General features: G+C 38.4%; 3 protein-coding genes across 6 annotated transcripts; 1 reads left to right on the top strand and 2 right to left on the bottom strand.

The window, feature by feature from the left end:
• Positions 1-56707: 56707 nt before the first annotated feature.
• LOC105841781 (uncharacterized) lies at positions 56708-66987 on the bottom strand. Its single transcript, XM_038020740.2, has 8 exons — positions 66424-66987; positions 65483-65711; positions 62541-62755; positions 61435-61683; positions 60824-60952; positions 58661-58830; positions 58003-58092; positions 56708-56778 (listed from the first exon to the last, which is right to left on the bottom strand). Exons 2-8 carry the CDS (start codon positions 65517-65519, stop codon positions 56718-56720), a joined length of 951 nt encoding a protein of 316 aa, XP_037876668.1. The 5' UTR covers positions 65520-65711; positions 66424-66987; the 3' UTR covers positions 56708-56717.
• Positions 66988-67935: 948 nt separating this feature from the next.
• GSTe2 (glutathione S-transferase epsilon 2) lies at positions 67936-69236 on the top strand. Of its 4 annotated transcripts, none has more exons than XM_062676243.1 (2): positions 67936-67989; positions 68208-69211. In XM_062676243.1, exon 2 carries the CDS (start codon positions 68545-68547, stop codon positions 69190-69192), a length of 648 nt encoding a protein of 215 aa, XP_062532227.1. In that variant the 5' UTR covers positions 67936-67989; positions 68208-68544; the 3' UTR covers positions 69193-69211.
• A 2564-nt stretch (positions 69237-71800) lies between these two features.
• On the bottom strand, positions 71801-133874 carry LOC101744058 (lateral signaling target protein 2 homolog). Its single transcript, XM_004922060.5, has 14 exons — positions 133646-133874; positions 112836-112976; positions 92605-92742; positions 89394-89584; positions 88389-88536; positions 85320-85425; positions 83830-83991; positions 81559-81664; positions 79425-80816; positions 78675-78779; positions 77992-78212; positions 76896-77100; positions 75855-76009; positions 71801-75462 (listed from the first exon to the last, which is right to left on the bottom strand). The coding sequence occupies exons 1-14, from the start codon at positions 133706-133708 to the stop codon at positions 75314-75316; spliced, it is 3282 nt and encodes a 1093-aa protein (XP_004922117.1). The 5' UTR covers positions 133709-133874; the 3' UTR covers positions 71801-75313.
• Between the last annotated feature and the right edge of the window lie 10305 nt (positions 133875-144179).

Raw genomic sequence — 144179 nt, 5'->3', positions numbered from 1 at the left:
AATTCTCTTCAACAATAACAAACCTTAATTGCCGGTGAATAAGTTTTAATTAGAATTATAGATCACTTTCTTGCGGAATCCCAAAACCTCCAACATTTTTAAATTAAACTTCCAAGAGGTCTACGTAAAATAGATGTCGCAACAATAATACATGAAATTGAAAAATAATTTAGACAGACGAGAACATAATCCGAATTGATATTTTGAATCAGATCAGCGGGTATGTGAGCGTCCACGTGATGTTCTCCCGTCAACCCGACCAACTACCATCAGCTTCTCTAAGTTATCGGGGTCTCTACGAGCGAGGACACCAAAGTAAGTGAGAATACACTGAAGCAGATAGCGGACAGCCTTGTGATAATACTGAGCTCCTTCAGAGTGGATAATCTGGTTTGGCGTCCTGTCCATGGAATTCGCAACATCTACCTCCAACACCACATTTCAAAAACGTGGATCTTTTGCCCTCTCACTTATCGTCCAGTTGTTAACTGATTGTTACTTGGTTGTTCAATGCAATAAATAATAGAAGTAGTTTAAAAAATAAATAGACGTTTAGTTTCTGCTTAATTTGCTCATCGGCTTTCATCAATTTTTCTAATGAAATACGTACTTGACAAATGTTCACGATTGACTTCCACGGTGAAGGAATAACATCATGTAATAAAAATCAAACCTGCAAAATTATAAATTGCGTAATTACTGGTGGTAGGACCTCTTGTGAGTCCGCACGGGTAGGTACCACCACCCCGTCTATTTCTGCCGTGAAGCAGTAATGCGTTTCGGTTTGAAGGGCGGGACAGCCGTTGTAACTATACTGAGACCTTAGAACTTATATCTCAAGGTGGGTGGCGCATTTACGTTGTATATGTACTCAACACCAGGTAAGCTGTGAGCTCGTCCACACATCTAAACAATAAAAAAAATCATTCGTAATTGTATTTTGTTTTTTAGTTTACTAAATACATTCAACACAATATCGTTCATATGCGTATCTCCTTTACAATTTCTTAAGAGAGCTCGTATAGTCTGTAATTTCTAAATTTTGCCGACAATACTGGAAGTTGCGTAATTATGTTGAGCAACATTCGAAGAGTGCCTATTCATTTCTATTAAATTCAAAGCATTTTATTAAAATTGAGAAGCTATTGATCTTGCTTATTGAAATAAATAAAATAACTCTACAGCTGGTTCCAAGAAGAGGAACGGTTTTAAGAAAAATCCGCGAAACAAGCTTTGACCATATTTCTGGCATCTTTTTTAAAAATACTAATCTTAATCCAAAAAAGAATAGAACCCTAGGTATATCAGAAAAGTTTCTTTCTAGAAATTAGTCTAACAAAGAGAGAGAGAGAGACTTATACTCAATGGGATTATGAGAAGATAATCAGATATGTCATCAACGTGCTTATGATTCAATTGCATTTGCTTGCATAGCCTTCAAACCTTCAAACTAAATCATTAACTTGCCCATCAGTTTTTACGTCTCATTACAGATTTGCAAACAATTTTAAAAGTACAATCGCAAACAAAATCTCTTTAAATTAAAATAATATTTGAGTGACATTAAACTAATGAAATATGCTCTAGGAGAATCTTGACGTCGTATTGTCAAAACTACGATTTCACTGTTCGAAAGATAACCCTTGTCAATGAAGACTGACCCGAACCACTGTTCGTAACGAGTTTCCAATTGACGCTTTACTAAACGCCTTTTATGGATATTGATCTTGTAGCTTAACTCTACAAGAAACTATCACTAGATAATATTATATCCAAGTGATGAACGTTTCCTTTTAAGCGAACCTAAACGGCAGTCTAGACGATCAATTAGATTGCACATTATTGCGAAATGGGCAATATTATTGACCGTATTGGATTAATACTGAAGATAGCGCAATAAATATTTGAAATTTTTGTTGCACATACTCTTTCATTGTATCGTGTAGGGTCAGTATTGCGCAATATTTTTCAGTCTGTGATTCGTCTTGACAAGGAAGTACGCTTAATGAACACGAAAACATTGTGCAATTCTTATTATTGTGCTATACATTTTTCTAAATTCAATCATGATTAACAATGAACTGTAAAGATCTCAAAAGACTCAGCTTTAATTTGTTATTTCTTTTTAGGGTATTTTTTTTCTTTCTTTTTTGCCCTTGTAGGCATACGGTCCATTTGATTGCGAATGGTTACCGTCGCTTTTAGACGTCAATAATACAACTATACCAGCCTCTATTACTACACCCATATAAAGAACAGACATATATAGTATACAGAGCAGAGAGCAGTGTTCGCATGGATAGCGAAAATACTCCTCCTCCTTATTATAATATTGTTACAGAGTCCTGGCAACCCCCGACCGAGAGCCAGCGCTAAAACTATAAAAACGATCCCTCGCTGCGCCTTTGCCTCTCATCATACGAGACTACTTGTCGAACCGTTCGTTCCGATATCGAGTCGAGGGAACGCGTTCCCGGCCCCGTCACGTCACAGCCGGAGTCCCGCAAGGCTCCGCCCTCTCCCCGTTACTATTCAGTTTGTATATCAATGATATACCCCGGTCTCCGGAGACCCATCTGGCGCTCTTCGCCGATGACACCGCCATCTACTACTCGTGTAGGAAGAAGGCGTTGCTTCATCGACAACTTCAGACCGCAGCTACCACCATGGGACAGTGGTTCCGGAAGTGGCGCATCGACATTAACCCCACGAAAAGCACAGCGGTGCTCTTCAAAAGGGGACGCCCTCCGAACACCACGCTGAGCATCCCTCTCCCGACTAGGCGCGTCAACACCCCCGCCCCCGCCGTTCGCCCAATCACGATGTTCGACCAGCCCATACCGTGGGCCCCGAAGGTCAAATATTTAGGCGTCACCCTCGACAGTAGGATGACATTCCGCCCCCACATCAAGACGGTACGCGACCGTGCCGCCTTCATTCTAGGACGTCTCTACCCGATGATATGTAGGCGAAGTAAAATGTCCCTTAGAAATAAGGTGACACTCTACAAAACTTGCATACGCCCCGTCATGACCTATGCAAGTGTAGTGTTCGCTCACGCGGCCCGCATACACTTAAAATCCTTTCAAATTATTCAATCCCGTTTTTGCAGGATAGCCGTCGGAGCCCCGTGGTTCGTCAGGAACGTCGACCTCCATGACGACCTGGACTTAGAGTCCATCAGTAAGTATCTGCAGTCGGCGTCCATGCGCCACTTCGATAAAGCAGCACGACACGAGAACCCTCTCATCGTGGCCGCCCGTAACTACATTCCCGATCCTGCGGACAGAATGGAAAGCAGTCGACGTCGCCCAAAACACGTCATCTCAGATCCTCCCGATCCACTAACGGTGCTTTTAGGTACTTCAAGCACCGGTCACCGTTCTCGTCGAACCCGTCGCTTGCGACGAAGGGCTCGACGAGTAAATTAACTCTCAGACACAGCCCACTGAGTTTCTCGCCGGATCTTCTCAGTGGGTCGCGTTTCCGATCCGGTGGTAGATTCTGCGAAGCACGACTCTTGCTAGGGTTCGTGTTAGCAACATCGTCAGGTTTGAGCCCCGTGAGCTCACCTACTAAAGTTAGGGTTACGCTGACATAGCCGCTAGGGCTATCAGCTTAGGTAGGAAAAAAAAAAAAAAAAGCCTTTGCCTCATTCCGATAGAGGCACCCGTCACGTGCGGACGTGCTCATCGTCCACTCGATCGCCCGGTCTTTGTTCGCCCGGCTTTTGTTAGCCCGGCCATTGTTCGCGCGGCCTGTGTTCGTGATACATCTGCCGACCAAGTGTGTTTCCTAGAAGCTTTTATTTGTTTTGTTTTAGTTATTTTTGTGTTCGTGGAACATTTGCCGACAAAGTGTTTTCCTGCAAGTATTTATTTGTTTTGTTTCTTTTTGTAATTTCTGTTTTGTTGTGTTTTTTCTTTGTCCTGTAGTAATCGCGCCGCATTGCCACCTGTGTTCAATAGAACCGCTCAGGTCCGAGAAGTTGGGGCCTCGCCGCAAGGCGAGTGTTTCAAGACCCGGGGCCGCCCCACCTGGGTACTCAGCGATCATGGACGCTGTATTCGCGGAATTCCTCCGACTTCGCCACCCACAGCTCGCCTTAGAGTTTCTGGCCTTCAAGGCCAATCACACTGCGAGCCCTCTCGAGGACTCCGCCGCGCTCGCTGCTCCTGCGTTGCCTGTACCTGCGTGCAGAGCTTCTGCATTGAGCACCGCAGCCTCTGTCGTGTCTGCCGCTCCCGTGTCGCCTATACTGGCGAGAAAAGCTGCTGCGTCGTCCGCCGTGACCATCGTTTCAGCTGAGCGATCATCCGCGGCCTCCGTCGTGCCCTCTAAAACACCTACACTTGCTCGTAGGTCGCCTGCACCCGCCTCCTCGTGCTCCGACTCTGACTCGGACATGGAGGTCGACCTCGCCCCCGCCTCATCGACGGATGGATTCACCCTGGTACAGAAGGGTAAGAAGCGTGCCGCGGAGTCTCGAGCTCCCGCAGCCGCTAAAATTAGCAAAGCCGTGAACGCGTCGCGCCCCCGCCCTCAGACTCCCGTTGCGCCCCCAGCCCGTGCCACTCCGTCGCCGCGTCCGGTGGCACAAAATAAAACCCAGACCCCTCCCCCGGTTATCCTTCAGGAGAAGGCAGCTTGGGATCGAGTTTGCCTGGCCCTTAAGGCCAAAAATATAAATTTCACGAATGCCCGTAACCTCGCGAACGGCATCCAAATAAAGGTGCATTCATCTGATGACCGTAGGGCCCTCACCTCTTACCTCCGTAAGGAGCGTATAAGCTTCCACACTTATACGCTTCAGGAGGAGCGCGAACTCCGCGTTGTAATACGCGGAATCCCTAAAGAGTTAGATGTAGAGCTCGCAAAAGCCGACCTGTTAGAACAAGGCCTACCAGTGAATTCTGTGCACCGTATGCACACCGGTCGCGGTAGGGAGCCATATAATATGGTTCTAGTCGCTCTCCAGCCTACCCCCGAGGGTAAGAAAATCTTTAACACACAGACCGTCTGTAGGCTCTCTGGTATCGCTGTCGAAGCCCCCCATAAAAAAGGCACTCCTAGCCAGTGCCATAACTGTCAATTGTATGGGCACTCTTCCCGTAACTGTCACGCGCGCCCCCGATGCGTCAAATGTTTAGGCGATCACGCCACGGCCCTATGCACTCGCGATCAAAAAACCGCGACGGAACCGCCTAGCTGCGTCCTGTGTCGAACACAGGGTCACCCCGCAAATTACCGCGGATGCCCCCGAGCCCCGAAAATAAATCGCCGCGTCGCCCGCCAAAACCGCCTCCGAGATTCCGGCCCAGACATCAAAGCCTCGGCACCCTCTGCGTCGCAGGCTAAGCCAGCGTTCGTTCCTGCGGCGGTGCCCAGTGTCTCGGCCTGGGCGAAACCGCTGCCGTACACGAACACGGCTACAACTCCCTCCTCCGCGATTCGTCCTGCCCCCGCGACTCGTCCCTCTCCCGGGACTTGCCCTCCGACCGCGTCCGAAAATCTCGCTTTAGCGATCGATTTCTTTCAGTCGATCAACTTTGAGCGCGTTAACGCTTTGGGCGACGCCATTCGCGCTGCCTCCACTGCACAACACTTTATCGCCGTTGTGCAGGAATACGCCGACGTATACGTGTCATTAAATACGTACGTCCTCCCCTCACTCCGCCGGTAATCAATGGCGTATATAAGTAGAATAAAGCCCCTATCCGTGACAATAGGATTTTTTAACGCTTACGGTCTCGCAAATCAACGTGATCAGGTTTCTGACTTTTTGCGTGACCATCAAATTGATATCTTTTTAGTGCAGGAGACCCTACTTAAGCCCGCGCGCCGTGACCCTAAAATCGCGAACTATAACATGGTCAGGAACGACAGGCTCTCTGCCCGTGGTGGTAGTACCGTCATTTACTATAGAAGAGCCCTGCATTGCGTCCCGCTCGATCCTCCCGCGCTCGCTAATATCGAAGCATCAGTGTGCCGAATCTCACTGACGGGACACGCGCCGATCGTTATCGCGTCCGTTTATCTTCCACCGGATAAGATCGTTCTAAGCAGTGATATCGAGGCGCTGCTCGGTATGGGGAGCTCTGTCATTCTGGCGGGCGACCTAAATTGTAAACACATCAGGTGGAACTCACACACCACAACCCCGAATGGCAGGCGGCTTGACGCGTTAGTCGATGATCTCGCCTTCGATATCGTCGCTCCGCTAACCCCGACTCACTACCCGCTAAATATCGCGCATCGCCCGGATATACTCGACATAGCGTTATTAAAAAACGTAACTCTGCGCTTACACTCGATCGAAGTAGTTTCAGAGTTAGATTCAGACCACCGTCCCGTCGTTATGAAGCTCGGTCGCGCTCCCGATTCCGTTCCCATCACGAGGACTGTGGTGGATTGGCACACGCTGGGCATCAGCCTGGCTGAATCTGATCCACCATCGCTCCCGTTTAACCCGGACTCTATCCCGTCTCCTCAGGATACCGCTGAAGCCATAGACATCTTAACGTCACACATCACCTCGACATTAGATAGGTCATCGAAACAAGTTGTAGCGGAGGACTTCCTTCACCGCTTCAAATTGTCCGACGATATTAGGGAACTCCTTAGAGCTAAGAACGCCTCGATACGCGCCTACGACAGGTATCCTACCGCGGAAAATCGTATTCGAATGCGTGCCCTACAACGCGACGTAAAGTCTCGCATCGCCGAAGTCCGAGATGCCAGATGGTCTGATTTCTTAGAAGGACTCGCGCCCTCCCAAAGGTCTTACTACCGCTTAGCTCGTACTCTCAAATCGGATACGGCAGTAACTATGCCCCCCCTCGTAGGCCCCTCAGGCCGACTCGCGGCGTTCGATGATGACGAAAAAGCAGAGCTGCTGGCCGATACATTGCAAACCCAGTGCACGCCCAGCACTCAATCCGTGGACCCTGTTCATGTAGAATTAGTAAACAGTGAGGTAGAACGCAGAGCCTCCTTGCCACCATCGGATGTGTTACCACCCGATGTATGTTTTATGTATATTTACAGAGATATGTATGTGTATATGTATGTGTACATATATGTATATGTATTTCACTGGAATGGTACACCGCGCGTAGTTCGTTTCCAAATGATTCTTGTCCACCTGATGGTTGTCTGGAAGAGATCGCTTTTAGCGATAAGACCGCCAATTGTACTTTTTGTTTTTAATGTATCGCACTTGTATTATTTGTTTTTTTGGTGTACAATAAAGAATACTCTCTCTCTCTCTCTCTCACCCGTCACCCCGATAGAAGTTAAAGACTTGATCAAAGACCTACGTCCTCGCAAGGCTCCCGGTTCCGACGGTATATCTAACCGCGTTATTAAAATTCTACCCGTCCAACTTATCGTGATGTTGGCATCTATTTTCAATGCCGCTATGGCGAACTGTATCTTTCCCGCGGTGTGGAAAGAAGCGGACGTTATCGGCATACATAAACCCGGTAAACCAAAAAATCATCCGACGAGCTACCGCCCGATTAGCCTCCTCATGTCTCTAGGCAAACTGTATGAGCGTCTGCTCTACAAACGCCTCAGAGACTTCGTCTCATCCAAGGGCATTCTCATCGATGAACAATTCGGATTCCGTACAAATCACTCATGCGTTCAACAGGTGCACCGCCTCACGGAGCACATTCTTGGGGGGCTTAATCGACCAAAACCCTTATACACGGGAGCTCTCTTCTTCGACGTCGCAAAAGCGTTCGACAAAGTCTGGCACAATGGTTTGATTTTCAAACTATTCAACATGGGCGTGCCGGATAGTCTCGTGCTCATCATACGGGACTTCTTGTCGAACCGCTCTTTTCGATATCGAGTCGAGGGAACCCGCTCCTCCCCACGACCTCTCACAGCTGGAGTCCCGCAAGGCTCTGTCCTCTCACCCCTCCTATTTAGCTTACTCGTCAACGATATTCCCCGGTCGCCGCCGACCCATTTAGCTTTATTCGCCGACGACACGACTGTTTACTATTCTAGTAGAAATAAGTCCCTAATCGCGAAGAAGCTTCAGAGCGCAGCCCTAGCCCTAGGACAGTGGTTCCGGAAATGGCGCATAGACATCAACCCAGCGAAAAGTACTGCAGTGCTATTTCAAAGGGGAAGCTCCACACGGATTTCCTCCCGGATTAGGAGGAGGAATCTCACACCTCCGATTACTCTCTTTAGACAACCCATACCCTGGGCCAGGAAGGTCAAGTACCTGGGCGTTACCCTGGATGCATCGATGACATTCCGCCCGCATATAAAATCAGTCCGTGACCGTGCCGCGTTTATTCTCGGTAGACTCTACCCCATGATCTGTAAGCGGAGTAAAATGTTCCTTCGGAACAAGGTGACACTTTACAAAACTTGCATAAGGCCCGTCATGACTTACGCGAGTGTGGTGTTCGCTCACGCGGCCCGCACACACATAGACACCCTCCAATCCCTACAATCCCGCTTTTGCAGGTTAGTTGTCGGGGCTCCGTGGTTCGTGAGAAACGTTGACCTACACGACGACCTGGGCCTCGAATCAATTCGGAAATACATGAAGTCAGCGTCGGAACGATACTTCGATAAGGCTATGCGTCATGATAATCGCCTTATCGTTGCCGCCGCTGACTACTCCCCGAATCCTGATCATGCAGGAGCCAGTCACCGTCGACGCCCTAGACACGTCCTTACGGATCCATCAGATCCAATAACCTTTGCATTAGATGCCTTCAGTTCTAATACTAGGGGCAGGCTTAGGGACCCCGGTAACCGTACTCGTCGAACTCGACAAAGAGGTCGACGTGCAACCTAACCCATGCATCAGCCCGCTGAGTTTCTCGCCGGATCTTCTCAGCGGGTCGCGATTCCGATCCGGTAGTAGATTCATTCGCGAAACAATTGCTCTTGAGTTGTTAGGTCTCCTTCGGAGGCGCTCGGGCAGTTGTTAGCAAATCCCACCACTCTTGGCTGAGCCTTTGCTCGCCCATCTGTCCTGGTGAAACTGGAAAGGCCTTCGGGCCACCAGTAAACTTTCAATCATAAAAGAAAAAGAAAAGAAGCCTTTGCCTCTTTTTTGTGCGTGGCGTTCGTGTGTGCGGTTCTTGTTGAAACATGTTTGGTTCTTGTGTAATTTTAACAGTTTTCGTTAATAGTAAATTGAAATCATTTTGTTAGACGTTTTGTTAATTCAGTGAAATATAATTAGGCCAGTTCTGTGTTATTTATTTCTTTTTGCTAACTACCTCACTTCTGGTCGATAATAATATATATACATATATAACGGTTTGCGTTTGTATTTTATATTAGTGTACAATAAATCATACACGAATCTCTTTACAACATTTTTTTATTTCTATTTGCATTAGCAGTACTCTGTATTATTTTTAGAAAAAAGTTATCGAAAACCGTAAACACATCGAATATAGAAATTAATATTACGCATAAATTCCTTACTACTTTACTGTTGTACCGAATAATGAGATAGTTTTGTCTGTCGCAGTTGATATCGACAGCACTGTTAATTGATGCTTGGACATTACCAGCTGGAGCTCATCACGAAAATAAACTGATCAATTCACAGTTATAATAGATTAGGTAAAGAGTTCCTAAACTTCGTCTCAATTCGAAGTTTTAATTGAAACACAGTCTGAGTTAAGTTTTCTTTTTGTTTGAAAAAAAAAAAGCGTGATCAGTCACCGCGAAACGTAGGTAATTAATTGAAGACGTTACTTGACTGTAATTTAGCGGATTACAATGGCAAATTTTGAAAACTATTCGAAGGCGTTTATATATATTGTTTGGTGAATTATATATTGGTCGTCGGCAGGATCCGAAGGCTGGGTCTGGAGGTGGCGATCGATAAATCCCAGTCCCAGGGGGTCGGTGGAGGGCGTTTGTCCAGCTCCGGCCCCTATGAGGAAGCAGTCTCCTCCTGGTGATGGTCACGGGGCGACCTAAGGGGGTTGAGGCTGCACCGCACGCTACCGTCACTCTAGCACGCTGGCACCAGAAGGACGGGACGACGCGTCAGCGGCTGCGGACTGCGATGCGGTTCGCATTTTCGTCGTCGCTGTCGTCGCCGAACATACTGTGGAAGAGCAACCCGGTCGGTGGTGTATCACGTTCCGACCTGGCAGGCTGGTTCTGGCCCAGCGGGGTATCCCGGAACACCAGTGGCATCGCCAGGGCCGCCGTACCGCGGAGACCGACGTCGTTGGTCGTCGACTACCGCCTCGACGACCCTTCGGTCGGGCGTCCTCGGGGTGGCGTCGCGTGTTTGGTTGTAGTGTTGATCGCGGAAACCCCCCTACTCTGACCGGGTTTTGACCCCGGACGGGGATCGGACGTCGGGTGTAAGAGAGTGCAGGGGAGTCGTTTAGTGGGTGGGCCCTAAAATTCCTTGGGCCCGCGGTCTGCTCTCAACACCTGCAGATCGTTGAGTCCCACATACCCCGCGCGCCCCCTAGGCGCGGGGACCTCGTAGGTGGTTCGGCCGCCGACCCGAAAAAAAATAATAAACAAAGCATTGTGACGAATCAAAGTTTTCATACAAAAAAATACGAATTTAAATTATTTCGTTGAAATCAATTCGTATTTTGAAAACGTTGAAAAGATGCAATTTTTCCAAATCCGCCTATTGCAGAGCTCTGAGCTGCGAGCCATTTAGGATTTCAATTTAGATATAAATAACTAGCTTTGTTGAAAAATAAACTCCATTACTTGGAACTGCACTGAAGCAGATCAATTCGCTTTTCATTAAAAAAAGGTTATTATTACTGTCAGATATTGAGATGGGTGGACGAACCTACCTCACATTTGCTATTAAGCGACTCTCAAGGATCTTTCAGCGACTCTCAAAGGACACCTTTTAAAGTTTGTAGGTAGGTAAACATGTTAAAGCTATAACTACTGGAAAGTACTACGCGAGAGAATTAGATTTTAATTAAAACTGTAATGGAACTAAATTGGACAATCATCATAGGGAATTCAAGCAGAATAAAACTACTATTTGGTTACTGTAGGTAGGATGTTTTGTGAACCCGCTGATATAAGTCCAGATTAGTTTGGCCGCATTCAATTCACACGTTTCAATATGAATGGTGGGACAGAGACTATTACAGTTTGTTTGATACCTTTTTTTAAAATCAGGTGCTATCATTCACGTTTTGGGTATCCATAGGTAGAAAAATAAGCGCAGAATAAACCTACTATTTGGTTACTGTTGGTAGGATGTAAGGTGAACCCGCTGATATGAGTCCAGATTGGTTTGGCCGCATTCAATTCATACGTTCCAATATGAATGGTGGGACAGAGACTATTACAGTTTGTTTGATACCTTTTTTCAAATCAGGTGCTATCTAATTTTGGGTATCCATAAGTTCCATTAAGTGTATACCGGCAACTTTATGACTTGAGGTTAATAAAAAAAAATTGTGATATCATAAAACTAATTTCAGAAATCAAAGCGTCAGATTATTATTATTTTAATTAATAATAATAAAAATATACTAGGTCTCGCCGCAGAAATTGAATGTCGCACGTGGGAGAATAGGGCGAAACATTTTATCGCGGATAATTTTGCGTTGATTTAACTAGACTTGCTTGAATTTGCACGAGCTTGTTTAATTAGGATATAATGATAGAATAACAACCACCACGCGGAGATCGCAATTGTAAACGACGATCACGCAGATGTAAAAGAAATGGAATTGTGAAAACCTTTCAAGGTGTTTAGAGTTCAAGTTGAACTCATCCGAAAAAGTAGTAACGGAGTCCGTTGTGAATAATGCATGCTCTTATCCTAGGGTTGAAACATCCGATGCAACTACGGCCTCATTATGGACGACTGCGCATCCGGGCTCTCATTAGGTGAGCTGACAAAGGAAGATGCGTAGCTGGAACATCACAATCATGAGATCTGCAACCTTGCCAGTGAGTGGCTGAAGAGCTGTTTATTATTTAGCTTTTTGATATGCAAATGAGCTCACATCCCGCCTTCTGCTGAGTGGCTACCGAAGATAATAGACATTGTTGTGAAAATGCCGCCACAGTGTATATTACTTTAGATATACATTCCAAGTCTCTATAGGAAGCAACAACTGTCACAGACCGCTTCGCGGCATAAATGCTAGTGGTGGCAATACAAGTTCATGAGAACTTTTTTTTATTCCCGTTTTTTTTTAATTACAAGGTTAACGTACACTAAGAGGTGTTTATTTAGAAATAAATGTATTTATTTGCCTTCAGGATATAAGCTGCCATAATCGTCTCACTCAATACAAGTAAATCAGGCATCTGAGTTGTTAAGCTTGGCACTTCCGCGCTTTAACGCGGTCAGATATATACATACTCATACCGAAATCTGAACACTAGGTCCAAAAACTAAAGCAACATTTCTACAGTAACCAAATATCAAACAACTTTTTAATTAAATAACTATTGGTATATCCAGAAAAAATATAACTATAATCCCGTGTATTCATCGTGTAGATTGGAACGGAGACTAGCAATAATGGATTCCAGGAGTTCCCTTAATTGGGGGGTCGTTGCCGAGTCTGATTTGCTACTTCGCACAACATAGATTCGCCTCTAGTCAAACAATATTTGCTTTAACTGCTACTATTCTTTTCCTTCTAGTGTGATTTTTAATTGATAATAAGTTCGTGCTTTCGGTAGTTTTTGTGATTAAATCGTATCTTTTTAAGTCTCCAGTGGACCCAGAATTTGGAATGGAAAATTATAAAAAGGAAATATTTGTTCAAAAAATTTAGAAATGCTTATAATAATATACAACTTAAAACTACGACTGTCCCATGTATAAAGAGAGATAAAAGAGGAACTTACCGATAAAAATGAATTTTAAATACTTAGTTATAATTGTTTATAACAAGGCTTTGAAAATTAACAAATAAAAACCATACGAATACTATAAGTGTGTTCTGAGTAAACAGAATCAACATAAGAAGACTGTTAAAACATCGAATATATTCCAATTAAATTCTGCAAGTTACAAATTTAATCTAAATAAACACACCACCGGATATTTGATACTAATTTGGATTGGACGTCCATTAGCCTGAACAGTTTATCGCTTTGAGGCAGCCTTAAGCAACAGGGTTGACAACGATTTAATTTTAATTCTATTAATTCTCCTCGCCAATTAATTAAAGACAAACCTCAGATTGTGTACACACATGAAATTGAAACTAACGTTTTCACTAAATCAGAGGACTTCCTTTTATACTCTTTGCTCACGGTCGACTTGGTGTTTTTTTTTATTTGGAGATCTCTTAGACAACAGCAAATAATTATTCTGCCACCCACCACAACCCACGAGATCTTAATCTAAATTATATTAAACGACTGACAACTGTTCGATATTTATGATATGGAAAAAATTGCCAGTGTCTTTGCACTGTATCTGGATGTATCTGTATCTGTATGAACTTTGGACTGTATTTGGAATAGATCAGGTATTTTATCCTCGAATATCCTCCTTGCATCGTGTTCCGTAGTGCCGAGGGACGTGACCTTTACGGAGCACTTTTGTTCGGACTATGTTCCTCCTCTCTTTTCTGTCCTCTGTGCAGTGGATAGCGACATTGATATTGAAGTCCAAAGTCGTCTTAATTTGATCGGATCAGCGCATGGTACTACACTCCCTTGGTCTCTTTTCGTCAACTTTAATAACTGAATGCCTAAGTACACTATGACCTGAAACTTTCCTTAAGTGTTTCAGATATTCTTTGATGACTGGGTGAATCGTGGCGAGGGACGTCTCACCTTTCGTCTGGTGCAGGTGCTGACCGGGCACGGATGCTTCGGGAAGTACCTGCGCCGGATAGGGGCTGAGCCGACGACGAGGTGTCACCATTGTGGACACGACCTGGACACGGCGGAGCATACGCTCGCTGTCTGCCCCGCTTGGGAGGTGCAGCGCCGTGTCCTGGTCGCAAAGATAGGACCTGACTTGTCGCTGCCTGGCGTCGTGGCGTCGATGCTTGGCAGCGATGAGTCATGGAAGGCTATGCTCGACTTCTGCGAGTGCACCATCTCGCAGAAGGAGGCGGCGGGGCGAGTGAGGGAAAGCTCTCCTCACTACGCAGAAACCCGCCGCCGCCGAGCAGGGGGTCGGGACCGGGGTCGTATCCGTGACCTGGCCCCCTAAGAGCTAGGGGTCCCACCCGTTTTGTGCGGGGAGGGACCCAGACGAGGGGTGGCGTGCTCTGCACGTTCACCCGCAATAGGAAGCCGGGTGATGGTAGACCGCGTTCCCCCGACCGCTCTGGGGGAAGGTGTAACGCGGCGCCATCAAAGCGGGCTCTCGGCCCGCTGAACGAGGGAACCGGTGGTCGTTTCGCTGGCGGCCACCGGTCCGGCGTCCGTGGGACGGTGGGATGGATGTAATGTGCTCTGCGTCAACCCTGTCCCGCCGTTTCAATAGCCCCGACTGGGCTCCGGCCCGGTCCGAGGTAGGGCGCCGGTTGTGAGCGGCAGGAGTTTTTAGTGAGGTTCAACTCCCACATACCCCACCTGCCGCGCGGGTGGGGATCCGGCGATTTTCTCCTGTGGAAAAAAAAAAAAAAAAAAAAAAAAAAAAAAAGTGTTTCAGATATGGATGCATTTTTTTGCTAAATGAACAAATAACTGAATTATTTTATAATAAAACTACTTTTACGGATTAATTTCGCCTTTTTTTATTGTCATTATGTTGTTTCTGAAATGTTGGATGCTATAGTTTGTTACGGTCGCGAACATGTAACAAACGGGAGACTAAGCCGCAAAAGTATCTTTAATTGTGTCTACGACTTGTAAACACCGTAGATTGTCCTTTTAAGCGCCATTTCAGTCTGTATATCAATTGAAGCCACATAGCTAGGATACTCTAGGTAGTTTACTGGTGGTAAGGCCTCTTGTGAGTCCGCACGGGTGAAGCATTAACCGTGGGGCAGCCGTTGTAACTATACTGAGACCTTAGAACTTATATCTAAAGGTAGGTGGCGCATTTACGTTGTAGATATCCATGGACTCCAGTAACCACTTAACACCAGGTGGGCTGTGAGCTTCTCCACCCATCTAAGCAATAAAACAAAAAAAGAGTCCTTTTAAACTCGCCATTTTATTTAATACACTAAATTTGGAAGATGTAAATTACACCGCCACTCGATTATCCGATAGCAAAACAACTCAAGTAACGCAGGAAACCTTTAACGTAGGAAAATTCAAGTACCTAACTTGCAAACCGTAATGAATTCTTCGCATCAGCAACAAAGAACTGTATAACAAAGAATGGAATGCAAATTCAATGCCTAATGAGACCGGTAAGTATGAATACTCCTAACATTTCATTCGCACAAAGTTTATTCATATTTGCAATTTAAAATCTGTTCCGCAAAGACGACCACTGTGTTGATCTTTAAGACGAAGTTTCCGAGTCTCTTGAGTGTAACTAGTTAGTTATAAGCTTGTTAATATTGTTAATCTTCCATAGTTGTACAATACATTTTGCATCTGGTTGAAGAACTTATGTATGTAATCGAGAATTCAGTGTTTCAACCACACTATGCTGAGTGCGAGTTTTTTTACTTCTTTCTATAAATATCTCAACGCGATTAGCACTCAAGTTATTACATCTATTGGATTTGCTACTTACTCAACAGATGATGGACCTTAAATTCATTGCGTATCTAGGGTTGAAGAAAGAAAAAAATTAGAAACTTAATATGTAGATAATGGAACGAAATATCATTGAATTTATAAGGAAACAACCCTATTATCTCAGTCCGTGCTACTATTACCAATCATGGATTTGCATGACAATACTGTTAAATATAAATCATTGAAACACACACCCAAACGAAGTGGCTTAAGTTCAGGAAATTAATGATCTTTGTAACAATAACCGGCATCCTATTAGTTTAAAAACCACCGTATCGGAGGTGGTCCATGCTGCCATGGACAGATCAACTGGCGTGATATAGTCCGCTGGAAGATTCTGAAATCCCACAGAAGTCGCGACCCTCAGCATTGAGGATTTACGACGTCAGACCGCCTAGGCTGATTCATTACTAGTAGTAGGACCTCTTGTGAGTCCGCACGGGTAGATACCACCGCCCTGCCTATTTCTGCCGTGAAGCAGTAATGCGTTTCGGTTTGAAGGGTGGGGCAGCCGTTGTAACTATATTGAGACCTTAGAACTTATATCTCAAGGTGGGTGGCGCACTTACGATGTAGCTGTCTATGGGCTCCAGTAATCACTTAACACCAGGTGGGCTGTGAGCTCGTCCACCCATCTAAGCAATAAAAAAAAAAACATAGGCGGTGCCGTCCAGGGATACCTCGCTGGGTCAGGACCAACCTGCCGGCTCGATACGCGATACACCATCAACCGGTTGCTTGTATGATGATGTCACACCTGGACGGCGCGCTAGAGTCGCGGTTTTTTATTCCTAAGCTACACACGACTTCACGATATTTTTTTGATGATCCAATTAATGACATTATACTGGAACGGAGTTCATTGGCTGCCTCATTATCACTGTTTCTTTTTCTCAGACCGGGGGCTTAAGCTCCTACGAGGTCCCCACACCTAGGGGGCGCGCAGGGTATGTGCTCCGCAACTGCGAGACCGCGGGACCAAGGATGTTTTCAGGACTCTACCCACTACTAAATGACTCCCCTGCACTCTTCGCCCATGTGGCCGATCCCCTCCGAGGTCAGAATCCGCATGAGGTAGAGACGTTACTGCGTTCAACACTACAACCAGACGATTATCACTAGATTGCCTAAAGTTTTGTTTTACTCTTCACCGTAATATGTTTTGAATGCTGAGTAAATTTTCCAAACGAAATTTGAAAATTTGGTTTGAAATTAATCTTTAGTTATAAGAAATGATCTACTTTCAATACAACACCAATAAAATCTTTGTAATTACTAAATTAAAAACCCAAAAAATTCATTTTACTAAATTTCAGTATTTACATAAAGCTATCGTAACTCTCTCTCTAACTCTTGCAGAGGACCGAGCCCAATGGAGAGAGCTGGAGGAGGCCTATGCCACGAGGCACGCTGAACTGCGAGATATATTATAAGAAATAAAATGTAAAAAAAAAACACAAAAATGTTAAATTTCATGGTTGTAGTTCGGAATTAAAGGGCTTTATTATTATTATTATTTTATCGTAACTCTCTAAACAAATCATTGCACACAAATATATTATTATGTACGTATTAAAATAGGTGAAAGATCAATTATAAAATGCAAATATTATATGTTGCAAACAGCAGTGGTTGATAATTTATTATTATTTGAAGAGGACACGCTCAAAGAAATCGCGCCTGACATAGTTAAAGATTTGTAGAGATTGTAAAACATGATGTTCAAAATGTATGTATTTAATTGATATATTTGGGTTCTACAATTGAAAATTTCCTTAACGCATTTCAAATGTATACTTCAAATTAATTGCAATTAACATAATTGCAACGGAATTTATTAGTTAACAAACGTGAGCTTAGAGGATACAATAAAAGGAAAATATTCCACTGACCGAGAGATTCTGGTCGATAGACTGAAGCTACAAATTTAAGCATGGTTAGGGCCCACGGTAACCGTACTCCCATGTATCAGCCCGCTGAGTTTCTCGCCGGATCTTCTCAGCGGGTCGCGATTCCGATCCGGTAGTAGATTCATTCGCGAAGCAATTGCTCTTGAGTTGTTAGGTCTTGTAGCGTGCAACATTCGGTTGCACTCGGGCGTCGTCGGTCGCGATCGGAGTTCCCGAACGCGCAGGTGTCCCGTGACGTCACACTGCGAGATTCGCGCGCGTCGATTTAAGTGGATTGTAAAAACGTATTATAATTTTAGTTTTAATTTGTGCCTTGTAGTGCCTAGCGACTTGTTTACTCTTTTTACTTTATAATAGAACATTGTACACATATTACATTATATATATTGTTTAATTGGTGTGTTTGACTTTTATGTGTTCGGAGCATAATATCCCGAGAATACGAATAACAAACCACAGTCTCCTTCGGAGGCGCTCGGGCAGTTCTTAGCAAATCCCACCCTTCCTGGCCTTTGCTCGCCCATCTGTCCTGGTGAAACTGGAAAGGCCTCCGGGCCACCAGTAATCTTCCAACCATAAAAAAAATGGTTAGGGCCATTCAGTTTGTTCTGTTCTTTTTTTTGTGAAGGAAGGAATACTGGTGCCCCGGAAGCCTTTCCAGTTTCACCAGGACAGGTAGATGAACATCAGCCCAGTCAGGAAGGAAGGGATTCGGTAATAGCTACCCGAGCGCCTCCGGAGGATACCTAACAACTCAAGCGCAGTTGCTTCGCGTATGAATCTATTGTTCTATTCTATGATGTCTACCCTTATAACAAGATTTAAGTATCAGCTGCTGCTCTTCAAAATAGAATTCCTTGTGTCAATAATAAATTACTTAAACTGATTGATGCTGTTTTACGCAGATCTAAAATAATATATATTACAAGTGTAAAAAAAGGGAATCACAAATAGAAAATCTTTTTCGCTGTCTGTACTTGAGACAGTTGAAGAGCTTGCATTCTAGGTTCCCGAGAGAAATCTTTCGAAATCCGTGTAAATCAGAGCGGCTCTGAGTTCACTCGATTATCATTCAAGAACAGTTAAGTTTCGAACGAAATCAAACTTCCAGATTTATTAAAAGCGTACATTTTATGGAGATCAGCATCATTTTAAACATCTCAAGAAACAACACAACAAAAACAGCGTGTCGTTTTGAAAAGGAATTATACAACAGTAACTGTCTTTGGTTGATGTAATTTTATCAAGATCCTAAATACGGTTGTTAAGAATTGTCTTGTTTGGAAGGAACAAATACGTACAATTAAACTTGCAAAAGTTTCTTAACACTTCTGTACCGAGTTTACTTCGATCCGTCTTTGTAAGAAGTTTTAAGTCGGGAATTAAAGTTGATACTGGAAATAACGTTCCCAGACGTTTGCATACGTGAAGATCAATGTTTCTGATATTAGTATAGAAAATGATTATTTTCGTACGCCGCTTACAAATATAATTGTGAGTCGTTTGGTGGCTTAAATGGCACCACACTATTTTTTCTCCTGAAAATAGTAAAAAGCAACTAAAAAATATCTCATTATATTTTCGCTTCTATGCAATGCATATGGCAAAAAAGAACACGTGTCACACTCGAGGACTGCCGCGGTAAGCCTATTTATTGCATAGCATTTTTTATCAACTTATGCAATTATAATTAGACAATAATAATTTAGTATTAAAACAATAATAAAATAAGACCTCGCCATATTTATAAACATTAACAAAATCAAAACATTTACTGTCCCCTTCACACTCATAAGCTAAACCGCGCGAAATAGAGATAGACAAACTTTTCATGATGCGCATGCAGTGCGACGTCACGCCGCGCGCTTATTCACAAGCACTACACAAGCGCAACTTGTGAATGTGTTGAACGCTACATGATAGGCGGAGTGGGGTGTTAGGTTTTATTTTCGTTACGGAATTTCTTGATTCGGTCACCGCGCTCAAAACCCGCGATAAAAGCTCTGCAATAGCTTAATAAGACTCAAAACAGTTTTCATTGAAAATATTTCAAATTTCCATTCCAGTAGCACACAAGAAATTTACATCTTACATTTAACAATTCGTCAGTTGAATCGAGCTAGTTTGCCGCACAAACACCGAGCCTCCCCCTAACACGGAAATCGATACCAATATACACTTGTTACGGAGTACTAACTTTGCTTAAACATTTATTCGGAATCCCCGTTTCAGAGAAGTTCCTGAAATGACCGAAGAAAAAAATTGTTTGAGAGAGATAATATAATTATATATTGATAAAGAAGGAAAAACTTTTTTTTTTATTGCTTAAATGGGTGGACGAACTCACAGCCCACCTGGTGTTAAGTAATTACTGGAGCCCATAGACAGATAACGTAAATGCGCCACCCACCTTGAGATATAAGTTCTAAGATCTCAGTCTAGTTACAACGGCTGCCGCGCCTTTCAAACCGAAACGCATTACTGCTTCACGGCAGAAATAAGCAGGTTACCCACTCGTACGGAGGTCCTACCACCAGTAATTACGCAAATTATAATTTTGCTGCTTGCTTTAATTCTAATTTTTATTACACGATGTTATTCCTTCACCGTGGAAGTCAATCGTACCCGCCTGCGGGATTCGGACACCGGTGCATCGCTAGCTACGATTGCACCGGACGTCTTATCCTTTAGGCCACGACGACTTCAAAGTTGTTCACGAGTTGTATTGCATTTAAGATTTATAATGAGCTGACCCGTCGAACTTCGTATCATCTAACAGTCAATGAAAGATAACAGTTTAATTGATATTGATATTCAAGTGAGTTGATCCAACAATGGTAAGGTTCGTGAATCCGGCAACCTATATTTATTTCCCACACTATCTTTAGAATAATCCTGAGATACACACCTAAAGTCACACCTGAATGCAAACAGCAAAATTTGCTACGAGCAGACATGCCGTCGTCACTTTTTCTTTTTTTGGGATCCGAAACTCCAATACCAATGCAATTCAACTAACGATCGTCTAATATCTTCAACGAAACAAAATTAATCATAACATTTTTAGCTGTTTTGTTCGTATTGTCGTGCTGAGATTTCATCTCTTGTTAATACGAGGTCATTCCGAGAATAAATGAGAACAGCCTCCAAAACTGAAAGGTGATACAACAAAAGCCGTCAAAAAGAAAATAATTTGATACCAGACGCCTTTGTTTCGTCTCCGCACCTGCGTCCGCCCTTACCGAAAAGATATTTCAATGGTAAATGACAGATTAAAGGTATTAATTACTTAAGTGTCGCGCCAGTAACATTCTAAACCCTTAAATTGCAGCTCAGTGGGGCAGAGTGGATGATATGATCGTCTTAAGAAAGCATAATAGAAACAAAATTATTTTCAAGCAGCAAGATGATAAACCCACCCTTCCTAACTTATACTTGTACATGTTGTTAAATTTTCCTCACAATTTAAATTCATGTGGCGCAAGGATGACTTTTAACTTTATCTCGTAGTTAAAATACATTGCAATAAAGTTTTCACTTGAAATTTCATCAAGGTGTACTTTTTGAATGATTTATTATATAGATAGGCATTGAAACGAATGGCCTATCTAGGGTTCAGTGCATAAGCCTGCTCCTAGTATTAGAGCTGAAGGCATCTAATGCAAGAGTTATTGGATCTGATGGATCCGTAAGGACGTGTCTAGAGCGACGACGGTGACTTGCTCCTGAGTGATAAGGATTCGGGACCCATAGCTGCTACATAATGGAATAATATTGTATTGTAAAAATCAAACCAGCAAAGGCTTTATATAATTCTCGTAATTAATTGCCGTAGGTACTTTTCTAATGAAATAAGTACTTAACTTAACTTAACACATGCTCACAAATAACTTTCCCGATTAAGGAATAACTTTGTGTAATAAAAAATCAAACACGCAAAAAAAATTTTTTAATACAAGAAAAAGTCTCGCGTAGTCTTTTGAAATTCAAAGAACTGCTATAAACCATTCGATCCCTTTTCCTTTAGACGCCCAAAAATACTGACCGGAAAATTAAAATACAGTCCTTGTGAAGAAAATACGTGACGATTGAATAAAATAATTCTAACCAGCACAGAAATCAGTACAAATATGTACAAGTACCTACCTACACCCTTAGTAAAATATTCTCAGCTTCCACCCGAGCTTAACCCTCGTCACAGTATTTTGAAGGAATTTATTCGGCCTATTGAATTATAGTGTCGAGTGGAAAAGATTTTCCACACATCATTAAGTGTAATTTTTTTTCTTATTTTCTCCGTTTTTTTTTCCCTCTTTATTTCGCGTTTATGAATGCTTTCGCAGGGATTACATGGCGACATTTACCTACAGTGTAGGTAAGCCCGTCACTAACAAAATAAGACAAGCAGTGTGTATGCCTTGCGGGCTCTCGGCCCGCTGAACGAGGGAGCCGGTGGTCGTGACGCTGGCGGCCGCCGGTCCGGCGTCCGTGGGACGGTGGGATGGATGTAATGTGCTTTGCGTCAACCCTGTCCCGCCGTTTCAATAGCCCCGACTGGGCTCCGGCCCGGTCCGAGGTAGGGCGCCGGTTGTAAGCGGCAGGAGTTTTTAGTGAGGTTCAACTCCCACATACCCCACCTGCCGCGCGGGTGGGGATCCGGCGATTTTCTCCTGTGGAAAAAAAAAATGCCTTTTATTGGAAACTAGCTTGAATTGGTCTAACTGATGTGAGTATCGGCAAATGTATGAAAAAGACGCATTGTTGAAACTACACGTGCGATTTCTATTCCCCCCAAACCTATTCAGATCTGAGGGGATCGGGCCCTTGGGCGAAAGTGCAAGAGAATCATTTCGTCGGTAGAGCCTTAAAAACCCACGGTCTCACTATCACATACATCGCGCGCTTCTTAGGCGGTGGACCTCGTAAGAGCATCCTAACCTAACCTTTCCCAAAGCACAATTTTTTACGGCGGTACAAAATTAATTACAATGAAACTGCGTGCGGACTGTATGATAATTTATTTTTAACAGAAATCTAAGGGTGATATTGATCGTAACAAAAACCCGTAGGCATCGCTGCAGCACACTTGGACAACCAAAAACAAATATTCCAAGTTTTATAATCGGGTGAATGGCTTAGAAACGCATAGATATTCATATGTTCGAAGGCGTTCTCTAATTACATACTTATACTCGTATTGTTTGGAACCGCAGTAAAAAGTTTAGTTGCAAAGCAACAGCTGTCATTAATATTTTTATAATTTTTAAATTTTGTTTCTAAAGTCATTGAGAATAAACTGTCAGCCATGAAAGTTGTATCATAATTTCATTTTATTTTGTTGTAAAAATCTTCCTCCTCACAAATCCAAAGAAAGTATAAATTATCTAAATAAGAAACCGTCCGCTACACGTATATACGCCCATAAGAGCCGCCTCATTTAGAATTTCAACACGAGCTATTTCGCTAGTTAGACCAATAATGAAGTGATATTTTAACAATATTAACATTCGACACCTTGAATAAGCTAAATTTCCTAATACTTTGATCGCCACCTCGAAGCCAATGTAAATGCTAGATTGAAAACAAAGACTATGAAATTCTGGTGATATGACAAAACAAGAATATAATTTTTATGGACAATTATGCTCGTGGCATGTTCGCATATACACATATTTAGGTACAAACACCGTGCAGTCTATTTCTGCATCAAAATATACACGTTTTTAAAAGCACCGGTCACCGTCCTCATCGAACCCGTCACTTGCGACGAAGGGCTCGACGAGCGAATTAACCCATAGACACAGCCCACTGAGTTGCTCGCTGAATCTTCTGTGGGTCGCGTTTCCGATCCGGTGGTAGATTCTGCAAAGCACTGCTCTTGTTAGGGCCAGTGTTAGCATCACTCCGGTTTGAGCCCCGTAAGCTACTAGCTAAGATTACGCTGAAATGCATAACAAGGCTATCAGCTTAGGCAGTCATTAAAAATTAAAAGCACAATAAATACTTCTGAAATTGTCCAAACCAATGAAAAAGCGAACTCTACTCTACCGTAATGAGCAACATATGTATACACCCAAATACCATTTCCCGCTAGAAGTAAGAAGACGTATACATGATAGAAGCTCTAAACTTCTGCATTCAAAGTAAGGTATCCAAATAACTCAATTATAAATCGAAAGGATTGTCCCCAAAAACGTGGGTGTTGCGCCAAAGCCGCTACGAAATATTTCGGCATTAAAACGAAGATATTCCTGACATCACACGAATACCGATATTAAATATTTTATCAGATAAATACGTCATACGAATAGCAGTGACGTTGGATTATGAATATCCTATTAATATCACGTGATCACAGTCGTGATACATCCCTTTGAGAAACCCGTGTGTAATATTGGAACGACTTATAAATCTTTGATGTAAAAAGCTGCGTTATAATGTTTGCTTCTTTAAATATTATGACGTGTACCGTACAACGTAGCAGAGTATTCTCCAAGGCACATCAAAATTATCACGAGGAAACATATGATTATAGAATTAGGAAGGACGGTAGTACCTACCCTTGCTAACATATACGTCCTAGGTACCATTTTTTCTAATGAAATATGTACGTACTTTAAAAATCTCTATGAATGTCTTCCGCGGTGAAGGAATAATATCGTGCATTAACACATTGACTACCGCAAGTAAAATCATAAACCTTCATCCTTTTCAGCGGCAGGTCGAAATGTGTCCCCAACGGTATTTCCACCAGTGCGTGGCAGGTCTTTTTCGACCGACCAGCACTATGATAGATTAAAATACTATTGCGAAAACGTAAATACCGATTACAATTTATAGTATTTAGTTGTCGGTGTCGAACTCTTACAAACACATGAAATAATCGACCCGCACAAGCGAGAGGGACATAGTTTTCTTCGTCCCCACTAGCTGAAAGTACAACAGCCGGATATGGGCCCATATTTGCCGCAGTGAACGTGTTAAAATTAAATCCACATTTAATATAATTTGCGTAATTACTGGGTAATGCATCTTGTAAGCACGCAAAGATAGGTAGCACCACCCTGCCTATTTCTGCCGTGAAGCACCAATGCGTTTCGGCTTGAAGTGTGAGGTAGCCGTTGTACTATAAAAACTGATACTAAGAACTGATGTTCCGGGATGGGTAGCGGTATTAACTTGCTTGATATTTGCTATCAAAAATAAAAAAATTGGCCATAGTTACTTTTTTCAATTGCCCCTGCTCCTCGTCCCCAATGATCAACCAATAATTTTGTAAAAATAACTTAGCCAAACTAAAGCCACGAAGCAGACTGTTGCTTAGCAATTTAAAAACCTGCACAAAACGAAAAAAAAAAAGAAAAAGAAAAAAACTATTCATCAATCGACACAATAAACGCTGAACGAAAAATCCCATGTATCTCCGATGTCGTAAAACAAATCGGCGCGTTGAAAGCAAAAAAAAAAACCGTCCGGAACGCAATCGAAAAAGTTACTGTCACGTACATTCTGTAAAGGAAAAACGCTTCGCCAACTGAATTCCGTTTCATTTGCTTCTTGCGAATTATGCTGCCCTGGTAACTTGCACTATACCAGAGTAACTATACTGAGATCTAAGAACTTATATCTCAAGGTGGGTGGCGCATTTACGTTGTAGAGGTCCATGGGTTCCAGTAACCACTTCACACCAGGTGGGCTGTGAGCTCGTCCACACACCTAAGGAATAAAAATAAAATAAAATAAAAGTTGAATTGAAATTTCATTTTTATTTTTACCGTAGAAGCTAACGGTGTTTCCTACTAAAAAGGAAGCACTAAGCGCCTTTGTTTTCAGATCTTTATATAAACTAGTGGTCCCTCTGTAGTCGAAATTCGACTGTAATTAATTGATATTTTAAATTTAGACATTATTATGGTTTTATTATCGTAGACTATTAGACTTCTATAATCACAGATTTCGCCCAACCTACACTGTAGACAAATAATATTAAAGACAAACAATATTAATCTATTCTCAATTTGACCACAGAGAAACAAAGAGTATATGTGTGTGTGTAATGTACGTATTGTGTCAAATATATGGTAGTATGTGTAACGTTTTCTTTTTTGATTTAATTAATTTTTATGCACAATTTAAAAACATATTAGTATTCTGCACTCCTTTTCTATATTCTCTATAAGTGTGAGAAATTTTATACTCCTCCGTCCGCGCAATTTTCGTAAAAAGGGGTACAAAGTTTCTAATTCACGTATAGATAGATCCCAAATAACGAACCAAAGGAGTTTTTTATCAGCACTAACATCGCCAAATATGTTTCGTAAACACAGAGGGTTTCTTAGTAATTTATTTTCGTTCACTACTAGTGAATTATGCAAGCCTAGTACTTTGTTCGTAGGCTGTATGTAAATAAAAAAGAGCAACTTACCCAAAACGCAATCGAAAAGGAATGCTCGTCGCTGTAAAAGCGATACGTGAAGTCGTAGATCAAGTCACGCCATCAATGTCAGGAGACCTTTGTCTGTGTTCCAAATCGAAATACAAAATTGTTTTCACTATATAAAAGAAAATATAGCTATTCAAAGGGGGAACGCTGCCAGTATCTTCGGAACCTTGCCTAAAGGGACTCCTTTTAATAATATATTTTAGTTATTAAATTATTATTCTTATTTTTTATTAATATTAATATTATTAATTTAGTATTTAATTAATTTATTTTCTTATTATTTATATTCTCTAAAAGAAAACACATGAATTTCTTTATATTTTTAACACACAATATCAAAACGTGTGTAGGAAATGATGAGCTTGACTTGAACAGAGCTAAAAATGTTACACATATGTAATTTTTTTTTAGAAGCCCTAAATTTGTCGAGAGCATATCCGTTTTTATTAAATCAATTAATCGCTTTTGAATTACCTTACCTATAATCTATAAAATACTAGCTGACCCGGCAGACTTCGTAATGCCTCAACCGATAAATAAAAACCAAAACTTTTGTATAAAATAAACTTAAAACAAACAAAAGGAATCAATCCGACGGGGGACACATCAAAGGGAAAACAAAATTGTTGTTTTTATTTAATTCCGAGCATTTCCATATTTATCTACCTTTTAAACCTTCTCTGGACTTCCACAATATATTAAATCTGACTATATTGAGTCTATATTACTCAGCATTCACCAAAGACCAAACCAAACTAATGTACCCAAAGAGCTAACTAATGTCTTCACGAATCCTCCCAATTAGCAATTTGCTGGCCATTAACGATCTAAATTCCAGAGAAAATTGTTTTTGTTGGACATCGAACAAATAAAGATTCGAATGTAATAGAAACAATAAATTGATATTTTAAAAAGTGAAAGCGAACAAAAATTATCAAAATACAGAATTAGTAAATATAATTTGAGTTCAATATACAGTATAGTATTTACTAATATGTATTATTTATAACTGTCAATAAAAATATACGCACATGGTATTAAGAGAGAGAGAGAGAGAGAGAGAGAGAGAGAGAGAGTTTTCTATATTGTACACAAAATGAATAAACAATGCGAAACATTAAATACAGAAAAAAGTACAATTGGTAGTCTCTTCTCTTGAGATCTCTTCTGATCTCTTAATGCATCTCTGCCAGTGCAGCAGTAATATTTCAATACCTTTCTTAAAGAACTCGGGTGTACGGGAGCCAACAGACCTTCCTAAGGTATTTTTGGTGTGTAATAAAGTATATTCTCTCCCTTTGTCCTGCCTCTCGGGTATAGGATTTTATCCCTGCCAAGAAGATCTCTAAACTTTGGGATATTAGAAGTCTGGTGAATACAGTGGATAATACAAAACTTCCAATTCTAGCTTTTGTAGCTTAGAGAATATCTGTTGTGCCATATGAGGTCTTGTGTTTTCCTGTAGGATCAGCAAGGACGAGCTATTAACGCAGCCTGGCCGAAACATCGCGAGCTTCTCCATAATTGTGTCCAGTTCCTTGCTGTACATCTGCACTGCTAGTGTGTACCGCTAGTGCTATTTGAGAAGAAGCTATGATAAATTATACCGACAGTAGATCTCCTAATTATTGACTATGAAGTTTTTAGCGGTATGTTTTCTTTGGGGCATAAATTAGATTTTGAATTGCCAAATCAGAGTCTAACCAACATAATAGCCGCTGACGATTATCAAAAGTAATCCATTTTTTCGTCGCAAGCGACAATGCCTGTCTATTAAGAAGGTATGTACATAAGTATGTCTTGAGATACCTTAACGTTTTTGTAGTACTGCCGATCGTTCATTTCGTGCACACTTATCATGTTTGCTAACTTACCAACTTGACGCGAATAGACCAATACTGTTTTGATCGGTGATGGGCAAAGTACGGGCCGCGGGCCAGAGTTGGCCCTTGGAAGTATTTAGTCCGGCCCGCCGAGAGTCCATCCATCCTAAATATTCTGGTCAGCATTTTGGCGCGTAAAATAAAATCTGACGTTTATAATTGAAAATCTTCGAATTTTTAATGAAAGCTCCAATTCGCCAATCCGTCGTCGTCGTGTTTTGAGCTTTCATTCTCTCATAACTAACTTGCCATCATTATAATTATACCATTTTTCTATAATTCTGGCCCTCCTCTAGAATTTCACTTTGTGGCCCGCCATTAAAAATGTTTCTCCACCACTGGTTTTGATACTAATGTTGAAAGCTGCGGCTAGGTTATGGAATAACTTCAGCCTCGACTATCGCCTTTAATTTCCCGAGGGGGAGGGTGATGGGAGAGATGTGCTCCGCACTAAACACTTCACTTTCCCCCCTTTGCCTTTTCATGAGTTCTGTCTCATGTGAGGTTTGGACGTTGGTTGTTGAGCGACAGGAGGTTTTAGTCGGTTCGACTCCGACATGCTCCGTCCGCCGTCCCCAGTGGAGGGCGGAAGTCTGGCGATTTCCTCCTGACCAAAAAAAAAAAAATCGCCTTTAATTTGTTGTTATTGACTTTAGTTTTCGGGCTACCAATGGCTTCATTTTTTATATCAGACAAAGCTATTAAGTAATTGTATAATCATCGTGAAGATTTCCTTACATAGAATTGATACAGGTCAAGCTAATAAAAAAACGTGTTAAAACAAAAACACTGAATCGAAGGCGCCTTCGCAAATGTTCCGTCACGTCATCCGAGAGAGGAAATAAACGTATAAACGGATTGTAACGCTTCGCTCGTTTCCAACTGAACACCAGGACGTAACAGATGTACACCGTCAATCACCTACCCTCATTATTTGCAATGTCAACGGATGTATAAACAAACCTACACCTATTATTTTTGTGTAAAATATATTTTTTTACTGGTGGCAGGACGTATTGTGAGTCCACGCGGGTAGATACCACCACTCTGCCTATTTCTGCCGTGAAGCAGCAATGCGCTTCGGTTTCAAAGGTGGGGCAACCGTTCCGTTGTAAAAACTTAGACCTTAGAATTCTTATCTCAAGGTGGGTGGTGGCATTTACGTTGTAGATGTCTATGGGCTTCGGTACCTAAGTTCTTAACACCATGTGGGCCGTGAGCTCGTCTACCCATATCTTCTATATTCTTATCTTCTTATATATAAGTATATATAAAAATGAATTGCTGTTCGTTAGTCTCGCTAAAACTCGAGAACGGCTGGACCGATTTAGCTAATTTTGGTCTTGAATCAATTGTGGAAGTCCCGAGAAGGTTTAAAAGGTAGATAAATATGAAAATGCTCGGAATTAAATAAAAATAACAATTTTGTTTTTCCTTTGATGTGTCCCCCGACGGACGGATTCCTTTTGTTTGTTTTAAGTTTATATTATACAAAAGTTTAGGTCTTTTATTTATCTATTGAGGCACTACGAAGTCTGCCGGGTCAGCTGGTAGGTATTAAAAATATATTGTAGAGTATAAATATTGTATTGAACGTCTGCTTGTTTGGAGCAACATAGAAAGTAATGAAGAAATCGGTTAATATATCTACGTTATTGATGTCTATCGGCTCTGGTAACCTCTTAACAACATTCAGGCCGTTAGCTGGTTCAACCGTTTAAGAAATAAAAAGTACTGCACTGAATCACGTAGAATTGAAATAGCCTACCCATATATCTCGGTAAATGAGTTTCGACAAAAATCAAATTACCTATCAAAAACACCATCAACCCTTCCGTTCGAAAAGTTGAAATTTTGTAAAACTGATCTGGAAGAGACCCGTAAATATTTAATATCGTGTTACAGCGCCCTTAGGGCAGCCCTTAGAACGTTCGCTGTATCGGTAACATACGGCACTTTGACCTTTCGAGCTTTCTCGCGCCCTTGGCCTCCACTTTTAAAGGCTTCCAAAATAACAAGGTGACACTCTTTAGCTCATCTTGAAGTTCGCAAAATTTTACGACGCAAATCAATTTCGAGATTCTATAATTTATAAGCTTCATAACAAAATCGAACATGACTTTTGAAGGCATTCAAATGAATCATTAAAGAATTAAAACAATAGTTTAAAAAACTAACAAAATAGGCTTTTATAGAAAATCCAACTAAAAAATAGAAAAATTATTTATTTTTCATTTTTTTGTTGAATTTCAATTTTTTCATAATTTTTTTTTTCAATTTTTTTTTTATTATTGAATTGTTATCAGTCCTTAATAAGTACACCAAATTTCGAGTTAATCCGACGTTTTGAAAAGGGTCAAAATCATGTTCAAAGATTCCGTTACATACTAACATACATACGTCTGAAGCTAATAAAAGCGTATTAAAAAGAAAACATTGTAAATAGTCGGGTGGCAGTTGTCGGCTGGAATAGCACCACCAGCAATATCTCGTGGATCATATCATCGTGGATCGTGTATAATAGATGACTAAGGAATACAGCGGTGAATGGGTAGCAGCGTTTTCTGAGTATTACCCTCGTACTGTCACGGGGTAGATCCAGGATCTCTTTAAAAAAAAGGAAACTGTGACTGACACTGAGCTTATTTTATAAAAGAGACAAGCGGTGTGTGTTTCCGCTACTCAAGCCAATTCTGTACTGCCGCGTTTTAACAATAAATTGTCTTTATATAAAGAATTATTTATATATTAATACGTGAAGCAAAAACTTTGTACCCCTTTTTACGAAAATTGCGCGTGTGCAGGGAGGAGTATGAAATTTCATACACGGAAGCTTATAATAAATAGTCTTTGAAAATAGAAACATAATAGTGTACAAACTTATAAATTTCAATTAATTATAATCGAATTTCGACAATTGGGGGACCACTAGTTTAAATAAATACACTAATTTAATTTTAACAATTTATTATTATTCAAACAATTTAAATAGAAGTCGAACAATTCATTATAACAAAAAGATTTTAAGTTTGGTAGGTCGTATTGTAAGCAGTAAGTAGATACTATATCTGCCGTGAAAAGATGATTTACGGCCTGTGACTCTTGTACAATGCGATTTGTTGCTTCAATCATATTCGTGTTTAAAGAAGGTAGTTTCTTTAGAGTAACACAATAGTCGAAATGTTCACATACAGTCGCTGTTCTCTTAACAATTTTATTTGTACAGGCTCCTCGTTACGCATGAAAAAACTCACGGGAATCTCGTCGACTCGCTAATTGGATAGCCTTGGTTCTCTGAAAACTTTTAACGATTTGATTAACAAAAATTGCGGCGAGTGCTACAGATGCTGTTTGATATACTTACAACGTTTCTAATCGTATTACTGTACGCTTTTTTTTTTCTTTCTTATTCTTAAACAATAATAATGTTTCTTTCTTGAGTTGTTTTTGCTCAGTGACGTGAAATCGGAGAGGCCTATGTCTAGCAGTGGACTGTTATAGGCTGATTATGAAGTTTTCTTTAATTTTTAAATATGTTTTAGTTAAGGGTGTTTATGTTGTAGAAGATTGTGTGTAATTGTGTGAATCATAATACATCTGTTAGAGCTAAGGTTTTTTTCTAAATACGTTACTTACACTGACATAATTTTTCTATATACTATAATAATATTATAAAGAAGAAAGATTTGTTTGTTTGTTTGTTTCGAATAGGCTCCGAAACTACTGGACCGATTTGAAAAATTATTTTGCCATTAGAAGCCGACATTGTCCCTGATGAACATAGGCTACTTTTTTTTTTTGGTTTCATGTGTGTTTTAATGTTTCCGAAGCGAAGCGAGGGCGGGTCGCTAGTTTATGTATAAACACAAAAAAAATATTGCTTAGATGGGTGGACGAGCTCACAGCCCACCTGGTGTTAAGTGATTACTGGAGACCATAGACATTTACAGCGTAAATGCGCCACCCACCTTGAGATGTAAGTTCTAAGTTCTCAGTATAGTTTCAACAGCTGCCCCATCCTTCAAGCCGAAACGCATTACTGCTTCACGGCAAAAATAGGCGAGGTGGTGGAGCCTGCCCGTGCGGACTACCACCAGTGTCAATGTCATTATATTATAACGAAAAATCATTATATTATTGATATTTATATATAACATATGCTGATATCAAATACTCCACACAATGAAAGACTTAACTGCGCTTTCTGTAATATAAATACAAAACAATATTTAAAGCCCTTAATAACTTTATTTAAATTAATATTCTAAACAATACGAATAGTAATATGTTAGCTAATATTGATTTTTTTCTCTACATTGAATGATAGGTGAGTGAACTTGTCTTTTTTTTTTTTATTGCTTAGACTGATGGACGAACTCACAGCCCACCTGATGTTAAGTGGTTACTGGAGCCCATAGACATCTACAACGTAAATGCCACCACCCACCTTGAGATATAAGTTCTAAACTCTCAGTACAACGGCTGCTCTGCCCTTCAAACCGAAACGCATTACTGCTTCATGGCAGAAATAGGCAGGGTGGTGGTACCTACCCGGGCGGGCTCACAAGATGTCCTACCACCAGTAAAATCTTTTCAAAACTAAAGAGGTTGTTTCTTTACATAGTATACTTATATTATTTGTACAATTAATAAATACACCCCGATAAATTTCTTTAATTAGATGATTATTTTCCTACTCATGGTTGTCTGAAAGAGATTGTTTATAACGATAAGACCGCCTATTGGACTTATGTATTTATGCTTATTTTATATTGGTGTCCAATAACCCTAATATACAGCTTCATATGATGTGCTTAACGTGTGTGATCTCTGAACAAACACAGACATCTGTCTGCCTTTTCTATAGAAGAGGCTCCCTGTGGAATCATTTCCTTCTTTCTTTTTTTTCCTACCTAAGCTGAGAGCCTTGAGAGGCTATTTCAGCGTAACCTTAACTAGTAGGTGAGCTCACGGGGATCAAACATGACGACGTTGCTAACACGAACCCTAGCAAGAGCTGTGCTTCGCAGAATCTACCAACGGATCGGAAACGCGACCCACTGAGAAGATCCGGTGAGAAACTCAGTGGGCTGTGTCTGCGGGTTAATTTACTCGTCGATCCCTTCGTCGCAAGCGACGGGTTCGACGAGAACGATGATCGGTGCTTGAGGTACCTAAAAGCACCGTTAGAGATCGGGAGGATCCGAAATGACGTGTTTGGGGCGACGTCGACTGCTTCCCAATTTATCCGCAGGATCGGGAATGTAGTTACCGGCTGCCGCGATGGGAGGGTTCTCATGTCGAGCCGCTTTGTCGAAGTGGATCATTTCCTATGAACCTCCGATTTACGATAAAACGAATAAAAGTCGCATACGTAATGTCGTTCCTAAATGGTAATCATTGGTAGCCTCAAGATAGGCTATTCCATTTCTACCGGATTCAGTGCGACATGAGTCCCTGGTATTTTTTTATTGCTTAAATGGTTGAACGAGCTAACGGCCTGAATGTTGTTAAGAGGTTACTAGAGCCATAGACATCAATAACGTAAATTCCGTCACCCACCTAAGACATAAGCTCTAAGCCTCAGTAAAATGGCTGCCCCGTACTTCAAGTCGAAACGTATTGCTGCTTCGCAACAGACACAGGCGATGCGGTGGTACCTACCTATGCGGACTTACAAGACGAGATCCTAAAAGATTATTGTGGAACTTCTGACCTGAAAGTTTCAAGTACATACATACTCTCAACCAGTCCTTTTACTTCCATTAAGTATAATATTGGATATCTTTACGAAAGAAAAAAAACACATCTCCTAAACCTGAGATTGAAAACAAATCCAATAACGCATACGATCACCTAAATACGCAGTATAAAGATATTACAGTGCTACAATGTATTTGTACAGCGGATAAATAACAAAAATCGTTTTTTTTTTGTTCTATTCTTACGTGGTTATGGACTGTCTGACTGAGTTAATTCTTAGTACTATGCAAAAGCATATTGGTGTCTAATGGCTTAATAGCCTGTGCCCGGAGCATAACAGATATATTCCATGATAATTTGCAGCGATTTTTGCCCTAAACACGTCATTACGGATCCTCCCGATCCACTAACAGTGCTTTTAGGTACCTCAAGCACCTGTCACCGTCCTCGCTGAGCCCGTCGCTTGCGACGAAGGGATCGACGAGTAAATTAACCCATAAACGCAGCCCACTGAGTTTCTGGCCGAATCTTCTCAGTGGGTCGCGTTTCCGATCGGGTGGTAGATTTTGCAAAGCACTGCTCTTGCTAGGGCCAGTGTTAGTAACACATCCGGCTTGAGCCCCGTGAGCTCACCTACACGTCAAGGCGAAGCTGAAACAGCTTCTCAAAGCTATCAGCACAGGCACGGAAAAAAACGCGATTTTTAGCTGTCGCAAAAAGGTATTTAAAGGTAATTAATACATTAGAAATGTTTTGGTTCAACTGTTAATTTGTAAGACGACTGAAATAAATAAGTAACAAAAGACGGTATAGCGACTTAAGCCTCCACGCTACTTTACCAACGAATCTATATATTAATACGTGAAGCAAAAACTTTGTATCCCTTTTTACGAAACATGCGCGGACGGATTAGTATGAAATTTTCCACACTTTTAGAGAATATAGAGAAGAAGTGCACGCACAATGCTAATATTTTTTTTAAATAATGCAAAAAAGATACATTAAATCAATAAAGAAAACATTACACACACTACCATATTTTTGAGACAACACATATATAAATATACTCTTTGTTTATTGTCAATTGTCAAACTTTTGTTACTTTTTTAAGTGTGTGGTCAAATTGAAAATAGATGAGTATTGTTTGTCTTTATTATTATTTACGTATAGTGTAGTTTTGGCGAAATCTGTGATTATATTATATAAGTATAATAGTATTTGACAATAGAACCATAATAATGTTTAGACATTAAATTTCAATTGATTAAAGTCGAATTTCGACTACTGCGGGACCACTAGTTCTACCTTAAATTTCTATCTTAAACTCTGTCCGCTGTCCTATGGGTTGGCGTAACAATGTTGTTCTACAACAAAGCTATCATAGTTTGAATTTGAATTCTTCAGAATCCGACTGTCTCAAGATACGTGGCTTACGTTTACTGGGCTTACTTTTTGTACAGCAATAAATAAGACATAATAGTGCCTAATCTTAATAAGTTTATAATTCTAATAAGTGTAAGCTCTAAGAAATTTATAAATCATGTAAACAGAAATTGAGTTCACTAAATTAAGACCATCAGAACTGAATTTAATTTGAACTGTGTCCCGTCGTGTGTGATTGAATTTCCCAACGCAAATAAATTGTATACGATAATTACTTTTCACTCGCGAAATATCATCTACGAGGTTTTTATTGAAATTTGTAACACATTGTTGGATTTACACATGTAATACAGGTCAGGAGGGATCGTTTCCAAGCGAATTTAAAAAATAATTAAAATTTTCAGTTACTTTAAATCATGAATTCAGAAAGCTGCGTATATTTCCAAATATTTCTCAAGGGCCCTTTAGTACTATACTATATCAATTTTTTTGTAATATAAAAAAAAAGATGTGGTGTCGTGTGACACCAGGTAGGAACGAAGTTCCTTCGGCTAATGTAGAATCGACACAATTTGCAAAAAAAAAATCGTGCTCAATTTTATGTAGGTTTTCTTGATTTTTCTCTTAAATTTTGCTGATTAGTTTTTATTTAAGTATAGGAAAGTATTTAGGAAATTCAGTATTTTAGGAAATAATAAATTACGTAAAATAGAAAGAGAATGGATGAGAGAACGAAAAGAAAGAGGGAGAAAGAGAAAGGTATTAAACACTACTCGCTTGTGTATGCGACTGTCGCGCCTGCGCACGTCTCATTTAACGGTTTTATTCCACGCACTTTTTTCCACGCACTTTTTTCCACGGATTTTTTCTTACGGTTTTACTATCACATTTTTTTCAGTTCGGTCGCGCAGCAAAATCCCTATCCCCTCCAAGCCTGCCGTAAGGAACTTCGTTCCAATAAAATTTTAGTAGGTATCTATCATCATCCTATTTCTGCCGTGAAGCAATAATGAGTTTCGGTTTGATGGGTGGTGTAGCGCCGTTGTAGTATAAAACTGAGACTTAGAACTCATATCTCAAGGTGGGTGGCGGTATTTGCGTTGTAGATGTCTATGGGCTCTGCTAACTACTTAACATCAGGTGGGCCGGGAGCTCGTCCACCCATCCGGTGCATCTCCACTCAAAAACACATCTGCTACATCAATCGTCAGCTCTACGGCATATATGTCCAGACCACACCTACTTTCGCTAGCCGATTCTCTGAGCTATATCGATGATTAGCTCTTTAGCGAGATTAGCTCTTTATCGAATGACCTGATATTTACGTCTTTTTTTTGGGACACAGAAAAAACTAAGATTATAGTAGTTTAATATTAACTCAACTAGTGTTTTTAATTATTATGACATCTCATAAAGAGGCGGCGCAATTTAAGGGCTATTCAAATACATTACTAGGCTGCACTAAAAGTATCGGGAATGGAATATTTCCACTGTTCCTGTCATATTAAAATATTTTTAATTGAAAACTCCTTGGTTTTAAAAATCGAATACCATTTATTTATTTAAAAAAAGAATCTCGGTCTTGTCACGAGGTTTTGTCAAACTTGTTTAGTCGTTGAAAAAATGGAATTGACTCGAGAAGATTCAAGAGCGATGATTTATTATGACTTTCGAAGTGGTTTAGCACAAAAACAGTGTGTTGACCGGATGATTTCTGCATTTGGTGATGAAGCCCCATCCAAAACCACAATTTATCGCTGGTTTGCTGAGTTTCAACGTGGACGTGTCAAGCTCAGTGATGATCCCCGTCAAGGTCGTCCAAAAACTGCAGTCACCCAAGAAAACGTTGATGCTGTGCGTAAGCTGATCGAGGAAGATCGACATGTGACATACCACGAAATTCAGGCAACTTTAGACATTGGCATGAGTTAAATACAAATACTCGTACTTTTGAAATAAAGCGAATAAATTCGCTAATCCGTTTCCACATTATTGTCAGATATTTGTTTAAATATTACGTGAAGGAAATCTCTCAATAAATTTAATTCTCCAATAAAATATGGCGTATTTCTCGAAATGAAATTATTTTCATCGAGTATTTAGGAGCAAGCCTCCACTCAATGGACACTCAATTTGAGTGGTGCTTCAATATCGATGTTTTAATCGATACTCAAATGGCTATCACACGGATTTATATTTAATTAATTGAATTTTTGTTTTTTTTGACCAATATAATTTTCTGATGGACTACGGTTGCAGCAATTGAGTAGAAAACACGGTTTTGAATATGAATCATTAAAATGCTGAAGAAAAAAGAATGAATTTGAAAAAAACACTAGTTACGTGATTTTAACATTATGATTCCAGTCTCTTTTTTATTATAATATAACAACGGCCTTAATCCGGAAAATTTTCCCTTCGTAATAAGGTGACACTCTACAAAACTTGCATACGCCCGGTCATGACCTATACAAGTGTAGTGTTCGCTCACGCGGCCCGCACTGTTTTGAAACCCCTTCAAGTCATACAATCCCGTTTTTGCAAGATAGCCGCCGGAGCACCATAGTTCTTAAGGATTGTAGATCTCCATCATAACATGGAGCTTAACTCAATCAGTAAGTATACATACAGTCGGCATGAATGCAGTTTGTGCAATTGCACTTTGAGAAAGCGGAACGACATGAGAACCCTCTCATCGTGGCCGCCGGTAGCTCCCCGACCCTGTGGACCGAATGGAAAGCAGTCGACGTCACCCCAAACACGTCATTTCAGATCCTCCCGATCCACTAACAGTGCTTTTAGGTACTTCAAGCACCGGTCACCGTCCTCGCCTCCCTTGCGACGAAGGGCTCGGCGAATAATTTAACCCACAAGACACAGCCCACTGAGTTTCGGGCCGGATCTTCTCAGTTGATCGCTTTTCAGATCTGATGGTAGATTCTGCGAAGTACTGCTCTTGCTAGGGCCAGTGTTGTCAACACCTCCTGGTTTGAGCCCCTACACATTAGGGTAACGCTGATATAGCCTCCCAAGGCTATCAGCATGGGTAGGAAAAAAAATTGTTTTTTATGTGACCACAATGTTCTATTTTTAAAAGGCCAACTAATTAGGCAAGTCTTATCGTAAAAATAGTTTCTATGAAGGCACATCTACTTGTGACGTAAGCAACAATGTCGCTCATATTTTACAACCCAATAAAACTAAGCTGTGGCTCGAACGTGCCGTTATTCTATAGATTTCCTGTTATAAGTAACATTGTTAACAAATTGAATGTTCGCACACATAAATATACTTATATAAGTACCTACATTATATTTGTGATTTCGTATATTGTTTTCCTTTTCATTTTTTATTGTAATTATGAAATGAGCTGTGTGCTTAGTGCGAGTTTTTTAACGTTCTCGATAGCGTAAAAGTTAACTCAGATTTGTATGGAGCTGAAATGTTTGCCGCTAGGGGCACTGTTTCAACTGCATACAATTTTGAGTTAACTTTTACGCTATCGAGAACGTTTAACAACCTCGCACTAAGCACACTGATATAAACTGGTTCTGAATGGTTATCGGTTATATAAATTACGAAATTATTTTTGATTATTATCATAGATGTATCATGATGTCAGTTTTTGAAAAACTTTTCTGCCTGAGACGATCACTAACAAAGAGCTGTGGAGGATCACCAAGCAGACACCACTGGAGAAGGAGATCTTTACGCAGAAGTGGCATTGGATTGGTCACATATTGAGAAAGCCCGATAACCACCTATCCAAGAGAGCACTGACCTGGAAAGTGTCTGGCAAAAGGAAGAGGGGCCGTCCCAAACAATTTGGCATCACTCGGTGGAGCAGAATCTGGGCATCTTGGGCATGACGTGTGAGGAGCTAGAACAGACTGCCCAAGACCGATGTAAATGGAAGGATTTGATTCGAGCCCTACACCCCAGCAGAAGGTAATAGGAGAGAAAGAAGATCATAGATGTTAAGAAATAAAAAATGTATTTAACATTCATCACTAACATTTCAATCAAATAACCAATTTTATATACCGCATATTTGATTCTGATATATAAAAACGTCCAATTCCCGATTCCCAACGTCAGTCACAAACCAATCTGAATATTGGGCGATTTAAATCCCATTTTCAGTTGGGTCCGTGCGAGCCGCGCTAACTCATTCTATTTTGATACGACACGAATTTTCGATATCAATACACGAATATGGTGTCAGATTTTATTTTATTTTATTATATTGCCGTGTTTGTTTAAAGAATGAAAACTAAATTTGTTTGGTTTATATTATGATGTGAGTGTTTAAAGTCGTGATTACAATATGAAGTCGTCGTGGCCTAAAGGATAAGACGTCCGGTGCATTCGTGTTGAGCGATGCAACGGTGTTCGAATCTCAGGCGGGTGCCAATTTTTTAAATGAAATACGTACTCAACAAATGTTAACGATTGACTTCCACGGTGAAGGAATAACATCGTGTAATAAAAATCAAACCCACAAAATTATAATTTGCGTAACTACTGGTGGTACGAGCTCTTGTGAGTCCGCGTGGGTAGGTACCACCACCCTGCCTATTTCTGCCGTGAAGCAGTAATGCGTTTCGGTTAGAAGGGTGGGGCAGCCGTTGTAACTAAACTTGAGACCTTAGAACTTATATCTCAAGGTGGGTGGCGCATTTATGGTGTAGATGTCTATGGGCTCCAGTAACCACTTAACAGGTGACCTGTGAGCTCGTCCACCCATCTAAGCAAAAAAAAATAGATTAACAAATGCTGTTAATAAATTAGTAATGAATAGATGAATTAAATTTTAAAGGTTAGAGGTAAAAGAGGTTTAACTAGAGGAAGAGGTATCTTCCAAAAAAAATGGATGGATTGCGTGAGAGACGATATGTGCAGGAGGGAAGTGAGCGAAGAAATGGTAGGTATATGATAGAGGAGTATGGAAGGAGACAACGACTGGGAGAAGGGCAGCAGAATGATGATGAGATGAACTACATTTTACATTACTGTCGTAGATCCTAAGGCTTAATTTTCAATTATAATGTGACGAAAGAATTTGGCATTGCAAATTGAGTCTCTGAACACTTTCACAACTGCTCATATGCACACTGAATCTTTTACTGTTTCGAAAACGGACTCTTCAAAACCAAATATTAATCGTTTGAAAGATCCATTAGTAATTCCAACATGGGCTTGTTAGTGGAAGCGTATGCAAATATTTACAAATACATACGTAGTTTCAAACTAAAATATCAGGAAGCGTGGAAGGCAATTCGAAATGTTTATTTTTCGAATAGCATCATTTAACTTTAACGTCCGTTTTACCGCTGCATGTCCGTGTAGGGTTGGCCTCAGTCAAGTTTACCTCAATTAGTTTCCATTGTTGAGAATTGGCATTATTATGTATAAAATATGTGAACGACTATTTTCCATAAACTTTCCATCGGTCCAATGAGTTCGACGTGGAGCTAATCCTTAAACACATCCCATTGAATTTCTCGCCGGATCTTCTCAGTGGGTCGCGAATCCGTTCCGGTGGTAGATTCAGCGAAGCACTGCTCTTGCTAGAGCTAGTGTTAGCAAGTTCTCCCAGGTTGAGCCCCGTAAGCTCACCTACAAAACCGTGTGTAGCTGGAATAGCTTAGACTAACAGTTATTGGGTACGGAAATCCATTTCTTTAAGGGTTGCATTTTTTTCCATTTTGATTTTTATACCTACTTAAGAATTATGAAAGAAAATTACCTGCATTTTATTATTTGCTTAGTGTTGTTTGTTTGTACATGCCTTACCTTTTAATGATGTTGATTTATTATGTGTATGTATGTTGGTATGTACATCATATTGTGATATGTATATTTATTTTCTTCACTGTTCAAAAATGTGCATAAAAGTTTGGTCTGGTTTCGATACACTACCCTAAAAATTTTTCTATTATTAAACTTCTAATTGTGTCCCTCTCTCCCTCTCTCTCTTCCTCTACGTATATGTGTATCTTAATCGTATGTAATCTTATAATCGCATCACTGTTGGCTGGGGAGCATTTTAAATGCTTATCAGCGTCTAAGAACGTTCTAACGTACTGCTATCAACCTTGAGATATGAGACACCTCAACTGCTGTCCCACCATTGAAACCGGAACATGATGGCTACGCAGCAGAAATGGGTGGTGTGATAGTACCCACCCGGGCAAACTCATAAGACTTAGTGCCTTTTCGTGAAAGCCCTACCACCAGATTTAATTGGGAGTATCAACCCTATGAGTTCGAGTAAGCCCAATGCAGTTAACATCGAGCAGGCCGCCCATACAGGAATACATTCGCTTTGTATTGAGTACACGTGCCAGAGCAATACCTCGAATCAGTGTACAGCATTAGAAAGGCTTAGGTGACTAATACGCGGATTAAATTGCGCTTACGTACTCAGGAATTTCGGGCGAAATGGATCGCGAATTCGGCGACAGAGAATATCAGCTGGGAAACAATAAGCCTGAGAGTTTTCTATGATTTTAATTGGCCAAGATGCTAATACAAAAAAGGTTTACCACTTCTTCTTTTGCTTTTGATAATTCGAATCCTTGTTAATTGAATTTTTAGTTTAATTACTAAGCTGTTTTTTATTATTCTAATATGTATAAGATAATACTTTGTTTTGCTGATATCTATGGACTCAAATAAGAACTTAACATCAGATAGTCAATGAGTTCGTGCAGTCAGCTAAGCAATAAAAATCACATCTTCTAAAGTAATTCTGATCCTAAATTTGTTTACTTTATAGAAACTCAGACGCAAAAAACATAATTGTACAGAAGCATTAGTCCATCGACAATAGTGTGTAGGATTCACAATTCAATACAGAACAAAGATCCCTATTATACTCTAAAACAATAGAACGATGCGCTTCGAACGACAAAAGCTATTAAAGTCCGAGGTAATGGGACTCTAAGATCTGAGGCCTGTTATTGACAAACCGTAGAGGACAATAATCAGAGTATAATAATAACGTGGATTTAGATTTTCTAGTCAACTAGACGTGATTGACCACGCTATTTAGCTTTTAACAATTGTTTTAAAGTTTGGAGATCCTCAAATGCATTTTTAATAGAGACAATACAACTTCATCACTTCACAATTGCTAAATGAAATGCGGTATCCGGGTTTGCCTAATCGAACCGGGTAATACAATCCACAGTCGGATTTCTGTAACCACGAAGGTATACTTATATATCAGGGATTAAAAAACGGTTATATTTTTCGTGAAAGACGATTTTTTGTAATCCTCCAATTTTCTTAGACCTTAGACTTAATGTTGAGACTTAATCTTGCTCTATTATTATTATTTCGTCTCCCTGTTTTCCGGTATCCTCGATGGCTACTCTGGTTCTACTTTTACTAGTGGGCAAGCTCAGGGTGCTCAGCCCCTTGCTAACATCTGCCCTAGCAAGAGCAGTGTTACGCTCAATGTACCACGGGATCTAAATCGCGACCCACTGAGAAGATCCGGCGAGAAATTTAATGGGTCTATGGGTATATGATACTATTTAGTGAGTTTTTTAGTTATATTTAGTAATAGTATTGACTCGATATATACGAACCAATAAAATTTATCAAATTTGGAGGATGAAGTCGCTCGCGAATCAAGGAAATACCTTCAATGCCTTGCACGTGTATTTAAAACAAGCTTAACAACGCCGAGCTTCAGGCGGTGGATTTTGGTAGCCCGACCCCAAAACTGAGGAAACCCACTTTGAAGAAGCCATAGGGGCCTAAAAGAACTAAAAAGTTTCAAAAACCTGGCGTAGAAGGCAAGGGGAAACCACTGCAAATATCTCCCTAGAGAATGGGAGGTTTTGGTGGTAGGACCTCTTGTGAGTCCGCGCGGGTAGGTGTCACCACCCTGCCTATTTCTACCGTGAAGCAGTAATGCGTTTCGGTTTGAAGGGTGCGGGAGCCGTTGTAACTATACTTGATACCTTAGAACTTATATCTCAAGGTGGGTGGGGCATTTGCGTCGTAGATATCTATGGGCTCCAGTAACCACTTAGCACCAGGTGGGTTGTGAGCTGGTCCACCTATCTAAGCAATAAAAAATAATGTCCTTAAACAATGAGTCTCTTTTAGTAGAACCAAATTATAGTATACATCCGTGTACCACAATTAAGTAACTTGATATACGTGGAGCCGTTCAACCGTATCTATACACTTCGCCCCATATTAATTTGACAATGTTAAATGGAAACTGTAGCTTTGAAACCGACCCTTCAGTTAACACGTTTACCGTTCGCTCCCCGAAATATTCCATTGATGTAGAAGCTTGAACTATACAATTAAGTATTAATATAGGCTTGCAACACTATGACTGTCGGTAATGTCAGTCAGTGCCTTTTGAACTTTTTGGCGGGAACACAAGGAGTGTATTTATGTGAATTGCATTATTTTGTTAATCTAGTGTCTCTTAGGGTTTAAGCGTGTAATGGTGGTTTATTTCCCGCTTAGCATCTTTTTTTTTCCTATTTAACCGGATAGCCTTGAGAGGCTATTTCAGCGTAACCTTAACTAGTAGGTGAGCTCACGGGGCTTAAACCTGACGACGTTGCTAACACGAACCCTAGCAAGAGCCGTGCTTCGCAGAATCTACCACCGGATCAGAAACGCGAACCACTGAGAAGATCCGGCGAGAAACTCAGTGGGCTGTGTCTGAGGGTTAATTTACTCGTCGAGGCCTTCGTCGCAAGCGACGGGTTCGACGAGAACGATGACCGGTGCTTGAGGTTGCTTGACCGGGAGAAGCACCGTTAGTGGCTCGGGAGGATCCGATATTACATGTTCGGGGCGACGTCGACTGCTTTCCATTCTGTCCGCAGGATCGGGAATGGTACTTAGCATATTTAACCACTATTTTAATGAGAATTTATTTCATCCATTTCCATCTCTTCTCATACAAGTTAATCCCATTTGATTACAGTACGAAATAAAGTAACTTAATCTCATTTTGATCCATATCATTTTAAAACAGAACATGCACATAATATGTATTTAATTCATCATCATTTTTTTGATGTTCAACAAGTATGTACTTTCATTTATGTTGAATAATTTTTTTTTGATTTGATTTGATTTAATAATTGAACATTTTTGCATACTCAGTCAATGCTGAAATGAAGCATCGCAAGAAGCCAATTGCAATACTTAAAAAAAGAAGATTATTTTTTGGCGGGAACGTGAAGAGTGATATGTGTGTTCTTTTTTCTTTTTTCGCCAATGATTCTCTCTCTCCCTCTGTGTGTGTGTGTTTGTGTGTGTGTGTGTATTTTTTTTATTGCTTAAGATGGGTGGACGAGCTCACAGCTCACCTGGTGTTAAGTGGTTACCGGAGCCCATAGACATCTACATAGACATCAACGTAAATGCGCCACCCACCTTGAGATATAAGTTCTAAGATCTCAGTATAGTTACAACGGTTGCCCCACCCTTCAAACCGAAACGCATTACTGCTTCACGGCAGAAATAGACAGGGTGGTGTTACCTAGCCGCGCGGACTCACTAGAGGTCCTACCACCAGTAAACTCACTAGAGGTCCTACCACCAGTGTTATTTTATTTCGGATTTTACATTGCTGTTAAGCAAGTCAGATCACGGCTAACCTAATGTTAAATGGTGGCCTACTGTATAAACGTTACGATACTCACTTTGAAATATGATGTCATAGTCTATACTAATATTATAAAGAGGAAAGATTTGTTTGTTTGTTTGTTTCGAATAGGCTCCGAAACTACTGGACCGATTTGAAAAATTCTTTTTCCATTAGAAGCCGACATTTTCCCTGATGAACATAGGCTACTTTTTTTATTATTTTTTTATTTTATTTTTTTGGTTTCATGTGTATTTTAATGTTTCCGAAGCGATGCGAGGGCGGGTCGCTAGTATCAAATAAACGGCTATTCGAACTATTCACCCCAAACGCATGACCGCTTTGTGACAAAGCAGGAATATGGTGGTACTCACACAAACATCAAATACACACTCACGTAATATTTTGTTTCACTTTTAATTGTGTGAAAAAAAAAATCGTTTTTCAAATTTGTTTATTTCCATGGTTTCATTGAATATGTTTTATTGTACACTAATACAAAAATAACACAAACAGCAAAGTATTAGACATAAAAAAGTATAAGCTTTGATAGGTTAAGATCAACTCTAACAGACTTTTTTTTCTTTTTTTTTTCTTTTCCCTTTAGGCAGACGAGTATACGGCCCACCTGAGAGTGAGTGGTTACCGTCGCTCATGGACATCAGCAATGCCAGGGGCAGAGCCAAGCCACTGTCTACCGTCAGCCGCTGCCTACCGTTGTTAGTAAGTACTTACTGTTCGAAAAAAAAAATCGTTTCGCTTGAAAACCTTTTCACTCCTTGTTTGACCATTTTGTTTTTAAATAATAGCTATAAATTAATAAAAATTGTAGGTCTATTTTTCCCAGTAAAAGGACAATGCCCATTTTCTATGGGCGTTTGGGCCCCTAAAAAAAGTTGTCCTGTCATGATGGTTTTAACTTAATTTGATAGACAAAGAAATATCGTTTCATATTCAGAAAACGATTTTTATATTCTCACCCAGGTTTAAGAGAAATCTGTTTTTTCTGCAGCTAAAATTAAGTTGTTAATTGTTTTCTTCGAAATCAATAATCGCTCTCATAATTATTTACATTATTAAATAAGTTAATTGTGGTTAATGTTGCTAGAAATAAGCCCTTACGTACATTTTATTATTATTATATCCTCATAATAATAATAAAATGAAATGAAAATCCGGAAGCCGGCAACGATATTGTTGTTGTTGTTTTTAAATTCACCAATAAGCAGGCAAAGAGCGTAGCCTATACAGCCTAGTCTGTCGAAGTTATATATTTTTTATGTCAATAAAAAGTCGGTGTATCTCTTTTTATTGCTTTTTCGGAGTTTTGACGTGTGCTCGACGAATACCACATTGACTGAGCATGAGTTTACGCAGACCTTTTATACACAATATTACAAATACAAATAATACAAAATACAATAAACTATTAAAAAAACATTAAAATAAAAATTCAAGTGACGCTTCACTCGGGTTGCTGCCAAAACTCTCTGATCATATATAATAAGAATAGAGTAATGGTAGGCCATTGATATTTTTACTAATGGAATCATTAATATCTAAAAATATTAAATAATTCATGGTTTTAAGTAATGATTATTATTACAATATATAAATATTGAATTGAACAAAAATAAACTAAGAAGCCTGTGTATTATAAGCATTAGCTTTTTTTTTTTATTTGTTGTTCAAGTCACAAACAGCTCTTTCGTTTGACAGCATATAGATTTGCTATAAGGCTGTATGGGCTAAGATCTTTGCCTATTGGCGAATTTAAAAACTATGGCATTTATAGTTTTGGGATGTTATCAAATAAGTAATTTATTTTTTTGGAAAACAATGCCAGGTTGAAAGAAATGTTGATACATAAACTAAACAACGTAAAAAATTAAGGCATAGTTTTTCAAGTACAAATAGCTTTGACATAAAGTTGGCCCACTTTTGGGCATTGTCCTTTACAATTTACAAAACTAATAACATCTCGCTCGATCTCATCTTCGGAACTTCGAATAGCGATCGAACGTTTCATAATGAAATCGTTAATTGCCCCAGCCCTACTCCGCCGAGACCCCCTTACACGTCAAACTGACAAATTGGGGCGTTAAAATCGAGATTTCCGGACGAATTTGTCGTAAACTTGCCCCTAAGATGGCCGCCAATTACCGGCCGATGACGTTTCGTGGCCAACTCGAGATATTGTGTGAACGATTGCTGATAAATCCATAAGTAAAAATGATTTAACAAACTCTGCTCTGATTTTATCTCTATTTTAAATTATAACATGTCTAATTTTGAACGACTTATCCACTCTTCAAAAGCGAATGTAAGGACTGCTTCGCTTCCAGAAATAGGCAAAGTAATTTTTCCTTTTGTACATTTCCTTCATTACTATTTGTGGAAAATTCTTTTTTTTTTTCGTCTAGCACATTTCGACGACCAGTATTGATATGTCATAAATACAAATTCTGGTATTCGCTAGTCTGGTTAGTATCAATACGGAGAATGCGAATGAATGAATGAATGAATTACTGGTGGTAGGACCTTTTATGAGTCCGCTCGGGTGGGTAGTATCAATACGAAGAATGCGAATGAATGAATGAATGAATTACTGGTGGTAGGACCTTTTATGAGTCCGCTCGGGTGGGTAGTATCAATACGAAGAATGCGAATGAATGAATGAATGAATTACTGGTGGTAGGACCTTTTATGAGTCCGCTCGGGTGGGTAGTATCAATACGAAGAATGCGAATGAATGAATGAATGAATTACTGGTGGTAGGACCTTTTATGAGTCCGCTCGGGTGGGTAGTATCAATACGAAGAATGCGAATGAATGAATGAATGAATTACTGGTGGTAGGACCTTTTATGAGTCCGCTCGGGTGGGTAGTATCAATACGAAGAATGCGAATGAATGAATGAATGAATTACTGGTGGTAGGACCTTTTATGAGTCCGCTCGGGTGGGTAGTATCAATACGAAGAATGCGAATGAATGAATGAATGAATTACTGGTGGTAGGACCTTTTATGAGTCCGCTCGGGTGGGTACCACCACCCTGCCTAATTCTGCCGTGAAGCAGTAATTCTTTTCGGTTTGAAGGGTGGGGCAGCCGTTGTAAATATACTTGACTTATTCTCAAGGTGGGTGGCGCATTTACGTTGTGGATGTCTTTGGGCTCCAGTAACTACTCAACACCAGGTGGGCTGTGAGCTCGTCCACCCATCTAACCAATAAAATATAGTAAAAAAAACTTTTTTTCTACCTAATCTAGTAACCTCGAGGGGTTATTCTAGATTCGTGGAATTTGTGGGTGAGCTCACGGGGCTGTCCAAGGTGACGCCTAAGTATTTGACCTTCGGGGCCCACTGTATGGGTTGGTCGTACATGATGATGGGGCGAATGGCGGAGGTGTTTACGCGTCTATTCGAGAGTGGGATCCTCTAAGTGATATTCGGAGGGCGACCCCTTTTGAAGAGCACCGCTGTGCTTTTCGTGGGGTTGATGTCGATGCGCCACTTCCGGAACCACTGTCCCATGGTGGTAGCTGCGGTCTGAAGTCACCGATGCAATAACGACTTCTTCCTACACGAGTAGTAGATAGCCGTGTCATCGGCGAAGAGCGCTAGATGGTAGTGCCAGACTTTGTGGAACGTCTTCGCTATATTCGCAACACATAAAGAAGATATATGGACCGCTTATTTTGAAAGTGGTGTAAGTCCATTTTCTTTTGTTTTTGAGAAAATTAAAGGTTACTATATTTGTTGATTTAAAAATACAGGCAAATCATATGAGGTCTGGCTATGCCACCTACCTCTGTTAATTGGACTTACACCACTTTCATAATCGATGATTATGCAATTTCATTTACCGACCGATTTTAAGTTGTAGAAAACATGGGATTTTTTGAGAAATTTAACACGGACTAGTTATATATAAAAAATTTACATTAAATTAAGCCTGAATTATGTGATAGTTAATTTTTCTCAAAAATGGACTTACACCACTTTCATATATACTCTGTTAAATGTCAAACGTTTGGCAAAAGCAAAAGAGGCGCTTTGCAACCAAACTGCACTTCAACAAAAGTACAAAATATTTGCCGGAAGAGTTTAATCCTCTAAAGCGCCGGTTTTGGGTCTCCCGCACCCCGGTCGCTCCTGTAGATTGAATCTAGACCTAGAAAGCTTACTAACCGGGCCAATTATTATTTTAATACTTAACGTTAGTTCCAAAATTGTTCTTCTCTGCAGTTTAAATACATTTATTTTAACAATAAAATCCAGTTTTGGGTTTTTAATTTAGTTCATGAACCAATTAATCTTTTAATGGTACAGAAAATAATATTCTAGTTTGAAATTTACGATATAAATTCATTAGTAAGTTCGTACCGGCTAGTTAACAATATTATGAAGGCTTTTCATCGATATTCAAAATCAACGCTGTTAATATTGATACTAGTTAGTGTCAATACAATTTCAAATCAAAACCTGCGACTGGGGAAACCTGAAAAAAAAATAACCCTCAGACACAGCCCACTGAGTTTCTCGCCGGATCTTCTCGGTGGGTCGCGTTTCCGATCCGGTGGTAGGTTCTGCGAAGCACGGCTCTTGCTCGGGTTCGTGTTAGCAACGTCGTCAGGTTTGAGCCCCGTAAGCTCACCTACTAGTTAAGGTTACGCTGAAATAGCCTCTCAAGGCTCTCAAATTAGGTAGGAAAAAAAAATTAAAAAAATAAACTGTCAAGTCTAAAGTTTCCTAGCTCTGTAGTCAGCGAGGCTTCGGTTAAGCCGAACATTAAACAAGTCTGTGAGCACTGGCAAGAGAAACTACACAAATGCACTATCCGTGATCACATTCAGAATAAATAAACATACTTGCAAGTATTCAAGTCTCGTAGAGTTTTTACTGGTGGTAGGACCTCTTGTGAGCCCGCACGGGTAGGTACCAACACAATGCCTATTTCTGCCGTGAAGCAGTAATGCGTTTCGGTTTGAAAGGTGGGACAGCCGTTGTAACTATATTGAGAACTTAGAACTCATCTCAAGGTGGATGGCAGCAGATGCGGTAGGCAGCGGCTTGGCTCTGCCCTTGGCATTGCTGAAGTCCACGGGCGACGGTAACCACTCACCATCAGGTGGGCCGTATGCTCGTCTGCCTATAAAGGAAATAAAAAAAAAATAAAAAAAATTTACGTTGTAGATGTCTATAAGCTCCGGTATCCACTTAACACCATGTCAGCTTGTCCACCCATCTAGCAATAAAATGAAATAAAAGTTTGATTTCGATTTATTCAACCCTCTTAACTCAAAGATTAGGAGTCCAATACGCACCAATAAAGTCTGTTCTCTGTTGTAATGTCTGAAGAAGAGTTGGCTACGTACTCCGATCGTCAATAAAGGCGTATCGGCAAGTCGCTTGGTCGAAGTGCGTTTTAAACCTTTTACTACCGTGTAGGTCACTGGTGTCCTACGCGGCGCACTGAAGTAATTATGTCGACTAGAGGTCCCGCAGTAGTCGAAATTCGACTATAATTAATTGGAATTGTGAGTTTGTACACTATTATTATTGTATTTTATACTTCTAGAATCACAAATTTCACCAAGACTACCTACACTATAAAAAACATTAACTATGACAAACAATATTTAATCTATTCTCAATTTGACAACAGACGTCAAGAACAAAAGTTTGACAATAAATAGTATGCATGCGTGTGTGCGTCAAATACATGGTATGTAGTGTGTGTAATGTTTTCTTTATTGATTTAATGTATCTTTTGTGCATTACTTTAAAAAAATATTAGCATTGTGCACTTCTTCTCTATATTCTGTATAAGTGTGGAAAATTTCATACTCCTCCGTCCGCGCAATTTTCGTAAAAAGGAATACAAAGTTTTTGTTTCACGTATTAATATATAGATTTCTGTTACTAAGCGCCTAAATTACCTAACTTTGCCTTCTTTTGTTTGTATGTGTAATGTATGTTATAGTCTTGTAGGTCTCTTAGAAACAGATTCATTCTCAAATCAGTATTTTCGGATTCGTTTTTTCCAGAGTCTACTAGATACTCCGGTGACTAAGTTACAGAAATCTATATAATTAATACGTGAAGCAAAAACTTTGTAGCCGTTTTTTACGAAAATTGCGCCAAAGGAGGAGTATGAAATTTCCCACACTTATAGAGAACTAGCTTTTGCCCGCGACTCAGTCGGCGTGTAATAGTTACTTTGGCATAACGCAAAATTTTAATCCCCCCTTCATTTATACGTAGAAAGTGAAAATACTTTTGAATTATAGAATGTTAAGGAGCTATTGAAACCCCTATTTTGAAACATTATTTATTGGTGCTCCACTTGTATTGGTCTTACCGTGATGTTATAGCCTATAGCCTTCCTCAATAAATGGGCTATCTAACACTGAAAGAATTTTTCAAATCGGACTAGTAGTTCCTGAGATTAGCGCGTTCAAACAAACAAACTCTTCAGCTTTATAATATTAGTATAGATATAGAGAAGGAGTGCAGAATGCTATTTTTTTTTAAATTATACATAAACAATACATTAAGTCAATAAAAAAAAACATTACACACACTACCATGTTTTTGACACAACATAATATATATTATTATGTAAGTTATGTTTATTGTCAAACTTTTGTTATTGCTTAAAGTCCGTAGTCAAATTGAGAGTAGGTTAATATTGTGTGTCTTTAATATTATTAGTCTATAGTGTAGTCTTGGCGAAATCTGTGATTATAAAAGTATAATAATAGTCTTTGACAATAGAACCATAATAACGTTCAAACTTATAATTTCAATTAATTAAAGTCGAATTTCTACTACCTGGTTACCAGTAGTCGACATAATTACTACATGTCAGTCAACGTGTTAAGATACTGTACAATTCCCAATTAATTACATTCAAGAATTTTGGCACGATGCCGGGTATGGGTCGACCAGTGCCATTATTGGGACTAAATTATTATTAATCGAACATTAATTATTACAGCATTACAAACCGAAGTTCAACGGTTGTTCATGATTTGGGTTTGACAGGTGCCATAGTATCTGTGAAACGCAGAGATGCAAACTTGTATCGAATTTTACGATGGGTTATTAATTTCAAAACACGAAAAATTTAAACTTCTAGAGATATTTATTACACTTCATGTAAAATTTACAATGGCGGACTTAATGCCTAAGGCATTCTCTACCAGTCAACCTAGTGCAGAGTAAATAGTGTAAGGTGCAATGAAATTTATATTATATTATATTACAAATACATACATACACAAAAAATATACATATACATATACACACAATCACATATACACGATATACATACATACATACATACATAAATACATACATATAATAGCTTATACAGAATTGAAAGGAATATATTAATAAATTCACATAACAAATAACTTCATCTTAATAAATTCATGACGATTCCGCTAACTTTTCCAACAGCTTTCACCGAACCCTTAACTTGAACGCGCACCGGTTAGTAATAGTCCTGATCTCGAGAGGAAGCGCATTCCATAGCAGAACAGATTGCACGACGAAAGAGTTACGAACATAACTAGAACTATGTGTGGGACAACGAATTAATAGGCTATGGAGAGAACGTAGGGCCCGCTCATGGTTGGAGTGAAGATATTGAAAGTAGGGGCTAAGATAGGAAGGAGGTTCGGGAGACATAAGTAAAGAATGAAGAGTCGTCAGTGCACGTAAATGGTGAATCGGTAAAAGTTTGAGCACGATAGGAAGATATATGATCATATTTATTAATTCGTGCTTAGACTACAATGGTGGTAGGACCTCTTGTGAGTCCGCAAGGGTAGGTACCACCACCCCGCCTATTTCTGCCGTGAAGCAGTAATGCGTTTCGGCTTGAAGGGTGGGGCAGCCGTTGTAACTATACTGAGACCTTAGAACTTATATCTCAAGGTGGGTGGCGCATTTACGTTGTAGATGTCTATGGGCTCCAGTAACCACTTAACACCAGTTGGGCTGTGAGTTCATCTACCCATCTAAGCAATAAAAAAATAAATAAGTAACAAATAACCGATCAGATGTTTGAAGTTAATTGTCACGTTCTCCAAGTTGACTCTTGGGAACGTGAAAATGAATTTAAGTTATAAAATAAGTCGAGTTCCAGATGCTCGTTTTGTACATTGCATTATTGAAAACTACTGCTTGGACACGTATTCCATTCATTCTGTTTTATATTCGAAGAACAAAAACATACTTTCAACTCTGGACGATAAATGCACTGTGTCACAAACGGTTGGACTTTACTGCCAAAACCAAAATCTCGATTTATGTTTTCATTAAGAAATCAATAATTTGGAAATCAATTCTCGAACGCAAAATGAAGTAAGTGAAAATGAGGCATATTAGGTTTCTATCACAGGTTCTTGTGATAATTATTAGTTAATTGCGGAAAAGTTTAAGAATTTAACGAAATCTAAATTTCGTGATTTTTTGTATTTCGTTTTTCTTTATTTTATTTAACTACTTTACCTATGATTTAATCTCGTGTTTTTTTTACGGATAAGTGAGCTCACGGGGCTCAGTCTAGGAGATTTTGCTAACATAGAAGGCGACATGTTTCGCAGCTGTCGGGAGCATTGTGTTATGACAAAAAGTTACTATTGACCAAGACCACTCCATATTCTATAATCTAGAATAGGTTTTAAGTATCAGAAGGCTTCGTCTTTACAATGACGTAATGAAAAGAGAAACTTAAACAAAAATACATAAAGTAAATAACATACAAACATTTCTATACAAAATTTCGCAATATCAAAACATCGTTAGCTTACGTTTTATTCCGAAATTTTCTATTGAATTGGTTTGAATGCTATCGAACGTAGCCAGTCGGTAGCGTGCCAATGCTTTAGAATGAACAAAACCAAAGTTGCCTTAAAGGACGAATTCTCTAAATATTTCGCACCTTTAGTATTGAAGTGTCTTAATACAAAATTTTATTTTTTTGTAAACTTCAAAAATGTAATTGAAGAATTATGTTTTTTTTTATTGCTTAGATGGGTGGACGAGCTCACAGCCCACCTGTTACTGGAGCCCATAGACATCCACAGCGTAAATGCGCCACCCATCTTGAGATATAAGTTCTAAGATCTCAAGTATAGTTACAACGGCTGCCCCACCCTTCAAACCGAAACGCATTACTGCTTTGCGGCAGAAATAGGCAGGGTGGTGGTACCCACCCGCGCGGACTCACAAGAGGTCGTACCACCAGTAAAGTTTTTCGATTTTAAAACTTTATGGTAATATGCGCTTGATTTAAGAGACGGATAGAGTACGTTTGTCTTTTTCTGGATTAAAAGAGCCTGTTTAATTTTATAAGCTCATAGAAAACATGTTTATAAGTCGTTCCAAGTATAAAACTCATTTTCTTAATTTTTTTTTAGTAAGCTTCTTCTATTCTAAAAGTGTGATTTATTAAATGACTAATAACATAAAGATTAATAATTATATTACTAATACTAGATTTTTGTAATTTGTGTATGTAGTGTGGCTTAACCCTTCAGTTTGTGTTTTTTTTTTAAATAGGTTTATCTTGCATAATACGTAGAATTTTGTTTTTAAGCTCATTTCTTGTGCGCACTCGGTAATATGCGTCTTAAACGTTTGAGAAGAAGACAATGTACAATAATGTAGATATTATGCATAATGTATATATGTATATGTGTATATATCTCACGAAAATCTCGCTCCGTCGTCTATGGACGACAGCCGTAGTCAAAGTGTGCATTTTCTATTTAACTATAACAATTGTGAGTTCCGTACAGTGCTTGAAGTGCTATTTACTTCTTCTCAGTAGGTCGCATTTCCGATCCGGTGGTAGATTCTGCAAAGCACGGCTCTTGCTAGGGTTCGTATTAGCAACAACGCCAGGTTTGAGCCCCGTGAGCTCACCTACTCGCTCGGTTACGCTGACATAGCCCCTCAAGGCTATCAGCTTAGGTAGGAAAAATACCCAACCTTTTTTATATATTCTAAAGTCGCCTGTGTTATTAAAATTTAAAAGTTCCTCCACATGCTTTAAGCATTTCATATTTCCTCGAATTTACGATGTAATTATCGCCAATAAATGTCGTATATGCAACTCGAAGTATAGAATCCGAAATTTATGGTCGCCCTTATCCTTATCGACTGCGTGCAGCTTTACTAAACTGTATTTTACTTTGGAATTATTCCACGAAAAAAATATCAATATAACAATATAAGAATTTTCACTATTTAATTTGTATTGTTTACTAGCTGACCCGGCAGATTTCGTAGTGCCTCAATCGATAAATCAAAGACCTAAACTTTTGTATAAAATAAACTTAAAACAAACAAAAGGAATCCGTCCGACGGGGGACAAATCAAGGAAAAACAAAATTGTTATTTTTTTTAATTTCAAGCATTTTCATATTTATCTACCTTTTAAACCTCTGGACTTCCGCAAATAATTCAAGACCAAAATTAGCCAAATCGGTCCAGCCGTTCTCGAATGTTAGCGAGACTAACGAACAGCAATTCATCATCACTATCCTACATAGTATAAAACAAAGTCGCTTTCTCTGTTCCTATATACCTTAAATCTTTAAAATTACGCAACGCATTTTGATGCGGTTTTTTTAATAGATAGAGTGATTAAAGAGGAAGGTTTATATGTATAATAACATCCATTAAATAGTGGAGAAATCAATAATAAATTACAGTTTACGAAGCGAAGCGAGGGCGGGTCGCTAGTTTTTATATAATTATATGTATAGATGTCCTTATTTATTATACTAAAATCGTAGAGATATTGTTTTTGTGCAACCAGGACTGTCCAGACAACGGCCCGCGGCTTGTTTTCGTTCGGCCCGCGGCGCATGTTTTAACCTTTTCTTTCCTACTTAAGCTTGACCTTGAGAGGTCATTTCAGCACAACCCTAACACTACTTGTTAGGGTTGTGCTGAAATGTCAGCGTAACCAGGCGAGTAGGTGAGCTCACGGGGCTCAAACCTGACGACGTTGCTAACACGAACCCTAGCAAGAGCCGTGCTTCGCAGAATCTACTACCGGCTCGGAAACGCGACCCACTGAGATCCGACGAGAAACTCAGTGGGCTGTGTCTGTGGGTTAATTTACTCGCGGAGCCCTTTGTCGCAAGCGACGGGTTCGGCTCCAGTAACCACCTAACGCCATTTAGGTAGTGAGGGCTTAATTTTTTTTTTCCAGTAGGTACTATATAATAATTTCATTTCATTTCAATTATCAAACATCACTGTTCACGATAAATCTAAAGAAAAATATTTCTTGATCTTTTCAATTCAAAAAATTAATTCAATCTTATTTCAAAATTTTCTTTTTCAGCTTATCATTCTCACACCGAAACGAGAAATTACTATCGGTTTTCTTCGAAATTGATTGAATAATTTATTTTTGATCAACCTCTGCGCCAGATCTTGGCCAGATGTCGCGGATTACGTTCCACTGACCACCTAATTTGTTAATTTCCAAGTCGAATGGTAAGAACGAAAATTCGATATTAAAAATACGAAAATCATTTCAATCGCGAATATTTTAAATGTATCTAACTGTATTTTTTTAAATCGGCAACTTGTTTTAAACATTTATAAAAGATTGCTTTAAATACGTACCTTACTCTCTTCGCGTTCCAACTTCCCGGCAAATACTTTTTTTTTTTTTTTTTATAATATAAATATTTTACTAACAATCACGCCACCTTAACTGGTCCCGTGATAAGTTCGTAAAGAACTTGTGTTACAGGTACCAGATATCGGAAATAAATGTAAGATTTTTATTATACACATACATATATTTAATATACATCCATAAGCCTGGAAAAGACATTTATATTTATCATACAAATATCTTCCCTTGGCGGGATTCGAACCCGCGACCCCCTAGTGTAGTGACCATGTCACTTACCACTACACCAGACGGACGTGAAAATAATTTAAAATAAAATCCATTTTTTTAGGTATCAAATTTAATAAACAAATAGTTTTAAACATTAAGGCACAATGCTAATAAAATTAACATGTGCAACGCATTTTGTTTATTTACCCAAAATGAGTGATCGGTACTTGGGGTCGCATTTTTAATAACTCGTTTTGAGCAGGTCTGAAATTTTTTAAACATATTATAAATTAATTCAAATTGTGTTTAAAAACAGTGTCTACGGAAAACGAACTGCCCACAACTGAAATGTGTGTCTAAAATGTAAAAGTAATTTTAACAGCTTTAGTTTGTAAATAGGTTTATGCATACTAAATTGTTACCGGAGTCTTGAAATATTTATTTATTTATTTATTAGGCATTCTCTACCAGTCAACCAAAGGTAATGTAGAGTAAATAGTGGTAGGTGCAATGAAATTTATATTAATACATATTATTATATACACAATCACATATACATATATATACACACATACAAACATATAATAGTTTATACAGTATTAAAAGGAATATATTACTAAATTTCCTTAACAAGTAACTTCATCTTATATAAGTTCATAACGATTCCGCTAACTTTTCCAACAGCATTCGCCGAACCCTTAACTTGAACGTGCAGCGGTTAGTAATAGTCCTGATCTCGAGAGGAAGCGCATTCCATAGCAGAACAGATTGCACGACGAAAGAGTTACGAACATAATTAGAACTATGTGTGGGACAACGAATTAATAGGCTATTGAGAGAGAGAGAGAGAGAGAGAGAGAAATATCAACGTGTGTTCCGCTTTTCGAAGCGGAATGTTAACTGGTTTTTTTTTCGTACCTAATCGTTGATAACCTAAAGGGCTATTTCAATATTTTTTTCCCTACCTAAGCTGGTAACCTTGAGAGGCTATTCCAGCGTAACCTTAACTAGTAGGTGAGCTCACGGGGCTCAAACCTGACGACGTTGCTAACACGAACCCTAGCAAGAGCCGTGCTTCGCAGAATCTACCACCGGATCGGAAACGCGACCCACTGAGAAGATCCGACGAGAAACTCAGTGGGCTGTGTCTGAGAGTTAATTTACTCGTCGAGCCCTTCGTCGCAAGCGACGGGTTCGACGAGAACGGTGACCGGTCCTTGAAGTACCTAGAAGCACCGTTAGTGGATCGGGAGAATCCATAATGACGTTTTTAGGGTGACGTCGACCGTTTACCATTCGGTCCACCGGATCGGGTGGACCGAATTATATTGCTTAAACACACACCCGGTTTGAGCCCCGTGAGCTCACCGACACCTCAAGGAGAAGCTTAAATAGCCTCTCAAAGCTATTAGCATAGGCTGGCATAGGGAGGGGGGAAAAAGCAATAAATAAATAAAAAAGATCAGAGAAGTAAAAAGCCTAATTTACCCTTCCGGATGACCTTTCCAGGAAATACTCTTTTCGATTATATCAAAACCTCTCTCGATGGGTGACTGATCGCAGACTCCAGTGCGTCGTCTGAAAAAAAAACAATCATTTCCACGATACTACAGTTAGAAATCTAGACGAGACAGTCGTTATACAACTAGTTTGGGACTTCGAAGTCCCATCTCAAGACATATCATTAATATCCTGTCCTTCTCCCAGTAACCTGGGGTCAGCGCAACATGTTTTCTCCTCCCAAACTCCTCTATCACATACCATTTCTTCGCTCACTCCCCTCTTACGTATATCATATTTCACACCATCAATCCAGTTTTTCTTAAGTCTACCTCTTCTTCTAAAGACTTCCACAATTATAAGACTAAGACTTCCACAATTATAAGTAAGACTCTCTTAAACTCTCTTTTTAAAAAACTCTCATATCTCAAGTTATATGACTCCAGTAAAGGCTTTACACTTGTATACAAATCAAGTTTGTTTTATTTTAAATTCTTTTTTCGTAATGTGGGCCCAAGCTTCCTTAAAAAAGCGAAGTTTAAAATCTTATCTAATAATAGTATAAGGACTGCTCTTGCTAGGGTTTCTCTTAGCAAATTCTCACTAGCTCACCTACCCGTAATAGGTACGGAAAAAAAGTACTCACGCAACGGTTTGATTCAAAATGCATCCAATGAATGCGCCATTACATTCTGTGCTGGTAAATAAATACGGGCCTGTGCATTGGGAGTTTGAATCGACCCTAAACACTGATGCTACACCAATTAAAACCTCATGCGTTCCTACCCAAGTCACCAGTGGACCGCCGTGGTCGTTCTGAAACAATATATATAATGTGTACAATGTTATTGTATAAAGTAAAAAGGGTAAATCAAACTGTTCACTACAAGATACCAATTGAAACTAAAATTACGTTTTACAAACAACTTATTAGACGCGCGCGAATCTCGTAGCATGACGTCACGGGACACCTGCGCGTCCGGGAACTCCGATCGCGACCGATGACGCCCGAGTGCGACCGACTGTTGCACGCTACAAATCCATATTAGACCTTAAAACTTCGGGGTTAAAGGCTATTTTTTAGAAATTGCATGTGATGAAGGAGTTATGTACGAAGAAAAATGTACAAGTAACCAAAAGTGTGTTAGGCTTTTTCTCAAAACTAGAGGTCCCGCAGTAGTCGAAATTCGACTATAATTAATTGGAATTGTAAGTTTGTACACTATTATGATTGTATTGTATACATCTGTAATTACAAATTTCGCCACTATAAAAATGGTAACAAAGACAAACAATATTTAATCTATTCTCAATTTAACAACAGACGCCAAGAACAAAAGTTTGACAATAAATAGTATGCATGCGTGTGTGCGTCAAATACATGGTATGTAGTGTGTGTAATGTTTTCTTTATTGATTTAATGTACCGTAAAATGGGGCGATTAGGGACAAATTCCAACTTTATGAGCAATTTTAAGGTAGTTGTTGATGTATATAATGCTATATCAGGATCAAAATGATTGAGTCTTGGGGGCATCTTTGTTGTCCAATTATAATTATGCAACTAGCATTCCAGTTTAAGCAAAAAATGCAAAAATAGGTGTAATCCCTATTTACCCGAAAATTGCGGTTAATTGGGATGAAATGAGAAATTTGCTAGGGTTGGCACTACTTTTATTTTTATATATAGTTTTAATTAATTTATTTATTTAGTTGCACCAACAAAGTGATCATCAATAAAAAAAAATTAAAAACTGACAAAAGTACATGGCAGACATCACCTCAATTATAGGTGCAATCGACAGTGCTGATATTTCTATCTGGGTTAAGAGATTAGGTGTGTCGGTTATTCCATGGATTAATCAGATGAATACCCCCACTCTGAACAAATATTTAATATTTTATTAAGTATTACTTAGACATTTTTGTCCACCTTGAGATTTCATTGATCTTGTTACATGTCTCTGCAAAATCGACTTACTTATTTTAAATTGCTTATCTATTTCAACTAAAGACTTATTCCCAATTTCGCTTCGAATAAACCAGATTTTTAACAACAAATTTAAAAAAATATTGTTATAACTACATAGACAACCCTACAAACCTGTACCTATTTATACTTAGGTCGTTTCCATTTCACGTATTCTCATCCCAATTGACCCCTTTTTCGTTGTTATTTGTACCTAAGACGTCCCTAATATCCCCAAAAACAACAGATTTTTACATGTATTTTTATTTAATCAAATACATTAAAACCAATAACAACTGAGACTTACCTTTAATATATATGCTGGTTCAAACACTAAATAACGTTTATAAATCATAGTCGTCTTCTATTATTATCAAATAAATAAAAGAGAGCAAAGTTTCTAGCACTAAAATAATTACCACCACAGGAAGTTAATTTGAAACGCGATTTTTTATAAGTTAGCAGCTATTTTCATGCATATTCAGAGTTGTTTGTGAACTTTCAACATTCTACTATTAAACTACAAAAAATGGAAGATTTTGCAACGAATATAAAACTTATATTGAGCGTCGAAAGATTTTCCCGGTTTTTTCCCGATTCGCCTCTCAATCCCTAAACGCCCCATTTTACCGGTATCTCTCATGCATTATTTAAAAAAAATATTAGCATTGTGCACTTCTTCTCTATATTTTCTATAAGTGTGCAAAATTTCATACTCCTCCGTCCGCGCAATTTTCGTAAAAAGGGATACAAAGTTTTTGCTTCACGTATTAATATATAGATTAACAAATTGTATCAGACCTCTTTCATCCACTCATATCTTCAATTATATCACGAATACCTGACAGATCCCAGTCGCGCCATCGTCGTTCCTTCGTGTGTCCAACTGACTAATGTTATCATCTGAATTGTTTTTTCTGGCATTTAACAATACAATACTAGGGTCCTTATTTTGGAAAGGCTTTTCACACTGAAATAAGATTACTAGTTTTATTTTATTTTATGTCATATTACGTGGACAATTTATAAATAATCTATACTAACATATAAATCTACAGTGGTTTTTACGGATATTCCGTTATAACTACTAAACCATGCATCTGATTGACTTAGTATCCATATAGAAAATACATGTACTTAATAGATAGATGGGTGGACGAGCTCACAGCCCACCTGGTGTTTAGTGGTTACTGGAGCCCATAGACATCTACAACGTAAATGCGCCACCCACCTTGAGATATAAGCTGTAAGGTCTCAGTATAGTTACAACGGCTGCCCCGACCTTCAAACCGAAATGTATTACTGCTTCACGGCAAAAATAGGCAGGGCGGTGGTACCTACCCGCACGGACTCACGAGAGGTCCTACCACCAGTCAAAGTCACAATTGCTGGGGAATAAGGAGTCGCATGATCACTTTAAAGTAGAAATGAACTGGAATTTAAAATACTTACCGAATCATCTAAAATACCCTTCAGATTTTCGGGATTCGTTGCACAACCATCGGCCTCAGGTTTCCCTTTTAGTATCTGTTCACCCTTAGCGTTAATGTTCCCTTTACCGTCCGCGCATATCATGTAATTGTCTATCAAAATATTCATTCTTTCTATATCTTTATAAGCCTCTGTGCATTTTTCTTTATTTTGAAGCATTATCGGGGCGTAGTTCAAAGTGTCTTGATTGTAATTGGATACATCTTCTGGCTTTAAATTAAGCAAAAGGATTAAGCAAATTTAAGAACATCCAAAGCTATGCAATAATATATATTCTGTCCTAAATAACTAATTCCAAAATACAACTATTTTATAAAGAAAAATATGTTTAAACATGAATTTTGTTAAAGGATTTTTTTCACAATATTAGTTGAAGTCACATGAAAGAATGAGCAAGCAGTGAGCTATACGATGCAGTACTCTTGATTTAAATTTAGATTCTACGTAATCGTCTTACTCATTGTTTCAAAATAATCAAAATTCATAAATCGATATGTATCATACATTTAGGTGCCTAAGACACGTCCTTACGGATCCACCAGATCCAAAACCCTTGTATTAGACGCCTTTAGCTCTATCACTAGGAGTAGGGACCCCGGTAACCGTGCAATATAACCTAAACATCAGCCCGCTGAGTTTCTCGCTGGATCTTCTCAGCGGGTCGCGATTCCGATCCGGTACTAGATTCATTCGCGAACTACTCTTGAGTTGTTAGGTCTCCTTTGCCTGCGCCCTTGATTGCCCACCTGTCCTGGTAAAATGGGAAAGGCCTCCGGGCCACCAGTAATCTCTCAAACATAAAAAAAAACATTTAGGTGGCATTACGTTGATGTGTATGAACTCTGATAATCACCTAACACCAGGTGGGTTGTGAATGACGAATTATAGGTGAATAAGGTAACGGCTTATCTGGTTGCCAAAGCCAATAGATTTCACAATCGCCTACCCATCCGCATAGCCTAACAGCTTATACAACACCCTACTGAAATGTAGCAAACTTATCAAACATGCATGAGAATCAAACTGTAAATCTGTTTATGGTTCATAGAATATTTATCAAACAGTACCTTACGCCACTTCTCTTTATGTCCCCAGCCAAGGACAAGCGCGTCCGTGCCTGGCTCTTGGTATTTCCTTGCATAATTAACGTCTATAATCGCAGGCTTGTAAGAACATAATTGGGTGTACTTTTCATCGTTGAAGTCATATTCTGACTCCACTTTCACAATGGCAATGTCGATCCACGACCATTTTATGATCTTTAAATAGTCTAGCTCGTAAGCTGGATTGAGAAGATAAATCCGTATTAGCTCTCGCCGTTTGGCCGGTTAATTATTTGTAAAGCAAGGCCGGTATTAATATAGTTGATGGTGATTCTTGGGAAGATGATTTGAAAATGACGATTCAAAATAGCATGTAGGTACTTTGAAAAACGTAATATTCGTTAGGTCTATATGTCGCAGGCAATTTGTATGATTCCGCCGTTTACAAACGGCGTCGTCATTATAAAAACGCTCGCCGTTATGTAAAATGCCGAAGGCAAAATGATAACTCGTTCAATAGTTATAATTTCGACATTGGTTGTAGTTTTAGGGTGACCATAATAAAATGCAGTTTATAATAATCAGGCTTTATTTCCGTAATCAGGTACTAATGAAGATTTCAAGTAAGACTAATTTATGTGCTTTGGTTCTCTTAAAGTACTTAGTTAAAATATTTAAGTAACAAAACAACATTTAAATTACACACTTTATAGGTATATACTCATGACAATAATAAAACTTCTAAGGATAATATGACACTTTCAAATAAAACAAACAGGTCGTAAGTAAAACCATATTATTTTGAAGTTTGAAGTATTCATGGCTTGACTCTGCTCATTAAAATCTCGAGACATAATCGGTTTAACTACGATACCTTTATTTGGTATGTTACGTTTGGATTCACTAACAGGACATAACGATACGAATAAATCAATCGCTTTTCTCACACTAATAAATCTATCCTTCGTTTGATACTGAATTTTGTCTTGATCACCATGTCCGCAACCTCTATGAATCTCTAACAATACATCGGAATATTCGTTCAACGGTATTACACGACCGGTTGGATCAGGGCTATCCTTTTTAAAATAAGGTAGTCCAATTCACTGATGCTCATCACCTCGTATTGTTTTGACCAGTAGTAATCTGCAGGAGTCCTCCGCGAACCAGATTCTGTGGCCACCTTAGCATTTTTTAGTTGCCGAATAACCTCAAAAATCTTACTATTTGTCCAAGGCTTTTTTACAGCTTCCATTTGAGAATTGAATATATTTTTTAATTCACTATAATATATACCTTTAAAATCAGAATTATTTCCTAAAATGTCTTCTCCACACGATATACTTGCACTGTTTTCAGTTATTTTTGGACGTGATTGTTATTATTTTGATCAACAGTGGCGCGCGTGGTAAAAAATTGAACTAAGCATTTCAATTTGCCGCGGCATTATGAAAACGGCGTTTGAATTGTCGATGCTATGTTGTGGCATATTATAAAGTGACACGGCAGTTTACATTTTGCCTTCGGCATTTTACATAACGGCGAGCGTTTTTATAATGACGACGCCGTTTGTAAACGGCGGAATCATACAAATTGCCTGCGACATATACATTAGTTAGTACTGCGTAAAATGAAACGTAGGAGACTTGAAAATAAAAAATAAAAAAGACGGTAGTTATAAAAATTCAAATGTCGATAAATAACACTTTCGTCTTCCGTAAAATGACTATAACAAAAACCGTGAGATTAAACCGTAAAAGTAGTTTTAATAAACCGATATTCGAACTTCTAGTTAAAGGACTTGAAGAGTTACTTTAGTGAGAGGATCTCACAACGATCTGGTTGGCGTTTATCGAGGGATATCATGACCGTGGTCACTAGCTACTGTTCCACCATTCCCTTCACTCGCACATGTCATTTTAATTACTTACTCCCTTCCAAATTATTTCGAACCCCACATTTAAGAACTTTTCCATATTGCCTTTGGCAAACGAGCATATGGTCTACTATGATAAGTAGCCACCTAAGCTCACGAACGTCGGCAATACAAGGTGGACAGCTGAGCCGTTGCCTAAAGTTGCCCCCTACTGTTGATTTTGTGAATCATTAACCATCAACCTAGTTATATTTCTAGCTTTATTACATCTATACTAATATATAAATCTACAGTGGTTTTTACGGATGTTCCGTTATAACTACTGAACCATACAACCGATTGACTTGAAACTTGGTATCCATGTAGAAAATACATGTACTCAATGAATAGGCTAATATTTATATGAGTGTTGGACTCCCTAAACCAGTTGCGGGGGCGTTAATGATGAGAATCTTTGTGGGGCTGGGGTACAGCTATTTAGAATATAATTAAAACGTAGTTTGACAAATTTTTGCCAATCAATCTCGACTGGTAGTTCGAAAGCACAAAACGCTACTCAATTAACATCGTGTGTCCATTTGACACCATTTGAAGTCGTCGTGGCCTAACGGATAAGACGTCCGGTGCATTCGTGTTAAAGCGATGCACCGGTGTTCGAATCCCGCAGGCGGGTACCAATTTTTCTAATGAAATACGTACTCAACAAATGTTCACGATTGACTTCCACGGTGAAGGAATAACATCGTGTAATAAAAATCAAACCCGCAAAATTATAATTTGCGTAATTACTGGTGGTAGGACCTATTGTGAGTCCGCGCGGGTGGGTACCACCACCCTGCCTATTTCTGCCGTGAAGCAGTAATGCGTTTCGGTTTGAAGGGTGGGGCAGCCGTTGTAACTAACTATACTTGAGACCTTAGAACTTGTATCTCAAGGTGGGTGGCGCATTTACGTTGTGGATGTCAATGGGCTCCAGTAACCACTTAACTCCAGGTGGGCTGTGAGCTCGTCCACCGATCTAAGCAATAAAAAAAAAAAAAATCTGTACGTGTAAAACTTTGAGAACCATACGAAATTTTTGTCTACTCACATTTAGGCACACAGGTCAGTATGACCTTTTTTTTCATTTCCTTTGTACATGAATCAGAACTTAATTTATCCGTTGTTACATATCTCTTGTATCCGGCTATTACGTACAGATGTTTAACATCCGACACGCAGGCAGCGGAAGTGATCACAAACCATTTACTGATGATTGCACCCCCGCACACCCAGAAGTCGTATTGTTGCGGAGACGGTGGCGCCTTCACCAGATAAACCTTTCAAAATGAACTATTTTCAGTATCATATATCGGTAAAAATTCATGTTGACATTATTTAAATTTTGGGAGAAACGTCTCATCGATTTTCATCCTTGACAAGATCGAGAGACTGTTTAGGAAAATATAGTTAAAGACCTGAAGCGGTTCCAAATAATCGCAATCGTTTTGAAGCATTTGGTACAGCGTGCAGTGTAGTAAAGCAAAAGCACCTTATTCGCGTATTCACTATTTGCGGTATTAAAAAAATGCGATCCAATGTGTTCACAAAATGTTCACGGCTAAAGATTTTATTATTCGCGGATCTAATTGGTACATACACATTGATATAAAAGACTCCAATATGTAGGTATCCAACCAACCGAGTCCAAATCCTTTCTAGGCGCACTTTTCCATATTCAGGGTTTCTGTATTCAAGGCATATTTTGCGGAACGCCCCGTGAATGAAGAGCTTTTACTGTACCATGAAATACTCGTGCGCTGCTTCCACTATAAACATAGCGTAGCTTAGCGTGCGCTGCCTCCACTATAAACATAGCGTAGCTTAGCTTAGCAATTTAATATTACGTGTAAATTAAGGTCGCGTTAGAGCCGGTTCAATTGTTATGCATCTTATAGAGATAGTGGTGGTAAGATATAAGTTTCGAACTAATGAAACCACGTGTTTATCTGTAAATAACGTTAATATACGTTCATTTCAAAGAACACTTACAGCATACGGTTTATCAGAATCTATAGTATTTCCGCCCCTTATTCTTCGCTCAGAAACAGAACCTGAAATTTAAATTTACTGTCACTACAAGTAATTACCTTTAAGACGTTAACAAATTTAACTAATACGAAGACATTTTGTGGGAAATTTTCAGAATTGAGGACGGATTAGAATACGGAGAACTATTGTCTTCTTTCTCATCTTTGTTGACACTTTGTCAGTAGAAAAAAAAATATTGTTCAAAATATCAATTGTTTCAATTCATATTGACTCGCTAGTCAGCGTTAATTGGGTCAGAAACGAACCGAATTCCTTAGAATTAAATACAAATACAAACCTTTTTATTAGAATATCTTAACTATGGAATTGACTTCTACATACCGCCCGCCACCTGAGTAGAGTTCATCCATACTACCTGGATCCACTACGTTCATCCACAGTGCGTTTCCAGAGATCCTTTTTGCCACGTACCATCTGCCTATGGAATGAGCTCCCCTCCACGGTGTTTCCCGAGCGCTATGACATGTCCTTCTTCAAACGAGGCTTGTGGAGAGTATTAAACGGTAGGCAGCGGCTTGGCTCTGCCCCTGGCATTGCTGACGTCCACGAGCGACGGTAATCACTCAACATCAGGTGGGCCGTATGCTCGTCTGCCTATATGGCAATAAAGAAAAAAAAATGGTTCCGTTATTTTTAGTTGCGTAAGTGTTTGGATGACCCCAAGGTCTTGATTAAGTGATTAAATCAGCACAAAGTCTCAATCGGCTTTTTCACATTTCAAACCGGAACGCGACGTGCTTTGCGAGAAAACATTTGAAATCCCCAACGACTGTCGCTAAATAATATATACATATAAAAACTACTTGTACCCAACGTGTCGTGCGTTGATTCTACAAAGCCGTACCTTCCAATAACAACTAAAATCGATCGGATATCGACACCTGGAGGCGTAGAGCACGAACAAACAAACCTACGTCAATTTTATTGGAAGGTAGATCTAAATAATATAGTTTAATGTTGGTAGGTACGTACCCGCAAGTTTGTCTTTGACTAATTGAAGTTGAATAGTCTATGGGTTTCGGTAGCCGGTATATCATCAGCCGGCATATTCATCATCGTCATCATCATTATCAGTCACTCACTGCTGGATAAGGGCCTCTCCCAATCCATACCACTGAGCCTGATCCTCGAGTCTCCTCATCCTCCTCCTGCCGACCAGTTTGGGAATCATCGCACCACCTAGCCAGTGTGCTTAGTGAGAGTTTCTTAACGTTCCCGATAGCGTAAAAGTTCACTCAAATTTCTACGGAGTCGGACCATTTGCCTACGTTCGCCGCTAGGGGCGCTGTTCCGACTGTATACAAATTTTAGTTAACTTTTACGTTATCGAGAACGTTTAAATACTCGCACTAAGCAAGCGTCCCGATGCGCCCGTTACGTTTTTCATTGCGCGGTCTGCATATTTGACAACGATAAATAATTAAAACTCACATTTCATAGATATTACGAACCAAACAAATAATACACAGTCAAAATGTGATAACATAATTTTAAGAAGTCGTTTAGGTATTTTGTGTTATTACTAAATTTATTTGAAAAAAGTATACAATCAATCAATCTCATTTTATGCTTCGACGCGAATCAATTAACTGTAGGCTTACTGATATTTCAATCTTTAAAAAATAACAAATTAAATTTGCTGGTAGAAATACGTTGTTCAGTTTTATTTAAACACTGCTTTTCCTTTTTTTGTTTTTGTTAAAATACAATATTTTTCTGTACAGGAGATGTATGGAAATGGTAGTGCAAGGTAGAGGGGGAAGAGGTCGACCGAAGAATACATGGATGGAGTGTGTCAATGACGATATGAGAGAGAGAGAGAGGAGTGAGTGTCGAGATGACGGCTGATAGAAGAGAATGGAAGAGAAAAATTAGCTGTGCCGATCCCGCCTAGTGGGATAAGGTGGAGAAAGGGTAGACAATATTTTACTGCGAGTTTTTAAATTAACTGCGCATGCGTAAGGCCATGACGCAATTCGCATACAACGTGAAATGATAAAAAATATTTTATCGACAATCCGATAAAACTGTTGATAAACTCCAAAAAGTGCTCCGTCGAAAATGTCTATAATTATTTACCAAACATCGGTCAGTCCACCGGCCAGGTCTGCACTTATGGTCGTAAACATTCTCGGTATCAAAGCAGAAACGAGAGAAGTGACTTTACCAAGAAGAGATCACTATTCGCAGGAATATTTAGAGAAGAACCCTCTACATACAGTACCGATTCTTGAAGAAGATGATCTGGTGATTGCCGATAGCCACGCTATTATAACGTACTTAGTATCGAAGTATGGTGAGGAGAAACACGAAAGCATGTACCCTAAGGACTTGAAAATACGAGCGATAATCGACCAAATGCTGTACTTCGACGCGACCATTCTATTCCCCAGATTGAAAACTGTGATATATAGTGTCGTTAGGGGACAAGGTATGTCGCGACAACAAATCGCAGATATCCAGGAAGCGTACGACGTTTTAGAAATATATTTGAGTAAGAACATTTTTGTGGCTGGCAATGAATTCACGGTTGCCGACATTTCGTGTGTTGCTACTCTATCGTCGCTAGACTGTGTGTTGCCAGTCGATAAAAAACACGTAAATGTTAACAGATGGTGGGCTACATTAAGCAACGAAAAATGGTATAAGGAAGTTAATGTACCAGGTCTAGAGTTATTTAGAAGTTTTATTAAACAATTCTTGAAGTAATAAAACAAATTTATTTTTAAACTATTGAATTGCTTTCCTGTCTTAATTAGTTTCTAATAACCATAATTACCTTATCGTCACAGTCACACATTGGCCAGTGTGCTTAGTGCGAGTTTTTTAACGTTCTCGATAGCGTAAAAGTTAACTCATATTTGTATGGAATGGGATCGTTTGCGTACATTTGCCGTTAGGGGCGCTGTTCCAACCGCATACAAAATTGGGTTAGGTAACTTTTACACTTCGCTCTTACGTTGAGTAAAATGAGTGAAGGGGAAAGTATTATGGGTTCCGATCGCCGCTGCTCGTGAACATCAGCGACCTCGGAGGCGTAAATCACCAAGCTGTTCACGACCATTGAACATTTCACCGTATTTTGCTTCGATCAACAATAGTAACTAGATATCGGGTCGGCGCAAAAATCCGTCTCGTTAAATAACAGCGCACTTGAAATGTGAGCTCTTATTTTGTTTAGTTCACTCCAGACACAGCCAATGTCAACCCGTCTCACAATGCCGCAGTGTGTATTCAAAAATTGCAAAAAATGCCCGAAAAAGCAATTTAACGGCCGGAGTATCTTACTTTCGGTAAGTACATGAAGTATACGTTATATTTTAAGCTTTAAACTAATAAATAATATTAAATTTTAAACAAAATTACCGATTTTTAACCACCGCTACAAACGTTGGCCAAGGCTCGCCAACACTTGGACAAAATTTTTGTTTAACAGAAAAGTAAATGCATGGAGTAGATTTGTGTTGTAATAATTTTTAAAAATTTGTTAGCAGTACTTCAAAATTGGTTAGTTAAAATTGGTTAATTCTGCTTTTGTGTCTGTTTGTTGGATTCTCATTGGATACTTAGCTTTCCTTTTTTATTTTAGCTTTTCTAGCAATCACGTGTGCAGAATGGATCTCGATTGTCGCCAGAGAAAGAAGAGATTACTTTTATAAGCCAGCTAAGAACTCCACTCATTGACACTGGACATCTTTGCCTTCCGTGTTCACGGCTACTGAAACGTGGCCGAAGCATTGTAATAAAAATATCGCGCTTAAAACCGTTTAAACGTTGTTTTATCATATGTACTAGTCGCGAAAACATAAAAATATACTATAAAAATATCTATTACACAAAACGTAACGCTAATAAAATAATAAGTAATGTATAGATACCAACAAACATAAATCCTCAAAACATAAAAAGTAAACAACTAAACACCTTTTTCACTGGTGGTAGGACCTCTTGGGAGTCCGCACGGGTAGGTACCACCACCCCGCCTATTTCCGCCGTCAAGCAGTAATGCGTTTCGGTTCGAATGGTGGGGTAGCCGTTGTAACTATACTGAGATCTTAGAACTTATATCTCGAGGTGAGTGGCGCATTTACGTTGTAGATGTCTATGGGCTCCAGTAACCACTTAACACCAGGTGGGCTGTGAGCTCGTCCATCCATATAAGCAATAAAAAAAAACTTACTTTTATTCATATAATAAATTATTTTAGTGTTCAACGCGACTCCGTTACCTCCTGTAGTAAATAGAAATTGAAATTTCAAGCAAAAATAAATAAAACAAAACGATGTTAGTTCTCAAAGCTATAACGGGAAAAATTACTTTATTTGTTGGGTCATAAGGTTCATTTAACATGAAAGGTTGTTTAACATATGCCTTTTCGTTTGTAAGTGATAGGAGTAATTTATTGCTTTGTGACGAATGGTCGTAAGTATTAGATAATGTTTTGGAGATTTGGAACTTTATTACTAGGTGGCATAGTTGTAATTAGTTTGAACTTAAAACTGTTTCAAAACTTTTTTCTCCGTTTGTTGTAAACCAACGTAGCTATGTATGTGTATATTCACGCCGACAGTTTTTGCTTCGATTTTGTACGTGTTCCTTTATCTAGTTACAATTGTTGATCGAAGGTATTTTGAAAAGAAAACGTCATAAGACTCGAGCAATAAATACCATGAGATGTTTACTGTGGACAAAGACAACTGGTTCGATTGATCGAGATCGTGTCAAACAGTAATGAGCGATTTAGTGGGCAACTTCATTCTGTTAATTTTGTGTCACGGTGCGCGCACATCGTAAAATTTCACTCTCATCAATTTTTCATAACGCGCCTAAAGAAGTATAGCTTCAAAAACGCAAGATACTTGACAGATGCCTGAATCTCACATTTTCAAGATAAGCTTGCATGTATACAAGTTCCGAACAACAGCAAAGGGACCGTCGGTCTACCGAGCAACATCACCCGCTCGGTGGAAGATCTTTCCTCCGTCGTTTAAGCGTCCCAAAGAGAGATGTTTATTGTGGACAAAGACAAGACGAACTGATCGAGATCATTTTAAGCAATTACTTTTGGATCTCAATTTAGACGGCGTCTATGACGTCACCGATTACGTCAAATCTTTATTGGAAATATCTATGCTGAAAATTGAACATTACATTCGTATCTTTTAACGGTAGACAGCGGCTTGGCTCTGCTCCTGACTTTGCTGAAGTCCACGGGCGACGGTAACCACTTACTTTAAGGCGGGCTGTATGCTCATCTGCCTACAAGGGCAATAATTTTTCTTTTTATCTGGAATTGGTCATTTAAAATAAGAATAAATCGATCTATATACGAATTTATTTACAAAGTTCTTTTTTATTTGTTTTTGTAATGTAACAATATCATATACATATATATTTATTTATCTTATAACAAATATTTGAAAAATATTTTTAATGGTGTGTGTCCATACTTATTTTTATACAAATTAAAAAAAAAACAGCTAACCGTTACTATCATACTTAAAATTACTTTGTTTTGATGTTGATATGAAAAATAAACTTTATGTCGCCCGTTTTAGAACTCGCTTTTCTCCACATACATATTCTTGAATTAAGGTCGTTTTTTAAATTGCAAAATAACACTTTCATATTTTATTATAAAAAAAAAAAGTTCCTGCGAATCTACATTAGTGAGAATCGTTGTACTCCACAAGTGCGTGATCCATCGCAATGAATCTGGACAGTGAGCAAGAATATATATTTTTTAAACATCAACATCACAACAATTTATACACTAAATATTCAACCTTTACAAAATTTACATACGACGTTATTTTTTTTAACAGTACAGTAGTTCACTTAAAAAATATTTTACAAAAAAAAAATCTAACACCTTAAAAGAGTATAAAAAAATTATGGAATCTTTTTAAAAAAAAAAAAAAACTTATTATTTTATCATTACTTTATATCGACAACACTTTCTCTTATGAAAATATATTTTTTTTGTTTCGTTAATATAATATGTAATTCGTGAGTAAACAATGTTTATCATAAAAAGACGTAGGTAATAATATTACAAAGTTAATATTTAAAAAAATAGATGTGTCTCGTATATTTAACTTTTATTCTTGATTTTATTATTGGGGGTCTATTTTTACGGTACTAGATATATTTTATATTAATATTTGTTTTATGTCAATAACAAGATATCTATTGTAATTTTTCACAAGCATAACGGCGCGATAATCATTTATTTATTATCATTTTTAAAATGTATTTGTTTATTTAATGCAACAAAAAAAAAACGTACTTACAAATTACTTACTAGCGCTTACTTAGATTATTGAAAATCGGAGCACACTCGGTAATCATAAATGAAGCGCAATTTTTTTTTCTGATTGAACAAAAATTTCTGAGTTTTAATGAATAAACAGGCAATTTTAGAGAGCTATCTTTTTAAAGGAAACAGATTTTTTGTTATTTAGTTTTCAAATCACCCTTTCAATATCAGTCGACGATGTGTGAAGGACGAAATAGTTTTAGTAGAGACAAAAACTAACACAAAACAAATTAATTAGCTTTAAACCAGAGTCATAAATCATGTATACATTAAAATTTTAATTGTCAAAGTGGTGTATCATCGATCGATGGGGATATTACGAAATTTCATAAAATTTTATTGAAACCGCTCGCTGGCAAGTTCTCGGCGCGCTTGACGATAGCTGTTCCCGTGGCTAAAGGCTTTTTTTTAGGACATGTTACATGAAAATTGATGATATGGCCTATGCGAAGACAAATTGAAGCCTTTTAACTTGCAGCCATGTGAGCTGTTTTCCAATTATTGTAAAATAACGCACGATTAGTTTTATGCCGTGATTGATCTGATATGATATATTATGAATTATATTAAGATATATTATTCCGTCATTTTCTTGTAACGTTCTGTAATAAACGTAATTTTTTTTTAATTGGAATCATACACATATTATTTTGTTGGATGAGAAAAAAAACAATAATTTTTTAAACTAATTTACAAAGAATAATAACCTCTTTGTTATGTAAAAATCCAAAGCAAGTACCGTAAGATGGGGGAAATCGGGACACTAAGTTCGACATTGATTTTTTATCGTTTTTTTTTTTTGTAGTTATTATTATAGTAATAAAACGGAGATCATAATGGTTCCGGTAGTTTAAATTTTCATTTATAATGCATTAAGATATAGTTTATTATAGAATAGTCATAAAAAGTTACAAAAACTCACTTGTCCCTATTCACACAAGCGTTGGGGGTGAATCGGGTCGCTTAATCGGGTAGTTTTTCGATAGGGTTGGCACTATTTATTTGTTAGGTAGGTACCTAATTTTAGGTAATTAACTTTTTAATATATTTAATGAGTTACAAAACTTTGATGACTAAATTAAGCTATTTAATATTCTTAAACTCTAAATAAAAGTCATTTTCAGTTCAACAAAGTTAAATCTAACAGCTCAACAAAAGTATTGTGACATCCCAGATGTTTCCCTATTCCCCCCAATCTACTGTAGTAACTTAATCATAATCGCAGTCGAGTACAAAAATATGTAAATGTTAATATTAAAATCATTCACGGAAACACCAAAAGATGGCGCTATAATTAAATTTAGATTTATTTTTTTGAGTAAGTTAAAAATAGGACCCTACTATTACGGCAATACACTGAAAGTTTCGAAACTATTACCTCGAAGTTATAGAGCGTTCGTTATTTTTCAACGAACGAATATTATTCAGCACGCCAACATCTCAATGCGAGTTTTACATGCAACTGTATAAGTCGTCAGTCTGGCTTTGTATGTACTGTATATTTTTTAGACTTAACGGGAACATTACATCGACTTAGGTGAATAATCATAATTAAAATCGAACGATGAACATAATTGTTTGGACAGCTCTAGGCTCGATCGACGAGATTAATCGATATTCCATTGTAAAGTACGTAAATTAGAGTATCGATAACGCGTCACTAGTCGTGAGTGCATATACAGGGTGTGTCGAAACAATTCCGGAAAACAAAGTCAAGGCGACGTGCACTAAAACACAGTATTCTGATAATAAAAGTCACGTGCGGCATTATTTTTTTGTAACTAAAAATGTACGGCATTTTGGGGGAGCTCAGGAGCCATAATAAAAAAAATACATATATTTTCCACAGAATACAAGGTGATTATCAGAGCTTTATAGACCCGGTATAACAAGACTGTTAAGTGTATTTATAAAATCGATCGCCAGTTGGATGACGATGCGTTACTTAGAGTACGGTACGACAGATTGGACTGCTTTTTTTTCGTTTTTTTGTTAATTGTCAGGAAGAGGTAGCGATATCGGCAATTGATAGTTCATATAAGAAATAAACTAGACTATCTGATCGACATTTTTGGACATTATTCTTATACAAGGACTTCTAAAGCTTCTTATGAATACCGCTAGTATTTCTGCTCTATTTGGAATCTGAATAGTTATTACGGCAATTTTAACCAGTTTCTTCTCCTTTGGGCACAAGGAACTGCTCCAATACAGCCGGTATTTTATTATCTCAGCAACAAAACTTAAAAACGTCATGTTTCTTTTTTTTAGTTCAACAAGCATGTGAGAATGCGATTCCGGGTGAATTAAATACGAACACGCGTCCGATATTAGTAATCTTAAGGACAAAATTACGTCACTTACATCGTAGTGATACAGGAAAAAAGCTGTTGACAACATCGCTTGTAGAGTGAATTAATTACTGAAAACGCTCAATAGGTGGCGCTGAAATCAAAATTTTAGCACTATTGAAAGAAGTTACAAAATAAATGGTACAGCAAAGACTAAGTTTCACCGATGATTCTGGTTCGCTGTCTGCGCACGGCGGCAAGTCGTAGCTATACTCCTGAAGCACTCCTCGCAGACGCGCACCGGCTTCAGCTGTCCGTAGCGAGGTAACGGTATCGAGTTAGAACTACACGACGCGCAGAACACTTTACCTGCGAAAATGACGTACATATATCTTAACGTATAACGAATGAAAATAACGTATTCTTACGAAAGAGAGAGAGAGAGAGAGAGAGAGAGAGAGAAGAGTGCAAAACATTGAATATATTAAAAGTACAATGTGCATATCTGTTTTTTTTATTGCTTAGATGGGTGGATGAGCTCACAGCCCACCTGGCCTTAAGTGGTTACTGTAGCCCATAGACATCTACGACGTAAATGCGTCACGCACTTTGTGATATAAGTTCTAAGGTCTCAAGTATAGTTACAATGGTTGCCCCACCCTTCAAGCCGAAACGCATTACTGCTTCAAGGCAGAAGGGTGGTGGTACCTACCCGCGCGGACTCACAAGAGGTCCTACCACCGGTCAATGTTCGTACGTACCACAGTTCCTACAGTGATGTCTTCTTCTAAAAGCGGTAAAGTGCGCGTCGCACCGCATGCAGGCTGGCGCCGCTATGTCCGGCACCCACTCCGGAGCTCGCTCCACGCTGGCGTTCGCTTCGCTAGCCACGCTCGCAGTGGGACGGCGTTCTTCCCTGAAAAATAACAACATATGACAACGTCAGCGCAAAAGTGGCCTAACGCACAATTCATATTCGTGCTTATGTTATTGCAATTTATTTAAAACATAATAAATTTCGATGCAAAATCGGCCTATCCCTAGTTTCATTCCTAGATAACAGATGACTTTGGAAACATCATTTTAGCGCGTATTTTTTTGCCCACGAAGTATTGTAAAGGTAAATTCGAACCTCACTATCCCCATACTAACTATGGTAAGCTTAGGCCACTTGTGCGCTGACGACCTCATAATTATATTACAATAGATTGGGGGAAATAGAGACTAGAGTTAGAAAGAGAGAAGAGACAAAACTGGGATGTCACAGTACTCTTGATAAGTTGTTAGATTTAACTTTGTCGAACTGAGAATGACTTTTATTTACTGTTTAAGAATATTAAATAGTTTAATTTAGTTCTCAAAGTTTTATAACCCATTAAAGATATTAAATAATAATTACAACTAAATAGTGCCAGCCCTATCGAAAAACTCTATTATCCGTCACACGTAACCTGATTCGCCCCCAAGCCAAGGTAAATCGGGTCAAGCTAGTTTTTGTAATGAACTATGTATAATAACGCATAGTATAAGAAAATTAAGCCTCCGGAACATTTTAATCTCAATTTTATTAGTATGACCCTAAGAAAAACCTTTGCCGTAAAGCAATAATATGTTTCGGTTTGAAGGGTGGGGCAGCCGTTGTAACTGTACTGAGGACTTAGAACTTATATTTCAAGGTGGGTGACGCATTTACGGTTTTAGATGTCTATGGGCTTCAGCAACCACTTAACACAAGTGGACTATGAGCTCGTCCACGCATGAACGCAATAAAAATAAATAAAAAAAGATTAAAATGAACCGACCTGTACGTCAAATCACCAGTAGATACGGAGGCCTGCAAATTGACGTTGTCCATGGACTTCCTTCTCGTTTCCCCAGCTGGATCCGCCGCGGTGCCGCTCACGGTCTCGCGTTGGATCATTCTCGAACTGCTATCGGACTGCGTCGAATCGGATGTACTGTCCGCGTACACTTCCTCCGCTGAGTACACACTATCGAACGAACTGTCTGTAATCGAAACAATTTCTGGACTTTAATCAAGAGCTTCGACTTTAAGACCTTAATAAGGTCCGTCGTATAGTATGAATCGGCTAGTTGGACCACTAATGTGGTGGATGCGAATGTTGCGATGGATGTGTGGAGTAACGAGAATGGATAGAATACGGAATGAATATGTTAGAGGAAGTCTGAAAGTGGCACCTGTGACAGAGAAGCTGAGAAGCGCGCGTTTGGGATGGTATCGACATGTGATGAGACGAAATGACAATGAGGTCGGTAAGAGAACTTTGAAGAGGTAGACAGAAGAAAAAATGGATGGATTACGTGAAAGACAATATGTCTAAAAGGGGAGTGAGCGAAGCAATAGTATATGATAGAGGAGTATGGAAGGAGAAAACATGTTGCGCCGACCCCAGGTTACTGGGAGAAGGGCAGGATAATGATGATGAGTCAAGAGCTTGACTATTATATTTTAGCTCTGAATCTACGCCTGAAGCGTACACTTCGTAATCCGAGCACCCAGGTAAATTGAAATCGAGAAGCTTCTACCAACACAAATGGGTCAGTAAACCATTTTTATTGCGTTATCTTAGCAATGTAACGACGGATGAACAATCGGTGAAGAGATAATATTAGTTTCATCTCGAAGGAGAACATGAGATCTCACAATACTCGAAATCCAACGCGACATGGTGGTAGGACCTCTTGTGAGTCCGCACGGGTAATGCGTTTCGGTTTGAAGGGTGGGGCAGCCGTTGTAACTATACTCAGACCTCAGAAATTATATCTCAAGGTGGATGGCGCATTTATGTTGTAGACGTCTATGGGCTCCGGTAACCATTTAACACCAGGTGGGCTGTGAGCTCGTGCACCCATCTAAGCAATAAAAAAAAAACTCACGATTCTGTATAACTTGGTCCTCAGACAGTTCGTATTCGATGGTGGGCGATTTCTCGTCGCTCTTCTCGGGAGGTTCGGGCGTCTCCGTCGTGTCCGGCGACTGGTTCATCAGGAAGACGGACTTCAGGATGTTCCTGAGGTCGGCCGCGAAGTTCGTCTGCAGCTGATCCGCGACCCCCGCGATGCACACGAACAAACGGTGTATTAGATCTTCGCTCGATCTGTCATTTAGAAAGGAAACTTTACTCCTTATGGTGTTTTCAATCTGTGTACTGCTACGGCGGCAAGAGTAACGCCATCTATTGCCGAATAGCCGAAACGAATATCAAAAGAACTCTTAACAGCAAGCTCGAGAAGTACAACGCCATCTGTTGTTAAACGGCGGAAACACATATCAATACTCGACTTGCCCAGAATGTTCTCGATAAATCTAAGGATGTCGTCTCGACTATCGGCTAAAACCGTTGCGGAGATGGCACGAAGTCGGTCAGTAATCAAAACTACTCGAAGCGAAACAGTGAACGGATTACCCGAAGCGAATCGGAAGAAGTGAACTACGAATTTTAAAGTGGTTGTGTTAATTTGTACGTCCGTAGATTTTTTGTTCATCCCGAACCCTAGCGCGTAAAGTACTTAAACGAGGTTTAGTATTAAGTTTTATTGTATTTATGAAAGTTACTGACTTGAATTTCCCCCTTGCTTGTTGTCGAGCCGCCAACTCCTGAGTCTGCAACGCGAGAGCTATCTGTTCATCATCAGCGCATTCCGAACCAGCGCAGGATGTGCCACTGAAAATATTTTTATATATTTACTATATTAAAATCACACGTCACTTATTTGGTATTGATGGCTGTTCGTTCGAGATTCATTTGCATTTTTATGTTCAAAAATTAAAGAAAAAATATATGGTTGTATTTTTGCTACGATGAAAGCAGACGACGGTAGTATGACAAAAAGTTATCGTGACTTAAAGGATAAAACACTCGGTGTTCTCATAACAGAACGATGCTTCTGTGCCGGTGTTCAGCTTCCGAAGACACTTAAACATATGCTCACGAATGAGTTCCACGATGAAGCAACAATCGTGTAAAAAAAAAAACAATCCCGCAAAAATGATAATATACGTAATCACTAAACAATTGAGGTACAGACCACGAGACTCTATTAAAAAAAAAACACTAAAGAAACATACTAAAACTCTCATTTCTGCAAATTCATTCCGAACCTTTGGTTGATATTTATTTTGAATAATTTTCATATTCTCAATCTCACAGTTCATGAATATTTGTCATGACTTGAATATTGAATATTTTTCTGACCAATCATATTCGGATAGCGTTACAGCGCTTTATTCAAGTAGCCTAGTATATAATTTAATTGATAGTAAAGTGGCTTTTAAGTTGTATATTTAAATAAATACTTTAATAACTAACCTCTCATCAACGAAATGGTCTAAATTCAGTCTTAAGGGACTCTGGCTCTGGTTGGAGCGATTATTCAGCCTAACAGCACCGGACGTCCAAATCTTCCCTTTACTCTTCTTCCCTGAACTCCTACTCTTTCTAACTCTAGAACTACTCTGTGATGGTCCTTCGTTTTCAAATAAAGAACTAATTTTCTTATCGCTCTCCCTGTGTCTTCTCAGTTCTGTGATTACTTCTTCTATTGTACTATATTCTACTTCGGAAGCGTTCGCTCCCCATTCTTGTAAAACTCGCCTCTCTTCAATCGAGTCTGAACTCTCATCGCTTAACCTAACGTCGATATTCGAAGAGCAGGCTTCGTTCTTCTGCCCTTCTTCTTCGGCGTAATTAATATTAACAGTGTCGAAGGAACTTTCTTCGGGTATCAGGACCCGGTTCTGGAGGCTACCCTTGATTTCTTTACTCTGATCCGAATCCGGTGATCTGTCTAGACTAGTGTTCTCTGTGCTGACTCCCGAATCAACCGGCGACTCGTGTTCGCTTTCGTAACCCAACATAAACTTAACTCTATCGTCTTCTGTATCTAAAGTCATTTTGGCTGAATGAAAGCTAGTACTGTCGTCGGCGCTTTCGTCCTGTCTAAACTCTTCTGTTAGTAACATACTTAGGTTAGCGTTCGCTTTACAAATATTAGTATTAACGATATCGGCGTCAATGTTCTCTGGAATTATTAACGGGAGATCAGTGTTCAGCGGGTCGTTTGCTTCGCTTGTTTCGTCATTGAAGACCGCCGAGTTGTTGTGGGACAGCGACGACATGACCGCCGGCTCGTGGCTGATCGCGTTGGGTATGAGATACCCGTGGCTCGTCGACGGCATACAGCTCAGCTGCTCGTTCCTGGGTCCCGAATACCCGTACGCTTGCTCGTCGACCGATATCAGACCGGTAACGTCGTTCGTCGAGAAGGAATGCATTTGATCGACAATGTCCACGTCACTAGCGGCTATAGACGACAGTCTGTCGGCTATTTCGGTGACTTGCTCGTTGAGTGACGTCACCAAATCGTGATCGGGTAGTTGTCGATTGACGTCATTGGACGTGGAAGCGGCCGCGTTGATCACCAGAGGATCGAACATCATGAGCCCGTTCGTCGATAGGTTCCTGAGCGAGGACAGGTCGCTGTTCTCCGTTTTGCTGGTCTTTCTAGATCTATCGATGTAGTCGGTTTGGAATGTGTCAGTGCTGGCCGTGTCGATAGAATGTCGAGGCTTCTCGTGGTCCGACGACTCGTCGTGGGTGTCCGCGAACTCGGTCAGGCGACGAAGTCCGTCGATAATCGGTGTCATCACTTCTATGTTGTCGGGTAGATAGTCGGCGTCCGTTATCGTGGGTTCGCTTGAACTGAAAATCGAAATATATTTATATATATTAATTAATATAATATTAAATTTATATATATATATATATATTACCAAGACCGATGTAAATGAAAAGATTTTATTCGAGCCCTACACCCCAGCAGAGAGTAATAGGAAAAAATAATGATGATGATGATAAAAAGACATAGCATAACTTATTTAGGAGGTACGCGAGCTGGCGTTCTTTGGTCACTGGAAACCTAATTACTGGTGGTAAGACGTGTTGTGAGTCCGCACGGGTAGGTATCACGACTCTGACTATTTTTGCGGTGAAGCAGTAATGCGTTTCGGTTTGAAAGAGCTGTTGTACTAACCTGAGACCTTAGAACTCATATCTCAAGGTAAGTGGCGGCATTTATGTTAAATATGTCTATGGGCTCCGGTAACCGATTAGCACCAGGTGGGCCGTAAGCTCTTTCACCCATCTAAGCAACATAGACGTCATGACACCCTCCACCTCCCTTGAAAAATGAGCTCATGATCTGATTTATATTCCATGACGGCCACACAATTGATTTATTGTACGTTCAATTACATAAATAAGTAATCTGTAGGATCTGAGCAATATTCGATTTTAGTGGTTCTAGAGTGTTCGATTTTATAGCCATAGTATCAAATCGAATTGCGTTCGAGAACCACCACAGATACGCAAGGCGATAAGGTCGATTTTTGATTGTACAAAACTGAGAATGACTTTGCACTCTCAGATTGGAGAGCTCAAGTACCTTTGCGCGTAGAGGTCGCGGCAGTGAGCGTAGTCAGTGTAAAATCTTGAAACAAACTCTTCGATATCGGGGTACGGACACGATGAGTCTTCGGGTGTGTCTGAATCTGAAAAATAGAAAAAAAAATATGTGTGATGTCGTGGGACACCGGATATGAACGAAGTTCCTTATTATAAAAATATTAATTTTAAGTTCTATTCGAGGTATAAAGAAAATAAAACTGAAGGTTTCGCAACAACCCACGGTCATTTGGTAACGTGCGAACTTATTGTGGTACACTTCATTCACCGTTGTTTGCATAAGAGTTAGTGTATTGCGCAAACGAACGCTCTGAGATCGTAGTCAATGAATGATAAAAAAATATGTTATTTTCTGTACGTTATTACAAAATTAAGTCGTACACTGTGTGCATTACTAATAAAACATCTTACGTTACGGACGTTTTTTACCGGTTAGGGTACCCCTCCGCATCGTCCCATAAGGAACTTCGTTCGAAAAACAATTGAACGACTCTATCACGGTCATTAGCTTTGCATAACACGCTGAATGAGAGAGTGAATGAGAAAACGAGATCGGACATCACAACTGAAATACGACTATCCAGATGTCGAATCTAAATCTTTATTGTACTATAATATAAGGGCTCTTCGACTGTTCAAGCTGAGTCACAAAGCTGCTTCACGGAAGAAATCGGCAAGATAATGGTGGCATTTACTTTTTTTTTTTAGTGATTTTATGACCTGGTAACTAAGACTTTTAAGTCATGTCTTATTTTAATTTATATTCTTATTTTTATGAAAAATGATAATATGGAGTGAAATGAAATGAAAATGATTAATTTGAGACGTTAATCAACTGGGATGAAATTAAATGAAATGAAATGATATGGAATGAAATATAATCTTAGTAAAATGGTGGTCATTTACTAAGATTTTTTCAATGGACTTTTTGGAGGATCCCGAGAAGTTGCGTCCAGCGGCTTTGTTTCATTTTCCCACATTTGTGCACTTTCACAGATATTAAACAGTTAATAAACCACCGTTATTACACATTTAAACCTGAAGAAACACTAAATAGACAAAATAAAACAAATCACACAACTTCACTCCTCGCGTTCCCGCCAAAAAGTCTGTGGCATTTACTCGTATGGCATTACCACAGGTCACTTTTATAGTAGGTCATCGACCTCATCTAGACTAGTAAGGATATATATAATTTAAGTATATTAATTAGTATGTATGTTTATTGGTATATAAAACAAATAGTTATTTCATATTATATGTAAACGGTATTTATCTATTTATAGTATGTATATATTTTCTATAATAATGTATTGTCAATAGTACACCGCAACATACCTACCTGCTATATTTTATATTTTCCAGAACTTCTGTAAAATAAACGATGGTTCGGAACATATCGCTTTTAGCGATAAAGACCGCGTATTGTACAAATGTATTTTTGACTGTTTTTTAATGTAAATTGTGTTTTGATGTGCAATAAGGTGTATTCTCTCTCTATAAGAATATCCATATAATATTATTTTTTCATTTGAACCTAATGTCTTATGATAATAGGCTTACTTACATTCGAACAACAAAGTTTCTTTTAGTCTAAGAGTCGAGAAATTTGAAAGTTGCAAGAGAGATTATTTTTTTAAGGGATGTTATGACCTGGGTACTAAGACCTTTAAGTCATGTCTTATTTTTATTTATAATATTCTTATTTATAAGAAAAATGATAATATAGAGTGAAATAATATGAAATGAAGATGACTAATTTGAGACATTAATCAACTGGGATGAAATTAAATGAGATGAGATGATATGGGATGAAATATAATCTCAGTAAAATGGTGGTCATTTACTGAGATTTTTTCAGTGGACTTTTTGAAGGATCCCGAGAAGTTACGTCCAGCGGCTTTGTTTCATTTTCCAACATTTGTGCACTTTCACAGATATTAAACAGTTAATAAACCACCTTTATTAGACATTTAAACCTCATTAAACATTAAATAGATAAAATAAAACAAATCACACAACTTCACCCCTCGCGTTCCCGCCAAAAAGTCCTAGGCATTTTAGTTTTAATTGTGAATATCAACATTATACAGGGTGTTAGATATCACTGAAATCTATAGTAACATTGTGTTCACATCAAAAGCTCTACATACTACAATTTCTATATAGTTTTTCTGTCGTGCCGTGGCACTCAGCTATGGCCGAAAAGTCTTGCCAGAGAGAAGAATAAAAATACAGAGTCAATACTCACTCAGAGGCGACGGTAGACCAAGCGCGGCCAGATTGGTTATGTCCTCGTTGGTGCAGAGCAACCGCTCGAGGGCCAACAGCTCGCGGCGGTCCAAGGTCCACAGCAACGACCTTATCTTGTTCAGCAGAGTACGGAACGGACGGAACATCACGGACATCTCTTCTGTAATATCAGTTATTCTTTAAAGTTAATCTGGTCGTTGACAACGTTTTTTTTTTTCTTTCTTACCTAAGCTAAGGGAACTTTGAAAGGCTATGCCAGCGTAACCGAGCGAGTAGGTGACCTCGGGGCCCTTAAAACTGTGATACTTTAAGACAAATATTTTTGTATGTTAACTAGCGACATCTTGTAGCGGACACCCCTAAGCTTATATGTTGTTCAAATTAGGGCATTTAATTATTGTATTACTAAACACAGAAAAAAATTATACAAGTCTTTATTTGTTAAGACAAATTAATTAAATTTTATCAATTTATGGTTTCAACAATATGTTGTTAAAATTATGGCATTTAATTATTGTATAACTAAACACAGAAAAAAAATTATACTAGTCTTTAATTGTTAAAGACAAATTGATTAAATTATATCAATTTGTGGTTTCAACGAAATCCTTCATTAAAAATAAAATATAGGATAGGTAATATGTAACTGCCATCTACAGGAGCAAGCAGAAACTAATTGAAGCGAAGCCATCTAGTGGCCGACGCCTGTAAACTTTTTTCTTGAGTGCCTGAGTTGCTTATCTATGACTAATTTATATGTATTATCTATGGGTGAGCTCACGGGGCTCAAACCTGGAGGCATTGCTAACACTAACCCTAGCAAGAGCCGTGCTTCGCAGAATCTACCACCCGGAACCCCTACATCGGAAACGCGACCCACTGAAAAGATCCGGCGAGAAAATCAGCGAGCTGATGCATGGGCCAGGTTGCGAACTGTTTGTCGAGTTCGACGAGTACGGTTACCGGGGTCCCTAAGCCTGCTCCTAGTGTTAGAGCTGAAGGCGTCTAATGCAAAGGTTATTGGATCTGATGGATGGATGATATTAGATGATCTTGTCTAGGGCGTTGACGGTGATTGGCTCCTGCGCCGGCAACGATAAGGCGATTGCCTTAAAGTAACGTTCCGACAGGGACTTCACGCCCGTAGTCTTTTATTTATTTATTTATTTTTATTGCATAGATGGGTGGACGAGCTCACAGCCCTCCTGGTGTTAAGTGGTTACCGGAGCCCATAGACAACTACAACGTAAATGTACGCCACTCACCTTGAGATATGAGTTCTAAAGTATCAGTATAGTTACAACGGCTGCTTCACTCTTCAAACCGAAACGCGTTACTGCTTCAGGGCAGAAATAGGCATGGCGATGGTACCTACCCGTGCGGAATCACAAGAGGTCCTACCACCAGTATAATATCTTAATACAGTACTATACTACCAGTCTTACTATACTACTACTATCAATATGGTCACAAACAGAATTCGTTTACCTGGCGGTTTGTTAATGCTCAGTGGCCCACTTGAGTATATGAGCAAGCCGCTAACGATTGCCAAACGCGGAACTGCGAACATCAGTGCCGGATCGTAAGAATCCACCTAGAAAAACCAGTGCTAAATTTAATTAGTCGAAACTTAAATTAGGCATTTTAGTTTTTTTTAAAGGGATTTTATGACCTGGTAACTAAGACCTTTAGGTCAAGTCTAATTTAGTGTATATTCTTATTTTTATGAAAAATGATATTATAATATGAAGTGAAGTGAAATGAAATGGTATGAAATATAATCTCAATAAAATAGTGGTCATTTACTGAGGCTTTTTCAGTGGACTTTTTGGAAGATCCCGAGAAGTTACGTTCAGCGGCTTTGTTTGATTTTCCCACATTTGTGCACTTTCACAGATACTAAACAGTTAACAAACCACCGTTATTACACATTTAAACCTGAAGAAACACGAAGTAGACAAAATAAAACAAATCACACAACTTCACTTCTAGCGTTCCCGCCAAAATGTCCTAGGCATTTTAGTTTTAATTGTGAATATCAACATTATACAGGGTGTTAGAAATCACTGAAATCTATACATACTACAATTTCTGTCTTTCTATATCGTTTTTCTGTCGTGCTGTGGCATTCAGCTATGGCCGATCCCAAGCTCGGATGAGAAAAGAGGAGGGTTGGCATCGATATGCCACCTACCCAGCCAACCCAAGGCAAGAAAACCTTTATATATAAATAAATTCTAATAAGTGCTCCGTAAAGGTCATCGGTAAAGTGGACGGAAGACGATCCAGAGGTCGGAGCCAAAAAAGATGGAGTGAGCAAGTGTCACCAGACTAAGACAAGCACTTGACTGAGCCACTGACCGACATAAGTAGCTACAATTTACAAAAAAAAGTTCAAAGACGGGCGCGCATCACTATGCTCAGCAATAAGCGATCGACTGAAGGACGAGAAGGAAAGGTCACGACAATCAACACTGTGGAACATACGCAATCAGGAGGATATCATTTTTCATATAATAATTTTGTGCCGGTTTAACGAAACATTATATCAATCCTCAAAATTATTTCCCATAGCGTGGTACGGACATGTGCGTAGAGAGAAGATGCATGTGACTAGGAGATGTATGAAAATGGCAAGGTAGAGGGGGAAGAGGTCGACCGAAGAAGACATAGATGGAGTGTGTGAATGACGATATGAGAGAGAAAGGAGTGTGAGTGTTGAGATGACGGCTGATAAAAAAGAATGCAAGAAAAAAATTTGCTGTGTCGACCCCACCTAGTGGGATAAGGTGGAGAAAAAGACGAAAATTATTTCCCATAGATATTTATGATGCGTTTATATAAGAATCGATTAAAAATTGCAAGGCGTTCCATTCGTCCAATCGAAATAGATGTCCGACCTTATTGAGCTAAACATAAAAGTATTTCAATTTAGGACGTCGCCTGCTGAGTAGGCACGTGGGTCACGAGACCGTTGACCCCGCTAGTCAGCTGATTTTGTTTTGTCATACATCGCGTTCGATTTTCCGTTGCTGTTTTTATAATGTCACGAGTGTTTTAAACTATCTTGTTTTTTATGTTCATTACGGCATAATTTAGTTAATAATTGTGATTACTTACTTACTTAAATTAAAGAAAAACAAAAATACAACATTCGCAGACATATTTTTTTATTCATTTTCGCCACACATCTATATTAATCATCTATTAATACATGAAGCAGAAACTTTGTACTCTTTTTCACGTAAATTGCGCGGACTGAGGAATATGAAATTACCCACACTTATAGAAAATATAGTGAAGGAGTGCAGAATGCTAATATTTTCTGTTAAATATGCATTAATAATACATTAAATAAATAAATAAAACAATTACACACACTACCATGTATTTGAAACACACACACATCCACACACATAATATATACTTTATGTTTATTGTCAAACTTTTGTTATTACTTAAAGTCCGTGGTTAAATTGAGAATAGGTTAATACTGTTTATCTTTAATATTATTTATCTATAGTGCAGTCTTGGCGAAATCTGTAATTATAGAAGTATAATAGTCTTTGACAATAGAACCATAATACTGTTCAGACTTATAATTTCAATTAATTATAGTCGAATTTCGACTACAGCGGGACCACTAGTTTTAATAAATAGCTTATCGCAATGTTCCAGAAGGTTTTATACACTGGGTATATTTTTGACGTGTAATCATTAAATTGTTTTCGGATAAGTCATTCACCTACAACCCTTAAACCATTTTACCGACAGAATAATTATATCGATTCGTGGTGGCTAACAACAACACACCCCCAATCGTATATTCCACCAAGTATTAGAGAAAACTCAACATTTCCATGTGTATATTCTAAAAATAATTCATAATTACGATTCAGACAATTCTTAAGTTTAAATTAATTCATGTATAACATATTCATAAGTGGCTTGTGAACAAATTAACATACCGTTGAAAAGGTTAGGAGCGTTCTAAAATTAACGAAATTAACTAGTGACATTTCCACAGATAACAAATTTTGACAGGTGACATTGAAGTTCCAAGTGACAATTAAAACTTTCTATTCATTAAAGAACACAAGACCTGGCTGTTAGGACTAAAGTCCTTTGCCTTTCCCATCTATACATATAAATAAAATTGGGAGTATGTTTGGAATATTGAAATAACCGCTTTTTACTACATAAAGCAATACGGTACATAAAGTACATAAAGCAAAATAACATTTTTTACAATTTTTGTCTGTTTGTCTGTTTGTTTCGGCTAATCTCTGGAACGGCCGGACCGATTTTGACGGGACTTTCACTGATAGGTAGCTGATGATATAAGGAGTAACTTAGGCTACTTTTTTAGACTAGCTTCGCCCCGCGGCGTCACTCGCAGTTATTGTCGTACCGAGCGCAACATGGCGGGACTCACCTATCAATAATAAAATTTAATGTTTCCGAAGCGAAGCGAGGGCGGGTCGTTAGTTAGGGATAAATTAATATCATCATCATTTCTATTCATTAGCACACGCGATATTCTAACACGATCCTCACCTGCTCTTGAGCTAATAAGTTCTGTTTGAGGGCGCGACGAAGGCTCTCCGAGAACAGGACGCAAATCAGCTGCTGCGCTTCGAACTCTTGGGGGGTTTTGACGTTCACCATAGCGCTGACATAGCATAGTTCGAATTCAGCAAACAAACTGAAAAAAATTAGGTCATATTTTTTTTTTCGATCGCTTTTTTTTATTGCTCATATAGGCAGACGAGCACACGGCCCACCTGATGGTGAGTGGTTACCGTCGCCCATGGACTTCAGCAATGCCAGGGGCAGAGCCAAGCCGCTGCCTACCGCAAACCCAGAATCATAAAGCATAATGAACCCAGAATCATCAACTTTATTGTGATGATGATTGCTACACATTCTTAGAAAATGCATAAAGTGCCTTAAAAATCATAATATAAGATTCTCAAAAATCTGTTCAAAAAATAAATTAATAAAGGCGTTCAGAATAACTATACTGAGACCTTAGAAGTCATATCTCAAGGTGGGTGGCGGCATTTACGTTGTAGATGTCTATGGGCACCAGTGACCACGTAACACAAGGTGGGCTGTGAGCTCGCCCACCCATCTAAGCAATAAAGGACAAACCAGATTCCTTTCAGTTCCAGTGGTAGCAATTTTTTCGATATAACCTAAAATCGGAAACTATTGAAACTCTCTGCCTTCACGTCACGTATTTTTTTTTCTTTAAGTATGACGAAAATATCGTCCAAGACGACGAAAAAAAAATTCGGGTAAGCTTTGAGCTCTTAATATTAATATTTAGAGGTGCCGCATCGTGATTTTTGATTTCCCATTTAAATAACACGGGATTTTTTCTTTGGAATTTTATTGTATCTCAACGAATTATCGTGTAGTAAAAAGAAATACATATTTTTGTAGGGAATTAGAATTACAAGAAATTTCCAAGTTTTTTTTCTAATATACAAACGCTTAAAAAATGCAATGATGATATAAGCCAGGTAGGTACGTTAATGTATTTATATACTTACTTACCGATCAAAAATTCTCAGGCTTTCGTGGAGCATGTCATCGTGCTGCGACAAAGCCAGTCCTCGGGGACGAAGGCACTGCTCTCGCAGCAAAGACCTCACGGTCTCTAAGCTCCGCGTCAAAGCTTTGGCTAGGGGGCGCATCGATGCCGATTCTTCTTCGCGATTCATTATTGACGAACCAGCGGCGAGACACTGAACAAATCGGTACAGAATAATTAGATCCATTATTTGATCTCCGTAAAGTTGGCAGTTAAGTTGGCATTGCTGACGTCCATCAGTGACGGTAACCACTGCGTAAACAGGCTATAAAAACAGTTAATAGTTTTTTGTTTATTTATTTTATAGATGTTAAAGTTAACTGGTGGTAGGAAGTCTTGTGAGTCCGCACGGGTAGATACTACCACAAAGCCTATTTCTGTCGTGAAGCAGTAATGCGTTTCGGTTTGAAGGATGGGGCAGCCGTTGTGACTATACTGAGACCTTAGAACTTATATCTCAAGGTAGGTGGCGCATTTACATTGCTGATGTCTATGCTGATGTCCAGTAACCACTTAACACCAGGTGGGCTTTGAGCTCGTTCACCCATCTAAGCAATAAAAAAACAAAAACTTTCACTGATAGTAGCTGGGTGTATTGAGAGAGAGAGGTTTATTAGAGCAACTCTTTAAATGGAATGCGGAGGGCTCAATCTCAATTATTCGTATTGAAGGGCTAGTGTAGAGCCCACCCAATGTACTAAAAATAAAAGCCTCACTTTCCAAGTAACCAGGACGATTACGGAATACGCTTACAGTGGAATGGAACCGTTCGACTTAAATTATATTATTATTCATCATTGTTGCGGGTTTGAGAATCGGACCGAAATCTCAATACTCGTGCATGACCCAGAGATCAAGAGGGTATGTTTAGAATATCTCATCTAGCCATATCCTGAGTCTCAGTTTAGTGTGCACAGATACCTTTTTAGTATAACAGAACAGAGACTTCAGTATGAGGTGAATGACGACATACGCGTTGTGTCTTAAACCACAATAACAAGTTATTATTATGAGGAAGCTTACCTCTAATAGTATAAACGTTACGAATAGTTATATTATTACTTATATCATGTGGGCCGTGTAAATATTGTATAAGAAAAAATCTCCACCTAACAATGGGTGTGTATTGATTAGATACAAAAGGCCTATGGGCATCAAAATGGACTGCACGTGTCGATTAGATAAGACACGCAGAAACACATCTGATTTTATGACAATATAAATTGGTTAGCTATTATTAAAAACCAATCCAGTATCAACAAACGGTAGAACCGCAAAGTTTATTTATTTAATTATAGTTTTCCGTGTCATTGACATCGCATCACCGATATTACGATATTGACACATTTTGCGGTGGTGTGAAAATAATGAACTGAACAAAACGGTCATCGTTCTCGTCGAACCCGAAGGGCTCGGCGAGTAAATTAACCTACAGACACAGCCCACTGAGTTTCTCGCCGGATCTTCTAAGTGGGTCGCGTTTCCGATCCGGTGGTAGATTCTACGAAACACGACTTTTTTTTTTATCGCTTAGATGGATGGACGAGCTCACAGCCCACCTGATGTTAAGTGGTTACTGGAGCCCATAGACATCTACAACGTAAATGCGCCACCCACCTCGAGATATAAGTTCTAAGGTCTCACTATAGATACAACGGCTACCCCACCTTTCGAACCGAAACGCATTACTGCTTCACGGTGGAAATAGGCGGGGTGGTCGTACCTACCCGTGCGGACTCCCAAGAGGTCCTACCACCAGTGATTACGCAAATTATAATTTTGCGGGTTTGGTTTTTATCACACGACGTTATTCCTTCACCGTGGAAGTGAATCGTGAACATTTGTTGAGTACGTACTTCAGTAGAAAAATTGGTACCCGCCTGCGGGATTCGAACACCGGTGCGCCGCGTCATACGAATGCACCGGACGTCTTATCCTTTAGGCCACGACGACTCTTGCTAGGGTCTAACAACGTCAGTTTTGAGCCCCGTGAGCTCCCCTACACGTCCGGTGACGCTGATATGGTATCTCAAAGCCATCAGCTTAGGTAGGAAAAAAAAAACTGAATAATGAAATTTAAAAAACTTCATTCGTTTCGTACCAAAATTAAACACGAATATAAAATAAATATAAATTAACGTATATCTTGGGTAGGTACATAAGCAATGAATACTGTTATCGTTTTATTAGTACGAACCAAATAAAAAATCTTCCGCATCAATGAAGATATGTACACTACCAAAGGACACTTGCCGTTTGCGACAAAGAAAACAGACCGATAAAAAATTTAATAAGAATTCACTAATACAAAGAATGACTCACATTGTGGAAGAAAAAAGTCATTTTTCTTTGATCCAACGAAACTGCGTAGTTACGTTATAATCCGTCCCAGTTCGTTTGTACTCAAAGCTTAATTTGAATGAAACATAAATACATTTAAATTCATGATACCCCATTTTTATGAATATCCGATTAGGTGTTTCGTGTTAAGTCTTTGAACCGAAAAAAGAAAAAGAAATTTCTGGTTCCAATATTAAGTTTCGTTATTGTCAAAGTTCAAGGCTTTAAGCTTGGTGCGATCTTTTTGCAGGAAAACCGTGACATGTCAACCGTGACCTTACATTTCCTTTCCCATTGTTATAAATATTTAACTGTTCAAAATAGATCGCGCTCTAATAGTTTAGTTAAGCAAAAACGTAACTGAATTTATTTAATACATGATACCATAGTAGTAGACTTTAGGTAAACAAAATCCTCACGGTTATTGATCTAGATTTCTACGAGTATTTGCTGCCGATAGCCCATTATAAAGATCGAATGCAAACGCCCAAATACTTTTTTTAAAAGAATACTAGCGACCCGCCCTCGCTTCGCTTCGGAAACTGTAATTTATTTTTGATTTCTCCACTATTTAATGGATTTTATTATACACATAAACCCTCCGCTTCAATCACTCTATCTATTAAAAAAAACCGCATCAAAATCCGTTGCGTAGTTTTAAAGATTTAAGCACAGGACAGATATAGGGACAGAGAAGGCGACTTTGTTTTATACTATGTAGTGATTAGAATTGAAAAAACTATCTAGGTTCAGCTTCTTAGATCCTGGCTGTAAATCTCCTGAGAAATCTTTAAAAAACCCAATTAAAAGACTTATTTTTGTTTTGTAAAATACCTCAGCGCCAAACCAAAGCTGCCCAGCTAAGTTGTCTTGCAGAACGTCCTCTGGGAACTTGACTCGGAAGCCGCGCGCCACCCTTTCGTCGCCCAGAACTTGATCCATGATCTGACTAGTGATGTTCAAGACGCGATCCTAGAAAGAAAATGTGACTTTAGTAACTTTTTTTTTAATAGAATCATTTATACAAAATAAATAATAGTTTAAAAAAAACTAACAAAATACGCTTTTATAGAAAATTCAACTAAAACAGAAGATAACTTTTAATAAATTTGAATTAAAAGTAGTGTAAGAAAAAATGATTATATTGTAAAAAAAGCGTGGGGTGCATGGTAGTAGTTATAAATATTTTATGAACAGATATGAGTAGAAGGGTTATTTTGATAATATCCTGAAAAGCACCCTACGTTTTTTTACAATAAAATTCTATAAAAGCGTAAATTTATTTTTCATTTTTAGTTGAATTTCAAATTTTTTTGTTTTTAATATTGTATTGTCATCGGTCCTTAATAAGTATAACAAATTTCGAGTTAATCCGACGTTTTGAAGGGGCTCAAATCATGTTCAAAGATAACGTTACAAACATACATACATACATACATACGTCTGAAGCTAATAAAAGCGTATTAATAATCCGTGTTAAAATTGTGAATTATATCGGTCAATATTTTTGTGGCCATGATTTGAGTTCGCGGAAGTGTAACAATTCCACGCAATCATAATCCCGTCAAATTTCGCATGATTATAAAATAGTACTTATGTAATTTTAGCGAACTTAGTCGATAATAACATGAAGCCTTATTTATCTTGACAACACCCTTTTCGCGTCGTATAATATCTCTTAACTCTTAGCGATAAGAACGCCCATTGTTATAATACTTTATGCGTTTAATATTTTGCTTCATTTCGTTTTTTTATAGGTGTACAAGTATCAAGCATACTCAATCTTCAGTCAGCAGTTTATTCAGATAATATTTGTATTTTAAACTAGAAGCCCGCCCCGGCTCTGCTCGGGTCTTTAACAAAAACTTCCACGATATTTGAAGTTTTCATTTTTTTAAATTACTTTAAAACTGTGTTCTACAAAGTCTTAGTACATTATTTTATTCTATCATCAATAGTTTTCGCAGCGCACCTTGGGTTACATTATTGGAGTTTTAGTAAGGATCCCTAATTTTTTCAAAAAAGATTATAGCCTATGTCACTTGGGAATAGTGTAGCTTCGAAACAGTAAAAGAATTTTTCAAATCGGTCCAGTAGTTTCGGAGACTATTCAATACAAACAAACAAACAAATCTTTCCTCTTTATAATATTAGTATAGATATAGATTTAATTTGAAATATACATTATGTAGATGTATATTTTCAATTCGATGTGCAAAGATTTATTTATAATATTTCAATTACATAATTATATCGTATTTAAACGAGGAATTTTCAGCGGTTGAACTCACGATGACGCAACTGGTGGTAGGTACAGTGATTACTAGAACCTATGACCATCACACAACGTGAATATCACCACCCACTTTGAGAGGCCAGTTTTATTATTCATTGGTTTAAAAAACAATCGACTATTCTAAAATTAAGAAACTAATCAACAAGAAAACTCACAATATTTTTTTTAATTTCTAGACGGGCTTATTAGAATTATTCCTTTGATAATCTCACGGCCCACCTGGCCTTAAATGTTTACCGGAGCTCAGTTGTAACATTACGACGGCTGCCTTACCCTTCAAACCGAAACGCATTACTGCTTCACGGCAGCAATAAGCAGGGCGGCACGTACCCTTGCCTACTCACAAACCACTCTACTACTGGTAAAACAATGTGACCATTATTTTCTATGAGCATCAATTTATTACTCTTACACTTTTTATAGAATAGCAATGAGAGGTTATTGTTCATAATGGCTCACATTTTGATTCAGTTAACGAGGTTAAAAATTAATCATCCGACTATTTTTACAAGAGTTATTCATCGATTCTACAGTAGGTACACATGTAGTTTAGTGATTGCATTATTTACACAGAACTGTGTCCATACAACGATTGTATTTTATAATAATATTGATGTTGTTACATTACAATAAATTAACAATATTTTTTAGCTTCGTAACAGATTGACCTTTTTTTTTTTTACGCTGGGGAATCCATTTACGGATACCCGGTCGAGAGGGGTAATAGACCGGGTTATGTCGGACTCCGTCGCCTCCAGAGAAGGAGAGGGAGAAGAGGAAGACGAAAGTCCTCCTCTTCTTCCAATTCCTACCGGGAGACTACGCCTTGAGAAAGGCGCGCGAGGCGCTGCGCGGGGTGTACCACGCAGGACCCGCCCCGCAAAACCGACTACCGACTAAACCCCATCGAGCTCCACCACTCCGACTCCACGAAACCTACGGTACCGCACAATGCGCGCCATTGTAACAGATTGACCTACGTACTAGTTTCAAAGAATCGTTTTCCTTTCTGTAATAACTAACATGTAAATGAATATATGCATCGCATTAGTGGATTAGAATTGATTAATGTCGATTATCATTACTCTACCTCGACCAGAATCACCCTCATTATCACTTGTAATAGCTATCGATTTTTTTTTGTACGATATAATATTACTCATCCATCAAACCCAACGATACCGAAAACAGCTTCACAAATTTTAATGTCAACGAATTAAAGTTGATAACCTATGTTTCGATTCTATCCGTAAATTACTAAGAAATGGTTTTCCTCGTTGCTTACCACTTTATTTCGTACTACTTAAAGTTTAATTTTCTTTAACATTTTGCTAATGTTCGTCAGTGTACACGATCGACAATCTACTAGCAATCGTACCTACTTGACTTTATTGTTTCATTTATCAACTGAAGGCTTTAACCTAAACTAGATCGCATAAAAATCATGTTTGATCCGATCTTTGGTCGTATGGAAGTAAACGACAAAGGGAAGACCTTCCACCTAGATGGTGAAATTGCTCGCTAGACCGACGATCCGAATGTGGATGTTCGGAACTTGTATACACGGAATAGATAAATAAGGTTGGAAAGGCCTTTGCTCTAATTTTGTATTAGGACCTTTTTTTTTCCTACCTTAGCTGATAGCCTTGAGAGGCTATTTCAGCGTAACCGTGGCTAGTAAGTGAGCTCACGGGGCTCAAACCTGATGACGTTGCTAACACGAACCCTAGCAAGAGCCGTGCTTCGCAGAATCTACCACCGGATCGGAAACGCGACCCACTGAGAAGATCCGGCGAAAAACTCAGTGGGCTGTGTCTGAGAATTAATTTACTCGTCGAGCCCTTCGTCGCAAGCGACGGGTTCGACGAGGACGGTGACCGGTGCTTGAAGTACCTAGAAGCACCGTTAGTGGATCTGGAGGATCCGAGATGACGTGTTTTGGGCGACGCCGACTGCTTTCCATTCTGTCCGCAGGATCGGGAATGTAGTTACCGGCGGCCACGATGAGAGGGTTCTCGTGTCGTGCCGCTTTATCGAAGTGGCGCATCGACGCCGACTGTAGATACTTATTAGGACCAGTGTCGCCGCTTCACCCCCACCATTTTAATTTCTACACATACGCAAACTATCACGGAATATATAAATAAGGTCTTGCATATATGCAAGCTTTAGTTGAAAATATCGTTAGCGAGATTCAAGCATCTGTCAAATATCTTGTGTTCTATAATGGCTACCCGCCACATTAGGTTTAAATTTAAGGATTTTTACTAAATTAGTCGTATTTATAAAAATGTAATTTAAAATTATAGGTACCCTACTATTTAAAAACGATTATAATATAATATTAACGTAGAAAAATTTACATAGTCTTACGTCTCAAACCTGTGTATTATATGCATTGTTTTGTATCGGATACTATATTATTTGCGGTATCTTGCTCTGTTCCATTAATATTATAATTAAACTTCTTCTGTACAGTATTTTCTCTACTCACGCCACGTAAATAAATCTACGCCACTAAAATGATGCGTTAATTTTTTTCATTTATGTGAGTCAAGAGGCGACTTTAAATACATTCACTAGTCAACAAGAGTCCATTCAAAACAGAATTACGGATGACACAACGATGAGTATCATCTAATGAGAGCGACAAATGAATCTCTAGCATAATAATACCGTGACCCAATAAAACAAATCTACGAATCATTGTTGAGACATCACAACAATCGCCGAATTCCACAGTCGAAAGCTAATAATAATAATAATAACAATAATAATTCATTTATTAATCAGATAATAATAATAACGGCCGTCTGGTGTAGTGGTAAGTGACATGGTCACTACACAAGGGGGTCGCGGGTTCGAATCCCGCCAAGGGAAGGTATTTGTATGATAAATATGTCTTTTCCAGGGTTATGGATGTCTCTTAAATATATGTATGTGTATAATAAAACTCTTACATTTATTTCCGTTATCTGGTACCTGTAACACAAGTTCTTTACGAACTAATCACGGGACCAGTTAACGTGGTGTTATTGTTAAAAAAATATATCCACGAATGAAAATAAAATAAAATAATTTATAAGCATTGCTTTTTTTTATTGCTTAGATGGATGGACGAGCTCACAGCCCACCTGGTGTTATGTGGTACTGGAGCCCATAGACATCTACGACGTAAATGCGCCACCCACCTTGAGATATAAGTTCTAAGATCTCAGTATAGTTATAACGGCTACCCCACCCTTCAAACCGAAACCCACTACTGCTATACGGCAGAAATAGGCAGGGTGGTGGTACCCACCCGCGCGGACTCACAAGAGGTCCTACCACCAGTATATTTATTTACCAAAGAGGTTATTATTATTTTTGTTAGTCCGCGAGTGAACAATGCAGTGCAATGGTTCAAGTACTGTGACAGTTATAGCGGTCTGCTAATGCCTTCAGGATGCTGTTAGAACTGACCCGGACCCGGCGAATTAATAATTTGTGTTATCAAAACGAACATTCCAGAACAGCTATGTTCCAGGAGAGAGTTCAACAAACCGAACGTTTACACAAATAGTTCGTAATTTATTCAAATTTACGTGTACAAAATGTAGGTACATTTTTGTATGGACTTATGTTGCACGCAACGTCTTCATGCCACCGAGCCGGTAGCTTATTTACATACTTACCAGTTAAAGAATTTTGTGCACGAGCATCCGAATTTTCACATTATTGTTTTTTTTTTTAAGATTGAAAGATTACTGGTGGCCCGGAGGCCTTTCCAGTTTCACCAGGACATGTGGGCGAGCAAAGGTTCAGCCAGCAGGAGGGACATCATTGTATGCAGGCCCCGATATTGGTGTCTGATATACTTCTTCTGATAAATCGAAAGTAAATAATAGTTTAAATGAAACTAACAAAATACGCCTTTATAGAAAATTCAACTAAAAAATATAAAATAAATTTTAATAAATTTGAATTAAAAACAGTGTAAGAAAAAATGATTATATTGTAAAAAAGCGTTGGGTGCTTTTCAGAATAACCCTTCTACTCATATCTGTTCATAAAATATTTCTTACTGTACCATACACCCCACGTTTTTTTTAAAATAAAATCTTTTTTTCTTACACTACTTTTAAATCAAATTTATTAAAAGTTATTTTATATTTTTTAGTTGGATTTTCTATAAAAGCGTATTTTATTAGTTTTTTAAACTAATTATTTTTCATTTTTTAGTTGAATTTCAATTTTTTCTCACTGATTGTTTATTTATTTATTTGTTTCTATGTTTTTGTTTCTCTAATGCTTTGTTTTGTTTGTTTATATTGGTGAGGACCTTTAATTAGCTTTTTGTTTCTATTATTAGTTAATAATATTATTATACTATGTTAGTTGGCTGTTGGTTCTTCATGTAATAGACAAAAAATATAATAATATATCGGCAATTCAGAGTACATTGTTTCAGCGTTTATGCATTGTATTATTTTTATTTTCAATAAAAACATAGACATACAGATTAATTAGATTTAGATTGTTTTTAAAAATATATAAACAATTAATACGAATAGTAAGATCATGATTACAATACTACTATCGGTGACTATAATCAACGGCTGAAAAACGCCGCCTGTAGGTACACTATGGGTGACGTGCGCACTTTCAGCACGGACCTCTGTTTCTTGAGAATTACTTTGGAGCGCGGCCTACCTTAGCGAAAGGGTTAAACTCAAAGAACACTGACTCTAATTGATTCTCCGTAATTACCTTACGAGGGAGATCAAGTGGTGCTACCCTAAGCACTAGACGCTCAAATCGTCCAAATTAAACCAAACAAGCGATAGAATTTTGTCACGCAATATTGACATACCTACTGCAGATGTCAATATTCTTTATGTTTAAAACAGTACAATCCGCACGTCCACTATTTACATTAACCAAGGTCATATTCGCTTAGAGTTAGGTCTCAAGGTAGTTGGTGACGGCATCAAAGTTTGTATATGGACGTCCAGTAGCCACTAACAGGTAAATAGTACGTTCACCCATCGATGCAAAAAAAATATCCTTAACATTTATATAAAAGAAATGAGATTAAGTGGATTATTTGTTCATTCGTCCTTTAAACCAGGGGTGAGCAACATTTTGAATCAATTTATGTTGGTAGTCCGCAAATAGTTGAACTCTTATTAATAATTTATTAGAGTAAAAAAAAAAAATTAAAAAAAAGTAAATATTTCATATACAAATTTTAACACAAGATAAAAACAAACAAGAAAAGAACAAAAAAAAAACAAAATGATGGAAGAAAGTCGATAAAATAAATTAAATTTTAGAAACGCTTGGCGGACCGTGTTGTTCCTTGATTTAAACTATCCAATAATCGAATCAAGATAAGTAACAAGTTGCTAAGCTTGGGCAGTTCACAATACGGTATTATTACTTTCACGAAAAACCTCCTACATCATTAAAATATTCAAACGCTAGTAGCTATTAACGCTACAACATTAAGATAAGTTAAGCCGCGAAAACAATACCATATAACTTTTAAATAATTTTATTTTCACCTAAACTAAAATCGTGTTCTAGAACAATTTTTAAAAAGATAGAATAGCACCATGTTACCCAATCGAATCTAGAGAGTTTGTAGATTTGTGTATCACAGCTATTAGTGAGTAGAATAGCACCGTGTTACCCAATCGAATCTAGAGAGTTTATAGATTTGCGTTTCACAGCTATTAATGAGGGGTACAGTGCTCGAACCAGTGCCATCTCGTTACCTCTCGGCAAATTCATCCGTACCTCTTAGGACCGTACAAGAATTTCACCGTTCACACACTAGTCCACCGTAAATTAATATTTAATTTATCTATATAGCAGCCAAGATAAATATATAGTAAAAATCGGCTGAAACGCAGCCGTTGCGTTGCAACTGTCACGAGATCTTGTATTGAATAATCACATTTGTTCCAACTATTGTAATTAACACGCCACCAATCCCTGTAGTGGCAATAACGAATAACAATAAACAATAAAAGTTTAATAAGAACTTTAGTAAGAAAAAATGTAACTTTTTTTTTTTATTGTTAATGAAATCTATCTTTACTATTAAAATAAACATTACAGCTAAATATACATTATAGCTTACCTTTTTAATTATTCCGAAACATTACAACCATTTAATGGTAACTATTCAAAAAACGCATACATAAATGACCCATTTAATGCCCCTACCGAAAATCCAACATTCACACCTACCACCGGACGTGTGGCTTACGATTTCGACTAGTTCTTGTTTACGTTATGTGTAATCACAATTACTGCAGGTGTTCCGCAGGCCACCGTACTTCAGAAATGTATGTCACTATAGTACACTCATAATTCTTCTTTAGAATATACGTTGTTATTATCCAAAGAGCATTTAAATTTCCCTTACAAAACAAAAAGAAACAGTTTTTAATATTTGACATCTAAAGTAGTGTTTTTTTATTCCTACCTAAGCTGAGAGCATTGAGAGGCTATTTCAGCGTGACCTTTACTAATAGGTGAGCTCATGGAGCTCAAACCGGAGTGATGCTAAAACTGACCCTAGCAAGAGCAGTGCTTCGTAGAATCTACCTCCGGATCGGAACCGCGACCCACTGAGAAGATCCGGCGAGAAACTCAGTGGGCTGTGTCTGAGGGTTAATTTACTCGTCGAGCCCTTCGTCGCAAGCGACGGGTTCGACGAAAACGATGACCGGTGCTTGAGGTACCTAAAAGCACCGTTAGTGGATCGGGAGGATCCGAAATGACGTGTTTGGGGCGACGTCGACAGCTTTCCATTCTGTCCGCAGGATCGGGAATGACAGTGGAGTATAATAATATTAAAATTGATAAACACTATCACGAAACAAAAACTTTTTTTTTCCATTTTGTTTTCTCCTTTATGCTTTAGTAGTGTGAGAGTAAATAAAATATAGATAATTTAATTATTTAGCCTTAAAGACACAACACGACAAAACGCATTAGCATGTATTCGAAACAAGACCTTTTATCAATAACTTGTTTTTTTGTCTTTAATTTGACATTGGAGAATAATAAAGAGAACTATGTGTGTATACTTCACTCTCGCATCACTTATGTTCTAAGCTGAAAAGTATGAAAGCAAATTTAAAATAACAAGCAAAATAACATGGACTTCTAAATATGAACTTAATTTCTTAAGTCGTCGTGGCCTAAAGAATAAGACGACCGGTGCATTCGTATCTAGCGATGCACCGGTGTTCGAATCCCGCAGACAGGTACCAATTTTTCTATTGAAATACGTAGGTACTTAACAAATGTTCATGATTGACTTTCACCCGCAAAATGAAGGTCAATATAACAAAATAAATTAAATAGCAAAATAAATTATCTCAAGATGGGTGGGTGGGCGACATTTACGTTGTGGATGTCTATGGGCTTCGGTAACCACTTAACACATGGAACGGCCGTGAGCTCGTCCACCCATCTGAGCAATAAAAAAGAAAAAAGCCTATATTGGTGTTTACAATAACAATAATCACTGTATGCCCTAATCTATGTATGCCTTGATTAGCTTTATGCTTCGGCAGCTTTTTATATAACAATGTAAACATGCATTACAGAACCTATTAATTTTCTCTTATCGACAGCAACACAATGGCAATTATTAAAAAATATTAAAATCTAAGACTCCTTATCGGCCAATGCCTATGTTTCAATGTAAACTTTAACTGCAATATTTCGCACGTACGATGAATATATATTTTCGAGGTCAAACAAGTTATCAGAGAAGACGTTTTTTTACATTTAGGTATTCGTAATTCCTTGAGAATTTAACAGTTTGGAAACAATTTACGTAATCAAGCCGATACGTATAAACATCTACTGAAGATGAGCAAAACGAGTTTTTTTATTTTTTAAATACATAGTGAACTATTCCCAAAACGTTTGTCCAACACTTTTTAATCTAAAACGTCTGAAAAAACTATCGTCTCGTAACAATATTTGTAAAATTTATCTACCTGATACTTATTTACATTGCGTTAGGTCAGTTTCTCAGTTCGACGACATACAACAGGAAAAAAAATGGGCAAATATCCCACTATTTTTCCGTGAAGTTTAAAATACGTCAATTTTTTTTTTTTTTGTAACCAATATGAATCGGAAATTGCCAGAATAACAAAAATAGAAGACATTCCTAATTACAAGTTAATCGTCAATTTATCGTTAAGTACAAAGGAAGTCCCATTTAACGATTTTTATTAGCATGTATTACTAATATACGGTTGATACTGATATCGCTCCTGTGACAGAGAAGCTGAGGAGTGCACGTTTGGGATGGTATGGACATGTGATGAGACGAAATGAAAATGAGGTTGTTAAGAGAGTGTTAACTATGAATGTGAAAGGATTTAGAGGAAGAGGTAGACCTAAGAAGAAATGGATGGATTGTGTGAAAGACGATATGGGTAAGAGGGGAGTTAGCGAAGAAATGGTATATGATAGAAGAGAATGGAAGGAGAAAACATGTTGCGCCGACCCCAGGTGACTGGGAGAAGGGCAGGATAATGATAATGATAATGATGATGATGACTGATATCGCTCCGATCTCTGGCCCGAGGCTCCAAAGTATCAGCTACTTCCAATTAACTTACAATTACTGGTGGTAGGACCTCTTGTGAGTCCGCCGGGTTGGTACCACCACCCTGCCTATTTCTGCCGTGAAGCAGTAATGCGTTTCGGTTTGAAGGGTGCGGCAGCCGTTGTAACTTACTTGAGACCTTAGAACTTATATATCAAGGTGGGCGCATTTACGTTGTGGATGTCTATGGGCTCCAGTAATCACTTAACACCAGGTGGGCTGTGAGCTCGTCCACCCATCTAAGCAATAAAAAAAAAGAAACTTCAAACAGTTAAGAGGGTTGTTCGTACTATCGATTAACTTGATCTAGAGATATATCATACTCTATTTTGTTGGCCACGTACCATCCACCCGGGATTGAAATGAACTCACATGCATAGTACTTCACGGGAGTTGACAGAGAGATACTTGTATGATATTTCATTTTAAAGATCTGACAAAAGTGTTCAACGATAGGAGGGAGATTGATTACGCCCTTAGGATTGCTGACCTCCATGAATGACCTTCGAGTCTCCGAGTTGACTCTTGAGCTGAATAACTTTCGTGGTCAATAAAAAGGCAAAAATATTTTAGTCCAGATTGTTCTACTAGGTAGGTTTATAGGTTATTATTTGAGCAATTCGAAAAAATAGATTACTCAATCGAATACGAAATATTAGAAATAAATTCAATACAAACTCAATGCGTATGAATATGTATTCTTTGTCAACGATTAAACTTCATTATCGTCTTCGTTTGTATGTGGGCCGCGAATTCAAATAAACTATATATAGATATATATATTTAGTCAAAAATTAAGAACGAACGTGTATTTTTTTTATTGCTTAGATGTGTGGACGAGCTCACAGCCCACCTGGTGTAAAGTGGTTACCGGAGCCCATAGACATCGACGACGTAAATGCGCCACTCACCTTGAGATATCAGTTCTAAGGTCTCAGTATAGTTACAACGGCTGCCCCATCCTTCAAACCGAAACGCATGACTGCCAAAAATAGCCGGGGTGGTGGTACCTACCCGCGCGGACTCACAAGAGGTCCTACCACCAGTAAAACTTGGTCCTTGACATATGTAACCTTTTATAGTCCAGAGATAGGGGGGCACGAAAGATTGGCACGAGATTGGAACCACCCCAATCTGTCTGTACAAATAGCACAAACAAGTTTACACCCAAATGACCTTTCCAAGAAAAGGTTGACGTAAACATAAAACAGCGTATCGCGTTTTCTTTATATATATATTTTTTGTACAGAAGACACATTCTTCAATATTCAATGTTGCAAATCATTGTTGCGTTCGAAGGTTATATACACATATGAGCAAAATAAATTATTGCAAGACATCGAACCATCTCTGATAAATCGGCACTAAGTATACCGATTTTTTTTTTGTTATTCCTGTAGACGAAGTTGGCTAAATCTTGTATAAAATGGTTTTCGGGTGCTATTAACATCACAATGAGAACACCTATATTGAGGCATGAGGTCGAAGCCTCAACTGTATCGTATAAGGGCTGTGCCACACTTTAAATGAATGTACGGGTGCTTCGCTTCAAATATGCGGGATTATTATACCGATCCTTGCGTTCCAGTACAATTTCTCCAATATTATCTTAGTATATGTATTGTGTTTATAGGTAAATGAAAATTGTGGGTAAATAAAGCGTGGACTACACGAACATATGGCATTACGCAATGTGATGTTATCGGTGCCGTCGTCCATGTGTGGAGCTCGTGAGTCATATCAACAAAAACAACACAGAGCCCACTTGAAATTCCAAATGGAATCGGCTGTATTTTTTTCGATATAAATTTTTATATTTTTTATTGCCCTGATCCTACAGCTCACGTGATTGTAGGTGATCATAAACGGTCATGGCCAGCAGTAATACCATATTCAATGCCTATCGCTGAGAATTGTTTTTTTTGACAGGGGTAATTATGTAGCTCTCGGCAAATACCGTCAAATTTCATTGCAGATTCGGTGTTAAAAGGATCTCTTAAAATACGTGTAATTTGTTAATTGGTCAACAAGATCAAGAGCTACTTACACAATAACTTTTTCAACAACGTAATATTCCTTATTAAAGTTGCCGCGTAAATTTAACAAAACTTTGCTGCACGCCATTGGACATAATATTATGACGCTTATCATTACAAGTGACATTATTTGGGGTGAAATAAAACACGTCCGAATCATAGATTATACACTAATCCAGAACGTTTACCCACATTTTAAATCGTGCACTTCAAATGGTATTTAGAATGATTAGATTTGATTTGGTCATTTAAAATATGAAACATTAATGTTACACGGAAATATTGATTGAGCAGCGGTCGTTTCGATTTAATTACCATCGCTTAAAACTACCGTTCCAGATTGTTTTGTCGACGGTATCCGGATACCTACTGTTGCGTTATTAACCAGCCAAACACTGTACCGATCGTAAGGAGTGCCTTCTCTTCTTAATCACCGCCGGATTTACGTGCATAATGGCTACACGAGGACACCTGAAGGTTATAATCGTAAGCGCTTTCGCATGACGTAATGATATACATATAATAATATCGCAATTCTATTATTACTAGTGGCCCCGCAGTAGTCGAGATTCGACTATAATTAATTGAAATAATAAGTTTAAACATTATTATGGTTCTATCGTCAAACACTATTATATTTCGATAATATAATCACAGTATTCGCCAAAACTGCACTATAGATCAATAATATTAAAGACAAACAATATGAATCTATTTTCAATTCGACCACAGACTTTAAGCAATAACAAAAGTTTCCCAATTGACAGTAAACAAAGAGTATATTTTTATGTATGTGTTGTGTCAAATACATGGTAGTGTGTGTTATGTTTTCTTTATTGATTTAAAGTATCTAATGTGCATTATTTTAAAAAAATATTAGCATTGTGCACTCTTTCTCTATATTCTCTATAAGTGTGAGAAATGTCATACTCCTCCGTCCGCGCAATTTTCGTAAAAAGGGGTACAAAGTTTTTGATTCACGTATTAATATATAGATAGATATCTATCGAATTATTTCGTACTGCGGCATCTTTTGTTCTCGTCAGCGTAGAGAAATAAACTTAAATCAATAGTTAATTTACATATGATAGGATATATAAATTTGTCAACTCTGACCTCAAGCTTTTACTTCCTGTTGCTCTTAATATGCAAAATCCAACATTGTTATTTCGCTTTCTCTGTTGAGTAGATACTGCTTGTACATATGAGTCGACTATTATCAAAGCCGGCAATCTGACTTTTGGACAATGATTGGTAAATCAGAAAAACGAATTATTGACTTTGTATTCCATTGGCAGTCACAAAACTCTTCGGAACGACATCTTAGATAAATAACAGGTTAACTATTAACCTTTATTTAATGCAGGTTTTGAACCGTATTCTTTGAAGGAGACGATTATATTCAAATCAATCTGTATTGACATACCAATAATTTTTTTTGTCCAAATGCACAGATTGCCACCTTTGATAATAGACGACTCATATGATTCGCTATTTCAATGCAATTGAAACTTTGATTTGATGAATCATCGTGGGAATACACACAACGCAAACAGACCGGCAAAAATGGATGGACGTATATGCCACAACGGAATATATTTTGCAAATATCTTCAATCGATTTAGAGAGATGTTCTACACTTATTTTTAAGTAAGTAGCTATCATCGCAAGTTCTACTATTTATATTATGTATATTCTTTGTTGAGTGAAGTTGTGTGATTTGTTTTATTTTGTCTATTTAGTGTTTCTTCAGGTTTAAATGTGTAATAACGGTGATTTATTAACTGTTTAGTATCTGTGAAAGTGCACAAATGAGGGAAAATGAAACAAAGCCGCTGAACGTTACTTCTCGGGATAATCCAAAAAGTCCACTGGCAAAGTTTCAGTAAATGACCACAATTTTACTGAGATCATATTTCATCCCATATCATCTCATCTCATTTAATTTCATCCCAGTTAATTAATATCTCAAATTAATCATCTTAATTTCATTGCATTCCATATAATTTGGGGGTCGATTGCTTCCCGCTTCCGTAGGTTTAACCCACGATTCCCTACAAGTGACCCCTGGGTGGTGCTAAACGGGAGCCGAATACATAATCGGTGGTAGGACCTAGTCCGACTGGCTGGCGACCACCCTCCAACTAGAGTCCGCCGCCAAATAGCCTAGCTGTGTTCCGGCGTGTGGGTTGGAGAGACAGTTTTATTCCTTCCCTTTCCTCTTCCTTGTTCGGGGTGAATCTTGATGATACTTGGAACATGCGGAGCAGACGTGCGTGCAAGCTCGCGGGACGTGATTGTATGACGGGGGTATGGGGAGACCCAGTGAAACGGTGTTCGCCGCCGCCCGCCGGTCAGTTGGGGACCTGAACCCGGGTGTCACTACTAAACTCCGCCCCGGGAAGCTGTCCCGCCAACCGGTGTAAAATCCTGTCGTGCGGTCGTCGTGCCGGAGTCGGAGACCGGAGTGGATCCCGGCGATCGCACGCAGGGTGGACTGGGGGCCCTTCCATGCCCTGCGTCAGTCTCTCACGCAACCCGTGGTCAAGCACGTACTGTGTTCCGCGCTTTATTCAGGTATTGTCATGATTTTGCCTCGAACTTCCTACCCCACCCAATCCCACTCTCCAAAAATAATAATAAAATGACAGTTAAAAAAAGGAAAAGGGTTTTGTCGGCGATGCCCCATTCCACATTTAATGTGGATTTCAGCAATGTAAGGGGCCTACATAGTAACCTCGACGCCGTACACCACCATCTTGAGACGGCGCAGCCTGCCCTCCTTTTTCTGACGGAGACACAGATATCTGCTCCGGATGACACTTCGTACCTTGAATACCCCGGCTACGTATTGGAGCACAACTTCCTGCGTAAAGCCGGGGTGTGTGTATTCGTCCGGGCTGATGTCTGTTGTCGCCGTCTACGAGGCCTCGAACAACGGGACCTGTCCATCTTGTGGCTGCGCGTAGATCACGGGGGTTGTACCCGAGTCTACGCGTGCCTGTACAGGTCCCACAGCAGTGATGCAGGTTCAGCTCTGATAGAGCATGTGCAAGAGGGGACTAACCGCGTGCTTGAGCAGTACCCATCTGCGGAGGTGGTGGTTCTTGGAGATTTTAACGCTCACCACCAAGAGTGGTTGGGGTCCAGAACCACTGACCTCCCGGGTCGGGCTGCCTACGATTTCGCCCTGGCCTACGGCTTCTCCCAGCTGGTGACACAGCCCACCCGTGTCCCAGATATTGAGGGGCACGAGCCCTCTCTGTTGGACCTTCTGCTGACCACCGATCCGGCCGGATACAGTGTGGTGGTCGACGCTCCACTTGGATCGTCTGATCACTGCCTTATCCGTGCTGCGGTACCGATCTCTCGTCCTGGTCGTCGAATGACGACCGGGTATCGAAGAGTTTGGCGGTATATGTCAGCAGATTGGGATGGGTTGCGTGAATTTTACGCATCCTACCCATGGGGGCGGCTCTGCTTTTCCTCTGGTGATCCTGACGTCTGTGCGGACCGACTTAAAAACGTGGTGCTTCGGGGGATGGAACTGTTCATTCCTTCTTCCGAGGTGCCCGTCGGGGGTCGCAGTGGACCCTGGTATAACAATGCCAGTCGGGACGCTGCACGCCTCAAGCGGTCCGCATACGCGGCATGGAATGATGCCAGGAGACGCCAGGATCCTAATACCTCAGAGGAAAGGCGGAAATTTAACGCCGCTTCTAGGTCCTATAAGAGGGCTATTGCCAGGGCGAAGTCGGAGCACGTTGCCAGAATTGGCGAGCGACTGAAGAGCTATCCCGCCGGGAGCCGTGCTTTCTGGTCGCTCGCTAAGGCTGCAGAAGGTAACTTCTGCAGGTCTAGTCTCCCACCACTACGCAAGTCTGATGACAGTCTGGCCCATAGTGCGAAAGAGAAGGCTGACCTTCTGGTCAAACTCTTCGCCTCGAACTCGACTGTGGACGACGGGGGTGCCACACCACCGAACATCCCCCGGTGTGACAGTTCCCTGCCGGAGATCTGCTTTACACAGTGTGCAGTCAGGCGGGAACTCCAACTCCTGGACGTCCATAAGTCGAGTGGGCCGGACGGCATCCCTGCTGTGGTTCTGAAAAGGTGCGCCCCTGAGCTGACGCCTGCGCTAACGCGTTTGTATCGCCTCTCTTATTGCACTAACAGGGTTCCGTCTTCATGGAAGAACGCCCACGTCCACCCTATCCCCAAGAAGGGTGACCGGTCGGACCCATCGAGCTATAGGCCTATCGCGATAACTTCCTTGCTTTCCAAGGTGATGGAGCGAATTATAAATATACAACTCCTGAAGTATCTTGAAGATCGCCAGCTGATCAGTGACCGACAGTACGGTTTCCGTCACGGTCGCTCAGCTGGCGATCTTCTTGTATACCTTACTCACAGGTGGGCTGAAGCCTTGGAGAGCAAGGGCGAGGCTCTTGCTGTGAGCCTTGATATCGCGAAGGCCTTCGACAGGGTCTGGCATAGGGCACTTCTGTCGAAGCTACCATCTTACGGAATCCCCGAGGGTCTCTGCAAGTGGATCGCTAGCTTTTTGGATGGGCGGAGCATCACGGTCGTTGTAGACGGTGACTGTTCTGATACCATGACCATTAACGCTGGCGTTCCACAAGGTTCGGTGCTCTCCCCCACGCTTTTCATCCTGTATATCAATGACATGCTGTCTATTGATAGCATGCATTGCTATGCGGATGACAGCACGGGGGATGCGCGATATATCGGCCATCAGAGTCTCTCTCGAAGCGTGGTGCAAGAGAGACGATCAAAACTTGTGTCTGAAGTGGAGAACTCTCTGGGGCGAGTCTCCAAATGGGGTGAATTGAACTTGGTTCAATTCAACCCGTTAAAGACACAAGTTTGCGCGTTCACTGCGAAGAAGGACCCCTTTGTCATGGCGCCGCAATTCCAAGGAGTATCCCTGCAACCTTCCGAGAGTATTGGGATACTTGGGGTCGACATTTCGAGCGATGTCCAGTTTCGGAGTCATTTGGAAGGCAAAGCCAAGTTGGCGTCCAAAATGCTGGGAGTCCTCAACAGAGCGAAGCGGTACTTCACGCCTGGACAAAGGCTTCTGCTTTATAAAGCACAAGTCCGGCCTCGCGTGGAGTGCTGCTCCCATCTCTGGGCCGGGGCTCCCAAATACCAGCTTCTTCCATTTGACTCCATACAGAGGAGGGCCGTTCGGATTGTCGATAATCCCAGTCTCACGGATCGTTTGGAACCTCTGGGTCTGCGGAGGGACTTCGGTTCTCTCTGTATTTTATACCGTATGTTCCATGGGGAGTGCTCTGAGGAATTGTTCGAGATGATACCGGCATCTCGTTTTTACCATCGCACCGCCCGCCATCGGAGTAGAGTTCATCCGTACTACCTGGAGCCACTGCGGTCATCCACAGTGCGTTTCCAGAGATCTTTTTTGCCACGTACCATCCGGCTATGGAATGAGCTCCCCTCCACGGTGTTTCCCGAGCGCTATGACATGTCCTTCTTCAAACGAGGCTTGTGGAGAGTATTAAGCGGTAGGCAGCGGCTTGGCTCTACCCCTGGCATTGCTGAAGTCCATGGGCAACGGTAACCACTCACCATCAGGTGGGCCGTGTGCTCGTCTGCCTACAAGGGCAATAAAAAAAAAAAAAAAAAAAAAAAAAATAATCATTTTTCATAAAAATATGAATATAAATTAAAATAGCACATGACCTAAAGGTCTTAGTTACCAGGTCATAAAATCTCTTAAAAAAAACCAACGCGCATATTGGTTTTGCTGTCGTCAACAGCGCTATTATCACATAAAAACAGTTTTAATGTATACGTCGTGTTCACACTGCTATGAATCATTTTAACTTAGCATTATAACATGGGACACACCAATATTATTTTATACACAGAACGTATGTCGATCAACGTTAATTTGGATAACCGCGCTATATAAACACAGAAGCTTCCCACGAGCCATAATTACAATAGGTAATGGGATTTGTTATGAAATATCCATACCACTATTATTGTTGTAATACGAATTGTTTTTTTATTGCCGAGATGGGTGGACGTGCTCTCAGCTCACTCGTGATTTCTGGAGCACCCAGAGAAATCACCACCTGCATTTAGCAACCTATCTTGAAACATTTGCGGTAGAAATAAGACGGAGTGATGATACCTGCATCGCACCATACCATCAGTACAAGATATCCCGTAATTGAATTTAATTACGATTTCGTGCAATAAAAACTAAAGTCTGACGTTAATTTCGTAACAATTAGTTCAGGTTAGTCCATTAGACTTAGGCTCTTCGCAATGCATGTCACTGGTCCCGATCTAGACACTTCTAAGTCTGTCAAGCCTTCTTTCAAAACCATCGTACATTTTAAAGATAGAAAACTAAGGACATTGAAATATCACAGCATGTTCACTGCAAAAATATATTACTTTTATAGTGAGGGGTAGATCTCAGGGGTATTTAAAACTATGGGTTAGTCACCAGTATCGAATTTCGAATTCTAATCTTTCTTTAACACTAACAATTTTCAATTTTAAACGATAATTACATTCAGACGCGGGCGCACGCTATTCACACTCAAAACGGAAGCGCCCGGAACATAGATTATACACTGTTAAAAAAATGGACATAGATAATACTAACTAGCACTAACTGTATAGCGAGCGGGCATACGGCCGCGAGAATGACGTACAGGTCGGTTTGCTATACTTTACATTTAATTCTTATTATTTAATGTTTAATTTAATGACATTTAAAACAGAAAAATGGAATTAATACTTTTTTATAACAATTAATGTTTAATGTAATAATAATAATACTAAACAATCCTCCAATAAACCAAAACTTTCTTAAATATTACGTAAGGTTTGCATAACAAACACATTCGCAAAAACGACAATAAAATTACGAACAAAGGGGTAGATAATTTAGAAAGTACGGAATTTTAGGTCAATGATTTACATAAAAAAAGGTTTAGGTATACGCAGCTTTGGCGGCGTGTAAAGGAAACCCAGTTTGCCAGTTACCGAAATCAATGACCCCAAGTCATTCACCTAAGTCTTCATCGTTAAAACCTCGAACTAATCCGTCCCTTTTAATATAAAAAGATAAGTAACACAGAGCCAAACATGTTTATTGTATATGAGGCCTATAAAATCAAAGGCAGCTAAATCCAAGTCTGTCAAATATTCAGGTAAACGTAACGTCAGGTAAACAACGTAAATGCGCCACATACCTTGAGATATAAGTTCTAAGGTCTCAGTATAGTTACAACGGCTACCCCACCCTTCAAACCGAAACGCATTACTGCTTCACGGCAGAAATAGGCGGGGTGGTGGTACCTACCCGTGCGGACTCACAAGAGGTCCTACCACCAGTAGACTTTTTGGCAAAAACAAAAAGGCCAGTTTATTTATAAAAAAAAATGGATTAATATTGTATTTCACACTAGTAACCAAAACGTTACGCATTCACCACGCCATACGAAAGAAGTGTTGCTTCTTAATGTTTTCTTGATTACCTACGGAATGATGAGAGTTTTCGTGTGAAATATTCTCGCACGACACAATCCCATGCGTCCCAGCGTTCCTAATCGAGCATTCGATAGCATAAAATGATTTAAAGTTTAACCTAGAGAAGTTTGGACCGTACCGTTGGAACCGTAGACGTGTCTACGTTCAAGCTGATTCTAAAAGACCAATTTTATGCCGTAAGTGGAAAAACATCTGGATCTCTTATTAAAAGTGGATGATTCCTTATCCTTTAATTACATTTCAGAATAAAAACAAAACCGAGAAATCGACACTGAAACAAAACCTTTGTTGGATTTGAAAAAAAAAATTCAAACAAAATCAATTTGAAAGTGCAATAAGAAGCAAGTCCATTCATTGGTTAAATTAGAACGTATGACCGTTTGATTGCAACATTTTGAATAAGAAAAAATTAGTTTACTTCTTTTGCGATTTTTTAAGAGGCTACATCGCTATATGATTATATCTCTGTTCGCTTTCCAGAAATACAACAGAGGCAAATAAATCAGTCCTTATCCTTACCCTGTATGAATATACAAAAATAAAAACCTACCTGTGCATGTCGTAGCTGATTGACGAGGGTTGAGCATCTGTCTGGGTCCTTCCTTCCGTCGAAGGAGTCTAGCTCTGCGGCGACCATGTTCAGAGCATCGTCCGCGAAAAAGAACTGCGCGAGGAGTGAATGGTCGTCCCTCTGCAAAAAAACACAAAGAAACTGATTTAAAAGCATCTAACTTGAAGAACTTTTTACTGGTGGTAGGACCTCTTGGGTAGGTACCACCACCCTGCCTATTTCTGCCGTGAACCAGTAATGCGTTTCGGTTTGAAGGGTGGGGCAGCCGTTGTAACTATACTTGAGACCTAAGAACTTATATCTCAAGGTTGGTGGCGCATTTACGTTGTAGATGTCTATGGGCTCCGGTAACCCCTTAACACCAGGTGGGCTGTGAGCTCGTCCACCCATCTAAGTAAAAAAAAAAAGAACTTATCATATTAAGATAAGTTTTTTTTTTTCTTTTTGGGATTTAGGTCGTTTTTACACATTCAAATTAAATAAACAAATTAGTGATTCTTTCAGATTGATACTGCAAGTAAAATTGCTTTTACTTATAGTTGGAGTACCTACTCACAGTTGGTAGCACCATACTACCGCAAAGTTGCGTTCTGATTAGAAGGACGGGGTATAAAGAATTAAAACTCAGATATCATGTCTAAAGAAAGGCACGTGACGGCTTCGAAGTTGTTATATCTATGGGCTTCAGTAACCACTTAAAAAATTGTGGATTGTATTTCTTTTATTTGCTTAGGTGGATAAAAGATTTCATGGCACCTAATTAAGCGGCTGGAGCCTGTAGGTATATCACTACGTGAATGCCGTCACCGACCTTGAAACGTCATAACGACTGTCCCACCCTTCAAACTGGAATGCATTACTGCTTCGTGGCAGTAATAGGCAGGGTAGTACCTAACCATGCCACCTCACAGGATACCTCAACACCAGTAATCATGTTCTTCTTTAGCAAATCCCGTGTAGACCAACAAAAAATACCTCTCGCACAATATTGTCTGTTGTATTACAATCATTCTATAGGATACAATAGCCTACAGAGTTCGTGCAAACAGCCTCATCATTTTGCGTACAACCAGGAAAAAGTATAAAATAACTAAACAGCGACGAGGAAAGACCTTAGCAAATCTGCCCTGTTGTTTAAATCTCAAACTCAAATACCAAGTGTACAAGCAGCTGTTTTTTCTTATTATCTAAAACTGACCATGTGGTCGTATTAGCTGTCGTGATAAGATAAGGCACTTCTTTCTGTAGAAACCAGTGTTTCTTCAGTACGATTGCCTCGTGACGTAAAACTGATAAGAACCGTGCGGATTATATAGTCGTGATTTTTCGAAGGCTAACTTCTAAAAATCAAGGTAGCCCCCTCTAACACTACATATGTACATGACGATCACGACCACTCTGTCAAGAGTGGCAGGATTAAGAAGAAGAACTTCTAAAAGCATAATTGGTGAGTTATGTAATTTATTTCACCCCTCGTAAACCTGAACGCCGGACCACAAGGTCCAGGAACAATTCCAGTCGAATTCAATCCTTTGCAAAAGATGTTCGGCGTCTGAGTGTACTAGTACTGTAATTATCATATATCATTCGTAATATGGTACGGGTTTATCACATTACAAAATCCAAAGTTGGAGCAAATTATTTAACTAAGAACCCTTTCGTGTCAATAATAATTATATGAGGGCAATTTAATTTAAAAACTTAGAACACGCTTTAATAACGAGACGAGTTAAAAATTATAATCTTTTGTTTTATAGTGATTATGGTCGGAAATATCAGGCCAAAGCGTAATAAAATTATATTGTATCGTCATCAAGCCTTGATACCTAAGTAGAAAACAAGTTAATTGGTCGACTTGAAGTTCTCGAAAATGACGTAAGAAGATGCCGTTTCATGAGACAGATAAAGGTTAAGCTCATAAAAGCGTATTTACAACCACGTCATTACGGAACCTCCCGATCCATTAACGGTGCTTTTAGGTACCACAAGCACCGGTCACCGTCCTCGTCGAACCTATCGCTTGGGACGAAGGGTTCGACGAGTGAATTAACCCATAAACACAGCCCACTGAGTTTCTCGCCGGATCGTCTCAGTGGGTCGCGTTTCCGATCCGGTGGTAAATTCTGCGAAGCACTGATCTTGCTACGGCCAGTATTAGCAACACTCCCGGTTTGGGCCCCGTGAGCTCACCAACACGTCAAGGAGAAGCTGAAATAGCCTCTCAAGGCTATAAGCATAGGTAGAAAAAAAAAAAGCGTATTAACTAACATACTTAAGTCTTTCCTTTTGAGGACCGGAACTCTATAACTCTAGAAAAATCCCAAACTTTCCCAAACTCTAGAAAAATTTCAAAATATTACCAATGATTACACATTGGAACCGATATTCCATCATTTGCGGTGCACGTGATGCTTTAATCCACCAGAACGTGCTTCTATTCTGCTAGAGATAATAATATACAACTATTTTACATACATCGCCTGTGCTCTAAAGAAATATTTATACAACTGAGACGTTATGTTGTAAGTACTGGCGTTTGTTTCTTTGCTAATACGACAGCCAGGTAGGCGTAGAAAAGGTAATTTTGACCCACTTTGTGCTCTATGCTCAAAAATGATTTTTATTATTGGAGGATTACTGGTGGCCCGGAGGCCTATCCAGTTTTACCAGGACAGATGGGCGAGCAAGGGCTCAGCCAGGAGGGGTGGGGTTTGCTAAAAACTACCCGAGAGCCTCACAAGGAGACCTAACAACTCAAGAGTAGCTGCTTTGCGAATGAATCTACTACTGTATTGGAATCGCAACCCGCTGAGAAAATCCGACGAGAAACGCAGCGGGCTGATGGTTAGGTTAATCGTCGAACTCGACAATGAGTTCGACGAGTACGGTTACCCAGGGGCTTCCAAGGCCTAGTGTTAGAGCTAAAGGCGTCTAAAGCAAGGGTTATTGAATCTGATGGATCCGTCAGGCCGTAATTAAAAAAAACCTTTTTTGGAGAGTTTCTATTTCACATGCTTGATTGAATAGATTATTCACTTTAATTCAGGAACATTGGTATCATCTAGCGAACAAGTAAATGCTCTTGCAATAACACGAAATTATATTGTTAAATTTTATAACACCGTCGAATAAGTACAATTCAATTGAAAAATGTACTGGATTTAAAAACAGACTTCTTCTAGATTATTCATAAACAAAGCCAATGAATGACCTTCACCAAAAGTAAACGAAGAAATCGATTGAATCGTTCGCCGTCCGGAGGTATTCAATCTTCAATTTTTATGACACGAGAAAAAATATTTGTGTTATGGAAATCACGAAAGCTATAGACCGTGACACAGAATATACCATGGTGTAAAACTGGCTGTGTAGCACGCAAGTTAATGACCAGTCATGGTCACACGGTGAGTTCGCACGAATTGATTCCACCGCCCTTTTTTGGATTAGAAGAAAATCGCCATACCTTTTCTTACAGCTTGATGTCGGTTGGCGGAGCTTGTTGATGTTGAAGCAACTAAGGCCAAATCAACAATCCGCGTCCAAGCCAGAGTGTTCGCGGGTACTCGAAGATAATTGTAAGTGATATAATAATACTGATGAAAGATTTTAACGAGAAATTGGAAAACGAGATAAATACCTAAAAAATATTATAAAATTTAGATTAAGGTAATATGTAGAAGCCCAGATCGAGAAAGAATAATGGAGCTCTCTATGTAGTTACAACTTTACTTTAAGAGCAAACTTTACATCAGAAATGGAAATAAATCATGGAAATGTAGGGCCATTCGGATTGTTGATAATCCTATTCTCACGGATCATTTAGAACCTCTGGATCTGCGCATCGGTCATCGTCCTCGTCGAACCCGTCGATCGCGACGAAGGGTTCGACGAGCGAATTAACCTACAGACCCACTGAGTTTCTCGCCGGATCTTCTCAGTGGGTCGCGTTTTCGATCCGGTGGTAGATTCTGCGAAGCACTGCTTTTGCTAGGCCCAGTGTTGGCACCACTCCGGTTTGAACCCCGTGAGCTCACCTACACGTTGGGGCGAAGCTAATATAGCCTCTCAACACTATCAGCATAGGGGAAAAAAAAATGGATCTGCGAAGGGACTTCGGTTCTCTCTGTATTTTGTACCGTATGTTCCATGTGAAGTGCTCTGAAGGATTGTTTGAGATAATACTCGTTTTTACCATAGTACCGCCCGCCACCGGAGTAGAGTTCATCCATTGAATCTACCGCATTTCAAAACTAATTACCGCACTACATATGGTCCACGTTTTGAAACAATTCATACAAAGCCGTCAGTAGGATAGGAAACCACTGTACCTCGTCTTCTTTGATAACAATAAGGCATTCCCACTAACTTTACTGTTAGCACACACGAATGTAAAGACCCAGTATCCATAGGATCGCAACTTGAGCGGTGTTTAAATTTAGCTAAGGAATACTAAAACAGCGAAGACATTACTATCGAAATGTATTTAGCTAACGAATGCAATAACTGAATCAGTCATTTGGTTCTACATTGTATAAAAGAGGAAATATTTGAAAGAAAAAAAGCAATTGTCTGACTTAACACTGACGGATCGAAAAAATCAACGCCATGTTGCCTATTGTGACGTCTCATATAAACATCACGTTTGGTTATTTGGATCAGTGCTTTGTTGAAATTTGTATTCGAATACTCGTAAGTACTACATGCAAATAGAATATTATTCTCTTTATTTTCATAGACTTTACACACAATTTAAGAATCGTAATTTGTTTCATGTTTCGTGCATAAAATAATGTAATTACTTACCTAATTGTTATTTAGGTAGGTTAGGATAGGTTACTAGAAGGTTGAGTGCGTATATTTTCAATTAGCTCAATGACAGCAGTGGCGTTTTTTCATTTTTAAATTACATTTATTTAATTTTGGTGTATCTGGGGGGATCTTACAAAAATTGTCGTTAATGAAATACTGCAAACTATCTCCTATTGATTTTACAGAAACCATGTGATTTTTAGATATCCATGTGATCGCCAGTCGGATTTATAGGTTCGAAATAGTAAGGACATAAAGCCTTGTTCGCACTAGGCGAGTATTTTAGTCGAGTACCGAGTAATTTAGTGGCTAAACTACTCGCTACTCGCCCGATAAAAATAGAACAAAATGGATTGACTTGACTAAATTATTTACTAACCTATTCGACAAAATTTTTGGTGTTCAAACACATTTAGCTACTAAATTACTCGGTACTCGACTAAAATACTCGCCTAGTCCGAACAAGGCTTTAGAGCCGGTGAGATTCAATTTCGACATTTATAGTAGAAATCGGATGAAGTAAGGTTAGTGTTATGGGTGTCTGGGTCAAAAGTGTTGGCGTCTAGGAATGTTATGCTGGAGACCGACATCTATGAGTTACAAGTCTGAAGAGTGTTCGTTTTATATATTATACTTGCCGTACTCATCCGCTTCGCTGGGCATTTAAAATTAACATTATTATTTATTGTCATTATTATTAGGGAGTCCAACACTCATATAAGTATTAGCCTATTCATCAAGTACATGTATTTTCTACATGGATACCAAGTTTCAAGTCAATCGGATGCATGGTTCAGTAGTTATAACGGAACATCCGTAAAAACCACTGTAGATTTATACCTAGTCAGGTCATAAATTCTGTCACATGTTTAATGTAAAATAATTGAAACAAGTTTATTCATTATGTAACCATTCATATACCAAAATGAACTTAACAAAACATAGATTCTTATGACACTAAAGTTTATTCAAAATGACCTCCGTGATTTTGAATAAGGCCTTCAATCTACGCGGCCAGTCGTCTATCGCAGCACGAACGAGGTCCATGTCAATATCGGCGGCTGCCTTAATCAAGGATGTCTTGAGTGACTCCAAATTGGGATGAGGCTTTGAGCACGCCTTTTCCTCCAAGTGTTGCCATATCTTTAATCTAACGGATTCAAATCTGGACTGGAGGAGGGCCAGTCTTCGTGCCGGATGAAGTCGATTTCACGCGCCGCCAGCCAGTCTTGTGTGCTCTTCGCTCTATGAGCTGGCGCCGAATCTTATTGGAATACCCAGTGCCTGTTATTGAACATGGTATGAGAAAAAGGTTCCACAAGGTTCGTCAGGACTGTATTTTGATACACAACTGCATTCGTTTTTACACCTTTCTCACAAAAATGTACTTCTGTTAAGCCCCAATAAGAAACTCCCAACCATACCATGAGCGAGGATGGAAAACGACCTCGTTGGACACGCGGAATACAGTTGCTCGCTTCTTCACTACTGTGTGCGTACACCTTATCATTTTGTTTGTTGTAGCTCTCTTCTACGGTAAAAATTTTTTCATCCGAAAAAAGAATTTCCCGATATTTTTTTCCCGCGTACCGCTTCAACAAAGCGCGGCATCTCTTCAGTCTCAGGTCCATTAGACGAGCATTCAAACGATGTCCTGTTTTTCTTCGATATGCCCGAAGCCCTAAGTCTTCATTTAACACCCTTTTCACCGTGGTTCTGCTTAACCCCATCTGAAGGGCCAACAGTTTCTGCTTACGTTTGGGATTTCTTTGAATTCGCGCCTTCACAGCTTTTATCACTGCTGGAGTCCTAACAGACCGAGGGCGACCACTTCTTGACCTGTCATCTACACTAGAGTCTTCGTTGTATCGTTTGATGGTACGATAAACGAATATTTTGGTTATATTAAAATTTTTCAGTATGTTAAAATTTTGAATTGGCGCGTAACCGCAACGATGCAACGCAATAACTGCAACACGGTCTTCTTTAAGCGTCCACTCCATATTTAAAAATGAGTAAAATTCTAAAAGTATACATATTTTTTTTCATGAACAATTCGAAATTCGAATCCAATAAACTTTTTTGTGGCCAGCATTCTAAAAGAAAAGTTTTTACTGTGTGACAATACTTATGACCTGACTAGTTATATTAGTATAGATATAGATATAGCCTTGAGTTTGGGAATTATCCCTTGAACTTCAAAGACGAAGGAAGATTCGAACTAAACTGGCAGAGATGTCGCAAATTACTCCAACCGACCCGATTGACCATCTAAGTCTTGAAATTGTCAACTTTCCACATCGCCTTTTGGAAGCGGATTACGTCATTCTAGATTCAATCGTAGGATCGCGTTATCAAACGCAAACGTGTCCGATTCTACACAGTGCACATTGCCTTTGTGGCGGGTAGCCATCATACAACGCTAGATAATTGACAGATGCCTGAATCTCGCTTACGACATTTTCAAGATCAAGCGCATATATACAAGTTCCGAACAACAACATTCGGACCGTCGGTCTACCGAGCAATATCACCCGCTCGGTGGAAGATCTTCCTTCCGTCGTATATTCTCCAAACCTTCAAACAAATTTAATATCGACAAACAATATTAATAACAGTACGAATGTGAGTGTACTATGACTGACTGACTCGGTGGTGCAGTACTTAGCGCCCCCGACTGTTGTGCCGAGGGTCGTAAGTTCGATTCTCACATCGGCCAAACATTCATGCGTTGAACAGGTTTGTTTGCTCATTGTTTGAGTGTTTATTAGCTATACCTCGAAGGGTGAAAGGCTATATGGTTTAAGCGACATTCTTGCAATTTTACAGGGGAGCCATTTAAAGCCAAAGAAAAAATTATATTTCATGTCGTCGTGGCCTAAAGGATAAGACGTTCGGTGCATTCGTATCGAGGGACGCACCGGTGTTCGAATCCCGCAGTCGGGTACCAATTTTCTCATGAAATACATACTTGACAAATGTTCACGATTGACTTCCACGGTGAAGGAATAACATCGTGTAATAAAAATTAAACCCGCAAAATTTTTATTTGCGTAATTACTGATGTAAGCAGGTAGGACCTCTTGTAAGTCCGCACCACCAGCCTGCCTGTTTCCGCCGTGAAGCAGTAGTGCGTTTCGGTTTGAAGGGTGGGGCAGCCGTTGTAGCTATACTGAGTTTACGTTGTAGATGTCTATAGGGCTCCAGTAACCACTTAACACCCGGTTGGCTGTGACAGGGAATCCTAACCCATAACACAGGGAATCCTAAATTGGGGCCGGGTGACCGTGCGTGATATTATTCTTAGTTATAAGTTATTAATGAGTCGTACCTACATTTTTATTAAAAATCGATAGTGTAGGTTGAGTTTCACTTGGTTACGGCCAGTGTCAAGGTCGCTTTCGGGGACAATTAGCCTGGTATTCGATGACCGATAAAAAACAGAACGTGCTTATCAAACGAATCTTTGACGAATGAAATTTATTTTCAGAAATTAACGTTAATTATATAGAATTACAAAAAAAATTATATAAACAAGCAACATGCTTTAATGCCGATCTAAATACTGAGCCCTGATGAATCAAATGAGAACTTCATATTCATAAGATTTGTATTGTCAAGAGCTCTCAATTCATATTAGACAAAAACCCGAAAACAGATTAAAAGTGAATTTGAAGAATAGTATAAGTAAGTATAATAGTATAAGTAAGTATAATAGTATAAGAAGAATAGTAAGAATAGTAATTTAAATATACAATACTAGCGACCCGCCCTCGCTTCGCTTCGGAAACTGTAATTTATTATTGATATCTCCACTATTTAATGGATGATATTATACATATAAACCTTCCTCTTCAATCACTCTATCTATTAAAAAAAACCGCATCAAAATCCGTTGCGTAGTTTTAAAGATTTAAGCATACATAGGGACAGACAGATATAGGGACAGAGAAAGCGACTTTGTTGAAGTAAAACTTCTTTATCGGCGTTGGAAAAAAATTTACCGTCACATTTTTCGGTTACGCGTCACATTTTTCCGTTACGCGCCATCTTTTTTGTATTCATGTCTATGATAATAAAATCCTTTTGTTTAAACTTTATCTAATTTAACTTTTTTGTATTCATGTCTATGATAATAAAATCCTTTTGTTTAAACTTTATCTAATTTAACTTTATTTAACCAATTTCTAGAAAGTTGCATGTAGATCATTTTTCGAAAAATAAGGCCATAAAGAAGTTTCACTTCTTACGTGTGTACACTAGTACACGCACACATTTTTTTTTATACTACGTAGTGATTTACTCAACTCTTTAATATTACGATCAAAGTGAAGAAACAAGAATGCCTTTGATGTTATTGACAGTTGACAGACACTGGTCAGGGGTCAATGGTTCCCAGAGTGCCCAGTCTCCGTGCATTGTAGGGGGGCAAACGAATAATTGGTGCATCGTGAAGTGTTAAATTAATACACGCTCATACTATGAGCTCGGTCACGAAGATGTTATTCATTAAGACGTTTGTTGACGTGGTACATTGCTCGACCTTTTGTACGTATATGCGTACCGACAAAGAGTTTATGACCTGTTCTTAAATTATAGTAAACGAGATTTATTACTTGGAAATGCCGTCTAACCCAAGTGGTACCCAAGGGAAGGCAAAAAAGAGGCCGACCACAGAAAAGGTGGGACGATGACGTTAGACAAGTGGCAGGAGTCACATGGAACAGAGTGGCTCAAGAAAGAAAGGAATGGAAAAGGTTGGAGGAGGCCTTTGCCGACTGGCAAACAGATCTAGGAAAGATAACCAAACAACAAATATTAGTTTAAATTTATTCATATCTATTAAGTTCTAGATTTTACATAAGTTTAAAAATTCATTGTACTAAGAGATCTAACTAAAAAGCTATATTATTATTATTATTATTATTATTACTAATGCCGTCTAACGCGATTCACAAGTCAAGGCATGTTTTTGACAATTGCCTGGCTTGTAATGGATATTATACAAGTATTTAACAATAAACCAAATAACAGAGCAATAAATCAAAAGGGAACGGGGGTGAATCAGCGCTGTGTGATGCATCCGCTTTAAAGCGCATCAGCTGAGTCAACTACTTTTGCCTTTTTTCTTTATTTACCTACAATAATCTGAGTCTGTGTAAAATTCAATTATTATTATTATTATTTAATAGGGGAAATGAAACGAAGTTTTCAAGACTGCAATATAATACTATCATTATGTTCCGCTATTACAGAATATTAACAGACAAGAATCATCATCAATCACAGATCCTTTTTTGTGTAATGATTCCTTTCCATAAAGGATTGGCTAGCGGAGATTTCTCTAAGCGATAAGTTCGCAACTACCCTCAATTTACTGCTTATTTTGAACGGCAATAAAAAAGAATGAGGTTCTCATTTCATTACACGTAATTAGATACTTTTATATACAGCGAACCGTGTAGGCATTAAACTATCTAATTTATAAGAAAGAAGATATATAACGTAGAGAACAGAGAGTCAATAAACGTCAATACAAGAAAAGAAGACAAAAAAACGAATAAACAATTCCTAGTTATAAACATCATTTAGTTTAGACACTCACACACACATACAAATACACACACACACACGCGCACACACGCACACAGACACACACACACACACGCACGCACACACACACGCGCACACACACACGCGCGCACACACACACGCGCGCACACACACACGCGCGCACACACACACGCGCGCGCACACACACACGCGCGCACACACACATACGCACATACACACACGCATAATAACGTTAAATGATAACACCTAATGATCTTTCAACACTAGTCCGCAGCATCTGTTCATGACTTAACCTAGCCTATTCTATCTTAAGAAGGAGGGAGCCTGGAGATCAGTAATACAGGTCTTTGAACCTAGTACAGACTTCAGCTCTTTCAAAGGCGTACAAAATAAATTATAAGGTTATTTTCCATTTAATTTTGTATTTGTACTATACCTTTAAGAGAGAACTAAATAAATTATTATTTATTTATATTTATTTAAAATCTTATTAATTACATAATATTTTTTAAAAAAGATATTAAAAATACAATTTTTAAAAAACACTATATAAAAATAGATTGCCGCTGATGGCGGTGTCTACGACACAAGCCACCAGTGGTTAGGACTCCAGAGTGAGAAACCTCCTCACAATGCGTGCAGTATCGAGGATAACTGCTTTCTGTATTAGGCCCTTAACCCAGCTGGATAACGAAAGTTTCTTAAGATGTTGATCGAAACTTTTCGCTATCAAGCCGTGTACCGATACAACTATTGGAACAATGATGGTTGAATCAACATGCCACATGGCGGTAGTCTCGTGGGCCAGGTCTAAATATTTTATTAATTTGTCCTTTTCTGCCTTCACGAGGTTCTCGTCATGAGGAATGGTGACATCAACCAACACTGCTCGACGCGCAGATCGATCTATTATCACAATATCAGGTTTATTGGCAACAATATACCTATCCGTGATAATAGATCGGTCCCAGTAGAGCGTAACATGACCATTATCAAGAACTGGTTGAGGTTGGTATTGGTAATAAGGTACAGCAGAATCAAGAAATTATTATTATTATTATAGTTTTAACAAACTACATTTAAATTAACGTAAATAACGAAATGAAAATGTGTGTATTCACTTACAGACAACAATATAATACAAATTTAAATCAGGTTATGTGTGCCAAAGGTGAACGTACAATTGTCGTTGCCAAAATTAAAAAGGTGATGAATAACAATTTTGAAATGAACGATTTTTCTTTTTTCGAGATTTTCTAATTTCAGAGTACTTTTGAAAATAACCTAAACAATTTGAGTTCTTATGCCTAAGCATTAACGAACTCTTGTCCGAACACTAATAATTTATTGATTTAATAGAGTAAGTAGGTCCTTATATCATCTGATTTTAGCATAAAATACTATGCTCGTATTTGTTTGAAAACTTATTAACTGGAGAACAGTCTGTAGGTGTCGGTCAGCCTTTACAGTAATTTAAAATCTTATCACCATCTTTGATTCATAAACATTTAATAGATATAATAATAATTCGTAGATAAAACAAAATTCAGTCCGTAATGAGAAGTGTTCAAATGGACTGGTGGTAGGATCACTTGTGAGTGCGCACGGGTAGGTATCACCGCCCTACCTATTTCTGCCGTGAAGCAGTAATGCGTTTCGGTTTGAAGGGTGGGGCAGCCGTTGTAACGATACTGAGACTTCAGAACTCATATCTCAAGGTGGGTGGCGCATTTACGTTGTAGATGTCTCTTGGCCTCAGTAACCACTTAACACCAGGTGGGCTGTGAGCTCGTCCACTCATCTAAGCAATAAATAAAAAAATAGAACCCTAAATGGATCATTGATGATTACAGTTAAAATGAATGTCCAATATAAATCTGTTTGAATTATGAACTTCGATCCGAATCTTACGGAGGCACTAGGTAAGGTTGGCGTCGGGAATTAGCGACCTAAAAACTTGCTAATCCCCTGCTATTCGGCCTAGGGCGTGACGCCGGTCCGTCTGTTCATTCAATACGGTTCATTCAAACATTATTGTATGGCTTTCTCCACATTTTCAGCTATTGGTTCCGGCCCAATTCGTCTGTCTCGTGACAAAAGTGAATCGGTCATTGATATTTAACGTGGACTATTTCACAATCAGCCTATGATTTATCATTTGACCACGTACGTTAGTCGTGACGTATCTTTAGTTCACTTTTGCTATGTTTTCAATTTATTAGTTTATATTTACGATGTGAAATGTTTCATTTATCTATACTAATATATAAATCTACAGTGGTTTTTACGGATGTTCCGTTATAACTACTGAACCATGCATCCGATTGACTCGAAACTTGGTATCCATGTAGAATGGATAGGCTAATATTTATATGAGTGTTGGATTCCCTACACCAGTTGCGGGGGCGTTAATTATGATAATTTTTGTGGGGGTGAGAAATAATAATGTTAATTTTAAATGCCCAGCGAAGTGGATGGACACAGCTAGTAGTGTATATTTACAATAGAACACAGGCAGAGTAAGTTGTAAAAATTACAGATTTATATGAATAACAGATTACATTTGATTTACACTTTAAAAAAAAAAGAGATAAAATCCAATTGATCCAATATTCCATTACTACAATATAGCTTTGTTTTTTTTTAAAGAAACTAATTAAGGTTGTATTTGTGTCGACTATTATCAAAGCCGGCAATCTGACTTTTGGACAATTATTGGTAAGTAAATCAGAAAAACGAATTATTGACTTTGTATTCCATTGGCAGTCACAAAACTCTTCGGAACGATATCTTAGATAAATAACAGGTTAAGTATTAATTAACCTTTATTTAATGCAGGTTTTGAACCGTATTCTTTGAAGGAGACGATTATATTCAAATCAATCTGTATTGACATATCAATAAAAAAAATTTGTCCAAATGCACAGATTGCCACCTTTGATAATAGACGACTCATTTACCGTATGACTTACTGATCACCAACGACTTAATGACCACCAATAATTCGGTTATTGATAGTGAGTTAAAAATAATATTTTTAAATTTAAAAAGTAATAAACCTCAACTTTAAGCAATGACCGTAAAGATTATTGAGACGTCAACCAAAACATTATCTACGCTGTTCGTTTCATGTTTTGGCATCATTCCAACTTTATGTAAAATCTTGACCTAGAACAAACTCTTGTGATGGCGAAAACTTATGACACAACGGGAGCGAAAGTAACTTGAGGTATTTTATAAGAATATTTCTACTTTTTTGATTAAGAGGGTGCTTCTCTTTTATCGGTTAAAACCGGTATGGACTTTTTGGCGGGAACCCGAGGAGTGAACTTGTGTGATTTGTTTTATTTTGTCTATTTAGTGTTTCTTCAGGTTTAAATGTGTAATAACGGTGGTTTATTAATTGTTTAGTATTGTATTTATTGATTGTTAAGATCAAACAAAACCGCTGAGCGTAACTTCTCGGGATCCTCCAAAAAGTCCACTGAAAAAGCCTCAGTAAATTACCACCAAGGGCGGATCCAGCTTTGGCGCCAGGAGGGGGTCACATAGTCGTGGGCAAGTTAAGAACTTATAATTTAATTTTGATAACAATAGATAATAAATAAATTATGATGTTTTTCAATTAGTCCAAGTTAGTTCAAGTCCTGGAACTAGCTCAGGGGGGGGGGGTCATGACCCCCATGACCCCCCCTGGATCCGCCGTTGATTACCACCATTGTACTGAGATTATATTTCATACCATATCATCTCATTTCATTTGATTTCACTTCATATTATAATTTTTCATAAAAATAAGAATATAAATTAAAATAAGACTTGACCTAAAGGTCTTCGTTACTAGGTCATAGAATCCCTTAAAAAAAGACTTTGGTATATAAAGGCGAGTATATAAGCATCTTTTTCCGGATCCATAACACAGGAGAAAAGCCGAGCCGCCTTATCTGAATGTGATGTCAATATCACTGACATTCATATAGTACAGCTTGGAGGAAAATGCAAAATTTACGATACCGTTAAGCAACGATGATTGTTATCAAATCAAATCAAATCAAAAAAATTTTATTCAACATAAATGAAAGTACATACTTGTTGAACGTCAAAAGAACTACAGCCAATTCACAAAAAACTAGCCTCCGTCCTGAGAAGAATTGGCAAGAAACTCAGCGGTCATGACTTTTTTTTTTATATTAGATTTAAAAAAAATATTAGATTTTTTTTAAATATTCATTTTTACAATGAGTATTATATAACGTAACAATTATTACAATATTGAAATTCACTTTTTTTTTGTAAACAAAACCACAATAAAAGTGAAAGAGGCGACACGTTCCAATCGATGTGACGTTTGTCGCCTTGATTAACCATTCACTCGTATTCACAAAACGATTTGCCAAGGATGATAGTGAGTTTACATTCCAAGCCAATAAATACTAGCCAGTGACCTTGATTTCAATCGTTTATTATAAAAAAAAACTTTGAACTAGAGAAACCATGCCGACAATACTTCACTGTATATCACTAATTAATTTTTAAAAGGTTGGTTGATCTACCAACGCGCCCTCTATCGTAAGTTTACAGAACTTACGATACGAAAACCTTTCTAGGACGTTACGACAAGAAATAATCAAACGAGCACACGAAAAGAATATTTTTATAATACTTCTTTATTAGCTTGGCCTGTATCAATCTGTGTAACGGAATCTTTACAAAAAAAAAATTCTTTCAAAACGCCCGATCAACTTGAAAATTTGCACACGTATCAAGGTCTGATGGCAATACATTTTTTTTTACTTTAGCCAAATATTCCACCCGGAATTACCTTAAATAAAAAACCTTTAGTTGTGTACGGCTTGTTGTGAAAGTATGTTTTTAAGATTGTCAACTAAAATTATATTTTTAAAGGTAAGATTACATTAAAATGAGTTAAACTAAGCATTAAAGTATTACCTAATATTTAATTAGTGATAAAAAAGAATATAATTTATTATTCTATTTTACTTCTTAAGCTTCTAATTTTTTTAATATAACTGCTTACTGTATACAACACATCTTCAGTTATTATATCGGGCATATGCATTGCTCTTATTTCCAAACTTAATTATAACTACGATATGCACACATTTTCAATATACTTTGCTTATGACGTACTTACGCATGAAACTCAAGGATAAACAGTAGTTTTAAAGGCGGTTAACTGAAGGAAATCCTATTGCGATAACTCACTAATTTATTATGTTACTAATGTACTACGAATTCAGTAAGCAAACGTTTTGTTTGGTCAACAAATAATTTATTTATTTTCTTCTTTTTTCTTGTAGCTCACAATTGACCTAGTGTTAATTGCTTATTGGGGACCCATCAGCAACATCACAACAAGAATACCGCCACCTACCTCCAGAAATTAGGTTAGGATTTCCTTAAGGAGATGAGTATCAGAAAATTTAAGCTCTGGCATCGTTTCATCGCTCAATACGTCCGGTGAAGCTAACATAACCCTAGCCACGAGTTTATTAGAAATAGGTAGGAAAAAAAACAATATACTGGGCATATTAAATTAGACTACAGACGCTCTGCAATACATTCTGATGTTTAATTCATTCGATTTTGTCATAAAAAAAACGTTCCAAATACATAAGTACTCTAGTCGTTATTACGATTGTATAACAATTGCTTTACTATGGAAAAGTCCAGAATTTAATACGAATCCGTTTTCTTGTTTTAAAGAAACCGTTTTTATTTTAGATACAATTGAATATGCAATTTCGAAAAGGGCACAAGTCGCACATTTTGTCAAATACGTTTTTTCATATACATTAAGTTTTGGGGCTTACCTACACCTATTTTACAATAATTCCAGTAATTTTCAATTGCTAAGTAATTAAGACTAAAATATATCTCAAACGTTAATATTTTAAATTTTACACTGCTTTAGAAAATAATCAGTTTTTTTTTCATTTCCTGAACATTTTACATTTTCAGAGATGAGCCCTTTTCGAAATTGTATATTCAATTAAGATTGATTTTTTTTTTTTTTTTATATAAACATTGTAATTGATATTCCGGAACATTGCAGTAAAATCGTACATTTTCAATCCTGGCCTCAATTGCAAGTTAACGGTGGCAAAATTAAGAGCAACTACACAAATTTCAAGACACGCTAAATAAGAATCATCGTACGAACAAAAACCGAACAATGGGTGTGAGAATTCACAAACAATGTCAAAATAAGCGCAGTTATCTCTTAGATAGATAGCCGTAATGCCCGATCTCGGAATGGCCCGGTCGGTATGTTTGCGAAAAAATACAATTGGCAAAAGCGTCGCGAGTTTCGTGGTCCATTGGGAAAGCAGTTGTGAAAAAGGTGAAAGTGTGCGAGCGAGACGACGTCACAGTCTCTGATAGCGTAGACAAGGACAGCTGAGTGACGTCACGAAGCGATATCACAGATTAGTGACACTTTAATCAACTACATAATATATAGATTGTATTCCTATCTGATAATATTTACTGATCTCTTTGGAACTTAATGATGAATGTTCGTTTATATAACGATAAAATAACATATATTAAGCTTTAGATTATATGTATACAAAATTAGTACCATATTGTTATTTATTATTATTATACTTGTGAAAGCTGATAACAATCTCGTTATGGAGAAGGTAAAAGCCACACAATTTGATTGACGTACTCAATAACTACGTTTTCCAAGTTTTTTTTTCCTTTTGAACTACATACGCTGACATCTTGAAACATGAGATTTCTGTGATGTCCCACAGTGACAAACGGCATTAGCTTAGTTTACAGGCTTTGCATCAATAACTACAAAAATCAGTCTCTCCATTATCAAACTAAGATATTTTTTTTTTTTGGTCAGGAGGAAATCGCCGGTCTTCCGCCCTTCACTGGGGACGGAGGACGGGGCATGTCGGAGTCGAACCGATTAAAACCTCCTGTCGCTCAACAACCAACGTCCAAACCTCACATGAGACAGAACTCATGAAAAGGCAAAGGGGGGACAGTGAAGTGTTTAGTGCGGAGCACATCTCTCCCATCACCCTCCCCCTCGGGACGCCGGACTGGCGGTCGTCGGCGCCACGACCACCAGCCCTCTCGGTATCAAACTATGATAATCAGTATTTTTCACTCAAATAAAACTGAATAGAATTTTACGGAAGTTCTATTCTAAACCGGTATCTATAGTAAACGTTTCAAAGTTAAATTAATTTTGTGGTATCTTGCTTGTTTAACCTATTTTAATTTTGTTTACTTTCGTAAATGTAAATGCTGCTGATACAAAAGGAATACATATACGCAAAATTTGAGTAATCCAAACAAAACACGGAATTACATTGAAAAGTGTATTATATCAATGGCACTGGGTAAATAAACAACATTCAATGTTTATATTTCATTTTTCCTTCTAAAGCAAAATCTTGGCAGTAGCAAAATTCAGTCTTATTCCAAACTTACTAATTTCATTAGAGTTGGGTGTAATGAGTTACATTGCGAGCAAATTTCTCACTGGTAGTAGGACCTCTTGTGAGTCCGCACGGGTAGGTACCACCACCCCGCCTATTTCTGACGTGAAGCAGTAATGCGTTTCGGTTTGAAGGGTGGGGTAGTCGCTGTAGCTATACTGAGACCTTAGACCTTATATCTCAAGGTGGGTGGCGCATTTACATTGTAGATGTCTATGGGCACCAGTAACCACTTAACATCAGGTGGGCTGTGAGCTCGTCCACCCATACATTTTGCACATATAAATTACAATTGAAACTTCTTTTGACAATAAAATTGTTAATGCACATAGTATGAAAGAAATGAACGTATATAAATAGAATACAAATCAAAATAGTAAAGATTTCTTTTAATCAATAATGTATTATCCATATATGTGTATGTATATATTTAAACATATATACTTATATACGTTTATTGGCTTATTCATCTACCACTCAGCTCAATCATGTAACACTCTTTCATTTCTTATTCTTGCTGACTCTCTCCAGTAGAGACAACACCCAGGTGTTTCCTTTAAATTTGACAATTCCTGTCAGAATAAGTTATTGTGGTAAAGTTGTTACTATAACTGGCATGACTGAACAAATTACCCATGATCATCCGCCCCAACTTAGGATTCCCTGTGTTATGGTTACCAGAGACTTACATACATAAGTAAGAAACACCTGGGTGTTGTCTGGACTGGAGAGAGTCAGCAAGAATAAGAAATGAAAGAGTGTTACATGATTGAGCTGAGTGGTCGATGAATAAGCCAATAAATTTACTAAAAGCATGCATAATTTGCATTTTTTTTATTACTTACAAGGGTGGACGAGCTCTCAGCCCACCTGGTGTTAAGCGGTTACTGGAGCTCATAGACATCTACAATGTAAATGCACCAGCCACCTTGAGATATAAGTTCTAAGGTCTCAAGTATAGGTACAACGGCTGCTCCACCCTTCAAACCGAAACGCATTACTGCTTCACGGCAGAAATAGGCAGGGTGGTGGTACCTACCCATGCGGACTCACAAGAGGTCCTACTATCAGTAAAGCTAGATAAAATATACTTGAGATTTTCACTATTAATATAATATCACTAACAACAATCTTACTTGATTATTTACAAAACTATTTAATAGAAAATCTCTCATTATCGAACAAAATGCTGCCCATTCTATAATTACTTCATTATTTTTTTATAACCTTTCTTCACTCAATAACAAATTTATCATTTTTTTGTTAAGCTACGCTGTTTATTTCGTTAACACTCAAAATCAATCAACTCTCAAATCTGTAAATTTTCATATAGTGGTCTCACACATGTCAATTGTTATAATTTTTTTATCCAATATAGCAAAAACCATAGATAGACCAGACTAGCCTATGGTGGTATAATAAAAATTTAACATACAAAACAAGGGCAAACCATTTGAATTGCAGAAGAAGTCATTCAGGTCATTCAGGTCATAGATATCTAATAATATGATATAAGGAAAAATCCACACTTGATTTCGTTAAGGATTTTGTCGAAGTTCTCTTAAGATAAAACAATACAGACTACAACCATATAGCTCAAAATTGGTGGCAGAATTTACATACATAATTGTGGCATAAGCACACAAAGACTTTCTTAGAACAAAAATTCCTTAGAATAAGAAATAAAAAGTTATTTTTTTAAGTTCTTTTGACCTTCATACATAATGTCATTCCTAGATTGTGGAAGTCAATTGTGTATGTTACGAACAATGCATTTAGTAGTTTTGTTTAAATCGCTACTAGTCTACTATGTTTGAACACCAGTATAGTCACATTATTTGACATGAGCATCTAATACTTCGGATAAAAACCAGTTTCTTTTTTCAAAAATAAAACTCTGTATAATATTTAAAATTAGCAAATAGTTAAGAATTATTTAACTCACCAAAAGCAGAGCAAACATTTTTTTTTTATTATTCAAAGTAGTTAAAAACTCTAGATCAGTTATCTTTCAAAAGTTCAAAAGATTATTTTCCTGTTATTGTCGTATTGGAACTACTAGTATAATTTAAAGCTTAAACTGTAAATTCACAAGATATCTCTCATTTCGAATTCAAGAAACTTATGTAAATAATTTAACATTTGCAACAAATCTAAATATAGAAGATTCAGGTCGCCATTTTCAATGTTCTAAGTTGACATGGAAAACGACAAAATCAAGAAACTAGTTAAACTAGTTATTCATGAATTTACTTATCTCAGCATTATACTGCATTAAATGTTTACTAACATCAGTTAAAATGTAAAAACTACTTTTTGGTTCTAAATTTAAACTGAAAATAACTTGAACTAAAAAAAAAAATTAGTTTTTATTTTTTACCTTTTCTTAATTGAGTGATACTTTTTAAATTTGATATTTTGGTGTTTTTTTTTTTGTCATTTATATTCTTATATGTTTTTTATAGTGTTTACTCTGATAACATAAATATACCTCGGTTGTATTAAATTAGAATTAAGTAGAATCGCTATGACTCAAAACCGAATGAATGCAACGTGATAAGGGTAGATACGTGGGTAATCTATTTTAAATAAGCGACAACTGACAACAAACACATTTCTATGAACATTTAGGAAAATTTATATTAAATTCCTTTATTGATTAGTTCCACGGAAAGCATAATCAATACTGTACCAATTACAACTTTAAATAATCCGCGAATTCAAAATATAAAGTGTGTTTTTAGGTGCAACAATGATGATCGCTGTGTCCCAACAAAGGACAACACCATTAAATGATTCGAATTTATTCGAATGCTGTTTACAAAGCAAACTCATTAATATGCCTTAGTCTTGTCTGAATTGAATATTGTAACGTGTATATGACCGTGACGAGAATTTAAAGGAAAAATACCACTGACGTACCTTTGGTTTGTAAAACCATTTTCTGAGCGACTCCATCGGACCAGTTTTGTATAGCAGCCTCATATGAACAGATCACAGTAGGGACACACACATCATAAAACTTATTAATCACTAAACACTCGTAAACAGAAAATATTATTTTCGCACAATATTTACGTCAAATAACACAAAAGGCAACCATGTTTTCACAATCCGCGTTCCATTCACCTAACGTTGCGGAATGAAAGAATGAATAAATTGAATGAGTTGATTGGTTGATGAGTGAATCACAAAAGTGACGCGCCACAATCGATTTTTCTAATCGATAGGAAACGGTTGCTCGATGATGTTTAAGAATTTATCTTCATAAATAGAGATTATCATAGGTTATAATCCAACAGACCCTATTAACCAGTTCGTTCAAATTAAAATTCCCAGAAAAACTTAAATATACATGATTCATCAGCTTGAGATTCTGTTAGAACTGGCCTTCTTACTATATGTAACCATCTTAAGTTTATTAAGAAGAATAGTTGTTGCCTAGCAACAGTTAGTTAGTTGTATAGCTTTATGTGAAAAGAATAAAAAAGTCTGTATGTACATCCGAAGAATTATGCTTTATCTTTAATTTGAAATTATCATGTTTTCCACATATCGAAGCATACATCAATGAAGTGCAGGCGACAAGTCAGGCTTTACAGCGAATCAAATCAGGACTGGATGATGAATTCATTGGGATCTTAATGTTAGCTGGGTTGACCGAGGAATACAATCCTTTGGTGATGACGTTGGAACATTCTGGAAGGAAATTAACTTCAGAAGCGGCCATATCTGCTCTAATGAAGGAAGGACAGCGCAGGCAGCCGGCAGTTGAAATGGATTCTGTGTTAGTGTCTAATAATGAAAAACCTAGTAGTAGTATGAAAAAGACAGTAATTTTTGTAAAAAAAATGTCATTTTAAATGGCAATGTAAATTTTATAAAGATAGGGGTAATAAAGGTAATGCAAATGCATGCGTAGCTCAAAAAAAGACTAATGATTTTATTACCTTACTCTATATTATGGGAAAGTCAAGAAATTGTATTATAGATTCTGGGGCAACATCTCATATGACATCATCAGACAATGTTTTAGTAAATGCTAAAGGTGGTTACCGAAAGTATATAACTACAGCTAATAATGAGAAAATATTATCTAAGGTAAAGGGTGATGTATTGATGCCTAATTATAAGTTAAAGTTTGAGAATGTTTTATACATACCAGATTTAATAACCAATTTACTTTCTGTCAGTAGTATTTGTAAGCATGATTGTACAGTTGTTTTTGACAAACATTCTTGTAAAGTTTACAAATTTGCAGATGTATCCTTAATGGGAAAAACTATTTTAGAAGCACCTTTAAAGGATGGGCTATATGTAGTAGACCCAGATGACAAGGCATTAGTTACTAAAGATATCAATTCGCCTGTTAACGATCAATATAAATTGTGCCATAGGCGTTTAGGTCATTTATCACCAGCTCTAATGAATAAATTAAGAGGGTTGCTTGATGGCTTTACCTTGAATAAATTTAGTAAGGAACCATGCGTCAGTTGTTGTAAAGGTATGCAGTGCGTAAAAAAGTTCCCAAAAAGAAAGAATAAAAGAGCTAAGGATATATTGGAGTTGATTCACACAGATTTAGCTGGACCCATGGAGGAAGAGACATGGGGTGGTGCTCGATATTTTCTTATCTTTGTTGACGAGTTTAGTCGGAAAGTTATGGGATATATGTTGAAATCCAAAACAGAAGTATTTGCTAAATTTAAGGAATTCAAGGTGTTTGTGGCGAATCAAATTAATAAAAAGATCAAAAAATTGCGTAGCGATAATGGTAGTGAATATATAAACGATAAATTTCCAAGCTTTCTACGAGCTAATGGTATCCATTATCAGACGTCAGTGGCACATACTTCGCAACAAAATGGAGTGGCAGAGCGTACAATTCGTATTGTAATTGAAAAGGCGCGTTGTATGTTGCAAGATAGTGGTTTGTCCAAAAAATTTTGGGGAGAAACTGTGTTAAAAGCTGTAAGGTTTGTTGTAAAATAATTAAAATAAAATTGGTCATGTTAAAGTTAAGGCAATTTTTGTATTGCCAAATAGCAACACTGTTGGTGGTAGCAATGCCAGTGGTGGGGTTGTGAGATAATAAAAAAGGCGGTAGTCTGAGAAACGAGAGGAGAAATCAGTGTATTCGGTAGTGAGCAGATGTCTAAAGATTGTAAAAGTGGAGTTTCAAATAAAGCAATACAGAATTAAGTAAACTACTGCAATCTGTGTATTATTTCCTGACTGTTGGAAGTGGAGTCTTACATCTCAGAAGTGCGGTCGCCTCACGTAAGTACATTTTTGAGTTTCTTGTTAATTTGACGTAATTATTTGATTCTAAAAAAAAAATGAATTAGAACCGCGCTGAGTACGGAGGTAGCTTCAAAGCTTAGCACGGGATAGCATCTTCTGCTGTATCTAGCCACTATTTTAATTCAGAATAACTGAGAACTAAAATGTATCTAATGTTATGGTTATGTCACGTGTTTCAATTTAACTTAACGTTCAAATGTTTGTTGAGCTTCAACCACGAATTTAATAACTGGTTACGAACTTTATATAGTTATCATTCCACTAATTTTTGCTCGCTGTTCCACTCGCATGGTGGATCCGTCGATAAAACGCTGCCTATGCTTTTCATTGATATTTTCGTTTGGGGTAGGTGAAATAATTTTGATATGGGTGCGATGACTAAGAATTTATAGACAAACAATTGATCTCTCATATTATATTATTATAGGTTCAATTCACGTTCAATTTAGAATAACATTTTGCAACGTCTGCAAGTTCCAGAACATGAATAGAGAAGGCACACATCATTTGATGACACCCTCGCGCAGCCGTAAAGGAAGCCGAGGCGAAGCGGGTCCCAACCGATCTCGTACTCGCAGCCGTAGCTCTCGCACGTGCAGCCGGGCCCGGGAGCTGGAACTGTACCAAGAACGTATCCAGCGACTAGAACAGGAACTGCAGCAAGAGCGGGAGATGGTACGGCGACGCGAGAGAAGTACACGGCGCCCTTCAGCCGAGAGGCCACTTGCGACCTCTCTTCGTGCAGCTACAGAGGTGCGCCGGAGTGACGATGCGCGGCATGCAAAAGTCAACCATGAACGTCGTGCCACACATATCAGGTCACGTAGTCCTTCCTTTTCTACTAATGATGTTGTCAAAATAATACAGTCTATTAAGCACGGTCCCGAATCTCAACCGTTACCGCAGAACACACCGATGATTAATAAAAATATAGATCACAAGAATATTCTTCAAAATTTTGACCCTTCTGTTAAAAATCAGCGAATAGACGTGTGGCTGAAAAAGGTTAATGAATGCGCGTCGGTTTATGGTTGGGACGATAGGACTACTATACACTTTTCACTACAAAAACTTCAAGGATTGGCCAAGTTGTGGTTCGAGAGTCTAGATACGATCTTGTATACGTGGCAAGAGTGGCAAGATAAATTAATAAACGCGTTTCCTCACGAACTAAATTATGGCCAGTGCTTAGAAGACATGTTGAGACGAAAAAGCAAGCTTAATGAACCTATAGAGCAATACTATTATGAAAAACTGTCTCTGTTAAACCTATGTGGTATTTCTGGTAAGCGCGCTGTCGACTGCATAATTCACGGAATTAGTGACAGGACTATGAAGTCTAGTGCCTTAGCTTTGCGCTGTTCTCTTCCAGAAAATCTTTTACAGTTTTTAATGAGTTGGGACACAGATCAATTGATTAATGATCAATCGCATTTGAGAAATAAAAATGCCTCTGACACTGAATCAAATTCTAAAAAGAATTCCGGTCAAGGTATTTATTGTTTTAACTGCAAACAGCAGGGGCATCCGTATTTACAGTGCCCAAAGCCGCTAGATAAATGTAACAAATGTGGTAAGATAGGACATAAAACGGAAACCTGTTTTAATCAGGAAGAGGGTTCCTCAATCGGTTTGGTGGTCTCTAAAAATAACTAGCTCTAGTGCAAAATTAACCGAAAACTTATCTTAACGACATTTTCTTCGAGTCGTATCACACATAAAATAGAGAACATTCAAGACAATATTCCCCATGAAAGGCTCTGGTTATAAGTTAATATAGTCCTCGGAGAGTATACCTTTTCATCTCGAAATTTGATGACGTACGTGCTAGTGTTCTGTAGGCTAGGTGACAATCTGATGTAATTCTTCGTTAATCAATCAAACATTACAGAACAATCGCATATCATTATTATGAAAAATTCAACTACTTAACGGTTTTTAAGCATGAATTCTGAACTGTCCCACTCAGATTTATATAAGGAATATGATAAATCCCTTGAGAGAAAATATGTAGCAAGTCTTGAGCAGCTGACATAGTTAAGATCTTAAGTAGATAATCTAAAGAATATTTTGAGTTATCTAATTATAAATCAGGTTCGTTCAGTCAGTCAGTCCGTCTCCCTGGGTTTGAGGGAATGGGAATGAAGCATAAAATGCTATATTCGATTTAATAAAGCCCTGGATACATGTCGCGTCACTTAAACTTGGTGGATCAGTGGGAAGTAAATCTTTACTACTGACCGTGAATAATTCTAAGTGTTTAATAATTTTTGTCAATTACATTATTTAATGTCAATTATGTAATATTATTGTCAATTAATTTGTCAATTTAATAACAATAAATGGATGATTAAATGATACACATATATAACTGAATTGATGAAGCACTTACGCTACCGAATTATTCTTTCTTTGTTTACAGGTCAGGAGCGAGAATTGATCGGTTCGCACCTCGACCAGAAAGTCCTTGAGAATTGATTGGTTCAAGGCAAGACAGAAAATACTATAGCTGAGAATTGATGTTCAGGGCGAGACAGGAAATACTACAGCTGAGAATTGATTGGTTCAGCTTGTGTATTTCATAAAGTCCTTGAGAATTGATTGGTTCAAGGCGAGACAGGAAATACTACAGCTGAGAATTGATTGGTTCAGCTTGTGTATTTCATAAAGTCCTTGAGAATTGATTGGTTCAAGGCACACATTAACTGAGAATTGACTTGTCATGGCAGTTTCATAACTGAGAATTGACTTGGCATGGCAGTTTCATAATTGAGAATTGACTTGTCATGGCATTTTCATAACTGAGAATTGACTTGTCATGGCATTTTCATAACTGAGAATTGACTTGTCATGGCAGTTTCATAATTGAGAATTGACTTGTCATGGCAGTTTCATAACTGAGAATTGACTTGGCATGGCAGTTTCATAATTGAGAATTGACTTGTCATGGCATTTTCATAACTGAGAATTGACTTGTCATGGCATTTTCATAACTGAGAATTGACTTGTCATGGCAGTTTCATAATTGAGAATTGACTTGTCATGGCAGTAACACAACTAAAAATTGGCTTGTTATGGCAGTTTACAACTGAGAATTTACTGTCTGTTTCGAAGAAATTTTGATATGTATAACTTTGAAGGAGTATTTTGTTTCACTTAAATGAAAAAATGTTAAGTGCCTCTTTTTTTTTTGTAATTTACTGTTAACGCTGTTACGCTGACGACTAATATTGGCCTAATGTAAGGTTACCACCTGGGTCATGTATGGGGACATACATGGTGTCAGGACGGTCGAATGTAAGGTTTGTTGTAAAATAATTAAAATAAAATTGGTCATGTTAAAGTTAAGGCAATTTTTGTATTGCCAAATAGCAACACTGTTGGTGGTAGCAATGCCAGTGGTGGGGTTGTGAGATAATAAAAAAGGCGGTAGTCTGAGAAACGAGAGGAGAAATCAGTGTATTCGGTAGTGAGCAGATGTCTAAAGATTGTAAAAGTGGAGTTTCAAATAAAGCAATACAGAATTAAGTAAACTACTGCAATCTGTGTATTATTTCCTGACTGTTGGAAGTGGAGTCTTACAAAGCTATATATTTAAAAAAATAGGTCTCCAACCATGGTTATCTCAGACAAAGTTCCTGAAGAAGTGTGGTCAGGTGAACGAGTGTACATCACCAATCTCAAGGTTTTTGGTAGTAAAGCTCAAGTACTCATTAAGGGAAAGAATAGAAAGAAATTCGATTCAAAGTCAATGGCATTAATTATGATTGGCTATAGTTTGAATCAAAAAGGCTATCGTTTTGTGGATATTAAGAATCCAACTCGGTTAATAATCGCTCGGGACGCAGTATTGTTTGAAAATGTTCAGGATTATTGATATTTACCTTTGTCCTAAAAAATGAACCCCGTGGTCGCCCAAAATCTCGACCTAGTATCATAGTCAAGCTAGTTATTTATCAAAAACAAAATACTCATAAGTTAGAATTCTAATGTTTTTTTTTATTTTAACAGGCTCCTAATAACAATATTCTATCAGAAGATGATGATTTTTAATTTTCAAACCTTCAAGCTACTACTTTTATTTTACCATCATCGATTCATAAGAGAACCTTTTCGTTTCCTAACCTAACTTTAAAACTTTACGAATAAATACATATTTCTTCTTTATCCCTATTTTCCTAATGCCCATGCGTCACATCTCTTGTTTATTTCTACCGCAAAACGTTCTACGTTGTAGTTTGATAGACATAAAAGCGAATGCAATAGACAGAACTTAAATTTCGTGTTTAAAATCGATTCTTATTTAAATCGGATTTCTGATCATTCGTTCTCAAATTTTTTCGAACTGTTTGATGGTTTGTCATCAAATTTTAATGTCATTTGTTAAATTAGTTCTTTGTCGATTTTGTCATATAAAGTCTTCGATCAACAATAGTATTGTTGATCGAATTATAAAATAAACAAAGGGAACGAAATGAATAGAGCGAAATCTTTTGAATATTCAAACCGAAACTATGTCAAACTGTACTGCAATGAATCAGATTTAAATCCGTTTTGAAGAAACTTAGAATCCCAACTCATCAATTTTCCCCACACTTCACAAATCTTAAACGAGTTAGCTATTATTTCTGAAAGTTAAAATTTGAAATAAAAACAAATGTGAAAATATCCAAAGCAAGTAATACCTTTAATCATTTTTATTTGTATTTAGATAATAGAATATTTAAAAAAAAATATTGCTTAGACGGTTGAACGATCTCACTACCCACCTGGTGTTATGGGGTTACTGAAATTAAATACTTAGTGAAGAAGAAAAAAATAATTAAAATAGCTTAAAAATTAACATTCAGGGTGATGAATGAACCTAGTGTATTCTTACTAATTATACTAAAGTCAAGGTAATATTGGTGAGTTGCAACCTTCAAAATCCGTATTCGTTTATTTTCAAACGGTTTCATTGTTTTGTCAAAATGTTTGTAACGACACTGAAGCCTTTTTCAACTAGGTATCATTATTTATGGAAAAACGATAAGGTATTTTTCAGCAATCTACCACAATGCAGGACACAATGTTTCAATGTTGCCTTCAAATCAGAACTTATACCTAGTCTTGTTTGAACTTCTGCTTATGCTCCTCATCTGTGCAGACGGTAATGGACTCTTCATGCAACACATTGGCCTCTTCCACGACTGTGATGTTGTATGAGTTTATTATCCACTGATAATTTTTTTTTATTTAAGCGCTTCTGAAAGCTATAAGGGAAATAAAAAATCCTTATGTAATACGTCCAAGTGAGTGACATACATAAGTATGATAAAATAGCATCGTCTTGAAACATTTCCAGTAATTTTGACTAATTCGGAAACTGAATAATATTATTTTCTGCAAAATTTTTATTTATCAATTATTTACCCATAAAGGTGGATATTATCGTCGTCGTCGTAAGAAAATGAGACAACTTTTTTTTTATTGCTTATGTGTGTGGACGAGCTCACAGCCCACCTGGTGCTAAGTGGTTACTGGAGCCCATAGACATCTACAATGTAAATGCGCCACACACCTTGAGATATAAGTTCTAAGGTCTCAGTATAGTTACAACGGCTGCCCCACCCTTCAAACCGAAACGCATTACTGCTTCACGGCAGAAATAGACAGGGTGGTGGTATACACCCGTGCGGACTCACAAGAGGTCCTAACAGGTTTGAGGTTTGATTTTTATTACACGATGTTATTCTTTCCCCGTGGAAGTCAATCGTGAACTGTGTGAAGTACGTATTTCATTAGAAAAATTGGTAAACGCCTGCGGGAATCGAACACCGGTGCATCGCTCAACACGAATGCACCAGACGTCTTATCCTTTAGGCCACGACGACATCAAAACTGTAAAACAAATTGGGTTATAATAATTGACAGATGAACAAAGATAATTTCCAGCTGCAGGACGACGATCTCAAATCGATTAAAACAATATCGATAATAACTATCTTTGTGGGCGAATAATTTATAAATAAAATACACTTATCTACATATCTGTAATACCGAATAAGGAACGTTACATCAATAATATCAAAGGATACCTTAAGTATGAAGCTACAGTACCACGAATTTTGTACAACATAACACAAGGTTACACTGTTACAAACAAGTTTAATAATATTGTTTTGTGAAAACGATACCGTTGTAGTAAAGCAATAACTTATTTTGATTATTTACGTTTGTCTACCTACATACATCATGGTTACATTCGGAATATCGATATAGAGCGAAATAGAATATAACTGGGCGAATATCTTATGATCTTATGATATCTTAGAACAACACTCACTTTGAGAAGGTGGCACGACATGAAAACGGTCTTGCCGTGGCCGCCGGGAATTACATACCCGATCCTGTGGACCGAATGGTAAACAGTCAACGTCGCCCTAAACACGTTATTACGGATCTTCCCGATCCATTAACGGTGATTTTAGGTACCTCAAGCACCGGTCACCGTCCTCGTCGAACCCGTCGCTAGCTAGACGAAGGGCTTGACGAGTAAATTAACCCATAGACACAGTCCATTGAGTTTCTCGCTGGATTTTTTTAGTGGGTCGCGTTTCCGATCCGGCGGTAGATTCTGCGAAGCACTGCTCTTCCTAGGGCCAGTGTTAGCAACACTCCCGGCGTGAGCCCCGTGAGGTCACCTACACGTCAGGAGAAGCTGAAATAGCCTCTCGAGGCTATCAGCGTAGGTTAGAAAAAATATATCATCAAGACACTAGGTTTTAGGCGCTTCCTTTATTTACAAAATGGAAAGTTCGTATTTGAAGTCGTCGTGGCCTAAAGGACAAGACGTCTTGTGCATTCGTGTTGAGCGATGCATCGGTGTTCGATTCCCGCAGGCGTTTACCAATTTTTCTAATGAAATACGTACTTAACACAGTTCACGATTGACTTCCACGGTGAAAGAATAACATCGTACCTATAATAAAAATCAAACCTCAAACCTGTTAGGACCTCTTGTGAGTCCTAGTCTAAAAAAAATATTGACAATTTTTAAAATTTCAATGGTTCTAAGTTAGGATTTTCTTCTCTGTAATGGGCGCAGGAAACAAATATACGATACAAGAGTAAGAATTTCGAAACCTCGAATATCAAATAAATGTATGAAAAAGAAACTATGCTAGTCCTCCTTAGGACACAGTACTTTTTTGACGCATTTTGATATTACGCGATTTAAGTTCCTCGTATAACACGGGTATTCCTATAACGCGGAGATTTCACAATTGTATGTATAAGCATACAATTTGTATTATTAACAACATAATACGTATTAACAACATTGTATGTATAAACATACAATTGTACTATGAAATTTATAGTGATTTATACAGTTCATAATTAATTTGGCGTACCTTTGCATATTGTGTCAATTGTGTTGTTATAAAATTAAATTAAATTAATTTATTTGTGTTACTAGTTTTGAATCGTAAAACATTGGTTATATTGTGTTATCTTTCTATACCTATATGTTATATTTAAACATAACGCGTTATGTGGGGTCATACAAGCGCGTTATGCGAGAATACTCCTACCCAGTGTTTCCTATAACGCGGAACCAACCTACTGTGTTATAGGGGGGATTACTGTATTTTATCGTCTTTGTCTGCATGTACGAATTTATGTAACGGAATGTTTGAATGTAGTTTTCACCCACTTCAAAACATCGGATTAGCACTGGATTTAGCACTCTTATCAAAGAACGATGACAAAATTTCATTCATTCGTTTTTTTTTATTTATAATCCGTCCGTTGTACAATCTTGTAATGAAAATGAGATTTTCGATAACATAATTTTTATATTAAACAATTTTAATTTTTTTAATGATTAGAAATAAATGAACTCAGAACTCAGTGAATGAGTGAACTATATCTACATGGTGTTACATAACTACCCGTAAAGCCGAAAGTAGGTTAAATGGGGCCTTATAACGAATCCATTCACAATATTTAAGAACCGTAGTAGTAACGCTGTATAACATACCTCAAAAAAAATTATAAATATTATTATTTTCACTGATGTGCAAACCCTATTTCAGTAAAATTAAAGCCTTCGTCAAACAGAACGCGTACTTAGTGCCGCGTACTTAACGTCGCGCTCTTCAAATTGACT

The sequence above is a fragment of the Bombyx mori genome, chromosome 26, assembly GCF_030269925.1.
Source record: "Bombyx mori chromosome 26, ASM3026992v2".
Classification (NCBI taxonomy): Eukaryota; Metazoa; Arthropoda; class Insecta; order Lepidoptera; family Bombycidae; genus Bombyx; species Bombyx mori.
Note: the sequence above shows the minus strand (reverse complement) of the source record. Positions and strands in the feature narration are given on the sequence as shown.

Bases quoted from the DNA above. Each gene is read 5' to 3' on its own strand.
- LOC101744058 (XM_004922060.5), bottom strand. From the start codon at position 133,708: ATGAGGCTGCTATACAAAACTGGTCCGATGGAGTCGCTCAGAAAATGG. The intron at 88,537-89,393 runs GTAAGTAAGTAT...AATTTTTTTCAG, and splicing joins AGCCTGAGAATTTTTGATCG to TTTGTTTGCTGAATTCGAAC. The intron at 77,101-77,991 runs GTGAGTTTTTTT...TTTCGATTACAG, and splicing joins GGACCAAGTTATACAGAATC to ACAGTTCGTTCGATAGTGTG.
- LOC105841781 (XM_038020740.2), bottom strand. From the start codon at position 65,519: ATGAAAAAAAAGGTCATACTGACCTGTGTGCCTAAAT. The intron at 60,953-61,434 runs GTAAGTATTTTA...ATCTTATTTCAG, and splicing joins AGGGTATTTTAGATGATTCG to TGTGAAAAGCCTTTCCAAAA. The intron at 58,831-60,823 runs GTATTCGTGATA...ATATTGTTTCAG, and splicing joins GCGCGACTGGGATCTGTCAG to AACGACCACGGCGGTCCACT.
- GSTe2 (XM_062676243.1), top strand. From the start codon at position 68,545: ATGTCTATAATTATTTACCAAACATCGGTCAGTCCACCGGCCAGGTCT.